At 31.6% G+C, this 144,179-nt stretch overlaps 15 protein-coding genes and 1 long non-coding RNA gene across 26 annotated transcripts; 10 read left to right on the top strand and 6 right to left on the bottom strand.

Moving 5' to 3' along the window:
- Positions 1-357: 357 nt before the first annotated feature.
- On the top strand, positions 358-1,958 carry LOC126768320 (flexible cuticle protein 12-like). 2 transcript variants are annotated; one of them, XM_050486338.1, is made up of 3 exons: positions 358-638; positions 986-1,104; positions 1,751-1,958. In XM_050486338.1, the coding sequence occupies exons 1-3, from the start codon at positions 627-629 to the stop codon at positions 1,941-1,943; spliced, it is 324 nt and encodes a 107-aa protein (XP_050342295.1). In that variant the 5' UTR covers positions 358-626; the 3' UTR covers positions 1,944-1,958. The 2 variants fall into 2 exon arrangements, with proteins under 2 accessions (XP_050342295.1, XP_050342294.1); XM_050486337.1 differs by lacking the exon at positions 358-638 and having other exon boundaries at positions 649-1,104.
- A 2,693-nt stretch (positions 1,959-4,651) lies between these two features.
- LOC126768321 (endocuticle structural glycoprotein ABD-5-like) lies at positions 4,652-5,794 on the bottom strand. The gene is made up of 3 exons (XM_050486339.1): positions 5,704-5,794; positions 5,359-5,480; positions 4,652-5,028 (listed from the first exon to the last, which is right to left on the bottom strand). Exons 1-3 carry the CDS (start codon positions 5,713-5,715, stop codon positions 4,830-4,832), a joined length of 333 nt encoding a protein of 110 aa, XP_050342296.1. The 5' UTR covers positions 5,716-5,794; the 3' UTR covers positions 4,652-4,829.
- Positions 5,795-13,991: 8,197 nt separating this feature from the next.
- On the top strand, positions 13,992-16,904 carry LOC126768324 (endocuticle structural glycoprotein ABD-5-like). The gene is made up of 3 exons (XM_050486342.1): positions 13,992-14,180; positions 14,549-14,661; positions 16,492-16,904. The coding sequence occupies exons 1-3, from the start codon at positions 14,169-14,171 to the stop codon at positions 16,676-16,678; spliced, it is 312 nt and encodes a 103-aa protein (XP_050342299.1). The 5' UTR covers positions 13,992-14,168; the 3' UTR covers positions 16,679-16,904.
- Positions 16,905-28,072: 11,168 nt separating this feature from the next.
- LOC126768292 (protein lethal(3)malignant blood neoplasm 1) lies at positions 28,073-35,302 on the top strand. 3 transcript variants are annotated; one of them, XM_050486301.1, is made up of 5 exons: positions 31,229-31,289; positions 31,364-31,508; positions 33,549-33,680; positions 33,802-34,035; positions 34,123-35,302. In XM_050486301.1, exons 2-5 carry the CDS (start codon positions 31,364-31,366, stop codon positions 35,022-35,024), a joined length of 1,413 nt encoding a protein of 470 aa, XP_050342258.1. In that variant the 5' UTR covers positions 31,229-31,289; the 3' UTR covers positions 35,025-35,302. The 3 variants fall into 3 exon arrangements, with proteins under 3 accessions (XP_050342256.1, XP_050342258.1, XP_050342255.1); XM_050486299.1 differs by lacking the exon at positions 31,229-31,289 and adding an exon at positions 28,073-28,133 and having other exon boundaries at positions 33,802-35,302; XM_050486298.1 differs by having other exon boundaries at positions 33,802-35,302.
- Positions 34,882-46,347, bottom strand: LOC126768325 (uncharacterized). Of its 4 annotated transcripts, none has more exons than XR_007669234.1 (3): positions 46,144-46,340; positions 43,734-43,880; positions 34,882-34,944 (listed from the first exon to the last, which is right to left on the bottom strand). It is a non-coding gene; the product is annotated as an uncharacterized LOC126768325 (long non-coding RNA). The 4 variants fall into 4 exon arrangements; XR_007669233.1 differs by lacking the exon at positions 34,882-34,944 and adding an exon at positions 42,666-43,410; XR_007669232.1 differs by lacking the exon at positions 34,882-34,944 and having other exon boundaries at positions 43,570-43,880; positions 46,144-46,181; positions 46,286-46,347.
- LOC126768299 (uncharacterized) lies at positions 38,089-68,175 on the top strand. 2 transcript variants are annotated; one of them, XM_050486310.1, is made up of 5 exons: positions 38,089-38,398; positions 45,661-45,717; positions 64,997-65,162; positions 66,187-66,308; positions 66,426-68,175. In XM_050486310.1, exons 2-5 carry the CDS (start codon positions 45,691-45,693, stop codon positions 67,158-67,160), a joined length of 1,050 nt encoding a protein of 349 aa, XP_050342267.1. In that variant the 5' UTR covers positions 38,089-38,398; positions 45,661-45,690; the 3' UTR covers positions 67,161-68,175. The 2 variants fall into 2 exon arrangements, with proteins under 2 accessions (XP_050342267.1, XP_050342268.1); XM_050486311.1 differs by having other exon boundaries at positions 38,089-38,402.
- Positions 46,416-48,114, top strand: LOC126768301 (uncharacterized). The gene is made up of 3 exons (XM_050486314.1): positions 46,416-46,561; positions 46,888-46,923; positions 47,309-48,114. Exons 1-3 carry the CDS (start codon positions 46,499-46,501, stop codon positions 48,083-48,085), a joined length of 876 nt encoding a protein of 291 aa, XP_050342271.1. The 5' UTR covers positions 46,416-46,498; the 3' UTR covers positions 48,086-48,114.
- A 5,485-nt stretch (positions 68,176-73,660) lies between the features above and the next one.
- On the bottom strand, positions 73,661-77,090 carry LOC126768373 (cytochrome P450 302a1, mitochondrial). The gene is made up of 8 exons (XM_050486397.1): positions 77,028-77,090; positions 76,557-76,788; positions 76,249-76,433; positions 75,555-75,756; positions 75,322-75,481; positions 74,450-74,698; positions 73,972-74,178; positions 73,661-73,774 (listed from the first exon to the last, which is right to left on the bottom strand). The coding sequence occupies exons 1-8, from the start codon at positions 77,050-77,052 to the stop codon at positions 73,661-73,663; spliced, it is 1,374 nt and encodes a 457-aa protein (XP_050342354.1). The 5' UTR covers positions 77,053-77,090.
- A 2,765-nt stretch (positions 77,091-79,855) lies between these two features.
- LOC126768295 (tRNA N6-adenosine threonylcarbamoyltransferase, mitochondrial-like) lies at positions 79,856-81,236 on the bottom strand. The gene has a single exon (XM_050486305.1). The coding sequence runs from the start codon at positions 81,110-81,112 to the stop codon at positions 79,874-79,876; it is 1,239 nt and encodes a 412-aa protein (XP_050342262.1). The 5' UTR covers positions 81,113-81,236; the 3' UTR covers positions 79,856-79,873.
- A 7,203-nt stretch (positions 81,237-88,439) lies between these two features.
- On the top strand, positions 88,440-89,820 carry LOC126768596 (uncharacterized). Its single transcript, XM_050486779.1, has 2 exons — positions 88,440-88,861; positions 89,164-89,820. Exons 1-2 carry the CDS (start codon positions 88,641-88,643, stop codon positions 89,525-89,527), a joined length of 585 nt encoding a protein of 194 aa, XP_050342736.1. The 5' UTR covers positions 88,440-88,640; the 3' UTR covers positions 89,528-89,820.
- Positions 89,821-92,376: 2,556 nt separating this feature from the next.
- LOC126768336 (eukaryotic translation initiation factor 3 subunit G) lies at positions 92,377-95,119 on the bottom strand. Its single transcript, XM_050486361.1, has 6 exons — positions 94,973-95,119; positions 94,222-94,410; positions 93,875-94,039; positions 93,412-93,535; positions 92,742-92,956; positions 92,377-92,589 (listed from the first exon to the last, which is right to left on the bottom strand). Exons 2-6 carry the CDS (start codon positions 94,408-94,410, stop codon positions 92,446-92,448), a joined length of 837 nt encoding a protein of 278 aa, XP_050342318.1. The 5' UTR covers positions 94,973-95,119; the 3' UTR covers positions 92,377-92,445.
- Positions 95,120-95,585: 466 nt separating this feature from the next.
- LOC126768328 (band 4.1-like protein 5) lies at positions 95,586-101,662 on the top strand. Of its 2 annotated transcripts, none has more exons than XM_050486346.1 (2): positions 95,586-95,811; positions 96,648-101,662. In XM_050486346.1, the coding sequence occupies exon 2, from the start codon at positions 96,666-96,668 to the stop codon at positions 98,649-98,651; it is 1,986 nt and encodes a 661-aa protein (XP_050342303.1). In that variant the 5' UTR covers positions 95,586-95,811; positions 96,648-96,665; the 3' UTR covers positions 98,652-101,662. The 2 variants fall into 2 exon arrangements, with proteins under 2 accessions (XP_050342303.1, XP_050342304.1); XM_050486347.1 differs by lacking the exon at positions 95,586-95,811 and having other exon boundaries at positions 96,719-96,764; positions 96,856-101,662.
- Positions 101,663-102,060: 398 nt separating this feature from the next.
- LOC126768372 (adenylate kinase 7-like) lies at positions 102,061-109,317 on the top strand. The gene is made up of 16 exons (XM_050486395.1): positions 102,061-102,286; positions 102,558-102,713; positions 103,217-103,359; positions 104,296-104,423; positions 104,824-104,976; positions 105,113-105,194; positions 105,268-105,354; positions 105,552-105,710; positions 106,161-106,280; positions 106,363-106,550; positions 107,300-107,391; positions 108,060-108,170; positions 108,279-108,560; positions 108,631-108,758; positions 108,878-109,036; positions 109,114-109,317. Exons 1-16 carry the CDS (start codon positions 102,061-102,063, stop codon positions 109,315-109,317), a joined length of 2,418 nt encoding a protein of 805 aa, XP_050342352.1.
- A 382-nt stretch (positions 109,318-109,699) lies between these two features.
- On the top strand, positions 109,700-113,017 carry LOC126768371 (sodium channel protein Nach-like). The gene is made up of 11 exons (XM_050486394.1): positions 109,700-109,920; positions 110,000-110,097; positions 110,168-110,270; positions 110,365-110,527; positions 110,615-110,760; positions 110,842-110,941; positions 111,288-111,564; positions 111,765-111,903; positions 112,004-112,110; positions 112,331-112,514; positions 112,835-113,017. Exons 1-11 carry the CDS (start codon positions 109,700-109,702, stop codon positions 112,944-112,946), a joined length of 1,650 nt encoding a protein of 549 aa, XP_050342351.1. The 3' UTR covers positions 112,947-113,017.
- A 63-nt stretch (positions 113,018-113,080) lies between these two features.
- LOC126768327 (polyamine-transporting ATPase 13A3-like) lies at positions 113,081-130,755 on the bottom strand. 2 transcript variants are annotated; one of them, XM_050486344.1, is made up of 20 exons: positions 130,548-130,755; positions 127,397-127,624; positions 127,066-127,294; positions 126,534-126,738; positions 125,944-126,157; positions 123,878-124,008; positions 123,610-123,792; positions 123,167-123,355; positions 122,868-123,080; positions 121,953-122,090; positions 121,675-121,788; positions 121,250-121,523; positions 120,645-120,772; positions 120,404-120,527; positions 119,136-119,297; positions 118,805-118,959; positions 118,456-118,679; positions 117,735-117,883; positions 117,441-117,628; positions 113,081-116,691 (listed from the first exon to the last, which is right to left on the bottom strand). In XM_050486344.1, exons 1-20 carry the CDS (start codon positions 130,579-130,581, stop codon positions 116,557-116,559), a joined length of 3,417 nt encoding a protein of 1,138 aa, XP_050342301.1. In that variant the 5' UTR covers positions 130,582-130,755; the 3' UTR covers positions 113,081-116,556. The 2 variants fall into 2 exon arrangements, with proteins under 2 accessions (XP_050342301.1, XP_050342302.1); XM_050486345.1 differs by having other exon boundaries at positions 127,397-127,612.
- Positions 130,756-131,207: 452 nt separating this feature from the next.
- On the top strand, positions 131,208-142,366 carry LOC126768334 (popeye domain-containing protein 3-like). 2 transcript variants are annotated; one of them, XM_050486355.1, is made up of 8 exons: positions 131,208-131,481; positions 131,575-131,633; positions 131,707-131,791; positions 133,402-133,583; positions 135,011-135,142; positions 138,106-138,213; positions 140,255-140,552; positions 141,745-142,366. In XM_050486355.1, exons 1-8 carry the CDS (start codon positions 131,355-131,357, stop codon positions 141,966-141,968), a joined length of 1,215 nt encoding a protein of 404 aa, XP_050342312.1. In that variant the 5' UTR covers positions 131,208-131,354; the 3' UTR covers positions 141,969-142,366. The 2 variants fall into 2 exon arrangements, with proteins under 2 accessions (XP_050342312.1, XP_050342313.1); XM_050486356.1 differs by lacking the exon at positions 131,575-131,633 and having other exon boundaries at positions 131,409-131,481.
- Positions 142,367-144,179: the final 1,813 nt, after the last annotated feature.

Genomic DNA, 144,179 nt, shown 5'->3' with positions numbered 1-144,179 from the left:
ACGCAGGACATATAATAGTGCACAAATGTGTGCGCACACACAGTTGCACTCTCTTTTCCTTAACTCTTATAATCCGATGGGACGGCAATCCGACACGACCGGAAAGAGTTCAGGCGCAGGACCAACGGCTTTACGTGCTTTCCGAGACACGGGAGTGTTCACACTTCCAACTTCAGACTCCGGGCTGCTACTGAGAATTTTCTGACAGAAAAACCCAATAACTTTCATTGGCTCGACCTGGGAATTGAACTGTTGTCTGCGGCCTTATATCAAGCCACTAGACCAACGAGGCATTTACTTTATAGGACAGATAAAATAGTTCTTATTTGAGTTAAATAAATGTATATAGTTCAAACTTACAAAGTATATATATCTATATATAAGTACATATTGCTTCAATTTCAATAATAACTCAAATTTTGCAAGAGTCCTTGTATTTGACCCAGGCATTGTAGTACTTGACGTCATATTTCATCATTTTCATGTTATCACCTCGTCTACTAATTTAACTTTGAACATATTTGGTCGCTTGCTGTAACTTCAGCAAACAAATTCTGTATTTAAGAACATTTTTTTTGTCAATCAATATCATTTACCTAGTATCATCCCAGCAACCTCCACCCAAGATGATCGCTTTGGTAAGTTAATTTTATGTTTATATAATCAAGGCTTAAACTGATCCCGGAATATGATATTGGGTCAAGCTGGAGTAGCATCCCGTTCATAAATTTAAGAGAACGTTAAATTCAGCTTGTAAAAAAAAATCGAGCATCCCAGGTTCCTGTTATTTTTTTATTTATTTACGAATGCTGTAAATTTGAAAAATATTCAATCGACCTTCAATCGAATTGTATTTTGGACTATTGTATCAAAATAAAATCAAATTCTATAGAGTCTACCGCGTGTACCGCGTTGATCAAGGGTTTATCTGGAGACGGCAATTGAAGATTGGGCTGGAAAAATGAATAAATTTTTATATTTTCAGAGACTCTTTATTCTTGCATCAGCTGTAGCAATATTGGCAGCACAAGAAGCCAGCCCAGCTGAGCCAGCTCAAATAATCACTGAAAGGACAATTGTTAGACAAAATGGCTATGACTTTGAGTAAGTATTACTAATTTGTTCCTCACGTTTTATTTATTGTCTTATCAATAAAGAGTAAATTATTATTTTAAACAAATACGTTACAAATATATACTTATGTTTTAAACTGGAACTGTACTGGAATTCAAGCTGCCCGTTGTTTATTTGCCTTTCCCATGACTATTGTATTGGAATATATATTGTCCTTCCTTTGGTGTGTGTTTTGTATTGTATATATGTATGTGTGAGCAGGCAATTATTGTGTTATAAACATTTATGAAAATAATTTTTAATAAAAATGATAACAATTTTTATTATATTTATAAATAATGACAAATATACAAAAGTAAAAAGTACTAAACTATCCTATAAATATTCCACTTCAGGGCTACAGCAAACTCTCCATTTAACGAGTAGAATTGGAGTTCATCCCACCACGCTGCTTTAATGCGGGTTGGTAGATATTGCAGTTGCACGATGTTTTCTTTACCACCGAGCACGAGAGGAATTTAGCTCATAAAAATGTAGTGGTGTTCCCTCGAGCTTAAGCCCATAATCTTCGGTGGGAATTCACGACTCCCAACTATAGGGCCATCTCTTCTGTCTTAAAATATTCCATCAAATATATAAATTTGTGGATTTATTTAATCTTAAATGTTTTTTTTAGGTTTCAGACAAGTGACGGTGTGTCACGTAAAGAGGAAGCAGAGCTAATTACTGTGGGAGAACACCAGGGCATCGGAATAAAGGGCTCCTACTCGTATGTGGCTCCCGACGGGCAACAATACATCGTCTCTTACACTGCTGATGATAAGGGCTTCAAGCCACAAATTCGCATTGTTCCCTCAAGTGGTCAATAAATATATTATATAATACTTATAGTTTTTTACTTGAAAGAATTTTACACGAAGGTTAATTAATAGATATAATACAAATTTATCTTAATTAGTATTAATATTAGTTCGTTTTAAGTCTAGAAACTATCACAATGTAAGCGGATCACCTTTTACGTGATTCTGGACAAATAAACAAATAGCTTATCTTTTGGCATTAATAGTACGATAAATCATTATCTTAAATTATCATTATCATTATCGAATTTTAAACGATAAATCATTATCTTGCTCATAACTTTGCATATTTGAAGCCCAATAATATAATAAAACCATGTTCAATAATATTTTTTATATATTTAAATAGATGAATTTTATATTAGCATGACGACGAACAAAAGTCTATAAGCAAATATAAAATTTTATAGATAAAAAAATAATGCTCAAATTTTATAGTAAAAGAAGGAGTGGTGTTATGTACAAAGTATTAAATACAAATTAATCTATAAAGATCCAATGTTGTTTATTATTTTGAATATATACGTCATATTTTTTTTTAGTTAGATACTTTAAATTTGAAATACATTTCCTTTTTTTTTCTTTTTTATTGTAAATTTTTCTTCTACCAAATTGTACCTAAGCATCTTGGTATGGCCTTCTTCTTATGCCATTTTTCATATATTGTTCAAACGATTCAATAATATTTGTCATTATTTTATGGCACTCGAAATCAAATTAAAATTAAATGTATTCCTTAATGTAAAGAGGTAATGCACAAAAGTGTACAAGAATTCACAGACTTTTAGACAACAACATACAAATAAACGATATATTTCTAAGTGTAACAAGAGGTGTCATAGCCCAGTGAGCCGTGATGGTTAAAACTTGAGAATCTTAACCAACGTATGATGATGAATTTTTATGTGATTAATTTTTGCTTATAATTTATCTTGCGTTGGCGGTGTAAGAAAACCTTGAAGAAACCTTCTCTTCAAAAAAGAGTGGCTTTAGCCCAGCAGTGGAATATTTACAGCTGTAACTTTACTTTACTTAGGAGCATCGTTATGTTAACCTGATGTCAACAAAAATCCGTTCAGTAGAAATGATTAAACGGAACTTACCTCTCTATAATGATATAATGTACCGGTCCAGGTATAATTAAAGTTTGTTTTTCATCATCACAATCATAAACAAGTTCTACAATATAATCACTATCGGTCCAAGTAATCATTTCGCAAGCAATGAATAATATACTTGTTCATAGTTTCAAACCCCTTGAAATATTTTTAAAATTATTTTAAAATTAAATTAAATTTTTTTTTTTACTTTTTTTTAATTATATTTAATGTTTTGAGACAAATTAAATATAAAGTATATCAAATAAGTACATCTTGTAAGTTATTTATTAAAACATCACATAATGATCTATATTTAAAAAAAATACATTCTCTTGATTGCGGCCACTCTCAATAACATACCTGCCTATTTAGATTTTATGTTAATCCAGAAACAACTAACAAACCAACAAAACTTACTTATTTATTATATAAAGTATAAATAATGTCATGTATTTGTATTTAAATTATGCAAATATTTATTAAGTTGACGTAAACAAATATTATTTATAGCGGAGAAAATGATTTGTTTATATATTATATATGCGCAATACAAATGCATTTTTTTATAAAGTCTAAATATATTATGCAGGTGTTTTTTTTTACTCAAATGAAATGTTTTGTTGTCAGTTTCTTATTTACTTATAAGTATTATAGTAATCAATCAGTTTTCAATGATAAAAATTAACTATTTCATTATCTGTGGTCTGTGTTTTTACGTTGTATTAAAATTATACACGTAGGGATGATGTCTTATCAACCTTAACAAATAGAATATGTGAAAGAGGAGGAGAATGAATGAAATGAAATTTAGACCAAAACAATAGAAGAGGTGATTAGGTGCGATTGAGTAATCGTATGACATTTGTATAACTTTTTCAATATAAACTATCATTAAAGTATTGTCCTTAAGATATATTTGAATAATTTTTGACATATCACTAATCGATTACTATAGCCTATTCCAATCAAAGGAGTGGAGATATACAAAGCAATTAACAATTTACATAATTCAATCCATAATGTATAGGTTAATATCATAGACTATTCAAGATCTCGATTCTCGACCAATGATATCATGTCATTTCAAGGCCAAAGTTTAATTGTCCTTACTCCTCCTGTGATTGGCATAGAGTATTCATAGGGTGCATGCTTGTTCAATACTCATGATGACTATTTGTCTATAGATTTCCAGAATATGTGCTGTTTACAATCACTGTTTCGTTCTTTAAGGTCGTAGCGAAAAGTTTTATTGCAAATAAACGTATTATGGCACGGCCAAAATGATAATAATAGCCGTATGCCACGACAAAAATAAATACTCTCCAGCTCTATAATATTAAGTATTGATTTAATTGATTGCACTTGTAGGCATAAAATAATAATTAATTTATTAATATTTACAATTAAATTACCATTTTTATAACTTTAAATTTAAATATTACATACATTATCATAACTAAAAAAACCTGATGTTTGATATTTCGAAATTAAACAAACACCATTCAATAAAAGATTTATCATTACCTAAATGTTGTTATAACAAAAAAAGGGCAAGGTTTTTATTTTTGTTCTCATCATGTGGAAAGCACCCAAGGTAGTACAAGTTAAACGTTGAGATTCGTTTTGAATTTTTTTCTGTTTATTTAGATTCAATATGGGCTACATAATATATTTGTACTTAGTGGCTCGTTATGGAATACATTTTGATACAAGTTAAGAGTAGGTACATTCAGTACTTTATATTTGGTTTCACACATTATTGTAAATGAGTCGTTAGTCGTAGCCTAAACGTTATTTAAGCTTGTGCAGGCTTATCTCCGTCCTTAATTTCGGTGGGTTGATAACCGTTTTTGTCAGCAACGAAAGTCACTGAGATTGTCTGTCCATCAGGAGCAACATACTTGTAACTACCCTTTACAGAAAGCCCTTGTTGTTCAGTGTCATTTTTGTAGTCACCTTGTTCTTGCCTTGAAGTTCCATCACTTGTCTCATATCTAAAACGTTATAATAATTAATCGCAGTCGTTCGTACTTCAGAGAGAATTAACGTTACACATACATAAAAGGTAACCAGGTCGTATACAAATCATTAAAATGTAATGAATTATAATGAAGTCAATTAATTAGTATTAGGTTAAGAGATTAATTGACCGTTGAAAGTCTCTCTTATTCAGCTTTTTTAACCATAATCGTAAATATTTAATAGTTCAATTTAACATATTTTTTTCTTCCTGTTACTTGTTTAATCTTTCTTGAATATCAAAAGAGAAATCATAAAGACTTTTTTTATTTACAAAGTCCTTGTTTTTATTAAAAAAACCTTACTCAAAATTGTATCCGTTTTCATTAACTTCAGAGTCTTGCTTGACTATTTGTACAGCTTGCGCCTGAGGTTGATCTTGTGGCAAAGCGCACGCCAATGCTAGGGCGGCCACGGTAAAAATTGTCTGAAAAAAAAATCGAACACACATTTTTATAAATTGCTTTTACAACTGGTAAAATAATAAATAAATAACTAAGTTACAATACTTAATATTATACTTCCAGTAAAAATCAATTTCACAAACAGTAAATTCCAATTCAGCCTTCACTTTAAATTATAAATTCGATTTGTAAACGATTATAATTTAGTTAACTAATTACCAAAATAATTTAACAAATTAAACTTACAATTTTCATCATTTTAATTTACTGAAACTGAAATAAGTATGTATGCCTGGACGAATCCTGAGCGTCTGTTGTCTGCAGTGATTACCTGAGCTATAAATATCTTCATTGTATTGACAATACGTCATTTCAAAGTTACATTGGCATCAAAGGTGTTAATCACAATCAAGTTAACAGTTTATTTAAGGAGATCCACGAAAATGTTACAGGGTTTTGTGATTGTGTGAATTATGTCCATGCAGTTAGGGTCATATGTGCAACACTTAACATATATTTCATCCTATGCGAGATGAAGTGATTTCTTCTATAACTTTTCTTTCGTAAATCTTTGATCAGTTCTATACTTGTTTTCTCATAATTATACCTTCGATATAACTTATAAACTTGTAAACATGTTATATTGATATAATAACCGACTTATATTTAACGTAGTACGATTTGCAATTTTATTCTTTTCTTAGATTTTTTTAAGTATTTTTTTATAATATGGATTTCTAGCATCGCTTATATTTAAAGGTGTCTGAAACAGAATCACTTATTTATGCACTTATATCGGTAGTGTGATTTAATAATATAATTGTATGTTAATGTTACATAACTGACGATACTCTCAGTTAATCGATATAATACTTGAAAGTATATTGAACGAATAAGTGCCTGTGACGTCAATAAATATTGTTAGGTAATAATTTGGTTTTAGCAAACATAATATACACTAATTGTTAGTTTTCATAATTATATTTTGTTATCCTAAGTAAAACAAGTGCAAGTGCAAGTGCTGGTTAAAAATCTGCCACATGTGGGGGTAGAATCCAAACGTTCTCGTCACAAAAAAGAGGAGGGAATCCCAGCAGTGGGACAGTTACATTACACCTTAGATAACTTACAATCTTTAAAATAATTTTGAACTTAATTTTAGGATGCTAACAATGAAGATACTGTGTGAGTGTGTGTGAACAGTATATTAAAATAATCAATCGCTTATTTTTTTAAATATATCTAATACAAAAACTCATCCGTTAATGATTTTTTTACTTTGAAAGCCCGAAAATATTGAAACCTTGGCGTAAATCGCGTTCAATTATCGTTTTTTGTTTACATTTTTTTGCCAGTCAGTATATTTGTAAGTCTTCTTTAATTATGGTCTTTATGATATCCTACGTTACAAAAAGGTCAAGGCTATTTGGTTATTCGAATACTTCATTACTGTAAGTAAACTTATCTACAAGTGATTGACTATCACAAATAATAATTGACAATAAAAAATAATATTACCTTTGTTATTGTTTAAGCGGAAATACGATGTACACGATCTTTACCATATTATTCATGGTTCGATTTCGCACATGGTTTTACTTGCATTAGACTTAAGTTTATATTTTTTATATGAAAGATTTATTATTTTTATTATAAATGTTACGAGAAGTTTTCTTAATTTTAGGTTTACAACAAAAACCATAATTTTAATTAGTTTTTTATTGCACAGCTCTGCTAAATAAAATTAAAATGTCCAACTAGTTTGTAAAAAAAACATTCAATCATTTTAGACTAGGACATATACAAAGGAAAAAAAAACGTTAAAAAGCAAGCGGCAATGGGTTTTTATGTGCTTAATAAGTGTTTTGATCCACAAAATCTATAGAAAAACTTTTCAGGAAACCTATATTTCCATACTTCTAACATGACTTATCTTTGATTAAAAATGGGACATTAAGTAGTCTGTACTTAATGAAATAATGCTTAAAGCCCTATAGTGTTCATACTTATAAATAGTTAGACTTATTTATTAAAATGCAAAATATTTTTGAAAATATAATAATTTTTTTAAAGACACCATATGCATAAGAATGTACATAGGGCTGGCGAAGAGTAGCGCAGAGCATGCTCGCACAAATTTCCCATCCGTTGCATACTAGGCGCATAGTCGTACATGCATGCGGACGCTCTACCGAACGCGCGTTGGTCGACGGTCGTACGCCGTTTGAAGTAGCACGTAATGTGCGTGCAAGCTTTTTGCGTTTCGGTCTACTTTGATGATCTTGAAAACCAATCGTTTTGTTTATTTATTTCTGTGTATGTTACATTCTTAAATGCGATAAGCAATCTTCTACGCTGCCCACCAAGTCCACACAAAGAGTTCACCAGGCACTAAAATTACCTATATTATACTTAGGTCCGATTTCAGATTATTTTGCAATCAAACCGCAAAGCAGTTTTAAACTTATTCAATTTTGCAATTTCTTCAATCTTTGCAACGGAATAAAAAATGGTACATCGAATGACGTTTTGTAATAATAACAGTGACAGTATTATCTTAGTATTTTTTTTTTAATAAAATTGTTAAGCAGACTTTCAAACGGGCCACCTGAAGAAAAATGGTCACCATCGCTTATAGACTTTGGCGCTGTAAGCAATATTAACCATTCCTTATGTCTTCAATTCTCCACCAACCTTGGGAACTAAGATATTATGACCCTTGTGCCTGTAATTACACTGGCTCACTCACCCTTCAACCCGGAACACAGCAATACTAAGTATTGCTCTTTGGCAATTGAATGTGTGATGAAAAAAAAACCGGTAATTTTACATCCTAAATAATTGTTCATTACTTTTATAAAAAAACTTGTGGTATTTTAAAGTAGGTCTAATGTTTTGAGTAAATACATTTGGATTTCCTATCACACGAAGGAAAACATCACTTTAATGTCATTTGCCTTGACACTAAACGTTGATCGTAGTATGATTATGATTAACTTTAAAAGTTATTGCCCAATAATATGCGTGAATCGTTTACCAAAAAACCTGTTAAATTGTGTTTGTATGTTAAAATGGCGAAATTATCATTAATTAACACTGTTGTTTCCTATAACTACTATGAATGAACATTATCTTATTAGTATATAATAATATTTAATTAAATTACGAAATTAATAAAACCGTTTAAAAAACGGTCTACTACAAATAGTATGAAGTAAGCATACATATTTATGTGATTTTTAAACAAATATCATGGTTTAATAAGCATTCCTTTTCACTATTTTTTAATGTCTAATGAATATTTTAATAGCTAGAGAATCTTTGTTTTTAAAAATATTGTTTTTTTTTCAATAAATATTTCAGAAGCCTGAAATGTAACTTCTAACACAAAGTTGAGACGATCACATTCATTCAAATTATTCATAATTATTAGTCGTTTTTAAGATGGAATAATATGGAAAAGAAATTATACTATGTATAAATAGAGTTGTACGCAAGCTCAAGACATTTTTTTTTACATCATGCTACTTTTAAGGATTTTTAAGACTAATAAGAATGGAGTTTCTCTCTTTTTTTCTATCTGTAAATTTAGGCTTCAGTAAACAGTAACTGGGTGACCGAGCTCACTCGTCTTTAAAAATATTTAAATAGCTATCATTTTTTATTCTTGTAAGCCTTTTTCAGAAATGATACAGATGATACTAAAAAGTAAACAGTTAAAGTCAATATATGCAAATTTTGCATTTAAGTATACAATATTTAACTACGTACAAGTATATACTACATATATATATATATATGTATATATATATATACACAACTTAAGTCTTAACGCACTTTATTGTTTAGTATAAATGGCGATATTCTAAGAGGATTTCGACATTTTTATTTGACATATTATAAATCATACGGTCAATGAAATGATGAGACTATACAATTACTAGTGGGCTGTTGAAGGTGTTACTATTGAGTAACACTATCTCCAATGCACATGTATGTACATAGTAATGCTAATTTGCCTTGTCTGTCTATGACATATATACTTTAAAAAAATATTATATAGTTTATTATATATATAAAAAAATCGTTGACTTATACCCTGCATTACCAACTACTAAAAAGCTACTCGATACCCGCCTTAAAAGTCACATTAACCTCCCGCTCCTAAAGCGCTGATCAAAGACAGGTAAAGTAATTAATTTGAAATCTAAAAGGTCATTGGTTGGTGGTACCTGATGACGCAATAGGCAACCAATGAGTGGCCAATAGTCAGTAAGATTAGTCAATATTTCCGATAGTAGCTGTTAATTTATTACACCCAATCTTTGTCTATGCTCGTAGGTAAGTGTTTACTTATAACACCAAGAAATATATCACAAAATAAACTTTGCATGAATGATTCTAAGGGAGATTTATTTCACCCTTAAATACGTTGAAAAATTGTGCTGAAGTTCGTCCAGTAAAAAACTATTAAAATACCAAAATCGAAATGCGTACAAAACCGCGAACAAAAGCTCGTTTAAAACAGTTTGTTTCGACATCAGTAACTCATGTCTTTTAAGAAACTATTGTGTTTTCACTCACGTATCTAATATTTCGCAACTATTTTTAGAGTTTCGTAGTAAAGACTTTATAAATTGTCATGTTCTTTTTTTTATATAGAATAGGAAGGCGGACGAGCTATGGGCCACCTGATGGTAAGTGGTCACCAAACGCCCTTAGACATTGGCATTGTAAGAAATGTCAACCATCGCTTATATAGCCAATGCACCACCAACCTTGGGAACTAAGATTTTATGTCCCTTGTACCTGTAATTACACTGGCTCACTCATCCTTCAAACCGGAACACAACAATAACAAGTACTGCTGTTTTGCGTAGAATATCTGATGAGTGGGTGGTACCTACCCAGACGAGCTTGCACAAAGCTATATTATATTATATATAATATTCACCTGTTTGTCGATTGATTATACCTGGAAAAATGTTGATATTTGTGATCATTATGTTTCAATTACCAATGCATTGGAGGACGTCTTCAAGACGCTCGATTGGAACGGACGCGGCATTAATATAAATGGCCAACACATTACACATCTGCGATTTGCCGACGACATTGTCATCATGGCGGAGACTCTGCAGGATTTGGAAGAGATGCTAAACAGCCTGAGCGATTCTTCAAGACAAGTAGGTCTCGGGATGAACATTGAAAAGACCAAAATTATGGCAAACCGTCATGTATCCCCGAGACCAGTGGTCGTAAATGGCTCTCCACTTGAAGTTGTGCAGGAATATATCTACCTGGGCCAAACTATACAACTTGGCCGGCACAACTTTGAGAAGGAGGCTAAAAGAAGAATACGTTTGGGCTGGGCGGCATTCGGGAGGTTACGTCATATTTTTGAATCGTCGGTCCCACAGTCGCTTAAGACCAGGGTCTTCAATCAGTGCGTCCTACCTGTAATGACTTACGGTGCCGAAACGTGGACACTTACCGTAGGACTGGTCCACCAATTTAGGGTCGCTCAGCGAGCAATGGAACGCGCGATGCTTGGGGTTTCTCTGGCAGATAGAATCCGAAATGAGGACATTCGCCAGAGAACTAAAGTCACCGACATCGCGCTTAGAATTAGCTCGCTGAAGTGGAAGTGGGCTGGTCATGTCTCCAGGCGCATTGATGGCCGATGGAGCCAACACGTGTTGGAGTGGAGACCACGCTTAGGCAAACGTAGTGTAGGACGCCCTGTGACAAGATGGGCCGACGATTTAAAAAAGGTGGCAGGTTCGGGATGGATGCGGACTGCCCAAGATCGGGATGGTTGGCGTTCTATGGGGGAGGCTTTCGTCCAGCAGTGGACGGCAAAAGGCTGAAAAAAAAAAAAAAAAAGGTTCAATATCACAAAACCGTATTTTTCCTATCTAACAAGGTTAGGAAAAAGAAATTGTTTAAACATCAAAAATAATGCCGTAGAAAAAGTATTATAGTAAACATTTCGTTTTAATTTTTTGGTTTTTAATATTTATCTATTCGAAGTACCGTTTGTTTTTTTTACATAATTTTTTTTTATTCAAATTGAGCCAGTAACTTTTAACTAAAACTATTTTGATGAATTAATAATTAATTTAAATCTATAATTTACAATAATTATAACTACGGGACCTAATGTCGGCAATCTGACTTTAACTTGATAAAGTATGTTTTTTAAATTTAACATTCATTCAAAATAAAAACATTTTATAGTAAAATTGAGAACTTATTTTTACAACTCTATCAATAACAAACAAAATTAATAACCACGATCAATAATTGAACCATGACAAACATTGGTTGTATGTACTGTAGAACCTTCAGTTCCGGGATATATAAAATGATATACTCATACACACTATATTCTTTGTTTATGCATTAATTATGTGTGCAAAGATTTCCATTCTTATTTATTGATTTAATATACAATATATTATATAATGTTACTAAATCGACGATGAGCGATGTACGGCTATTCTCTTTATTTTTAATAATATTTGTTAAGTTTTTTTTTCCTTACAATCAAATTTCGATTTCTCGTAAAAGTTTACAGGAGTTTAATTGTAATTCAACCTCCTACACTACCGTACCTATATCACGGACTGCCTCGTTAGTCCAGTGGCTAGATATAAGGCCGCAGATCTGGAGGTCCTGGGTTCAATTCCTAGGTCGAGCCAATAAAAGGTTATTGGGATTTTCTGTCAGAAGATTCTCAATAGAAGCTCGAAGTCTGGAAGTTGGAAGTGTGTACACTCCCGTGCCACGGAAAGCACGTTAAGCTGTTGGTCCTGCGTCTGAACTCTTTTCGGCCGTGTCGGATTGCCGTCTGCCGATTATGGGAGCTAGGGAATAGAGAGTGCACCTGTGTTTGCGCACACACTTGTGCACTATAATCTCTCTTTCGCAGTTGGCTAATCTCTCTTGAGATTAGCTGCCGTGGCCGAAATCGGTTGGAGGACATTATTATTATTATTATTATTACCTATATCACGATGAAGATACTTATTTTATTACCACAATGAATGTGCACCCTGTCACTGTTACTAGTACATAATAATTTTATCCTAGTAAAAAACACTCCTAGTAATATTGTATTCCGGTTCCGGTCCGGAGGAGTATGACAGTGTAATTACAGTCTAAGAGAGATAACTTCTTAGTTCCCAAAGTTGATGGTACTTGGGCGATGTAATGTTTAAGTCTATAGGTGGTGAAAACTTACCATTGGGTGGCTCATTGGCGAGTCCATTAAGTACTATTTTAAGTTAAAAAAAAACTTAACAGTTTACCGCTAAAAGCACTAATTATTGTTGTCTTCCGATTTGTAGGGTCAGTTGACCCTACAAATCGGAAGACGGCATCGGCAGTGTAATTACAAGCACAAGGGACATAACTTCTTAGTTACCAAGTTTGACGGAATGTTGGCAATATAAGCAATGGTTGTCTATGGGCAGAGTTGACCACTTACCATTGGGTTGCCTATTTGCCAGTCTCCTATTTTAAATATTATAAAAATATATTTTAAAAATATGAAAACAACTCATTAGTTATTCTACCACTAAACAGGAATACTTTTTATTATATATCACTGCGTTCGGGTTTGGAGGGTAAGTGAGATCTGGCATGTTAATTCCGATCGATAGTGATGTATGGAATAATAGAGGTAAGACTCACTTAAAAGGTGGATTAATTTTATTTAAAAAACCAGAAAAGACAAAATGTATATGAGATTTATCTAATAATAAGTGGTAAAGCGATATTTCTTTCAAAGCGCGAATCTCTAAATGACTTTTCATTGCAAACTAACTTTTAATTAAAGTCCAACCACTAAATTAATTATAAAACACAAATCAATCAATGTCGCTTGTCTCGATTTAAAGACAATCTTCTTTTAAGTCGCACTTTTTCTTTTCACTGGGTGACTCGGCATCTGTAAAAACATATTATATATCTAATCGTACAAAGATTTCGTATAGTACAATTATCTACCTATAAATGCTCATGTAAAAATTATCCCCGTGCTCACGTGAAACGTCATAAACTAAGCTGTTATAAGTAACAGCTTGTTACAAGTAGTAAGAAGACGATGCTTAATGTAACAAATATTTATTTAATTACATGCAGCCGCAATAGTAAATTACAGGTAAATACATTTATTTATTTAGAAACCAGCAATGTTTCCACTTTTAAATAACGTGTGACAAAGTGAACATAATAATAAAATTAAGTAATAATAATTTATTTTTTTGTGGAAAATTATTATTATAATAAATAGTCGAACAAAAAGATGTTTTTCAATATAATTATGAGCTTAATACATTTGTTCTTATAATTACACACAACGGTCACATTATTCAAAAGTGACTTAATTAAAAAAAACTAAATAAAGTACCTTATTGAAATATAATAACAAACATATTTAATAATAATTAATGAATAACCTAATATATATGTTCAATTTATAACAATTTCTTTATAGTTATCAGGCAGACCTTTAATAGTATATTTGTAGCGGACGGCGTCCACAAAAAAACTGAGACGTCTTCAAAGGAGAGTGGTGGATCGTGTACCATCCTCGTATGATGTCAGCCTACTGCAAATGCTGCACCTCTGACTGCATATAAAACGAACGACCATACAGTAGTTACTCATTCGTTAGTTTGTGCTCACGAAGAATACCAAACATCATGCTCAAATACGTGAGTATTTTTTTACTTATAATAATCATAAATCTCATAGGTAACGCACGTCACTGACAATTTTTAATTTCAAGCCGCTCTTTACAATTACGAAAGTGTGTCGTGACTTTTCGGTGTACCTTAGTCGTAAGTCTATGAAGAACAATAGGAGATGTCACATAAAGTTAAAAGATTATGTGGTTTAGAATAAAAAATATCGTGTTGTTTCTCGTCAAAAATACCATTTAACCTCGCGAGCTTTAAGTTCCAAATAAAAAAATATTATTTCGTAATTATTTAAGCCTGTTAAGATATTACATAAAACATTTATTGCTAATGCATTCAGATAGTTCAAAGTTTTTATTACAATAAGTCATTTTGTTCCCAAGGTAACAATCGTTTGCGTCGTCGCTGCGCTCTGCGCTGGAGCACCTCAAAACCCCCAGGACGTACAAATTCTGCGTTTTGACAGCGATGTCCAACCCGACGGATATAGCTTTGCGTAAGATCATTTGTATAATATTTTTTAATTCATAATTTACAGCTTCAATCCCTGTGATATTTAAAATCATCGATTATGCTTAATACACTTAGCTCGCTTGCTTATCTTCATTGTATAGATTCCACATGCAAGTTATAATATTGAAAATATTTAAAGTTGTATGGGTAATACGTAATTATTGTATTGATAATATAAAACCAAATTGTGTGACACGTATTAATAAAAAAAACCATAATAAAGTAAATAAACAAGCAATATAATTGTCCATGAGATGTGGATGTCCAAAAATCTTATAATAAAGACATATTATGAGATAGTGGTTCTGATATAAAAATATCAAAAACAATATTAAATGAAAAATGAAACTATTAATGTCACTTAGATATGGTATATCGTATAACGCTAATAGAATACCCCACTTGATTTACCTCTATTTCTAAAACGTAGGTCTAAGTCAGATTAACTGATATATCTACAATCTAAATGCTCATTGGTCACCAATAATATCATCGGCTGCTATCGGCTAATCACCATTCAGATAAAACCATTAGTTAATTTAATTTTGATCAGCGTTTTAAAGACTGGAGTTTATTTTCATATAAATTACAATCATAACAAGTAATAAAATATCTAATACTTAAGTCAAGAAAATTAATTAACATTGCATATATTAATAGTATTTGAATACAACATTTAGTATAAGGTTTTAATAATATATTGCATTAATATTTTATACAAAGCTTGTTTACCTTAAAAACTAAATATTGAACTAACATTTTTTTGTCTTTTTATTTATTTTTTTCATATTGACAAGGTATTTTACAATATAAAATTAGACTTCAGATGAAATTAGTATAATTTATATGGAGAGTGAATGTTTTCGTTAAAGAACGAAGTTGTTAGTTAAATTATAATTATTAGTAGTAGGATACAAATCAATCAGCAAAATAAATAATATTTGTACAGTACAATAAAATAAAAAACTACTTAAATAAAAATGACTATTTGATTTTCATAAAATTGACAATTATTTTGATTGTACTTAAACATCTCATCGCTTTGAGCTTTATTTTGTATTAAATTTAGCTCAAGAAAAAATAATAATATAATACGTCAAAAGTTTTAAAGAAATGTGTCCATCGTAATGTTTCGTTTGTTTCTTGATAATATAATAAATAATTGTAAATTGCAACATTAATAATTGACAAAGATTGTTTGAAAAAATTATAAAAGGATATTACTAATGAAATGCAATTAATACGTTCGACTTCTAAATAATACATAAAAGAAAAGAGATTTATAAAATGTTTAAAGAGGCATCTATATATCTACTATTATTATCTACCTAAATTGGTAGATAATAATAGTAGATATATAGATGCAATTCAAAATTACTATTTTATCTAATGGATATTTCCAAATAGTTTTTTTTTCAAGCTATCTTTTGTTTCGTATTTTATATTGGCAAATAAATTGTCAAATGTCAATAATCTTGATTGGTATTTAAAAGATTCCACAAAGCCAGATGCTCTCTTTGAACTTTGAACATCACGTTTGAACTCTCGTATTTATAGAGATGAGAATAACATTAGGTCGACGAGACTCTTAATATGAAATATACAAACAAATCAAATAACATACATTTAAAGTCTCATAAAATTTTATATTATTTATACTCATAATATTTTGTTAATAAACGATAATGTAAAGGATGACTAATGTTTCTTACAATGTATATATAATCTGATACTACATGACATTAAGTGGCCTGTTAATAAAAATCAATACAATATTAAATACACCACATAATAAAATATATTATATCAACAGATATGAGACAAGCGACGGAACCTCAAGACAAGAGGAAGGTAAACTTGACAACCCAGGGTCCGAAAACGCAGCCCTCACTGTCACCGGTCAGTACTCCTACGTCGCTCCGGATGGCAAACATTACACAGTGACATTCACCGCCGGCCCTAACGGCTTCCAGCCCAAAACTTCCCTTGGACAAAAGTAAATCGCTGACTATACGTTACTGGTATAAACTAATGTTCGTGTAAATAATAATCTTGGTCCTTGCCAGTGTAATACATCTTTTTAATAACAGAATAATCGATCTCATCTATTTGCGTAATGCCCAGCTAAGAATGAGAATCACTGTATCTTACTTGTGCCATAGGATACCTTTGTACATTTACCTTTTTGTAATAAAGCTTTCTTGAAAAATAAATAATTGAAATATATTTTGTATTTTTAATGTTTTGATCCTTGAATTTTTATATCAATGGTTAAAGGTCAAATCAATTGTGATGAACGCTTTATTTACTTTAGCAATTATGTACATGAAATCATGCTAAGGTAATATTGTATACTCATATTTTTTATATCCTATAAAAACTTTAGCGAACGTAAATAACAATGTTATAAATGATACCAGTTATATTTTATAAGAATTCAATCCATACTATATTTTTGGGAGACAAATATACCAATATATCTATAAAATTAAAAGCCATAGTTTGAAAAAGTAATTATGAACTCTTAAGCTATCATCTAAAATATCATATGTTATTTCACTCATTAAAAATGATTTAGGTCTTAAATAAATAATTCGCAAGCATTTTATAATAAGTTACACTCGGTGATGAATTAAATAAAATATGATATTTCGAAACTTATAAACTTATGCAAACCATATGTAGTAGATTTTTGTGGAATATTGGACAATCAATCCTCTACAAACATGACAAGTCCCACTTCTTATTGATTGCTTGACAATGTTGGTCAAGCATAGGCTTGTATTTTAATTACGTAAGACAGAAACGAAGGTGTCAATATAATAACCTCACTAACACATGAGCAAAATGCACGAAGGAAACATTTAACGGTTAATATAAAAAGCAAATATATGACTACTTGTACGAATGGTTCACAAAATGTAAGCGGAAATATTGTTACTGCGTGTTACATAAAACCACGTTTTGTTACGACATTATTATAACATTTGACCCTTCCAGTGTTATTATTTATTTGAAAACTTATGAATACACATTAATAAATGTTACTTAATTATTAGCTATTCAAACTATCTTAGATATACTAGTATAAAAAAATCAGTTTGCTTAAAAATACGTATTTAAATAAGTAGCAAGACATTTAGGATTTAGTATTTTCTATTCAAGGATTTGTATAGTTTTTTAGTATTATTATAATTTGATAATTGTAAATTGTATTGATAAAACATACGTCAAAAGAAAGCGCTTAGAATACTATTATTTCGAAACAATTCAAATAATCTATCTATACGCTTAAGTGAAAATATACTTCTATTGTGTTCTTATTCTTTTGTGCCGGCTTAAAGAGTGAGCGATTCAGTGTAACTACAGGCACAAGGAAAACAACGACTTATATTCCGGGCTAGTTAATATTTCTTGCAAGGTCAATAGGTGATGATGACCACTTACCATCAGGTGGTTTACTTGCTAGTCTGCCTATTAATTTTATATATAATAATAATAACGTCCTCCAGACTGATTTCGGCCACGGCGGCCAATCTCAAGAGATATTAGCCAACTACGCAGGAGATATTATAGTGCACAAGTGTGTACGCAAACACAAGTGCACTCTCTATTCCCCAACTGTCATAATCCGATGGGACGGCAATCCGACGCGACCGGAAAGAGTTCAGGCGCAAGACCAACGGCTTTACGTAATTTCCGAGGCTCAGGAGTCTACACACCTCCAACTTTCAGACTCCGGGCTTCTGAAAATTTTGTGACAAAAAACCCAATAACTTTTTATTGGCCCGACCTAGAAATTAAACCCAGGACCTCCGTGTCTACGACCTAACATCAAGCCACTAGACCAACGAGGCTGTCAATATTTTGTTCGTATTGTATTTTCGTATATATATAAAAACAATACGATCGAAAACATATTAGTATTCCATTAACATATTAGTCATTACAAAAAATATATTTAAAAATGTTATTTATTATTATAAAAAATGTTATTTCAATTTACCTATTCAGTTCTTTAAAGTGATCTCCGATTTAATTCAAGACACGCTTCTTATAATTCAAAAATCTAAGTGATTCATCAAATCCATTTTTAAAATTAAAATTAAAAAATTGTAATGTTGTATAAAATCTTGTTAATAAAATTTGTACAGCAGATGAATAGTTACATACCAATTCCTCTTTATATTCTCAGGAATATAACGATCGAAAGAAGAAGGCAAGGAATTGTGTAACAATACAACCGTATATTAAGGTCGTTAATTTTGATATGTTGCAGTGTACCGATTGAATATGTTATTTGATAAATAAAATGACGTACATATGTATGTCATAAGGACAATATGACAGAGATCGAATCCTTGTTCTTATCTTAGTTTACATCACCAATATTTCAACTGATACAGAACGCATATGTCAAATGTTCATTAGAATGACTTGCTGCATTAAATAGCGCTACAGTATATAAGTCAAAAACCAACTTTGCTTAAGTCAATTAAAAAATATACATTATTATAGAATAGGAACAAATAATTTTATGTTGATTTTATCCCAAAAATAAGATTGATTTCTTACTTGTGTAAACGTTCATCAAAAGAAAATTACCGTCAGTACAACAAGAATAGTAGATAGATCGGCAAACAACGCTCAAATAGGCAATCAAAAGTATTTTCCCACAAACGATATTGACAACAGAAATAGAAAAAAAGTTATGCAAAAGTAAATATGCGTGTATGTATTTTCTTAATGAATAAAAAACGAGTCATCATTTCTATTCTATCCTAATTTATATTTATATTTGAATATATTAAGATGATTATTTAAAATTTTAAACTGTGGTATAAATATGTAAATACTAAAATAAATAGTACATCTTTTAACAGGCTCATCTTTTATTAATATTAGTATATATCTGAATATCAAGGACCTATTTGGATGTACATAGTGTAGAACCTTAATACCTAAAATATAAAAACCAAATTACAATGTATTTCAAATGTAACATAACATGTTCGTTTCAAGTTATTTAAAAGTCAGTATGTCATTGGTTTGTATAAAGTCTAAACAATTTACAATACGTCTGTCGTAAGATAAATTACTAAATAAATAAGTACAATCTACATGAGTAATCTTTAATAATATACTATTACCAATATTAATAATATTATGTTAGAATGTACCACTGAAAAGAAAATTAAACAAACATTAAACTTTATCGAATTATTAAATGCAGGTAATACTATAAGTTACCTATATATCGGGACACGTAGACGTTTCAAATTCCAGAAAAAAGACAATTTTAAATATTATAACAATAATATTTTATTATTATATAGTTCCTTAAAATAATTATAGTGGTTATATAGTCAGACAGCGGGCTAGAACGGAGCAGCGTGAAGAAATTAGCTCCTAACACTCTCCTTTAGAGAAGGCTTTTATCAAGAAGTACATATTCATCCTATGTATGAAATAGTACTGTTTTGTTAGGAGCGCTTTTATATCTCCTATAGGCCCAGCTTTCTCAATAGATTATGTGTAGTATGCAAATAATACGCGTTACAAAATAATAGGCTCGTGGTCTGTCATGACACATTTTATTCATCAAAATCTATCTCCACTCAAGAACCAATGCATTAGTGTTTAGAAATTTCAAAGTGCAACCGTACATTTCGTAAACATTTAAATGCCAACCTATGCATGTCATGAAGACCTGACGAATAAAGCTAAACAATGTTTTTACGATAAACCTTTAACCTTCAGTACAGACACATTCTAAAATAACATTAACTATATATAATTAAATTTTAGAAAAAATACAATTAACGTAAATATTTAAAAATCGGTTTAGGTTAATATTTTATTATATCATTTTATATATTTAATTTGCATTTAGCCCTTTACGCGTTTCCCCCACGGGAACAGTGGGGGGTATGTGGGGCTCGCCGATGTCCAAGGCACCGAGTGCGCCCCGAACATCGGAATACCCACTAAAAACCAGCGGTACCCTTTCCGTCTTAACGAGGAGCGCCACGGGATCACTTGCGCATGCTATTGTGACGATTTATTATAGTGCCTGAGCGAACCCAGGTCCTTTTGATCTTTAGCCTTATAAGCTAACCACTGAAGCACTTACATAATATTATAATATGTCTTAAAATATTGTATGACGGTTTTTTGAAATCCACTGAACTATTTATATAATACAAGATTACAAAACGCTAGGCATATTAATTATATCAGATTAATTGAAGAGAAAATATCCGCTTTGAGTGTTTTTATATTGAAACGCTAAAATAACTCCTCAAACCTCCTCTTACATAGCTATAATTAAAATTATTCTTTACTTATAAAATCTAACAAACTGGTTTTACACCGGCCTTATAACTCTTCATAGAATGTTATTTAAAGATTATTCTTATAATTAAATTAATTAAAATTTGCAGTAAAAAATTGTTACTGACAATAATAGTAATTACTCGTAATTAAGTCATAAACTGTATCTCGTTCAGAAAAATAGCCAACTAAAAAAAATCGTTGATATGAAATCTATCATTATATAATTTTCCAAAGATTTTTGATTCTTCGCTAAGCTTCTCTAACTACTAAGTATGAAGTTTCATTTACTTCATTTATATTTATTATTATAATCGGTTAAATCGGAGCTTCAAACTTTCTCGTCAAGATTTAAGGGCAGTAACTTTTCTTTTTTTGATATTGTTGATTTACATTTTTTTATTGTTATTAGTAATTATTGGAGTACTAACAAGGAGTTCATAAGACCAAAAATGCAAGCGGAACCATCGCAACTTATAGTAGTAATTTTATGTCAATTAATTAAAATTTTAATGCTACTATTTTCTTTTAATTATAACCACCATGAAAAGATGTTCTATGTCGGTCTGATTGATAACGAGGAAGCGGATCGATTGGCAAACTTACTATTGGAGATGATTACCATATTAAACTACACTATACCGAAGTTTTTGCAAAATTCAAAATTAATTGTAATTAATTTTAAAACTTAGAACGAATACTTTAATGAGAGATCGCTTGATAAGGGTATATGGTATAGAACGATGCAATCCGAGCCTCATCGGATACCCTGTTTCGTAAATAGTAACACTAATAGAAGTAAGTTAGTTGGTTATAGCGTTTAGACTTAGATCCGGACACATGCCACTAGGCAAGTTTAAATATCTAATGAGGAAAAGTGACACTCCCAATTGTCAAGTATGTGGTGTAATAATAATAATAATAATCATTTCAGTCTACGCCTTGTACATATGCTGCCAACACAAATGCTACATTCAGTGCAGTAAAAGGTAAAAGGAGATAAAATTACTTAAATAATAAAAGTTAATACAATTTTATAACACGCCCAATAGGCTAAAATAAAAAAATAAAAATATATAGATGATGTTTCACACTTGTTATTGGCATGTGTTCGTAACCACAATTTGAGAGAAACACTAAAATAGGAACTAAATTTAAATTTTATGAATATTGGTGTTTTTAATTCTATTCTTAGTAAACCTTCGAGTATTTCGGCAATTAAATTATATGAAATTGTTAGTGATTCTCTTTATTGTTTTTAAGCCTTTTTTTGTTTTAATTTAGCGTGTAACGATGGGGCCGACGTATAGGCTGCCTATAAAGACCCCTTAAAAAAAAGATAAAAAAAAATATATTCTATAAAAAAATAAGTAGTCGTACTTTGACAGTGGTGTAATCAATGGTTTAATATAAAAATATCATAATTAAAAATCTTTATTGCCATTAATTATGCTCCTACCTCTTAATGCTCTAGCACAATTAGTAGCATGCTTAGGGTCCGTTCACACAGACCGGCTCGGAGAGCATCGGCCTGCTTTTTTCTTTTCACACAGACCGGGTCGTATACGCTTGGAATTGGCCGGAGCGGAGCCGCCAACTATTTCACATCGACCGGCTGGAAGAGATCTGAAAGCGGGTGCGAGCGAGAAAGAGCACGCAAGCGGAGCCGGTCGGCTCCTTTTATTACTTCACACGAAGCGCGTTCAGGCATTTTTAATGACAAAAAAGGTGCAAATGCAAAAATAAACTTTACTACAATCACTCAAAACACTGTTTCCAACGTGATAAAAATCTGCTCTCCTCTCCGAGCCGGTCTGTGTGAACGGACCCTTAATGTAGCTCCATTAAAACAGGCAAATAGATACTTCTATCCCAGTTTATGTAACACATACATTTCGTATTCATGTATACTTAGGGTAATGTTTAGCATTTTTCTAAGATTTATCTAGCATATGGTACATACATAAAATAAAACGTTAGACAGTATGTACTTTATGTGAGACTCGCCGGTGCCGAGCATCCACCGGAATACCCACTAAGAAACCAACCAGCGGTACACACTCCGTACCTTCAGAGAGCGTCACGGAATCGCTTCTACATACACTTACAACGGGGGGAAAAGTTGGCATAGTGCCGACGCCATCACTTTTCCGGCGAAGCTGTAATTCGCAAGTTTGTGATGAAACTATTTATATAAAAAGTGAGCTCAAATATAATAATAAATAGAAATAGTCCTCCAAACCGATTTAGACCACGGCATTGAAATTGGCTCTCAAGAGAGACAAGCCAACTGCACAGAACATATTGTAGTGTACAAGTGTGTGTGCAAACACAGGTACATTCTCTATCCCCTAACTAATACATAATCCGATGGGACAGCAATTCCGGACGGACGACGACGGAAAGAGTTCAGGCGCAGTACCAACTGCTTTACCAGACACAGGAGTGTACACACTTCCAACTTACAAACTTCGGGCTTTTATTGATTATTGAGTATAATGACTGATGAAGCTTAGAAAACTTTAATGTTCACTCTCGAGTAACGCCTACTAAAGCTTTAGTCTGCCAGCGTAGTATGTTATATATTATCAGCACACGAGGTCTACGGGAGAAAATCTCGGCATCTCAGCTTTTTTTTTTATAGAATAGGAAGGTGGACCACGTGGCGTTTGGTGACCACTTACCATCAGGTGGCCACCTGATGGTAAGTGGTCACCAAACGCCCTTAGACATTATCATTGTAAGAAATGTCAACCATCGCTTATAGCCAATGCGCCACCAACCTTGGGAACTAAGATTTTATGTCCCTTGTGCCTGTAATTACACTGGCTCACTCACCCTTCAAACCGGAACACAACAATATCAAGTATTGCTGTTTTGCGGTAGAATATCTGATGAGTGGGTGGTACCTACCCAGACGAGCTTGCACAAAGCCCTACCACCAGTAAAACCAGCTACCAATTGGAGTACTAAAATTTAATATATGTATGGCATTGAATTGACACACTAAACTAAAAACGTTAAAAATAAAATACAACAATCCTTAGTAAAATTTTGTCGCCTGTAACATTTAAGTTAGCAAATACTGTACAAAATAAATTGTTTTAATTTTTTCGTAATTCACATACATGCTTATGGATAGATTGAGTTTATAAATTCTCTATAAACATTAATAAGAGATTAATTTATTTTAATAGAAGATTTAAATTTTTATTATATTTTATGTTATGTTTTACAGCTTCTACATCCATCACTTTGTACATTTTTAATAATAATATTATTATTCATTATCATAACCACTTTTAGCTTAACTAACAGCCTTAATAAAAAATATAGCACTATGAATGAAAATTATCTTTGCTCATAAATTTCAAACAGATCTTTAACACTGTGCTGCAAAGGTATCAACTATATTTTTATTTTTGGTTTGCCCACATTTCATTTAAATTTTGTATTTGTGGTTGAAGTGACTGTGAAGAATAAATTTGGCGGCCTTTTACATCTAGCCTGACACCGACCGTGGAATTTTGCTGGTGTTTGTTGTTTGTTTGTGTGTGTTTCTCCGACTTATGCTGAACCACTTAGGTACGTGCCCAATTGATAGATGAATTTTGATTATCATTGATTTAAGGTTGAAAATTAAACGAGTATAAGCATTTAAATAGTAATCATTTGCAGTTAATTACAAACATTCATACACATCTTTTTAAACTTAAAAATAAAAAGGAAATAATGTGTTATTAAAATTATATGAAGTTAATTTAAAGCTAATATACTTCAATCGTAACCAAAAAATACCGCCTTAAATCATATTTAAAAAAATATATATTTCAAACTACTTATTACTCAAGTATATCTCTTATGAGTTTGGTTATAAACATGTGAAATAATCTTTTTTCTGTTTATTTTTATTAATAATCATTTATTTATTAATAATCATTTATTAAAATTGAGTAATTTTATATCTTAACAGATTATTATAATTCCCCTTTTGATTAATTTTGCTTAAGGAAGACTTGCCAATTGACTTTGACATTCCATCACACTCCTACTCCGATGGGACGGCAGTACAACGCGAACGGAAAAAATTCAGGCGCCGGGTGAAGGGTTTTATGCGCTCACCCAGTAACAAGCCTATAACAAAGCCTTTTAACTACAGGATATTGCTTACAATTCCTTAATAAAAAAAAACATAAATTATCAGTGGTCCGCCGTAGGACTTCAAACAGGAATGTTGTATGATTTGCAGTCGAACAAGCTAGCCAATAGTCAATAGGGCTAAATATGATAAAGTAATTAAAAAATGTAGTTTCCTTGCTTTACTCATGTGATCGTGATGACACTTGCCCCGTTCGTGATCGTCTACAGTTCCTGAATTGCATATTTTTGCACCTTATTATACAATTTAAATCTTGTTGGATCATATAATAAAACTTCAATATTAATATTATATATGCGAAAGTAACTGTTTGTCTGTTACGCTTTCACGCCTAAACCACTAGACCGATTTTGATGAAATTTCGTATAGAGTGAGCTTGAACACCAAGAAAGGACATAGTCTACTATAATATTATACATGTTAAGTAATTTTACGTCATTGTATCTTTGTGTTTAGTTTCACTTAACGTCACATTTCAATTTAAACAATTTACTGACTAAAATTATTTTTTGATATCTGACATTTATAATACAAATGCTTAGTATTAATCTTGCATTCGCACATTTATAATTAGTTTAAGCGATCATACTAGGAAATATTAACGGTTGTTTTTCTTGCCTTCCTCGTAAATCCTGATGCATAAATAACAAATCAATGTTTAGTTTACCATTATTTATATATTTACTGTTATAGTGAAATACAAAACCACTGTAAATCATTAAAATAATATTGAACAGCATTTTAATTTTCAACACAAAAGTTCACTAGACAAAAAGCCAAATAGTTACAACAGATAAAAAAATCATTAAACACCAAAATACATTTATTGAATGCAACTAGCATATACGTTTCACAATTTAATATATAAGTGTGAAATAGTGCAATTATATTTCATGTTTAAATATATTATATTTATTTTGCCTCAATGACATATGATCTCTTACTCATAATCTTCAACTTAGCTTTTGGTAAGAATAAAAAAAGAATACTCAAGCGACAATAAATCATTATAACTTCTTCCATTTATCGTGTATTCGAATAACCTTCCTAATATTCAATAGGTATTGAATGCGTTTATAAAAATAAACAATTTTTGTACATCTAATTCATAAGACACAGCCTTGAGGATTGTGGTAATTGTAAAATAAACACTCAATACTAACCACTGACCTTTATTAATAATTTAGAATACAGCTTGAAAACTAGTGTAGCCATTGCAAAAATTAGGCCTATAATAAATTATCTTAAATAAATCTAAACAAATATTATTTTATATCCAAAAATCACTACAGAACCACAGGTATATTATTTGTTCTCTCTTAACATGTTTATGAGATAACATTGAAGCAATGACCACTTTTTTGAATTATTATTTATGTGTCATTTATATATTATCGGTTATTACTTTGAAAATTATTCTTTATAATATTCAAACTTATATACATATATTTAATGATCCAAGCAATTATTTCTCGATAAAATTATTATATTTTAAATAGCGAATATTAACTTTTTCGGAAAGAATTATAATTATAATACTAGTCATAAGACAGGAAACTATCAATAAATTAACATATTTATATTAAGTTTATGCTTCTATGTAACGAAATAACAGTATATAACTCTATTAGAAATTATTCTCCAGATTTCTTGTAAAAGAATTAAATTAACATTCATTTATATAAATGGAGGTTCTAGTGTATGAAATACGATAATCGTAGTCAAAACATTCGTATATCTAATATCGTAAACATTTTCGCGTACGAAATATGGTTTATTTTATTTCTTTTTTTTATTTATTCTATTTTTAATTTAGAATAAATTAAAAAAAATGAAATAGCATACTCCACATACGCGGACAGTTATCCATGCCTTGTTTTGCAGCACCACAATCTGTTTCAGGATCACTATAATATTGTTTAATATTTTTATTATGTATTTCAATTTAAAGCATTCCTAATAGTATCACAAACATAATGATTGCAATATATATCAATAGCTGTTTTTTATTTGTACCTATTTAATACGCGGTATTCACTACCCTGTCTACATACATACTCCAAGTTAAGGCAAAACTCGTCTTCTTCATCTTTCAAATAATTTAAAGTTATACTATAAAAAGAGGCTACCTTTTTCTTGTTAATATTGCTACGATAATATTCACATAAAAACTCCAAAATGCTTTTTTCATAGTCGATTACAATGAATTAAATATTATTTAAATTACATAATAATAGTTTTTATCTATTTACATCTTCCTTATTGTCCTTAAAATAATATTTATAATAACTGTTTAAAGCTCAAAATATAAATAAACAACTATTAAAGTATTATCAAAAGGTTAATAAAGAATCGTTAAATGTCTTTGTTATGGATGAATATCTAGCTTATAGTAGACAAATCGTGAAAAGATACATTGATGACTTATCATTGATATAAAGAGATACTTTTGATAAGTAAATAAATAGAACTGCCACATTCTTGTTTAATAATAATCGACGTATCTGAGACTCAGAAACCCAAGTTACTTAAGATTTTGAAATATTAATAAAAATATTTTTCTACTTATTTTGGAAACAAATTACAGTATCGTTTAAATGTTGAAATGAATATTAAAAACAATAATAATAAATTGTTTTTTTTTTTAATATCAATTTTTATTTTTCCCGAAACGAAAAATATATTTTTATAAAGGATATGTATTTACATACTGATGTTATGCCATGTTATTATCATAAATATACATAAAGATCAAGTAAAAGAGAATTATCTAACTCTCTATCCATTAGTTATAATAAACTATAATATTTTTAATATGAAAAAAAATAATAGACCTTGTATAACCCGTCTATTCTATGTAAACGTATTAATAAATTACGTTGTCCAAAGAATCGACAGTCTTGTGAGATCTCTTGCGCAACAGACTATACTACCACACTATTCATGCAGCAGTATAAAAAAACGTAAGTACGCTAATATTACATTTTTAAAAATCCTAAAAATCTTTAATTATAATTTTAAATAATATATGTAAACTATATATTAATTAACTTTGAAAAAAAAAGGATAAATTAAAAAAAGAAATTAATTTTAATTTTCAAGTTACTAATTATATTTTATTAATCGAATATTACTTACTATTTTAAGCCATAGAGTTTGCTTGCTTTATATCGTGACCAAAGTGTTTACAAATTAATATATAAACTGTTTACATATATATTACATCACTGCACCAAATAGCTCTTATACGTATGTGGATAGTATTATGTAGATAGTGATTTTTACAAGCCTACTGTAATAGATTTGAATAATAATATTTTAATTGAACAAAAATTTATTTCATTTGTCAAAAATAACTTGAATTTCTTTTATGATAAATGTCTTGTTTTTATTTCATTCGAATTTAATACATTAAAAAATTATATTTTTTTCTCATATTCTCCGTACTGTGACGATACATCATTAAAAAGTATAGTTTATTCAAACATTGCCTAATTATTAATTTTTTTTTTTAAAAAAAAAACACAAATTCACAATCACAAGCACATAATATGTGAAGCGGTATTGCACTAAAGGAAGAAATATAAAAAATAATATATTACTTGAGTACTCCGAAATGACTGTTAAATTATACAAAGAATATCGAATGTAAAATCGATGTTTAAATTAATATCCCGCTGTCAACAAAATCACATTGTAAACGTAAAATGTTTTAATCCGGAAAACGATCTGTTAAAACCTTCAAATTCAACTTATTTTACAAGTGTTCTTTTCCTATTAAAATATAAATTATAGTCAAATATATTTAATACAAGATTTATGTACGAATATCTTAAATATTTATCAAACGATCACCAAAAAACTGTTTTAAAAATATATTTATGGTACCTTTAACAGCACCTTTTTTAGTTGATAATAAATTATTCTAATAAAATACTGTTATAAAAATTCAAATTATAATAATTGAATATTTTTATCAAACTATTTATATTTTCGATCGAGCTAGATGCAATTGAAGTGTAGAAATGAAATATTAAGTTAATTTAAATCAAATCAATATCGTTTATAGGCCACGAGGATCTGAGAGACTTAAATATTTTTCAGTCGAGCATTTAAAATATATTTCTTATTTATACTTTAAAAAAATATATGTGTCTTATATTTACTTACTTTACATAGATTATCTCTTTGTCTCTAGACCCTTTAGCTAAGTATTATTATATTATAGGTATTATTATATAATAAAAAAAAATTAAAACCACATTACGCATGAAATAATATCACGAGTAAATAAAAAAAATTTAATACATTTTCACAATGAGAAATATTACCAAAACTTTCGTACGTAATATTTGTTTATATGAATCAAAAATAAAATTATTTACTTTTAAACCTTAAAAAATAATTTGTTTTTAAATTAATAGCCAAGATAATGTATTATTATGTCAATCACCTTACCTTAATTTTCAATAAACCCAACAAATAATGAAAAAGCTTACGAAGATACATACTTTATGTATATTTTTTAATTCATATATCTTTTTATACGCAATAAATTCGTTTTTAGCTGGACAAACCGGTATTACTACCATCTTTGTATAAAATTTATCTATTGTTAAATTCCTAGCTTTTAATTTACGACGAATACCATCACTAAGATTAACATGAAGATCACGTTACTAACATTTCAAATAGTAAAACATTTCTATACAAAATTTACTTATTTTTCATTATAAATATTTGTAAATTATAATTCAACAAATATGTCAGGTCTACGTAAGCTTGTAATAACATAAGGTCCACTGGATGGAGAATTTACTTACTACTACTATTTATTATATATCTCCTTATTCTTAATATACAAGCAGTATATAAAAAGTATATATAAAAAGTATAATGAATACCTAAAACTTTAAACCCTTATAAAATCTTTATAATTTTGCAAATGTATATATATTTTAATTTGTATTTCTATTTAATTAAAAAAATATGATATTTAAATTACACGTGTATTTTTAAGACGTTATTTTCTAATTTCTTGTTTGAAAAGTAAATTGACAGCTTAAAATGTTCTCTTGTTGGGCAAAGACGTCCTTTTCTCATTGGACAGGATGTCCTCCGATTGTGTGCAGACGTTTTACTTCAACGCCGATCACCGCTTTCATTCATTCATGATGATGTATTCATATGATTTTATTAATTTACAACTTACAAAAAGATAAATTACAGTTTTTATCAATTTTCGATGTAATATGTAGGAAATTAATACTTTTTAAACTGTCCCAACAATGAGATACTGAACTACTCTTCAAAGAAAGTCAAATAATTGTCTATACATCGTCAGTTTATTTATGTCATCTGTGTGTCCCAACCTCAAGGTCAGGATAGAATACAAAATATTATACAATGATTACCTTAATATAATAATTTTACATGGTGGTAGGGCTTTGTGCAGGCACGTCTGGGTGGGTACCACCCACTCATCAGATATTCTGCCGCTAAGCAGCAGTACTTAGTATTGTTGCGTTCCGGTTTGAATAATCACTTTAATTTTAAATATAACTTTAATCTCTAGAACACTAATGTGTTTTCTCACTTCACTTCTCACTCAATTTTGAAATAACGAGTTTTTAAAAATTTAATTTCAGAATCAAACAATGATTTGTATAACTTAATACATATATGTGAAACCCGTAAATAGTCAATTTTACTCAATCCAAATATCCTGCTAATGGTATAATATTAGTTCTACTAAATTATGTAAACGAAATACAACCGGAATTATGTAAGTGTAATTATAAATACATTTTTCCGTATAATTGAAAAAAAGCTATTATACTCATATTTATATTTCACAAAAAAATAAGTAAAACCATAATAATTTGATTTGCATCATTAAAAATTCACCTATGTCGTAATCAGCTTCTTTTAATAATTTAAAAAAAAACGCTATCATATAGCTAACGAACCTTTATTGACTTTAGCGTATAACATTTTAATGAATAAATTATATTTAAAAACCCGAGCACTATACTTAAATATTTAAACGATGACGTCGAATATCTCAAAACGAAATAAAATTTTATAAGGAGAAAAAACAAACTACGAAATCTTATTAAGTAAACAGCGGAACGGTATTTAGCGGAGCGGATTATATTAAATAAATATTTTTTTATTTTTTTTACTTTTTCAGATGGTTCAACTAAAAGCTGTTTGTTTGGCTCTTTACATAATAGCTTGCTGTTTACAAGTAGAGGCTGATAAATACACTGATGAAAATAGACCATACGAATTTGGATTCAGCATTGAAGGAGAACAACATAGACACGAGAAAAAAGGTATAAACAATCTCTTCTATTAAATATATATAAAGTATTGAAAAATATTATTTTTATGCAATAAATAACATTTTTTTTATTGTTAAAAATTACAAACACGTCTACAATTCTTCAAAGCATTTTTCTAAAAATCTTCCCTTTTTTTCGTTTAAAGTTATTTCATAAAAGTACAGAAAGTCAGGATCCAACTGATGTTAAAGTAGAAAAATAAATAATATTTATTTATGTAACAAAATGAAAAGTTTTAATTTTTTTTCAAAGTAAGAACAATCTATCAGTATCACATCTGCGAGCTCACATTTTCGTCAAGAACGAAGAACATACCAATTTAAAATATACCAGTCTTAGAAACCGTTTACGTTACAGTTTTTATTTTTTAGAAAATAAGCTTGAAACAAATATAAATAGAAGCGATTTAATAAAAAAGCATTTAATCATAATTATTGATTACGTGTGATTGAATTGTGATGATTATATCGAGGGGGTAAGGTATAAGGTAAGGGATAAGGTCACAAACAAACAAAATTTAGTTGTTCTAAATTAATACAAAAATATTATTATTATGACCGGGTCATTATTATTTCCAGATGTCAGATTAATGAAAAGGTTTAAATTGTACTCAAATCTTTTGTGGTATGAGTTTTCATATTCTAAATGCACTCACGCAGAAAACTGTAAACAGGCAAAAATTTTATGGCTCAACACAGTAATTCCATATTAAAAAAAACGAAGGTCAAAAGTTCTGTTTAATGTAAAACCACAATTTTACTTCAGAAAATCATTCCATGAAGTAAAATAGGATTCCAAAGTCCCGGTATTTAGTTTTACGCGTCGTGACTTATGCGCTCGTAAACACTTAAGTACTACTATACTTGCAGGCAATCTCTAAATATATAAAAGTAGCAGACGGTGTTTCAACAATTTTGAGTTAAATTTAAATAAAAACATAAAAAAGACAAATTGACAAATGACGACAGGCGACGACCAACAAGTATTTTATAGCGCCGCGTACCATATTTTTACATTAGTGTAATGTTTTACTTAATAAATCATTGTCTGTTTTCTTTAAAATGTTATATCATCAGCTATTCTACCGCAAAACAACAGTACTTGGTATTGTTGTGTTCCGGTTTGAAGGGTGAGTGAGCCATTGTAATTACAGGCACAAGGAACATAACGTAGTTCCCAAGGTTGGTGGCACAATGACGATGTAAGCAATGCTTTACATTTCTTACAATGCCAATGTCCATGGGCGCTGGTGACCACTAACCATCAGGTGGCCAATGCTCCAAAAAGAATCCATTTCAACAAAAACATTCACAACTTATTACCAAAGGGATGAAAGGAGATGTTACAAAACGAAATTAATAAATTAGAATATTTTATCTCCAAAAGCATATTTTTACTGCTTACATAATAGTTAACATATTAGTCACAGACGGATAGACGCCGGTTGACATAATATTTACAAAATTATGTATGTACTAATTTACATGAAATAGCAATAAATACTACAACCCATTTACGATGTATTAGGTATGGTATAGTTGTTTTGAATAGAGTTTCTGAAGAGAATAGAACAGATGAAATATCTAAAGCTTATTATTATCGAAAAAAGAAGAAATAATTAATTTAACACATAAAAGGTATAATCCATAAAGTAAGTGCGATGTAAGTCCTCTTCGTAAGACATTGAGTTCAAAATCCTGTTCTACCGCATAGGAAGAGACATCCAGCTGTATAATATTGAAATAATTCATATGACTAGGTTTTCTTAAATTTAATCAAGGTAGGTAGACTGGCAAATGGGCCATATGGACCATAGTAAATGGTCACCAACACCCATTAAAATTGACGTTGTGACTGTGATTACACTCGCTCACTCACCATTCAAAACGGAACACCACAATACTCCTTATTAAGACTATATTATTTTTATTACTAACCGATGCCAACAAATTAAAAAAAGCTAGTTTAAGACTGTGAATAATATATATGTATATTTTTATAAATAAACAACAATATCCTAATTATTTTCAGATGAGAATGGGATAATTATGGGCGAGTTCGGATTTATCACTGCCGATGGCGTTTATCACGTGACTGTGTATGCGACGGATGAAAACGGAAATTTCAAGATAATTTCTATGAAGAACATTCGCGTGAAGCCCTGTAATTGTCGTTATTTATTAATCAGTTTCTTAAAACATTAAATAATTGTAAACTAAAATACAAATAGAACTGGTCCTTGATTAAAATAAAATAATAATAATTTATATTTTTATCTTTACAGATCCAACTGCTTCAAACCAGAGTCGAAGACAAGGACAAACATTGACGTTGCCTCCTTCACCCCAAGTGAAAACAACAAGTGCAACACAATCTAATAATAAAGAACAGACGCGTAAACAAGAACTAATTCCAGAACCTGCCAAAACATGTTCTCATTGTAGTATACCAACAACTACAATCCCATCACCAAAACTGTTTGCTGGAGGATCTATTAATAAAAATAATGAACAAAGAGGTAATCGATATAATACGCAGATACAATCGAATGGAAACTCTTTTAATAATGAACAAAACTTACATAACAATAATGGTCAATTTACAGGAGTCGGTCAAAATAACGCTAATCAAGTAGCTAATGGACAACAATATTCACAAGATAAAAATATTCAGGAACCCTCCAAGGAATTAAAAACACCCAAAGTGTCCGGTAATCATCAAGGTTCTAGTATAGAACAGACATATCCACCATCATCAAGTACTGGGCAAAATAATTTGCATAATTATCCACAAGGCTTAGAAAACTCTCCACAAATTGGTAATTCAGGGCAGGAATATTCTCAAGGAATATCTCCTTCACAAACTCAAGGACTACAAGGACAACAAGAAGTTCCCGTACGACAATTTCCTATTAAAAGACCCGGTGACATATCTGGAAACAAAGCGTATAATGAAGAATCGAGCTTACCGAAAGACAATGTCAATGTAAACAGACAGCCTAAAAGCTTTAATGATATTTTACAATCGGTTGATCCAGAACAACATTATAATTACGGTAATCAACCACTCAGCTCTCCTCAATCAGGCATTGACCCTTTGCCTAAAAAACCAGTTTTATTTGCTGCTCAAATGCAAATAGTCGATAAAAACACAGATGTTTATTATAAAAAGCCCGGCGAAATAGACGGTCTACCAACGGGCTTAACTGGGGATGACATGAAAACTCTCTTATACACTTTTAATTATACTTTAGGATTTCATGGACATCATGAAAAAGGTTACACGAACGGTGCCAAATATGGATATTATTACGTAACGGGTCGAAATGGGATTAGAACGAGAGTTGATTATATTGCTGATGAAACTGGTTTTCATCCTAAAATTTCTCAAGAAGTTTTAGATGTTCTGTCTGACGACGTACCGAAACCTGAAACAGAAAAAGATGATAAATTTGGTCTGAAAGGCTATGAATTCAAATGGCTTTATTATCCTGTCAATGCGTCCTGAGAAAAAAAGCCTTTAGTCCATCTTGTTACGTTTTAGGACGTCTCAAGAAATGTAGCACAGGATAGTTAATAGTTCAGAGATATTATTGCCTAAGAATAATGAAATTTTAAGAAATCATTAGAAATACCTTAAAACAAACTTTAACCAATGATAAAACGTAATTAATGAAATTATATTTAATATTTACTTAATCGTACAAAGCTACACTGCCACGTAAGCTGCCAATTAACTTATTTAATGTTCATTCAACATTCGTATAAATTAGCTTTATTATACTATCAACGTTTCATTATAGTATTTTATAATTAATTATATTAGAAATTTCTATTATATTGTTTTGATATTTTATTTCATTAAAAAACCTTTTTAAAAATACATATTTGCAAAATGTGGTTGCCTGGTTAACCAAATAATGAAATTTTTAATAAAAAATATTCTGATATCGTATCCCAATTAACGTATCTATAACTAGCATACGGAAGGTACCCATCCAAATGTAATTATAATTTTCTAATACCGTTAGTAATAATGATTTTCTGATATGGTTGAGTGTCAGAAAATTTAATTTAACACATTTTTAGTATTTACGTTGCTGAGAATGATGATTGAATTTGAAATAATGTACTATTCCGGAAAACACACGTTTGTATTTGCACACAAAACGTAAGTAACTCAAGTGTGGAAAATACTTCAGAATGTGTTCTAAGCTTTTTAATTAAAATAACTTGTTTTATCATCGATTTATATCGATCAATAAGGAGATAAAAGTTTTTTTTTGTCTCGGGCTTAGAATTAAGAAGTTCAAATGTTATTTATATTCTGTATTGTAATTATTCATCAATCAGTACATGTTTACCTGTTACTTTCTTCGATTAACTAACGTATAATGATCCTAATCAACACACAACATACAACGCCATCTATATAATTTTGCGAAAACTATCTTCACAAACGAACTATCAAGAGGTTATTCAATTCCGTAAAAGCTTAACTTTAAGTTACGTCGAGAGTTTAAAAATGGCCAATAAGGTATCTAAAACAACGAGTAGATACATAAAGTTGCTTCCAATGGTTAACAATTTTCAGCATCAATGTATTCAGGATATCATTAGAAACCGCGCATCCTAGCCATTATAGACACTGCTCTCTTTCTAATGACGGCATAGAATTCATCCACACGGGCTTTAGCAAACATTAGTGAAGCACTACAAAAGCGCGTCAATCCTAACAGTATCCTAAATGTATCGTAATAATGTACGCGCAGAGCATTGAAAGCCCTCTGCGTATACTTTAGCCAAAAGCTGCACGTGTATGTTTTGATGATAATTATGCTTGTTGTGGATTTCGGCAACAAGCCCATAGTACAAGGTAGAGTAGGAATACATTTTGAAAAAGAAAATTTATTTAACTTTTTTATTTTATTTTTATTAATTACATCATTCGAATATTTAACAAAATAATGCTTTCTTTTATTATTTAGTGGTAATATCCTACCTAATTTTAAGTGGTCACCAGGGCCCAAAGGCATTGACACTATAAAAAATATTATCCACCCCAATAATGACATCAATAAGCCACCTTGGGAAATAAATTATGTGTGGGAAATAAATTATATGTTTGAGCCCTATAATACTCTTTTAAAAAAATGTAGTATATATGAACGCACAATTCGCAATCGCTATTCCGATATGCTGGTTTCTATTGCAATTTAAAACATATATTTCATGCTAATCTCTGAATTAGTTCTTCAACCTAAATGTTTCATATTTTATATGTATATTCCATATAAGGTGACAACTTGATAGGTGGTGAAGAAACTTACACTACAACGGCTGCAGGGATCCCTGTAGATCCCTGAGGGAAGGACCCTCAGGGATCTACCCTTTGTTTATTTCTCCTCCTCGCTTATGTAAATTCTTACCTAATTTAGTAGGTAACAAATACGAGAAAGTACAGTTTGTTGATGAAACTGCTTTCATTTTTGAAATTACTATTACTTATATAAAGTGTATACCTAGGTCCAATGATTTATTAAATTTTTATTTAAGGAATTAAAATATTAATTTTTGCTTCTCATTATGTAGTTTATTTTTTATTATTATAGAATAGGAAGGCGGACGAGCATATGGCCCACCTGATGGTAAGTGGTCACCAACGCCCTTAGACATTGGCATTGTAAGAAATGTCAACCATCGCTTATATAGGCAATGCGTCACCAACCTTGGAAACTAAGATTTTATGTCCCTTGTGCCTGTAATTAAACTGGCTCACTCACTCTTCAAACCGGAACACAACAATATCAAATACTGCTGTTTTGTGGTAGAATATCTGATGAGTGGTGTATCTTCCCTTGAGGAGGTTTTTTAGTTTATTCTACCATACCGCTTCGGATACCTATGATAGAATTTCACTGGAATTCGACACAACATGGAGGGAATTTTTCTTCGAAAAATTTGAGAGTAGGAGAAAGTGTAAGTCCCTTCCTCTTTAGAATTTCATTGTATTATTTAATAACACTGCGATTAAATATAACAATTATTTGAGATCACTAAAAAAATAAAATACCTACGACGGTACGCGCTTCTTATGCTCGCTTTGGGATTGCAATGGACCTACACTTTATATATAACCAGCTTGCGCCCTCGGCTTTGCTTGTTTCGGGAAAGGGATAGTGTTAGGTTATCAAAAATTGTTTAGCCGTGACAACGTAACAGATAGGCAGACAGTAAAAGAAAGTAACCCACTTTCGCGTTTATTTGTATAGATTAAATATTCAAAAAAAGTCGACTATTATTATCAACCTTTCATCTTGATAAACTAAAACTTCGATAAAATAATCTTATTAGGCCCTTTTACTGCTAAAAAAACTTACGACGTGATTAATCAAAGTAAACAAATAATAATATGAGTTCATCTGCAAATTTTAACCCGGTCGCTGTACTGGAATAATAAAAAACTCCACAAGTAGTGCATTGCATAATATTTTAATACTGAATGAAATGATTTGACTTCAAACTACTATCTCCGCATAGTTTTGGCGGTAAACAGCCAGCAGTTGCAAGAGAGTCGGCGCGTGCGCAACACGCGTCTATTAGCCACACTCCAAGTCCGATGCGATCGCGAACGCGACGTTTTGTCTCCTAATCTTTTTGTCCTAACAATTCGTTCAAATGGAAGTATTGAGGACACACCTCATTTTCCTTTGTTGCGATTCTCTATAACATGCTGTGAATATTCTTTGTAAGTTACAATAGCAGTGTTAGTTCTACTTTCCTAAAATTTAAATAAAATAAACCCTGTGAATATAAATTTACACCTCATTACTGGCAATATTTATACGGAAGTACTAGATATTGAGAAGATAATTATTACTGGTGGGTATGTATGTTAAATGTTTAATTAACTAGAATAAATATGATAAAACGAAAGCTTTCTACTAATATAAATAAATAACAATTTTTTATACTTGACATAAATGTCGAGTTTTAAAAATATTTGATACGAAATATTAATAATTTACCTTTTCAGTTGGATCAATGAAAACAATAAATGAAATAAATTACATTATTATATAGAGTATGCTGATAGTAACTAATCGTTACTAACTCTAAACGGAATTAATATCGCTGTTAAGTTTGACAAAGCCAAAAACTCCTTAGGAACAGGTGGACGGCAAATAATGGAATGTATATTATATTTATATTCTCCAAAACAATATACTTAAAACAAATTAAATCATTCGAAGTAATTTTCTATATTATATATATATATATATATATATATATATATATATATATATATATATATAGCTATCTAACTCATCGCAAGATCTCTTAAATTATCCGTCCGATTGACTTGAAATTTTGTCACAGTTACTCTTTTCCCGACGTAGACACTCACTAAGAACGAATTTTACGCAAATCCTATCCAAAATACATTTTTCTTCTTATCTATCCGTGCGGAACCTGGACGATTAGCTAGTATGTCATAAAATCATTTGTATTGATAATAATATGAATATTGATAAACATTCACATCATAAAAATATTAAGCATAAATAGCTCGCTATTCTGAGATATCCTCGATATTCTAAGAAAGGATGTCCCCTTCCCTTTCTTTGGGCTTGATTACTGATTTTATTCGTAACGGAATATAGGCAAATTTTTATTATTATAATTTCCCAACAGATATTATGAAGACTAATTTAATAAAATTGCAACATTTAAGATGCTTGTGAAACTTAACTCTTAATTAACTTTACCGCTTTTTAAATAAATCTAAGCTAGTAGAGCTCAGGCAGTAAGGCCTCTGCCTCGAATTTTGCGGGCAGCGGGGCGGCGGCGGCGGCGGCGCGGCAGCGGAGCGGGCAACGCATACCTGTTCTCCAAACTAGCGGGCAGATCGCGCGGCACTATAGCGGTGTAGTGTTGTGTTCGTGGTTGTGTTGTCGAGATATTTGTTTTTATTCGCGAACGAAATGTCTGAAAAACGGCGACATCTTTTTGATTCAAATTTATTCCTAACGCTCGATTTATTGTGGGCAAAAGAAGAAGTGGATCCCTACTATAGGGCAAGGAAAATAAATGGCGAGTTTTATCGAAATTATGAAGAACAGAGACAAAATCCCGACAAATTCTACGACTAATAATTGGTTAATTATTCTTCTATTTTTATGGTTCACATCTTTGCTGTTCCATATGGGTGTCCTCTCAAAGATTGCCGAAATAATTAGCTCTTGCACGTCCGAAGACATTTTGATACGTCACAAAAAAAATGTACAACACTATACCTACAATGCAGACGCGCAACGCGGGCGGTCACCGCTTGACTGGAGTGCACCGCTCGTTGCCCGCCCCCGCGCCGCTCCTGCACCGCTGTATTCGAGGGTCGGTCCATTTGATTATACGCGTAAGATCCTGCCGCTCCCGCGCCGCCGCCGCCGCCGCCCCGCTGCCCGCGAGATTCGAGGCAGAGGCCTAAGGCGCTTACTAAGACGTTTAATAATAATATTTTACCAACACTCTTTTAAGCTCCGTATTTCCGCACATTACTTTTACTTATATAAAAACTGTGCGAAGTTTTTCTATATAATATTTTATTCCAGAATCTATGTCAAAATTGAAATCTATAATGATAAACCTTGCCCTCTTTAAATATTTTAATAAATTTAATTACGGTTTTATGACTATAGATAAATATTTTTTATTTTAAGAATTCAATTGTCTGTTTTTTTTTTTCTAATTTTAGCCGAAACTTATAACTAAAATAGCTAAAAGTTAAGTAGGGTATTTAAACCTCGGACTGTTTTACTTTGATATAATTTAAAACCCAAGGTTATTGTGAAATATTTTTTAATAATATAAATATTGTAAAATGGGAATAGGTCGATATATAATATACATTTTCGTATCAACGATCAAGATTCAACGATCGCTGGTTCGAATTCGTTAAGCATCTGCTTATCAGACTGCTGATTAAATTTATTGGCTTTTAATTCATATTTGCAATTCTTGAACCACAATGTAACTGTACAAACACATTAAAATTAGACTTATTCTAGTATTTGAAACTTCCTTATTTTCAGCAGATCTGTTTGCCTGTTGACAAAGGTCTCCTCCAATATGTAACTGAATAATAAATACTAAATAGATCAGTTCGGTAAATTAAACTCCAAACGATATCTATTAATTTGACGGGAGGCTTTTATCTACCAAAGGAATTACAGACAGTTGCTACATACATACTCATGCATATCATTCACTTAATTTTAAGTTATGTAGATCTTAGATCATATCCATACCGTAACAGCCTGTGAATATCCCACTGCTGGACTAAAGGCCTCCTCTCCCCTTTTCGAGGAGAAGGTTTGGAGCTTATTCAGTGCGGGTTGGTGGATCCAACCCATCCATAATTATATTATATTTTTGTGTATATAATTCGTAGATTCCACTTATGAAAAAAATACTTTTTAAGTGAAAATTAAACTTTTGGATAAACTGATTTTACATGAACTATTAACAAGTCGTTTATCTGCCAATAGTAATGTAGCATGTGGGTCAGTCTGCGCCATCCTAATACCTATGTAGAGTCAGTATAGCGTGACACACGCTTTACCGTTTTGCTCGACTGCGCGTCTTTACAAAAAGCTAATGAGCTAATTAACAACAATAGAACATACTTACCCAAATCCTAATTACCGAACGTATAATAAATACGAAGCTTTGTATTGTATGCTAATCTCAACTAGATTTCATGATGTCTACTCTTGACTTTGAACCAATAAAATTGTTAGATATTTATGAATAATTTTAATCAATCTCATTATTTCAACTTACTTATATATTTTTTTACAAACGCGTGTTTTATAAAAAAATAGCTGTAACGTAATTTTTGATACTATACCTACTTATTATTTAATTTATTTAATATCAAACGTTATTCAAAATTGGAATGTAATTATTATGCACAGATATCATCACTTAATATATAACAAACTTTATATCCGTTAGGAAGTTAATACTGATAATTTCATCGATCGATTATTTAACCAAGTACGTAATAAGGAAATATTTTAACTATATACCAAAGCAATTTACCAGTCAATTAAACAGTAATTAATTGAAAAACACGAATCTCATTAAAACATGCACAAGGCGAATTTGAATTTGAAGGCTTAATTAATTCGAATTATATGGCGTTTTCATTACATATTTTTATTACGAAAACCGAAATGTCATTTAACCTCAAAATCAAAATTAAATAAATACTCCTCATAGAATACCTTTTCTGAGAGAGGAATTATAGCCATATTCAGATTTTAAAATAGATCAAAAAAAAATTAATATAAAAGTTAAAAAAATATTTATTTATTTTGATCATTTGACTATAACAATATTTTCCCTAACACGATATTATTTGCCTTAAAGATATTTAAAACGAAGGAAGTACATATAGAAATTCAATAAAACTTTATACGGAATACTATTTACTACTATTAGGTCAACGACGAGTCAATGAACACATTATGTCGTAAAAGGCAAAACGAGATCATCATATTCATAAATATTAACAACATATGGTCGAGTTTTCTTCGAAATTTTTAGTAAAGTTCAAATAATAAGAAGTAGAATATTGACATCACCATTTACCTAAAAATATTTTATATTTAGGCATTAAAATAAAACCAGTAGATTGATCCTTAATATGTCCTTAAGATTATGTAAATTCCAGTCTCCTTCGTTTGACCCCATATAGTACTAATAAACATTTTGAATATTGCAGACAGTCCCTTATATTTAATTAAGTCACATAAAGTCACTATTTATAAGTATTTCGAATCATTAAATTTTAGATTTTACTTTATATCTGAAGTATAATTAATTACTTAGATAATCCTAGTATTTGATATCGTCTATTATATGTTTACCTTCCTATAATTTATATCCAAAAAACAATGAAACAAGATATAAATTAAACATTTCCCAATTAACATATATGTAAACTAACCTCATTTTACCCCTGGCCATAAAACACACGCAATCAAAAGTAATCCAATTATTATTTATGCGTGATATAAAACTAACGAACGGGATTGAATATTGTATTCTCTTTGTTTTCAAATATTAAAATAAAACTGAAGTATATCAATAAAAGTATATTATAAATATTTCACGCTACAATTAAAAATTGCTTACAACATTTAAAACATTTTTTTTATTTCAAAGATGAATATTCTATTATAACCTTGAAATAGTAATCGGAAGTAAATCTTTTCAAATAGGTAAGTGATATATACGAGAAAAAGCGGCTAAGCCGAGTTCAACGCGTACAAATTGCGGTAAATGCTGTGTAGAAAACTGCGTACATATTATTTTACGACTTGTAATAATTAACATAAGAAGTTATTTTCCTTGACAAATATTTAAATGCTTATGTCTTATGTATGCTCAGTTGTTTGTCAAGTAACTTAGTTGAAGCTACTCTAAAGATATTATAGATATATTTTCAGAAATAAAATTCGATATAACTAAAACATTGGCTTGAAAACCATAATTATGTTTTAAAGGTCAAAAAAAATATATCAGCTAAAAAAGGAACATATCTTTCTATGAGTTTTACACAGTACTAGTTAAATATCTTTAGATTTTTTAAAAACATAATTTTATATAAAACTTAAAAACAATAACAAATTTATCCGTTTTTTCGCAATGATATTCTAATTATCATTCGGTTTATAACTTTGATCACAAGGACAGAAAAGATCGCTAACGTCACGTTTGATGTTGATCAATTATATTATTATTATTGCATAAAATGTACCTAATTGTTATGCACGGGATGACTGTATTTTCACTATCGTTCAATGTCCCATTGTGTACGGCGCTTTCTATAAATATACATTATCGTAATAAATTTCGGTATATTTAAGCGAGAGTAAAAGTAACTAAGATATTAATAAGGAAGATGCTTAAGCCATTTTTTCTTATTTACTGAGATGTTATATATCCATAGATGGTATGGACTTCTATACAATAATAGAATAATGTATGTATATATTTTATTGATTTTTAGAATATTAATTCGAGCTGATTTGACCATTACAGAAATTATCAGATTGTATCAAACATTCTATAATATATAATACAACAAATTATTATCTTAAAATCGCTAACAGAGGCACGGGCATAACACGGCGACCGTCATACTCACCTACATTTTCAATGTCAAAAATATTTCGTGTCATGACGATACTGCAAAACGATCACTTCGCTAACGCGCATACGCCCACCATAACCTTGTCGGAACTAGAGCAAAAGCACTGAACAAGCTTAAGTAATCTCGAGTTATCAGATGTACCTGCAATGCATCACATAATTTAATACAGTAACATACGGAGCTGTTAAGTTGCGTCAGTGTATTTCAAACAATGTAGTTCATTTAGAAACATTAAAGTGTAACGTACAAGTTGGTTTTCGTGTAGAAAATTACTATGCAGTGTTTTTAGTAATTTTGGTTACTATAATTAAAAGAATTATAATATTTTAACCGGATTTAAGTCCATATGGGCCACCCACTAATCACGTATTTCGCGACCGATCAGTACTTTGTTTTCTTATTTGAAGTGTTAAATGGGATGGCCCATATAACCACAGGCAAAAATTAACCCATACATTTGAGAGAGCTGATGATATGTTCTACTAAGAAATGGGTTATGCTTCCACCTATGTTGGACCATTTGCTAGTCTACTCCTCCAAAAAAAATATATATATATTCATTGTATTTAGTTAAAGAATATCAGTCACAAGACAAGCTAATATTATTGACCTGACTGAAACAAATTACACCGAAGGTAAATACACGGCCATGATTCACAACACTACTCGAAGGTATTTATTGATGCTTAAGTAAGACCTGGTCTACACTAGAGGAAACGGAAACATCACAAAGATGATAGGGTGTATCGTATTTTTTACTAACATAATATACGTAATTTACTTTCAATAACATTTCATGCAGTAATGCATGTTTATGGTAAAATTAACAGAAACATTCAGTAAAGTCAAGTGACTTAAAGTCCGGTAAAGTTACCGGATCACGTAAATTCTCATATATAGAAAACAGTTTTATTAATAAAAAATATATGCAAATTAAAATTATTAATTTCGAATTGTATAACCTGTATTATATCTGTTAATATGAATTGGGACTAAATCTAGCGTCGGCAAATGATTCATCGTTCATTTTGCTACAATCAACTTCTGCACATAATGGACAAAATTAGGAGCACGACTTCATGTTATGTTATCTAAAAACAGAAATTTATAAACATACTACGTAAATAAGCAAAGATAAAACTATTCAGTACTTTTTAAACAGATTTTCTTATATTTTTTATATCGTTAGCTAACGAGATTTAGTGTTATTAGTAAAAAAATGTAAATTTAAGGAAAATATATTATATTTACTCGTCATATAATATATTTTCCTTAAATTTTCAATAATAATGATGGCCGAATTTCGACTACTGGGCGAAAAATTGTTTGTATATAATATATGCAAATTGTTGTTGTATATAATTTTCATTGATCGAATGTTTCTAAAGACCTTATCAAAAATTAAATTCTAAAACCGAATATGATATTTCTGTCTATTATTATTACATTGGTTCCCTAATTCTGGTACGCAACTATATAAAATAAAATAATTGACGTTACTAAGTGACTATGTAGTGAGTAGGTGTATCTTTCGAGAAGGGCTAGAATAATCTGTTACAAAATTATTAATATTCCTATTTACAGTAACATTATGTTAATGTCCTACTGCTAGACTAAGGCCTCCTCTCCATTTTGAGGAGAAGGTTTGGAGCTTATTCCAACACGCTGCTACAATGCGGGTTGGTAGAATACACATGTGGCAGAATTTCAATGAAATTAGGCACATACAGGTTTCCTCACGATGTTTTCCTTCACCGTCCACCCGAGATGAATTATAAACACAAATTAAGCACATTAATATTCAATGGTGCTTTCCCGGGTTTGAACCCACGCTCATCGGTTAAGATTCACGCGTCCTAACCACTAGGCCATCTCGGCTTACACCATCAATAGATTTAATATTTACTTATTATTGTTACAGGATCAACAGCGGCTATTGTTGTGATGAACAATGTTTAAACAAAAGCTTTTTCTGCTGGTAAGTTTCAATTATTTTACATTTTTATATATTTAAGATAAAATTTCCTTGTTTTACTAAAAAAACATCATTTATTTAAAAAAATATCATCTAACGGATAGTTAACATTTCTTAGTTCTGGTCTAGTAGTTAGTTGTTTCTAGTTAATCAGTTGTGACATTTGACGACCTATTTAGAAATAACATAACCATTAAATACGTTTTTAAGTTTTATAATGTGATAAAACTAAATTACATACCTCGAGCATTCGAAAAATGTATACTTTTTAAAAAACGTGGTCGTTTATTACTCACGCAATACTGGATATAACTAACGGGAAATGGTAGGATATGACAAGTGATGAATAGCATGCAGTAGATAAATTGGTTGGTGTGAATCAAAGTAAGCAGATGACATTAACAGAAACCGGATATTTGAATTTCTTACCATTTCTTGTCGGTAGAATCTAAATTGTAAGCCGCTACCTAACATAATAAATAGTTAAATTCAAAAGTACTTTTAAAAGTATACTTTAGTAAAGTATAATATTTTGTTTCATAATTTTTGATAAATAGATTATCGGTTATACCTAATGGTATTTCAAACTTAAAGGCTTCATCGAACACTCGTATCTTTTAACTATGATTCTAAACAAAAATATACACAATCAATAAAATTTATAATCAATTTTTTTTCCAATAAAATGTCAGTGAAGCGAAGCAGAAGTTATTTTTATTATACACGACAACTACCTTATCTATTACTGAAAATTTTTTTACACACATTATGTAATATCGGAGACATGAATTTCGCTTTTTTATATTTGATTACTTTCCAATTTGTTTTTATATCAGATGTCCACGCGGTAAGTTATATAATATTTTCCTTCTTTCGTGTTTAATCTGTACTCATCTGGGTAGCACCAAAACACTTTAAAAATGTATGTATACGAGTACATTTTTCTGTGTAATTAAAGTACATCGAAAAAGTTATTTTTCGTTATATTAGTCCAGAATAATTAAGACAATCTTATTATCCAATTCAATATAATGATCAACGTTAATGATAACAACAGCTTTTAAACAAAAAAACACATGATTTTTGTTAAATTATCCTACCTTATAGAAATCACTGAATATCTGACTGAGTAAGCAATTTTATTTTTTTATAATTTTGAAATGATATTTTCAGCTTTATAACAAGGATGTAGTATGCATTATCAACGAGGTATTTAATTATTTTGTTTTTATAGCTTAAAATATTTATTTGTACACTATTTAATTTCATGGATGAGAATTTATTTGTCATATCGTAGTTTTTAAGTATTTCTTAGTTTATTTTAACGTTCCCCTTATTTATAGATTCATAAATAAAACAAATGGTTGGCATAACAAATTCATATGCTATATAATCATATCATATATAAATTGTTTGCATGATTAAAATATAAATTATCACGCGTAAATTACGATCTTTAGTTTTTAGTTCAATTAAAAAACGCATAGGCCTCAAATTATTTTCCAATACATTTATAGTTTCCGATTACGTCACTTGATTTTTTTATATTTGTTCTAACTATGTAGGTATATAATTTTGTTAACGTATTTTACAGGATAATTTTCAAATATGCAATACATTTAATGCTCCTAAACACAGAAGAAATATTAATATTAACATTCCATCTCACGAACCTTATCTACCAGGCGCAAAAAATGGAGTATTTTATAACTGTTCATCGCAGGAATGCAAAGCTTTAAAAATATATTCCATAACTCAAATAGCATTGCCCCAATTACCAATAAAATATTGCTATCTACAAATGCCTGACGAATATAAATGCGAGAGTTTGAAATATAATTATTATAAAAATATAGATAAGTTGTTATTCCTATCGAATAATATACCAAATAAGTTATTCTATTTGATAGATTGCTTAGCATACTCAGACGGTGGGCGAGTATGCCATAAGAAGGACGAAGTTGATTCATACACCAAATTGGTAGATATTGGTAACGTGGCGAGGCCGAACGAAACCAATGTTTTATCGCAGGAGGAGTTCATATGTGAACAGAGTCAAAACAAAAGGATCACCTGTGTCCTCGATCATTACGTACCTTACACCGATGGACTTAAACCTAAAGATATGATTAAAATAGATAATAAAATACTCCTTAAAACAGGCGGCTATTTAGTTACTTTAAACTATGTATGTTTTGAATCTTGGTGTGGATATAGCGGTTTGATAAAACACACGCGTAGGGCTGGAAGATACGAACCGCCTGGCGGCAAAGTATACAGATGTTATTATGGAAATAAACAGCAAATCTGCAAAGAAATATCCGGTAGTTCAAAAAACGTTTACAATGAACGTGATTGGTTAAGTTCATAAAGATAAACAATAAATTCTTTCTTATTTTATTCATCTTTATTTTACCAAAAATAAGCTCTATGAAAACGAGAATGCTTTTGAAAATAATAATTTCAGAAGACAATGAAATAATTATATTATAAATATTTTATTACAACTTATTGAACGACTTTACTTATTTTATCAACTATAGCACCATGTATGTACGACGCATAGCGAGCGGCGTCAGAAATTTTATTCATAAACATGAATATATTATGTGACTTGGATTGCTTACAAATATGTGACCGAATAACTTATACTTAAGGTGGATGTAGTGATTATGCATATCAAATGTTACATAATCAATACGTAATCCGCTTATGCCTTCTTAATAAATAATTGGACTGTAACATATAATAAAAGTATTGATTTAATTTTTGTAGCCAAAATCACGTCACAACTACTATCCAGATTAATTAAACTACGGTATTTTATAATGAATTTTCGTTTTTGTATACACTTATGGAATCATATTTAAAAAAAAACTTCATTGATTTGTACTCTACTAGGTACTATGATGATGACTGATGTCCTCTTGATCGATTTCGGCCGTAATCACCATTTTCAAGGGGGATTAGTCAACGGAGCACATATGCACATTCCTCCATTCCTCCATTCTTATAGTATGACGGGACAGCAAACTTACACGACTAGAAAGAAATCAGGCTAAAGACAAACGACTTTATTACGCTCATGAAGCAAAACATAGTGATACCAAACTATAAGAGTGAGTTTCTTTCTCAGCGTTAATGCTTTATCTGGCTTACAAATTATTATTTAAGAACCTTTTTATAGAAGCCTATGGCGTCAATCAAAACTTAGTAGCTTTGTGTTTATTTTGTATAATCAATAAAAATAACATTAACGTTTACTTAAGAATTTTAAATAAACACAAGTATTAACGTTGTTATACATAATTATTATCATGATTACTTGGTTCAAAGAAGGTTCCATGTAGTCAGATAAAATTAACTTTCATACAATCGCCCTGGCAGTGAAAGTGGACGAAGTTCTACCGCACGCATACATACGTGCAAGGCAAAACTTCATTCAGTATTTAATTGCGCAAGCATACTATTACTTATATATATTTATGTAAATTACATAATATAATTTGATTTGATAGTAAGTTATTACTTCATTATTAGTAACTAGCATACTATACACAACATTGATATTATTAATATTGAAAAGTGATACCATATAAATACTATAAAGTGAAATATTAATTAAACCAATTTAGGTAATTACAACCCACTCACCTATTATTCTACCGCAACATAGCAATACCCGGTATCGATATGTTGCCGTTTGAAGTTTGGCCGAGCCATATTTATTACAAACATAATCCGTTAACATAGTTTCCATGGTTAATCAGACTATTGACGGTAGGAGAAATATTAATATTTCGTACAGTGTCAAATTTTTATCCAAAATAATAATCCTTTAGTGTAACTTTTCTACTATTTGGACTTACATTATTTTTATGTTATAATATAAAGCGTGATTATTATAATATATATTAAGTATGTCTTATATTGGTCATATAGTGATATACTATCAGAAGTCCCATTTTCCCGTCTCATTCTTATATTAACGATAATAGATCGAAATTAAATCAAAAATAATCTTGAACATATTTTAAGCACTATTACAAGTACTTTTGAATCGTTAAAATAATGTACATTATAAATGTATTAATAAATTAAACTAATAAGTAATTAAGTATTTTAACACACGAGAAACTATTATACGAACCGTGTCCGTTTTAAGTATGAAATCTATTGCAGTGTCTTTTGTAACGGCTATTTCTTAATATATAACAGTGAATGTCAAAGTTGCAGAAATTGCAAATAAAAGACCATTAATAGATTGCCTTTTTCGAAAATCGATTGGATTGCACGATATACGCACATTAATTAATTTATTTAAAAATCATTCGTATTTTACACAACACATTTAGTTTCGCTAGAAATTTTTTTTTTATGAAATACGTATAGTTTATCTCTTATATTTCTGAATATTAATTCCACAAAATAAACAATAAAAATATATTGCTTCCATTTGAAAATATCTTATTATAAGTAACTATGTGTTGTATTGTAGCTACACTTGACGGCAGCCTTGCTTAAGCTCTGAATAGATAATACAAACAATAGTACTGATGAGAAAGAACCAAAGGAATGAACACGTTATACATTGAACGTGAATCATGGAAGCAGGTTAACTAACCGCAATTCATACCATCGATAGATATTAAAGTAGCCTTATTGTCGAATATTAAATGTTCGATGTCGTATCGCTAAACCGATTGTTTCAAACAATAGTGTGACAGGAACCTTGCACCGAATGCTCTCAGCCGCGCTCGGAAGTGGCAACTGTGTTTGGCACACAATGCGCATTCTTGCCGAGATTGTTAACATAACGAGAATGAAATAATGGTATATGATGATATTGTTACGTGATAACAGTACAATGGTAATACAAACGTAGATAAACGAGTACTACACCTATGGTTATTAAATGTATCGATCGCCCTTGGTGCTTTTATAAACGCCCGCCTCTACATTATTGTTTAATATTACGTCATAACAGCAATGATTCAATATAGTTACAATAAAATTTAGGGTAAAAATTAGATGAGGTAAATTTTATCCGGAATTATAAATATTAAATTTCATATCGATATAAATATTTCTGCTTTATACATGTCTATTATAACTTCGTTTAAAGCTTTGTATAGTCTAAAGTCCTTTACTGTTTGAATGCGCTCGATATGAGATAATAAAACGAGTAACCGGGGGCCAGTTGCAAGTAAGACAAAGCGAATGTAGAGCAAGTTATCGAACCACTAACCCGTATATTGCGTAATATTCAACCGTTTTGCACAGGGTTATTAGCATGTGGAATGGTTTTTTAGGTTATCGTCTTTTTTTACAAATATGCCAAATTAAATAGCGCGTAGAGAATTTAAATACATATTTTTTAAATAAGAATATATTAAACATTGAGTTCAATTAGTACTTAATTATTATTAATATTCCTCAAAGTAAGAAATAATTTCTGGTAAAATCTTTTATTGAATAAATAATATAGAAATAACTATATGAATAAATTTAACTGTTTTATAAAGTGAAACACTTCTTTTCAAAATTTTATGTATGAAGTGGTAACCCTAAATCCAGCCTAGAGTTGTATACTAAACTAAGGGCTAGCCGACACTGAGAATAAAAAACTTGTTATTCTATTTTCGCATTTATTGTACTGTATTGTGTGCAGTTACGAATTTCACACAACAAATAATTTTTAGCTTTAAGAAATTTGAAATACGAAATTTAGCTGCGGAAATTAAAATCACGCGGGCTTATTTTACAGTGCAGACTTAGCCTTATTTGCGTCCGCCACTCTCACGCTGCCCATTAGGATACACCCACTAATTTTATAAGAAACTTGAATCTATGGTATTTATTACTATGACCTGATTTCAAAATGATATATTTATATAATGTGCTTACAAATAAATTTCATTGAGCCCATAAAGGAAATTGCTGAACGTAATTACCTTATGAATTGAGCAACTACTTTATTTTTAAATTAATTATGTTGTTGTAATATCAATTTGTATTAAATAAAATTGACGAGCTGGTTGGCGTGGTTGGTAGATACTTGCATTTCACGCCGAAGGTTGTGGTTCGATTCCCACCCAGGACAGACATTTGTGTGCATGAACATGTCTGTTTGTCCTGAGTCTGGTAGTAATTATCTATATAAGTATGTATTTACAAAAGAAAAGTAGTATATATAATATATCAGTTATCTGGTTTCCATAGCACAAGCTTTGTACAAACTTAATTTGGAATCAGATGGCCGTGTGTGAAAAATGTTCCAGGATATTATTATTATTAAATTATTTTTGTTTAAATTAACATTTAAATCATTAAATAGCATTTAATAAATTAAATTAATATTCTGAATTATATTTTTAATTAAGATTATTATTGAATAATATAAATGACTGCCTCGTTGGTCTAGTGGCTTGATGCAGGGCGCAGTAGTAGGCTTGTTGTAGGTCCTGGGTTCAATTCCCAGGTCGGACCAATAAAAAGTTATTGAGTTTTTCTATCAGAAAATTCTCAGTAGTAGCCCGGTGACTGGAATTTGTAAGTGTGGTAACACTCTTGCCTCAGAAAGCACGTAAAGCCGTTGGCCCTGCGCCTGAACTCTTTCCGGTCGTGTCGGATTGCCGTCCCATCGGATTATGAGTTAGGGAATGGAGAGTGCACCTTTTTGCGCAAACACTTGTGTACTATAATATTTCCTGCGTAGTTAGCTAATATTTCTTAAGATTGGCCGCCGTGGCCAAAATCGGTCTGGAGAACATTATTATTAAACTATCATAAAACACAAAAAATAACATAATTATTGTTATTAATAATATTATTTAAAGCAAAACAGGGTTCATTACTTCAATGTTCTTTACCTATTTAGATTTATTTTTTTAAATTAATTCAAAATTACGCACATACAATGTACGATATAATTACAGCACTAATTATTATTATGAATTATTTAGCTTAGTTTAATTTGATGAAAATAATAATACAGAACCGTGTTATTATATAAAATATACGGTGCAAAAATATACATACTTTCGTAAAATCTAAAAATGTTACTCAAGGTCCATGGTCATCCCGAAACATTTCTCGATTAAATATAACGTCATCCTCACCGGTTTTGGCCAAGGCGGCCATTATCCAGAAAGCCAACTGTGCGGGACATCTGGAGATGCACAAGTGGAGTGATGTGAAGGGTCCACGGCCTTATAAGCTAGCCGGTAGACCAACAAATATATTGGTAGAACTCCGTGCAAAAAACTATGATTTTCAACAATACTAGAATTCATAAATAATATAACTTAATTTTTATCACAATTTCCGACGCTCGAAGTCTGCTGCATCATTATTTACAGAGTACGATTGTGTAATTGTCTATACATTACACAATCACACGCAGGCGAAGCCGCAGACAAAAACTAGTATATAATAGATATAGGACAATGAAATACTTCCTCAATTCTATTAACCTCTAATTCGCGACCATTTCGATATCGAATCGCTGCCGGATCGTTTACTCAAAATAATAAAAAGAATGATTGGCGTTACACACGAAAGGATAATCTTATGCCAATATTCTGTGACAGAACATTATCACGTGAAACATTAAACTAGCACTTGTAAAATGTTTTTTATTCAATATATTTAAATTCTTAACAAACGCCTTGATTAATTAAATAAATACATTTAATAGAAATAAATTTTATATATATGCGATATGCGTATTAATCAAAACATTATTCTTTAATTAGTACACGACGTAAGTAATCGATATTGCTTGCTGTGTTAAAGAAAGTAACAGTCAGGAAATCCCAAAGCCTTATCTCCTTTTAAGGAGAAGGTTTAGAGTATATTCCATCACGCTGCTTCACTGCAGGGTATACATGAGAACAAATTTCATCCGACACATACAGGTTTCGTCACAATATGAAAACATCGAACAAGAGATCAATTATAGATACAAATTAAACACATTAAAAGTCCGTGGTGATTATCTGGTTCTGAACCCGACATCTTGTGTAAGCATTCAAGAAACAGCTGCCGTTACTGTTACTTTGTCATAAAACATGGGCTAAATTCTTACAGCCAAAATATTTTTTGGGGGAAGTGATATGTATACGAGTGCTCACAACGTCTGCGTACCTGTTGAAATAAATAAAAATAGAAAAATATTCACTACGTACATTTCTTAGCAACGCTCTCGGATCACCGTTTTACTATTTTTTGCAGTTGTTCGTAATATCTCACTTAAATAGAAGATAGATTGCCAATGCAGACGTGCTTCATTTGCAACGCTCCAATTATAACCATGTTGACATCTGTATTACATCCTCTCTGATTCACATTTTAGTAAATATATACTTGTACCTACTTAAGCAAAACACTCACTCACTCGCATATAATACTAATTGTTCTGACAATGTATTTTATTAAACATTTTATAAAACTTAAACATATCTTCAGAACTTGATGATATATGTAGTTTAACTTGAATTTGATTATATAACTAACGCACCCATATTAACTCGCCAGGTCACATTTCGCAATCGACTGCCTCAGAAATAGCAATATTTATACAAGATAAGTCTAAATTGGCATCAAGGCTATGTAAATATTTATAAGTTAAAAACATTTTTAAGTTACTACTACTTATTCCAAATCTGTACTAGTTTCCTTTTCGCCTAGTAATTTAATATATGTATAGGTGCCGTTGCATTCCGCAAAATATTATTTATAAATAGAACAAATGCTGCATTTTTGCTGATTATATTAGTTGACTTTGCGTCATTTATACGTGCATTTTTTACCGCCGTGATACTCCGATACTAAAAAGATTTTTTTTATGACAGCAGGATATAGCTATTAATTTTAAAACATATTATAACTTTAAATCGAATTAAAAAAGTTTTTTTTATTTCACAATCTTTTTTAACTGACTGCTTTTATGTGATGTTAATAATAATAACCAGTTAATTTCGGACGGACCCATAGTTACATAGTTGACCGAGATGGCTTAGTGGATAGAACGTGTGAATCTTAACCGATGATCGTGGGTTCAAACCCGAGCAAGCACCACTAAATTTTCATGTGGTTAATTTGTGTTTATAATTCATCTCGTGCTTGACGGTGAAGGAAAACATCGTGAGGAAACCTGCAAATGTCTAATTTCATTGAAATTATGCCACATGTGTATTCCACCAAACCTAATAATAATAATAAGGAATAAGCTCCAAATCTTCTTTTCAAAAAAGGAGAGGAGGCCTTAGCCCAGCTGTGGGACGGGACATTAACAGGCTTTTACTGTACTGTACTGTGAATGTTGGCTCTTGTTCTTCACATTGTCGTATATAGGTACTTATACTCTTATATATAGCGCAATATGAAACTAAATTGCTAATAATACCGACCGAACAGAATCAACGCAGAACGTGCGTTTAATTTTGCCGCCACCGATATTACGATTAATTTATCGCATCCCACTAATATAAATATTGCCATAATATAAGCTCATTACAGTACACTTAACGTCCCGACAAATGTGTCGGATATACGATATCGGTCAGACATAATATGAAATAGCTTTTATACTTAAAACCAAACTATTAAAAAATCTTTATTTAACAATTGCTTGTTTATATATTAACCTTGGTTAAATATATAGTATCGTTAAACGCCTAACCGCGGTTCACAATAGATTATTAAGGCGAGGTCTTTGCCAAAATTACCCACGTTCAATACCTACTAGATAGAAGACAACTACAATTTAGATGCGCCCACAAACCAAACAATATCTAATTGATTGTGTCTGTATTCATTGATATTTTATTGCACAATACCTACAGGCATGTGTTTTCGAATTATCACATTTCAATGTTCAGTCCAGATATATTATGTTCGTGTCAGAGAGATAAAAAACACATGCCGTGGTAAAAACTAACTACTAAAACAGATTTTATTTATAAATAAAATATAATGTATATCATATTTCTTGTGCTCATGTATGATATAAAAAATATATAGCATTTAATTTCATATAACACATTCACAAAAGGAGTAAAAAATAGATACATATATATCGTTATATGTCCAAAAAGTCTTTTTACAAATATCAACAACTTGAAATTAATATAAAAAGGAAAAAAGTCAACACCTATCTTGATAATAATTTCAATGGGTGTATATATTATTATATTAGTTAAGTAATCATTTTAAATGTTTATATGACGAGAAATCAAAGATAGACTATATTGTTTCAAATAAAAACTAAAGTAGGTATTAAGGTTATATGATCAGTATCTTGTGCGTCAAACCAAGAACCATAAAAAATGACAAGCTTCGACTTATACATACACAAACAAGAAGAAGATTGTGTAAAGTGAGGTGCAAGAAGACCAAGCAGAGATTAACTAAATATATTATTAGAGACTATATTAATGGAAGAAAAAAACGCTGCGCCAACCTCAAATAAATGAGATAAAGAAAAGTGAATAATGATGATGACTACTTTTTTGTTTATCAAGTCAAATGTAGCGGATTTAGTGATTATCGTTTATATCTTGCCAATTAAAAGAGTACCTAAGTATCAGCTTCCCGAATAGTACTCTGAGAGTTACAACTTGTAGGTATTCTGTAATGTAGTCTGTAATTTATTCACACAATACAGACTTAAAAGTTACGAAATATGTTTTTTTTTCGACAATGTTATCAGTAACGGGACACAAAGGTTACTTCGCTGTCAACAACACAATACTCCTAAACCTTGCTAAAAATCTGTCCGACTGAGTAATTCAAGGTTTTACTTGGAAGTCATAATATCAATCTTTTTAATCAATGTCATTTAACGAACACAAAGAACTTATCAATCATAAAAACCAGTAGCACCTCGAAATGATTACCTAATCCATGTATCGCGCGTAGTGTCCCAAAGATTTGAAGTACCGCGTGACGTTAAGAATAATTGCTCTAACATAATTTAAGGCGTTTCAAATAACAAACCCGGCTGATAGGATGGTAATGTAGAACCAGCAATTTGGATTCTTTATTTGAATACAATTATATACTGTATTTATAATTTCTTGGGAACTTGAGAAGCAATAAAAATATTTCAGTTTTAATTAAGAATAATAATAATATGACATAAGTAAAATAGTAGATAAATCAACAGTTCTTTGTTAAATGAATTATATAAATGCTTGAGGAAACACTTATTTGCACGCCTGTTATTTTGTTCGTTTTAATTATTTACTTACCTTGTAATGTGTCATATTAATTATAAGCGTCTTGAAGTAGAACTTTATAGTGTCAAGTTATCAATTGTTAATTGAAAATATTATTAAATATATTGATCGATGAAATAGATTGATAATAATTTATGGATTTAGGAGACTGTTTTAAGATTAAGCATTTATCGCAAAAATATATTTCCCCATCGACGTTTGATTTATTCACCAACATTGTCTACGCTTTTATCGCAATCTTTAATCGACATTAATAAATACTCGAAACACTATTACGAATAACATTTGTATAATTGTCAATTGGAAACAGTAACAAATATTAAGAAAAAAAAATCTTTTCATATTGAAATATTAACAATTCGATTCAATTTATTACTCAGTTACGTACATTTTGTACGGGAAATTTACAACATTTGAACTATTTACTTATAACACAATAAATAAAGACATTTGTCTTTTGACAATAAAAATGATTACATTATTGAGTAGCGATTTATAGTTATTTTTTTAGACTTCTAATAAATATAATTAGGTACTTATGTTCTTATATAAACGAAATTGTTCTAGCAGTTCCTTATCTAAGCATCGATAACCATTTAAGCGGGTCACGAATGTTTACGTAAAATGACAAAGTTTGACTCACCGCGAGTGATGTGGTATCTTTCTGCGTGGGTGAAAGCGAGTTAGTGGGCAGCAGGCACTAACCATCCTTCGTAAGTCGATCCAACATGGTACATTTCCGTAACTAACATCACGGGATGTAAGATTTCACATTCTTTAAACGTCTTATTGCATATGAAACTACTTAAGAAACCGGAAAGGAACTCGATGGTTTACAGGAAACCCGATTGCCTTTAGAGATTCCAAAAGAGACTGGTAGTTCTCGACAGATTCTCGGTTTGATGTTCAAATAACATATTTCTAATAGCCATCTAATCAAATAACATTTTTTTAATTTAATAGCTCCCGTTAATCAAAACTAATAACTACAATATTTCCATACAATGTTTCGAAATACACCAACCACTTCGTATGATACTTAAGAATATTGCGTCGGTGGTCACATAAATGTTGAGTCTTTGTAAAATAGTTTTATTATAAATTGTTATAGCTAAAAATTATTAGTTAGTCAAATAATTATAATTTTTTTATTTAAATAAATTATATAAAATATAATAAAAACAATATATAATAGTTTCAAGCTTAAAATACTTGTAGCAATATAATACTTTTTTGGAAATATAAATTTTTTTGGAAAGTAAGAAAATAAAAATAAAATACTTTTAGGCATAATTAAATATAAACTGTTAACGTTCTACACGGTAACGTAGGCCTTTATTTTAGCCGTTGGACTTATATAAAATAATAAAAGAAACAGATATGCTAAGTAAGTAAGTAAAAACCTATTTCACAACAACATTATAACAAGTGAACGAAAGTATGATATAATACCTACATTATAAATAAGTTTTATATACTAACTTACGCTTCGTAAATCACTCAATAATATTTGCACTATATACAAATGATCATGATCAATTTGCAAATCAAAGCGTAAAATCTTATACGTGTAAGCCTATATACTATGCATCATACGCCGTGGAATGTAAGTAAAATATTTGGTTCAACTTTAGTGAGAATTTAGCCAGGCGTTCGTGTGCGTAACATATAAAATAAAACTGAAATATAAAATGAAATATCATAATTTATTTTAAAAACGTAATTATAAGTATTAAGACTACGAAGAGTAAGAATAGGTGTACAAATTCTGTGAATAGCCCAGGAATGGCTGGCAACATAATCACTTGTTTCAATCTCAATTTCAATCTCTTTTTCACCAACTGAATAAATACAATTAAATTTATTAATTGTAAATTGGACCAATATTCTGTTTTATTATACAATACTTTAGCCCAAGACTATTGACAAGGTATTGACTTGGCGGAGTCGGATATAATAACAGTGCTGTTAGGAGTATTAGGACTATAGTAGTGTTAGGAGATACTAATTCTATTCTCAAGTTAGAAGAGGGGACGATAATATTAAGCATTAGGTTCACTACAAACTTTACTTGTTAAAAATATTAAAAAATAGACTTCATAAAACACGATAAAGGAGTAATTCATTTCTGTTTATTTCAAATAACCATTACCAAAAAAATAAACCACTATTAAAAAATATTTGTCTTACTCTTAATATAATTATTTTAAAATGATGATAAGAAGTAATAAAATACTTTTAATCGTCATTATATCCTCTTACTTGTCCATTAGAAAGTACATTTCGGCACATACCGAAGCGTATGATGTGCAAAAAATTGTGTAACAATACATCAAGTGTTTTCGTATTTGACTTCCGAACGGACATGTTGAATTTGTCACAAACAATGCGCACACGCATATTTTCTCATGTGACCGTTCACGTGATTTGTATCTCAAACACAAAGTTGTTTCAAACCATGGAATTATATCGATGCAAGCATTCCTTGGTAACCGTTCTAACTCCATATTGAGTAATTTATCTTTCAAATTCATTAAAACAGTTTGTACCTGCACGTGTCGTAAGAAATTAACTATTGGGAACGATTTTATATGTTCTCGGAAAAACAGAATTAAATAAAATGCATTCGATAAATCCGGTGTGGCTGTGTATTGACCTAAATATGCCAACAACTCGATAATAAAATCAATTAAGAGTTAAGAAATTCAGATTTTTTATTTTTTTTTTAACTTGCCCTAATTTTATCAATATATGTGTTATGTAAGTGATTTATGTAATTACTTATAAGTCCCCTCAAAAAGGAGAAAAGGCCTCAACCCAGCAATCGAATCAATCGACATAGACTGTTAATTTAGAAATAAATATTTTAACATAAGGTTTTTATACAAATGACGCTTAGTATATCTTTGAAACAATAGTACAAAATTTAAGTGAAAAGGGCATATAGATATAATAAAATAGCACATAGATTCATCAAAATATACAATAAAAATATTGAGTACACCCATATCCAAGGAATGGTACCGGATATAAAAGGTTCATATAATTTGTAAAAAAAAAATGTATCAATTTTTTAAATTGTAATGATAACCTGTAGATAAAGGCGAAAAATTCCAAAAAAAGGAGCAATTTGAAAACAATAAAATTAAACATTTTGAAGTAACACACATGGTTCAAGAAATTATATAAATTATATATTGTATAAATTAATAAACTAGACTAACACTATTCGAAAGACTTTGACTCCGTTAGTAAAAAAATAACGCCTGCAGTATTTAATATTATACAGCAAGGCAAGGCAAGCAAATTACGCATTAACTACAATAATGCGTAATTCGGCCATTTTAATAATGTCATTAAATATATTTTCTCAGGCGCGTAATTTCATTTAGGTTACGCATATCTGTAAAAGGTTGGCAACCTTGCATGGAGGCGCACACGATTACGTCAGGCAGCTTTCATCGCGTGAGAACCACTGCTTGTTGTATGGCGCATCACTTTCGATGTTTCCGGAAAAATACACTGTACATACTTACTTATGAAACGTAACATAATCCAGATCAAAAATAACAAAACAAACATCTATTACATTCACTATTTGAATCTTACTTTATCGTCTATTATTTATGACAGTCAAGGCAATTACAAAAATAAATTTATAATTATCAATCAATCAATTATAAATCTCTAAATTCCCAAAGTTATGTAATAACTCTTTTAATGTAAATAACAATTGATAAACATGACTTGAAGTTCCAAGGTTATTACAGTGCGTGCAATGCGGATTTGCGCATTTTGCAAGCCCACACAAACCGTGGGTGGCGCCTACAAACACAAAGGACATGGTCCGATAGATCTGGAACTATACAAACGCGCAACAAACTATTGAACTACCTCTAAGAAGTATTACAACTAACAAGATAAGTTATTACACGCCCACCGCTTACTGCTGATCTCATATCTGAACATTCTCACTATAGCCTTAAAATTTATGACATCAACAATATTTTAATTAAACTAATATTATAATTACGTCTCTACATTACATGCAAAAAAGTCACCAAAAAAACTTACATAACACCTACACGGAAGTATAAATAATTGACTTAAAAACTAAGAAGCTATTACTTGCACTGCACTAAGAGGTACTATAATACTGAATATAGAAAAAATATGATATGATAAGTTCATTATGTCGAACAATAACATCGGAGTTAGAGTTGTTGCAATAATTAAATTTTTCTTTAAACCAATGTGTTTAAATATCTAAAATGTACTCCATAAATGGTAGCTTTTATGGAGTAAAGTTATCGGTATATTTGATGTCCATATATGGTCATCGTCGTGCAATGTCTGATTCATGGGTTTCATCGTGATTAGTCGTAACTACTCGTATATTAAAATTCTATTACATTTTATTTGATATCGCTTAAGTCGCATCATGACATTGAAGATATAATAAAAAGAGCGTTGGTTGATTATGAACTAAATATTTATAAAATCGTTTTTTTTTTTTATTTCTTCCTTGTACGACATGTATTATCGGGTCTAGGATTCGACTCTTGTCTAAGGCCAATAAAGTTCTGCAAACTTTATTGGCTGTTTGTTACACTTTTGTGTCTTGGAACTAAAAGTGTTGCCCCTAATCTCTCTTCGTTTGTATCGCGTTGCCTTCTCATCAGATAATGAGATTAGGGACTAGAGAATATACCGAAGTTCGGGAAAGATATATGATATAAATAGATATGATATAGCCTGCGCAGATGTTAAGTATTAGAGATTGAAAACCTAAATTCAGTAAAAGTATATATAATTTCTCTATAGTAGCTTACTATACATACAAAGCATACAAAGCAAGCAATATGTATAAACATACTGGTTTCTCGCTAATAAAAAGATTGTGGAAATGTTCAAATATCTGAAATGGTTAGTTAATAAATATACTTACTTCTTTAATCTCTTATTAAAGAAGTAAGTTTTTAAATTTACGTCTTTAAAAATTTTAAAGATTAAATTTTAAAGAAGTAAGTTTTTAAACTTACTTCTTTAAAATTTAATCTTTAGTTAAAGTTGACGTAGAAGTCACTAAAAGTAACACTCCAATCATTTACTAGAACAGTCTACATTTAACAATTGCTCTGTATTTCTTAGCATAACATTAATTACAATGCGACATGTATTCTGATTTCTGTGTATTGTCCACATCTATGGTGAGTCATAACGTGATATACAATAAATTAAGGCAAGGATTACGCAAGACAACATAGCAAGTACAAGGTCCTTAAATAGAACACTAATTGTTAGATACAAGGCGCGTGTCCATATCGTTAGTTTCGAAACAATAAGTTCGTGATATAATCCGATTTCCGTTCCAATTTTAGTACTCAATATTTTTGAATGACTGTTATGTGTTGGAATATTACATTCACTACATGTCTATAGGTAAAAGTATAAAAGGTTTTACATCAAGTAATCACTGTACAAATCATGTCCGCGTGTAAAAATGTCATGAATGCTAACAACATTTCTCCTTTGACTTGCATCTAAAGGATAAATGAGCAACTATCTTAAGCCAATCATATAACATAAAGTCTTACGTTACCTACGAGAGAGGTTTGTTTGTTTGTTGTTCATCGATTGACTTATTAATTTTCTTTAAAAATTAAACTTAATTAATCTGTCTACGTAAAGCCGCAGGCATCATCCATAACGAAAATTTTATTTAAACCAAACTTATTTTATAAAAGGTTTATTAAAACAAAAATAAATAGATAAATTAAAATATTTGATAAGCAAACAACGATTAAAACGTACATATTTGTTTTTGACTAATCTGAAAAAAAGGCTCTATGAGTATATATGAGTCATTATTTGATTTTATGGTCAACGCGATGCGATCTTTTAGATTTTGAATTCCTATTAGGCATATCTTAATAGCCGTCTTAGAACAAATATAGTCACGAGAATTCGCATGTAATTCCATATTCTAGTCGCTTGACAACGAAAATAGAATTAAAGAAACATTGTAGGTGGAGAGGTTTAATTATAGTTATGTACTATAAGGTGGTTTATGTATTAATAGTTTCAATTTCCAATTGAAAATTGTCACCTAATCTGACATGCGTGTGCGTTTCCGCGTAGGTCCTTAGCTCTCGACCCACGTCTGTTCCCGAGGTTACGACAACGCCAACCTCGTATGTTATGCTGATGAACACCTCTATATTATTATTCTACGAGACTAGTCATGTATAAGGCTACAGTATGCGCATCTATCAGCATTGTGCTTAGCTTCTTCCTAGTATGTGATTAATCGTTTGTTAGAAACTTAATCATACTGACCTAACCTATTTTGAAAATTGCTTTACTTACTGAAGCGCTAAAATGTAACACAATAGTAATTTCCAATCAATTCTCTGGAAATTATCGGCCTTATATATAAATATTGTTTAGCGGGTGATTATTTAAACAAAGTTGCGTCTTCTTCTTTCGAATATCAAATCAATGATATCAAAAAGAGCGAAATCAGTATTTAACTAAACAGCCGCTTAGCAACGTTTATAAGTTAGCGCAGCAATTTTCAATGTACTTTTATCGCTGCATTTACTCACCTTGGATGCAAAGTTTAATAGATTAAGGTAATGCTTTGTAATCATTTTTGATTTTCGGATATATGTATATATTTAAATAAATATATATAGCTATACCAAAATATTGTACTAACTTTAAGTATATTACATTATATATATCTCTGTTATATATGTCTTTATTTCTACAACTTCGTTGAAATAATTATTCATATAAATAATATTTCATATTTTGAGGCATTACAACTGCTATCGTCTTCATCCTAGTAAAGCACATTTTTCTAGGTCTAGACCGATCAGCTTCGGACATGACATAATTGACTTAAAGATCATGAAATTTTGATCATACCATATTTTTGTGGTGGTTCCCACCACGTGTGAAAAATATAGGTTATTGTAACTTAATAGCTCTATTCTAATCGTACATATAAATAAGCGATATGTTCATCTTATAATTTTTTTGTGGAACCATTCAAGCATTACGAATAGATAGATTTAAGTTTTTATATAATAATAGATATACATATAGTTTTACAAACAAAGCATACCATACATAATTATTAGCAATTGTTGTCAATATGTTTTTAATTGCAAATGACACCTTGACACATAGGTAGGTATCATATAAGTCAGACCGATTTTCCTGTACATTTTTTCCTGCCTGTCACATTTTCTAAAAATAAATGATAAATCAAATACAACGTACATAATCTTCTTTTTTATTATAAACTTGTATACTATCATCGTTGTATTATTGTAAATTTTAAAATAAAGGTAATTGACCTGCATAGGTATAAGTATTTTCATATTACTCGAATGGAAGATTTATTTTATTGAGTTCGTGTAATGAGAAAACTACGAGAGGTGTGATAAAATTCCATTGAGCATAATTCATTTTTCAGTAATTAAATTAAAGTCCATTAAATCCCATTGCTTCATGGTGACCTTCGAGACCTACTTAGTATCCATTGTTCAATAAAGTGCTGGTTCCGTGCGTCTCTAAGCCGTGGCTTACCCATTGTTTTTCCACACAAGCCCGATTTTACGGGTAGTGCACATTGTGGGAAGACTGCACCCACAAAAATATAATGATTTATGTATATGCAAAAAAATATTTAAGACTATATAAATGTTTTACTCGTTAGTTAAATAACATATTAGAATTATATTTATATATAAGCTAAGACTAAAACTAACTTAGAATATTTGTATCTATCTAAAAGATTGAAAGTTCAAACTTCGTTGGTGAAGGAAAACATCGTCGGTAAACCTGCATATGTGAGATAAAATTCTGCCACCTGTTTATCCACATGTTTGAAATTACCTCTAAGTCTCCTCAAAAGGAGAACGAGGATTTAGTATATAAGTAAGACCCTTACTAAATTATTATAGCTAAAATTAAAAAAATATTTCCCATAACATTTAATTTATAAACATTCGTATTTTATTCTACAGATGTGCGTATACAGCGCACTAGCTGCTCTAGATAGTTACAGCGCGCAGCAAGATCCCGATCAGTTCCATATACAAACAGATGAAGATGACGATCGTTATTTCCTTTACCAAACGCACAACGGCCAATATCGTAAGGAGCGACGACTCAAAGATGGTTCTGTAGTTGGTAAGTTGATTTTTAATACTCAAACAATACAAATAATTAAACATCAAAAACATTTGATTAAGTAAAATTAAATACGATTATATTTGTTTTAAATTGATAATAAGTATCACGAGAATTACATCATTTATTTTTACTGCTAGAATTTTCCCCCGCCAACGTTTAATTGGATAGCATAATGGTGCTCTTAACACTAAAATTTCCCCCTTTTTAAAATGAGGAATCTTTGGGTTAAAATGCGGTACCCCTAAATCAAAATACACTTTATTCAAGTAATACCTTACAAGGACTGTTGAATCATCATTTTACAAAATATATCGAACTAGCTGAACCGCGCGGTATCCCCTACGTAAAACGTTACTGCTCCGCCCCCGTGACTCTTATAGTGTGATATATACAGTCTATAATTTATATAGTCTATACCTTTCTAAATAAATAAGCTACGTAATAAGATCATTCGGGCTGGTACTTCCGAAAAGTAGCGCATTTAAAGAAATTAATCACCTTAGGTGTCAAATTACCACCGCTTCAAAATTCAGTGGTCGCTCTTTTCCACCTATTAAATAATATAGTACGTTAACAGCATATATTTCAAGGCATTATAGTAATTTTAAAACTTACGATTGATTTTGTATTATTATTACCGACTTAGCTTAGTTAATATCTGTAATAAAATATATCTGAAATATTTAAAGTTGTTATTAAGTTATTAGTCAACTCTTGAAGTTAATTCTTTATATATTTATTATTCGTGTATTTTAATAAGCTATTAGCTTCTAAAATATAATATGAAACTGTCACATTCAAGGACATTTAATTATAGAAACATTTCGTATGTTCAATAAGTTCACATGAATATAAAATATTATCGTGTATGGATCTATATTGCGGTCGTTACATTAAATTCGGGCTTGATTTAATCTTAAATGTCGTAATAATACCCACGTCCACGGAGTCACATATAAGTCATATCAATGAGGCCAAAATCTGTGAATCACCGTACTATGTCTTGTAAATTTGTTTCCAGGAACCACGGGCTGGGTGGGCGCTGATGGTTTTTTAAGACTGCAAGACTACATCGCAGATGATCAAGGATACAGAATTTATAAATCCAAAACAGTTTACGTGGGAGAAAATCGACCAATAGGAGTATGAATTATTATTTAACGTATATTCAATAATATAAGAATTTATTATAAATACAACTATTTGTATACAAGATGCTTTTTTATTTTATAATTTTCATATAATAATTATATTTTTCAGGAATCTCTTAAAATAGCAAAAACAGCACCAACTGATTCTGGTTTCAACATAACTCCAGCACCAGCCCCTCATCCTCCGCGAGGGACTCCACGCTTCAGTACGACAACTCCAGCCCCTCTTCCTCATTCTTCTACACAGAGCATACACAATATATACCCCTCAGAAATATCCATAACACCGCCACCACTATCTTATTCTCGTCCTACCTCAACACCCAAAGTTGACGTGTCATCTAACTCTATCGATTCATCGACGCAATACGATTTTAAGACAACCGTCACTCCAATCACAGCTAGCGATGATTCTACACCGTCGAATCCTTATAATTACGATTTATCTAATACCAATACAATAGACGGATATTACGCCAGTGATAGCTCTCCAAATGGCCGTTTTGATGTTATCAATCCGAATTCTTATAGACATGCAAATGACTGGACCAGGCGACAAAAGCCTGAAGTGCGCCTCGGCGATGGCTACACTCCCCAATTCCCAGGCTATGATGGTGTCGCATTTAGAAGGAACGGATTCCGATACTACCTTCCTAAGCAATATCATGAAGAAGAAACCCAAGATGCTGATGAAAGAACAGGCAGTTTTGGATATATAGATCCCTTCGGAATTCGTCGAGTAATATATTATAATACAGCCCCTGGACAAGGGTTCCAAATTCGAAAAAACAATAGATATGTTGGCCATGATGCAACTCCTTACGACCCAAGACCTGCAAAATAAGTTTAATGCACTAATATTCAATGTGTTGTAGTTACCACATAGTATTCTTATTAAAAAAAAGTGATTGCTAGAGACAAAACGATTGATCTTCGAACGAAACCTCTTAGCCATATTATTGTTTATAAGTTACTACGTAAGTAATAAAGTAGTTACATAGTTATAAAGTAATAAATATAATTTATTTTAGAATGACATGTGGCTAAGCTAAATTAATAAAAATGTAATCGAACTATTAACAAACTAAATGATTCATTGAATTTATAATAACTTGTGCCATGAATTGAAACTGACGAATAAAAATTACATTACCTACTCTACTTAGTTACGAAAACATTTAGAAATATGAATATTGATGTTATTGGTGCTGTTTCCATACGCAAAATTTACCGTAATATGTTGATATTTGTAATAAAATACTAAAAAGGAATTTGACTAGTAGTAGTAAGGCCGCACGAAGCGAGCATTGAACTTGACTTAATTTGTTATTTTCTTACGAATGAGCATGCGTAGGCATATATTGTAATTACGCTTTACCATGTAAGGAAAAATCCTTAAATGTATAAAAAGTATTTAAAATACATTCAAAATTCATTTTTATTCTTAAATTCAAAGTAAGTTGTATATGTTTTTGTAAAATATATTTATAGACGTATATTTAAGTATTTTGTTTTGTGTATTTATTCTAAACGTGGTGACAGTACTTGCAGCGTTATAGCGAATGATTTGTCATTATTTACTATAATATATATATTATGGAATATAGGAGAAATTTAATGACTTCTCGTTGCTATGACTAGTGGGAAATATTTATAACACTTATTTAACTAGATAACCAAATATAAAATGTTATTTATAATCACATTTTATTTTACACACGTAATTAAATACTAGTAATAATGATAATTTGTGATTTACAACACTAAATGTTAGCAACATTTAGTGATAAAATAAAATATTGGTAATTAACTACAGATGTATTTATAATGACTGCAATAAATATTTCTTGTTTAACAAATCTTTGTTTTGATTTATATAAAAAAAAACAGTCGTATTTTATTAATAATAATTTCCTCTCTTACCTAAGTAAAATAAAACACATTAAAATATTTTAAGAAGAATATTGAAAATATATTTTAACAAATTGTATAATGATATTTTAAAAAAACATACATTTATGCATATTCGTGCTTTTTTTAAATATATTTGACTTTAATTAATTTATTAATAATTATTTTTTATACTTTACGTCAACAACAGCTTCTAAATATTTAAACTACAATGGAGAGACTGCAGTGACACAATAGCTGGAGATTCGGATAAAATCTTACTCATGAATTACAATAAGAACGATTACAATCAGGTTTTTAAGCAAAGCTTTAAATAATGAACACACTTTTTAAAGACACTATGAAACAGAAATGAACTCACAATTTTCAATCATCAAGCTACTTTTACCGGAGAGCCAAAAAAAGCAGTTAAATATTTAAGTTAGAAAATGAATAAAATTTAACTTTTTTTTATTTTTGCCATGTACACAACAGTACTATATCTACCGGTCACTTAATCGTGATCCTACCTCATTTTGCTTGATGTTTCGATATCTGACTGCAGTTGCTTTTGGCATCTACTCCACACTTTTTATATAACAATTATCGAGTAATACGTCTTATTCATAAAAGTTTTATTTATTGAAAAAACTAGTATAAATAAGTATTTGAGGATTTTTACTATAGAAGCGATCACCTTGCCCAAAGAAGGATAAATTGACATTGCGGAGACAGAAGCCTTTTTTTTGTCGCTGGAAAAACACATTTACGTGTTTCCCCCACATGAGGGGGGTATGTGGGACTCGCCGGCGTACCCATTAAAAGGGTGATCCTCACCGCTATGATTCTCTGCGACCTTCGCAAGAGAGCCTTGTGCGGAGACGGAAGCCTAGTATCACTGTTTCTATTAAAATAATTTAAGTTTCTATTAAAAATTTAGAATTAGAAACAAATTATATACATACATATTTACACATCTTAATACTTATTTAGCCTAGTAAAAAGTCAAATCGTTAAGTAACATGGAGCTTGTAATCAGGCCCGTCAGAAAATAGCATGCAGAACATACAAATAACGTGAGTATTCCATTTAAGTAGGCGCTAAACGTTAAATCTTCGCTTGTGTTAGAAAAAAATGACTTATGTATTAATCATTTCATTTATTAATTACTTGCCTTATATTATTAAGTACGTGTGTGTATGTGTATATTAAAGAAATACATATATAGAAATTAAAAAAAAACTTAATTCCTGCTAAGCAATGTCATTTAGTTTTACTTAGATAAGATATACTAGTTCAAACTTTGTCAGTTGAATACAAACGTTATTAAAACAAATATTATTTAGATGATAAAATAGGGTGAAGTCAGTTTTCATCATTTTTCAGGATATAGAAATATTATTTTATTTAAACAAACACAGGTACTTTACATTTAATTCATGGAAAAGTGTTACTAATGAGATGTCGATTCTTCATAACCAACATACAAAACTAAAATATACCGTAATTAATGTAGATTCTGGTTAGTGGTAAAGTATATTTTGGTTCTTTGTTTTCTTTTTTATTTATCTTAATATTATCACTTTTGGGAGTTAATTCCAGTAAAGTATATCTATTAATTGCGAACTATCAACCAATTAAACTAGAATAATGTAGATACAGTAAGTGTATGTATATTAAAGAAATTAAAGCAAATTCAAACAAGTACATTTTTATTCCTGCTAAGCTGTATGTCTTTTCGATTTATAAATATGCATGGAAATTAAAATGTTCGGTAAACAATATGGATAGAAGGCACAGGTGACAAAAGTATAATGTGTAAGAAATTAAGGATAAATTAAAAAAAATAGATTTTTATTTCGACCAAGCAATAGGGCATTTCGTTTTACAATTAGTACTTAATAAAACCTGGATATTGTACGTACGGAAATCGGAATGGCCGATAACCATAAGGGTAAGGAGTACGAAGTTCAGGCGACATGTTAGTAATCAATCTATTCAAAAGGAAATACGTTGGTATCTTCCACTTTATGATAACACTTTTCTCAAAGTTTGCGTATTTATCTTTATTTCTGTCCTTTTCGTCATCTACCGCTTCAACTTCTACCTCTTCATCTTCTACCTCTTCATCTTCTACCTCTTCACCTTCTACCTCTTCATCTTCTACCTCTTCATCTACTACCTTTTCATCTTCTACCTTTTCATCCTCTGTCTCTTCAGCCTCTGCCTCTTCAGCCTCTGCCTCTTCAGCCTCTGCCTCTTCAGCCTCTGCCTCTTCAGCCTCGGCCTCTTCAGCCTCAGCCTCTTCAGCCTCTTTGTCTTCATTCCCTACTTCTTCATCCTCAACCTCTTTAGAATCTTGTTTTGGGTCAATAATATTCTCATCTATTTCTTGTTCTTCAATCCAATCCTCTGTATCTGTATTTTCTGTATAAGATTCGCCTGTTAAGAATGAAGCTTTGTGAACTTCTACATTGTTTTTATACAATTCTTTATTTTCATTAATTTCATTAGAACTCAAAGAACTCGGAATAGTTGGAAGCGCAACAGTTGACGCAACCAAACAAAGTACGCCAAGGTAATACATCTGGGAAAGAAAATATATATTAATAATATTATAGAAATATTTTACATATAATTCGTGACTTATGAAATTAATTAAAATTACGTTAACGCATGAATATTAAAAGTTGTTACTTACCTTTCCTCGCATTTAGAGAAATAAATCTACCTCTCAATATTCTGATTTTTATATGCATTAATTATATTACGTTAATTATAAAAGTAATTTGTGATTGATTTTTAATGGATGAAAAGATACTTACTTATGCAATTCAATTAAAAAATAATGAAAATATTCCATTTTTTCAACATGCGATAATGAGTATGTTGTCTATAAATCTCATTCTATTTCATTATTATTTTATAACACGACAATATTCATTTACATAAGCAGAATTATACTAAGGACAATAACTACACGTCATACATATATAAAGACAAATTAAAAACAGTTACTGTACCAGAACTGTATCTGTATAGATCGCTGACAAAATTGCTCAGCAATTTATTTTATTTCTATTATAATTTTAAACGACACAAAGTAATAGTGTTATATTGTACCAAGGGCCATGTAGCAATCCAATGACACTCTCAGGGCGTAGTTGTGACACAAATATAAAATTTGGAATTAGAAACGAATACGCCGGCAGGATTATTTGCAGGAAGGTGCATCTGCATCTTTACATTATACATAACACACATATAATACATATATATAGCAGTACACCCTTGTCATTTTATTCAGGTATGTAAAATTAGATATTTACATCATGTCAATTAAATCGCTGGATAAATCCGCAATCGGAGACGCGAAGTTAAGGGTCCTTTGCATGTTCAATATTCACAGGAGAAGGGTAGAGACTGAATGTATAGACACCCTGTGTTTGAAACACAAGGTGTTGCACGAATTTGGACAATAACCTAGACGTATTAACTGTATATTCAATATTTATAATAAAAATCCTTCTAAATATCATTCTGTGCAAGCCTTTGCAACCTCCATGCTATGCATCATACCACTTTTCTAGTTTATTAGTAAGCCAAATCGTTAACTAACGAAGCTTGTATTCAGGTACGCCAAAAATGTTCCGCTAGCGTAGGTCATCACGCGGGCGGTACACTTAAGAGGGGATATAAGGCAAAATCGCTTATCTTCTATTTGATTTTGTATGTGTAAATCCAGTGAAGTTAAAAAATACTATACTGTATGTAATCGACATTATATTTTTTAAACAAAAACATAATAAAGCATGAAATTTTCTAGATAGAAAAAAATCATGTTATATATGTAAATAATAATCAATTAAGTATTTAATTTGTACTCGTAACGCTATAGTTATATAGATAAAAAATAAATTGACTGAATTTGTTTTAAATGTCATATTATGCTTAAAATAACCTTATTTTGACATTTTGAACAATTTGTAAAATATGTGAGACGCAAAAAGAATATTTAAATACAATACTAACGTTACTCGTGTAAATAGAAAAAATAGAAAAAAACATAGGAATAAGATTACGCGTCGGGAAGGGCGTGTAAGGGATGCACATAGGTCATCGTCATCATCATCATCATCAGCATCAGTGCCTATGATTGAAGTGATATATTCACAAATAGTAGTTTAATAGTAATTAGTAAAAAACATTTTTGCCTATCTTAACTATATAGATATGAACATTGACTTCAAAATGTTAGGTGCTGTGTATTAATTTTTTTTATTTATTAAAACAATTTACAATCGTCGAAGATATAGAGTACTGGAACACACCAGTAACGAATGTCTAGAATCCCGGATGCTTATGCCACCAGTAAGGATACATAAAAAATATATCAAAATTTGTTCACAATTGAATCTTTCTATGAACATAACCTAAGAAAAATTTAGCTGGCTTCAAAAAGAAGTTTGATATCCTAAAAAGGTAATGCTTAATTTAAATTAACGCCTAGCGAGGCGAGCGTGCAACAGCTGGTAAAATATGTATGAGATACAATTTCAAATTCAGGCGCGCTTGCCTTACTTATATTTGGAAAATGATTGACAATGATATATAAAAAACCAGGCATGGTGTATGAAAATATGTGTAAACCGTAAGTCTATTGTTACCTATTGACGTTAAAATATGTCTTAGATAGAATAAAATTAAAAAGTAATTTATCTAATATATTGATAATTAATAATTTAGGTACCCGTAAATCTTAACTAAAAAAAATTATAATACAGTGAAAATTAAGCGGGGTTACATATGTCAAAAAAATGAATTGAAAAAAAACTATCATTTACAAATAATGTAGTTGAAATTGAAGATGTCCAAAAATGTATATGATTAAGAAAATAATAAAATACGCGGCAAACTACAGACATAAACTTATTCCAACCACCACCACCAACATAAAGAGAAACAAACTTTGACATTAATTTGACATAATATGATTGGTCGCGATCTTGAATGCTTATGGTATCCATTATGGATTCTGATGACGTTTTGAATATCGGCTAAGTTATAGTCGGAACTAGAAGTAAAATTATATTCGACAAAAGTTATAAGGTGGAATAGTGTTGTACTATAACTAAAGATATATATTAATCAAGAAATGTTTGTAGTACCTAATATGAGCTATGGCAGAGCTATTAGAAAACCGCATGGAATATGTAAATCTAAGGGATATGTATCTCTATTCTCTACTCCTTTTTCTAAGAAATAGACTATACGTATAAGACGATAACGTCCCATCCCTATTTCGCACGAGTTAAACTAAACTTTATTACGGCGTTAAACAATTTACCCTCCCTCGCCTAAAATAAATAAAAAAACTTCATATGTTTGAACGTTATTTTGTTTATATTTATATTTTTAACACATTATTTAATAACAACATATTTATCTGTATCTTTATAAACTTCTAGTAGTAAATGATAATGATATCGGCTTATCAGGCTTATTAATCAATAGAGTTCGAACACCGAGATCACCTCCCATCCACTTTATTTTAAATTCTCGAATCAACTGCAACAAACATAAATAAACTTAACCAATTGAAGTTTAATATCTCGAGTTATTCTTTTTCTAGGTGCTTTAAGACGATGAAGTGTGAAGGCAATGCATTGCTATTTGCTACCTTATCTTTATCACTACAAAAACTGTTTTCAATCTAAAAATAAAGTTGCAAGTAAATAATATTATAAAAGTCCTTTTTCTATTACCCGTATCAAAGTAATACTGATATTTTGTTCCGCAAGCCTCCGTGCTATGCACGACCGCGGTCCAAACCCAAAAGGGAGGCTTAGGAATGGATGTATATTTTCGTAGTGATCAGAGTCTCGAATCCAGCGCTCCGGCTTGAAAAGCAAGGGATCTCGAAGATATTGAGGTAGACGGGATGCTACCATGTTCTGCATCACTACCACCGTCTGAAAAATAAATATATTTTTAAGTACTTCACTTAGGTATTAAAAGTTTAAACTTTGAAAAGCAATGAGTAGATTAAAACCGTCGAAACTAACTTAAAGTGTGTTTCTTGGTTTGCCAATTTTAAACGTAATTTTTAACATATAAATCCTTTATATCAAACTTTTGATGAAATTCCTAATTGACTAGTATCAAACCAGTATTTTCTCTTTTTATAAGATAAAAATATGAAAATTATAAAAAACAGATAACAGTTTTATGAATAAGACTCACATCCTTGGGAATCAAATATCCTTTTAATATAATATCATTTTGTAACACTCGTCCAACTCCAATTGCAACGGGATTCAACCGTAGACTTTCTTTAACACAACTCCTAAGATACACAGCTTTCAATAATATATCGGATGTAATGTCTGCATCTTTTTCAGGCATTAGTGATATCAATTCCTCGAATAGTTTATTCTGACTGTCTTGATTTCGTGCTAAATGATATAAAGCAAAACTTGTTGTATACGAAGTCTATAACAAAAAAAAAACAAATGTATTAAAACTAAACAATAAACACAAGCAAATAAGGGGATTGTAAAGTTAAAACTTTTGTATTTTCGCATTTTATATATTTTCGAGTTTTATTTGAGACGCAATTTTGTTAAAAAATCGATGAAAATAAACAACTAGCTGCACACCCCGACTTCGTCCGGGTTAACTTTTATATGGTAAGATTATACGTTTTATTTACTAATATACCTGTCGTTATGGCATAAATATATAAATAATTGCAAGAACTGTAGTTAGTGTTGACAACTCCTAAAAAATCTATAAGCGATGCTCAACGTGGTAATTATAATATTGCTAGCAATTTTACTGCCTCGGAACCGTCTTTATGGTCTAGAATTATTAATTATACCTATTAGACGTGTCTTATAAATTCCCAATTGCCTGTAACATCATATTGAGTTTCTAAAATTAACAAATTAACTGTATTCAATCGGCAATTTATAAGTCTCTTACATCAATACTAATTACACGAATTAAACTGTCTCTTATATATAAATAATTCTTTTTAGTCAATGTTTGCACTTATTAAGTCAGATACAAATTGATTGAATATTCACTTTTTTTTATTTGAGGAAAAAACTTACCGTATCTATGGCTGCCATTAAAATATCCACCATAACTCCTGTAATGTCCTTAATATCGACATTAGGTTGTTGAAGAAAAGAAGCCAACAACGATTTGTCAGCATCATCCTTTTCTTTTTGGTAAAAATGTATTCTGTTTAGCAATATATCCATAGAGATTCTGTTTGGATTAAAGATTTACGTAAAATAATAAGTTTCTTATTTTTATATTGAAATTTAAATAAAAATCTTACTTTTCTAAATATTCTTGAGATTCTGCGAGTTTTCTATACAATGGTGTTTTAAAATATCTCCACAATATTCCCTTATCGAGTTTCATGATACCGCTGTTAGAACTAAAAGCTGATTTAATAATTTTACTGCTTCGTGACTCTGGATGTTGTTCATTCGGGGAAAAACTTTCAAAATGCTCATTAAAAGCAACAACACCAATCACTGAAAACATAATATTGAGTTTTTAAGCATATTTTAGTTTTAACTAGTACCTACATGGCTCCAAAAAACCAAACCAACGTAAGAAGCTAGCTTGATTTACTATTAAAAGGTGACATCTGTTTACCATGTATTAGGTGAAAAGGGAACCAGACTATTTGTGTTCTTTATATTTGGAAACTGACTAGAATTAACAAAATGCTGATAATGCGAATAAGCTAACAATGCTAAAACCTAAGGGTAGAGGTGCTACCCTTAGGTTTTAGCATTGTAAGAACTATTACCTATATTTCCAATGCGCTGGTGCAATAGCAATAGCATAAGATGCAAATTATTCTCATTCCTTACTACATACGATAAAAGAATCTTTCAGAAGATATACATATTTAACCTACGTGACCAATATATGCGAATTTAAGTTTACGACGAATATCACTTCCTCCTAAGAACTTTTAAAATAAGATTTACTTTACATTTAAAAAAAATGTTTTATACCTTCCAAGTTTAAGCGATTTAAGTAAGGCAAGAAATCTTTATTAGAAAAAGTTCTGCCTTCCTTAACCCATTTCACAAATTTCCTCGCAATATTATCAACATCATGTACATACTGTTTAGCGTTTTGAGGACTTGAAAAATTTTTCTGAAATGAACTTCGAATTCGCCACCATTCTGGACCATTACTGAAATATTATACATAATTAAATAGCAATAGGTTTCTTCGTCGTGCAGAAATATAAAATTATTTAAATTATATAAAGACAGTTGTTTATAAAACATTTAAATAATGAGTCATTGAATAATACGTGGAAAGAAGCCCGCCCGTATTGTATATTTCTGGTTTGCTGAGACGATAATGTAGCATTGCAATGTGGCTCCTTCGGGCTGGATATCGTTCTTTTTGACGAAAAACCGCTTCTATTAGTTCAGGTTCGTAAACATTTAACAATTTTACACCAGGAACTTCCTTTACCAGCCCTCCGTATCTACGCCAATTGAGCCATGCAATATTGTCTAGTGCCTCCGCATCGTAGTCGCCTATAAACATAACTAGAGTCTGGTAAAACCGAATGAGCGTTTTAGGGCAAGTATTAGGTATAAAAAAGTGTGTTCTTTATTAGGGTTCAAGCTCTTTTCATACCAAATTTCATCAAATTCGGTTCTAATCAAAATCAAAAAAGCCTAATAGACAGACCGACAGACAGAAATACTTTATAACGTACTATACTTTATACTTTTTACTTTAGAACTTATACAAATTGCCATAGAACGCCAACCATCCCGATCTTGGGCAGTCCTCATCCATCCCGAACCTGCCACCTTTTTTAAATCGTCGGCCCATCTTGTCACAGGGCGTCCTACACTACGTTTGCCTAAGCGTGGTCTCCACTCCAACACGTGTCGGCTCCATCGGCCATCAATGCGCCTGGAGACATGACCAGCCCACTTCCACTTCAGCGAGCTAATTCTAAGCGCGATGTCGGTGACTTTAGTTCTCTGGCGAATGTCCTCATTTCGGATTCTATCTGCCAGAGAAACCCCAAGCATCGCGCGTTCCATTGCTCGCTGAGCGACCCTAAATTGGTGGACCAGTCCTACGATAAGTGTCCACGTTTCGGCACCGTCAGGTAGGACGCACTGATTGAAGACCCTGGTCTTAAGCGACTGTGTGATCGACGATTCAAAAATATTAGTTAAATAAAGGATAGCATATTACTTATGAAACAAAGGACTATTAAAATTGAAGTTAAATGCGCCAAATGAGCTATAAAATTTAAACAGCCAACATTTATATATACTTTATGAATAAGATACTATAAAAACACGGTTTATTTATACATCACTTATAGTCAGAGGCGTCTCTAGCCCATATAGCGCCCGTGTGCAATCATTACTCTAGCGCCCTCTAGTAAGATACAAATGTTAACATGTCTTTATAAATGTTATGTCAATGTTAAAAAATGGAAATTGAAAAAAAAACCGCCTTTCATACTAACTCGGTCAGCTGATGGGTGATTTGGTATGAAAAGTGAATTTTATTTTTTTACAATTTCTTGATAGGGTTTTTTTTATATTATATTCGCCGGGAGGGCAAATGACTCTACTCCACCTGATGGTAAGTGGTAGTAGAGTCCAAACGCGACGACGGCCAGTACAGACGGGAAAAACGTTCTGCACTAGCCGCCTAAAACCTTATATTTACAACATCGAACGGAGATCCGGGTGCAAACGGTGCAATTTTAAATGATGTCGGATAACAATACAATAAAGTTTCCCACATCTGTCAAATTTCTTCATTCAAATTTCGACCTCACACACAACTAACAGAGTTCAATATTAATTGGGATACATTTGACAGATTCGTGAAGATTGATGCTAGGTTATTGTACACGGGTAACAACATAATTAAACATTTTTGAGCTCTTTTTACGCGGGGTTAAGTTATAACGCCCAGCGTCACAACACAGGCGCAGGTTCATTGAAAGTGCCGATGCACGCCGCCGGCACCTCTAACACCACTGCGTCCGTGTGCACCGCACACCCTGCACTATAGGTAAAGACGCCTCTGCTTATAGTTTGAAAAACATTTTTACCGGATTCAAACGATTTAAACAAATATAATTAATATAATTTGGTTTTAGAATAAAAATTAGAAATCTATACACACAATCTATAACACAAGTCGAAGTGCAAAGGCAAAACAATAATATTACTAAAAATAAATATAGAATTAAGAGTTCTGATTAATAGTAATAAGCACCAAGTTTTATATTTAAACTAATTATTGTAAAATTAACTTAATTAAAAAAAAAACCTATAACAAGATTTATTTTATTTCATCTCATATTTACTTTGACATTTGCAACCCGTAAAATCTGTTGCGCCAGGAGTATTTTCCATGCACTGGTAACTTTACGCATTGATATTTGATATTGATATACTTATATCAAAAAGACCATCTCAATTAATGTTTTTCATTATTGTATTATGATATATTAACAGCTTCATTTGGCTTATTGCAGATAATTGTTCAATACATATCTTATTCTTTATATATATTTAATGTGTTAATATTACTTACCTAAGTAAGGCAAATACTTGTATAATGTGCCAATAATAGGGTAACTTTTAGGACCTGAAATATCCTCAAAGTTCAATAAGTGACTGTTTTTCTTGTAAGTACTATCGTCTCTGGCAATCTTAGTTTCAGTAAATTTAATAAAATTCACTGTTTTTATAATTTTTGGTTTTAGTAACGTTTTTAACATTTTAATTTTTGAATATATTGACAACAAAAATAACAAATAACACAATCTTATCTTTCGAATCGTTTCACATCACTGACGAGCTTCAGGTTACAAAATACCTTCGTAAACAAATCAGAAATATGTGCATATTAAAAAGTATTCATAAAAACTTGCATGGAACATTTGGGAGGTTCCAAGTATAAATTACGTATGTGTATAAGCGATTTTCTGTAACGGATTATTAATATTATACCGTTATTTTGTATTCATAAAAATAATACTTGTATGTACGTCGTTTATTTTTATAGGAATACTTTTTAATTTGTTAATTAGCATCCTTATGTATTTAACTAGATTTTGAGTTATTTCCAAAGTTTTTTAAGGCTAATATATACATAATAATATACAGCTGACGAGCATATAAGCCACCTGATGGTAAGTTGTCACCTATGTCCATAGACATTGTCATTGTAAGAAATGTTAAACCTCGCCTACATCGCCAATGCGCCACCAACCTTGGAAACTAAGATGTTATGTCCCTTGTGCCTGTAATTACACTGGCAACAATACCAAGTACTGCTGTTTTGGGGAAGAATATCTGATGAGTGGATGATACCTACCCAGATGAGCTTGCACAAAGCCCTACCACCTTAAAAACCTTGCATGCAACTATAATTTTTTTTATATTAATAAATTTTAAAAACAACCACAACAAATAATTTATACTCAAATATTCGATTCCAATAAATAAAATTCATAGGACTCTGATTCTCCCTACAGTAAGTTTTATACTATTTTGAAGATGACTATTAAATATTATTATGGGTATGAGGAATACACATTTGTTGTTACCAATTTATTTATTTAACAATATATTATAACTTAACTTTAATTTTTAACAATTTCATTGGTATCCTTGCTTCAATAACTTTGTTGACGAGACTTACACCCAATGGACTTTGGGCTTTTATATCTAAAGTCTCAAGATCAGTGACTATATCAATATTTCTCCGCCACTTTTCCAAGCCATTCCATGCTATCATAACTCCATTATCAGTGCATAACTTTGGTGCAGGTCTAAAAATGGCATAATCTAATTCATTACACAATATTGTAAGAGAGTTAAAGATATATTTATTGCATGCTACACCTCCAGATACTACAAGCTGTTTCTTATTATTTGGTATTAAATTATTTTTACTGCAAAATTCTATAGCCCTCTGAGTCCTATGTATTAAATGTCTAGAAACAGCCATTAATGTTGCCGCACATAAGTCATTTACTTCTGGAATCAATTTGTCAGCATTGATATTGTGAACTTTTTCCTTTTTAAAAAGTTGATACATCACGGATGTTTTTAGTCCATTAAAGCTAAAATTACAATCTTTATATTCTGCTAACGGAAGTGGTAATTTAAACATGTTTGGATTTGTTGCTTTTGAAGCAGCCATTTCCACTGCTTGTCCACCACACATTTGTGAATATTCAGGTACATTTCTTAATTTCATTCTTCTTGCAATTTTATCAAAAACCTCACCAGGAGCACAATCCATACTCTCTCCTAGTAACAAGAACTTGTTCACATCTTGTGCAACTGCAAGTAAACAATGCCCACCTGATATGAGCAATGTTAAAAATGGAAATGAAACTTCATGCTCCATTCGCACAACTAATGCGTGGGCCTCCATGTGGTGAATTGGTATGATGGGCTTATTAAATTTTCTAGCCAAATACTTTGCATATTTCATACCTATAGCAAGACTTAATGGCAGACCAGGTTGTAATGTCACAGCGATAGCACTAATATCTGACATACTTATATTAGCTGCCTGTAAAGTTTTATCCACAGTTGGTTCTATGTGTTTTCTGTGTAGATCTTGGGCAACATCGGGAATAATTCCACCATTACGAAGATGCATTAGATTTTGAGATTGAAGCGTTTCCCCTACTACTTCGCCACTATCATTGATTATAGCACAACCGGTATCATCGCAGGACGTTTCTATTCCAAGGAGACATGAATAGTGTCGAGTCCTTTTTAAATTATTGTTGATGTTAAGTTTCGTTTTTCTAAGAACTGCAGAAGTAAAACATTTAAATCTTAAAGTAATCATTTTTATCAAATACAGCTAAAAATAGCAAAAAATACAATTTCATATAAATCTATATTTATTTATATAACATTTTAATTATCATTATATAAAAACAAAAATTATGTTAAACAAAACAATATCGAAATAAAAAGCTAAATGCTATTGAAAATTTGAAATATTGACAGCGGCTGACAGCTAAATATTGTTGTTTTTTTTTTAATTTATTTTACTGCTTCCAATACAAGTCTTAGACAGCCATACTAAAAAGTGAGAAACAATCCCCAATAATTTTCTAACCTACCCAAGTGTGAGCATTTGTCTTAAATATTTTGAAAAAAATACAATATTAGTTGTACACTATTTAAATGAAATTTATTTCCACTATGAAGTGGCTATATAAAACTAAAAACTAATATTTTTGTGTTTCTATCTGTTGGAAATACTTATTTATATACTTCACTTAATATATTTAATGTGTATTTGATTTAATAAAATATTATCGGTTTCAAAACGTCATTGGTGTTGTTTGGTAATAGTTAAAAAAAATAGTTTTTCCGCTCTTATATAAACTGAACTACAGTCATGAAATTTACAATATATGATATTTTGTTTAAATTACATTTAAAATATCTCATAAGTTTATCATATTAAAGATATTAAAATTATCATACGCTATGCCGTCATACATTGTTCACTAGGGTTCACTAACACCCTCGAGTGGGGTCCTCGGCATTACACATAATAAGAGCCTTAAGCCCACGTCGCAGGATTTTTTTTATATTCGCCGAGAGGGCAAATTACTCTACTCCACCTGATGGTAAGTAGTAGTAGAGTCCAAACGCAACGACGGCCAGTACAGACGGGAAGAATGTTCTGCACTAGCCGCCTTCGCCTTGCCGGCCCGCAATATGCCTTCACGCCTCGTTTGAAGGAACCCGGGTTGTAAGAGGAGGGGAACACGTGAGCTGGTAAGGAATTCCATTTTTTGAAAGTGCGACAAAGAAAGGAGTTGCCAAATTTCTTTGTGCGCGATGGAATTGATGTCACAGTTAGGCGGTGACATCGAGAGCCAGCTCGCGGAGATTTATGAAGGAAGGGGGAAGCAGGAATTAGAGAGAATAATTCCTCAGAGCACTCGCCGTGATACAGTCGATAGAAAGCGTTCAGCGCTGCTATCTCTCGACGCAATTGTAAAGGTTCAAGGGTGTTTGTGACCTTTACGTCGCCAATAATGCGGACTGCACGTCGCTGCAACCGATCCAAGGCCTCCAGTAGGTACTTAGTGGAGCCATCCCAAAGGTGTGAGCATTATTCCACGCAAGACCGTACCTGTGTTTTGTATAACAGGCGCAGTTGTTGTGGCGTGAAAAAACGTTATAACAGCCTCGATGTAATCCCTTGGACTAAGGTCGCAGTGAACGTCAATCTCCAGCATGGCAATTTTGCTTTGCATCACCAGCGGAGTACCACAGAGGGAGGGAAGAGGGGAAAATGTTGACTTTTTCGCTGTGAGAGCGCTTACCTGTGTTTTCTTGGCATTAAACTCAACAAGATTTTCAGAGCCCCATTTGGCGATGAGTTCTAATGTCCTATCGAGTTCAATGACAAGATCCTTCCGCCTCTCCTCAATTTCCGCTCGAACAGCCACTGCGCGTCCGTGGTGGATACCATGCACTGTACTATCGTGTACATAGCAATGTATGTTCCCAAGAGAGAGCATATCATTGATATGCAAAAGAAAGACTGTGGGAGATAGCACAGATCCCTGGGGGACCCCAGCATTCACTACATATAATTGTGAAGCGCAACCGTCAACTAAAACACGAAGGCTACGCTTGTGTAGGAAGCTGGCAATCCAGGTGCATAGCTGAGCAGACAGACCATATGCCGGCAGCTTCGAGAGAAGACTTCAGTGCCAGACCCTGTCGAAAGCCTTGGAGATATTGAGGCTGACAGCCAACGATTCTCCATGCTTGTCGATAGCTTCACCCCAGAGGTGTGTACGTACGCTAGAAGGTCACCTGTGGACCGTTTTGGTCGAAACCCGTACTGACGATCATTAATTAGACAGTGATCTTCTAGGTAATGGATCAATTGGTTGTTTAGAATCCGTTCCATCACCTTACAAAGTACTGAGGTGATAGCTATTGGCCGATAATTTGCCGGGTCAGATCGATCCCCTTTTTTGGGAACCGCTTGCACATTAGCTCTTCTCCAAGCCTCCGGCGCACATCCCGAAGAGGGAGAAAGTTGGAACAGGCGCGTTAACACGTTGGCGCGTTAGTGGTATACTGTAACAACTCGTGATAAAAAACGCTCGAATATAATTAAATTGGATATTTTTCGGATCGTTTTGCAATAAGCAGTATTTTTAGAGGCCTTCCCGTGATTAGTGATAATGAAAACGTGCATTCAATGAAAAATGAGTAAGTTAATAAAAAGTTATTTCACTCGCTCCGATCCTGTGACAGCGGTCTTCAACCTTTTTGAGGTTTTCATGTTGTTTGCTACTAATAATAAATAATTCATTGAACATTGTCTTATAATGAATTTTAGAATATTTTACGATTATATTTTTATTTTGCACCTCCTAATAAAACTCGCCTTGTCAAGCAATAAATAATTTATTATTATAAGTCCATTCTTATTTATGATATTATTAGCCAATTCTGCTGTTTATATTTTTTCTTATTTAATTCGCAATGGTCTCTTTTCTATTTAAAGTTCCTGTGATATAGTATCTGTAAATTTAACAATTCATCTGCTAACCCTACGCTAGTATAAAAACTATCGTGTGTCTAGTGGCTATGAACAATAAAGTTATTGAGTTTTTCTGAGTCTGAGAGTTGGAAGTGTGTGTGCCTCGAAAAGCACGTAAAGCCGTTGGTCCTATTCCTGAACTCTTTTCGGTCGTGTCGGATTGTCGTCCCATCGTATTATGAGAGTTGGGGAATAGTACCTGTGTTGGCGCATACACTTGTGCACTAAAATATGTTCTGCGCAGTTGGAAATAGGTCTGGAGGACTATTATTATTGGTATAAAAGTTAACTCTTAAATTTGGTTTTAATCTAACGGTATATGTTACCATCATAAATCAAAGTGGACTTGAATCGGGAACGTATCGTAATTGTTATAGATTAGTAGAATTGGCCTCCAGCTGTCTATCTAACACAGCCTCTTAACTTTAAGAATCAAGAAGTTGATTTTATATAAATGTCGAATTGATCTTTTAAAAATATAACACAAAATCATATAAATTGATGTAAATAACTCACTCAATTAATCTTAAAAATCTAAACAACACATTTGAACACATTGAACAAATCACAAGTATACATTAATTACTGTACCTTTTTATCCATTAACAAAATGGCGGTTTTAAATTAGCGCGCGTTTTTTTTAATAACTATTAAATATTCCTAAAGCCAAACGAATCAAATATTCAAGAAATAACTAAATATTTTGCACCAAAGCAAACAAAACAAGAGTATAGATTTTTTTATATTTCATTTCTACCTTTATAAAGTTTTTCTTTTTAATTTATTTCTTTCAACGTTTTCTACACCTGCAAAACAACCCACAACGTGGGTCTTTGGTATCTAAGAAAAATAAAATGTATTGAAAAAATAAATATGTCTTAAAATAAATGGCCATACAATTTTATTGTCGAATTTTATTATGGCATTTTTACGAAGAAAAACTTACTTTTAAAATGATGGGTTAAACAGAGAAAATCAATACAAAATAAATATGTTTTTGTTTTTACAATGTTTTATTATTGTGTATAATATCTTCCCCTATACTTGATAGCCTTATTCTATCGTTTTATGAAAATTATATATTTTGACCTCATTGAAAAGCAATAAATTGAATAGTTATATACACCAGACAGGACCTAAAGAAACACAATATTTTATATGAAATGTAGCTTTAGCTGTTTCTTTTTTTTTCTCTTTTCTGGCGTGTATCTACGCTATTTGAGTACAAAATATTCTACCAATGCTATGCATGAAATAGATGACACATATGATATGAAATTATTCGGTTTCAAATTTTGAATCGTTTTATGATGATGAGTGAAAAGCTGTTTGTTTTAACTTATTTAATATCATTGATTTCGGTAGATACTTTTTCGGCTTTTTGCTGATGCATCAGAAGTAATTTTTAAAAGTTCTTCAATCAATCAATCAACAGCCAATCGTTGTCCACTGCTGAACATAGGCCTCTCCCAAGGTGCGCCAAAGCTTCCTGTCCTCCGCCTTCCGCATCCAGTTGGTGCCCGCCACCTTCTTAAGGTCGTCGGTCCACCTGGCTGGAGGGCGCACTACGCTGCGCTTGCCAATTCGCGGTCTCCACTCTAGGACTCGTCTGCTCCAACGGCCATCAGTCCTACGACGTACGTGACCAGCCCACTGCCACTTCAGCCTGCTAATTTTGCAAGCTCTGTCGGTGACTTCGGCTCTTTTCCGGATAATCTCATTTCTAATCTTATCCTTCAAAGATACTCCAAGCATAGCTCGCTCCATAGCACGCTGAGCGACTTTGAATTTGTGAACTAGTCCCGCAGTTAGTGTCCACGTTTCGGCACCGTATGTCATGGCAGGTAAGACGCATTGGTTGAAGACTTTCGTCTTCAAACATTGCGGTATAGACGACTTGAGAACTTGACGAAGGTTGCCAAATGCTGCCCATCCCAAGCGAATTCTTCGATCGGCTTCCTTCTCGAAGTTGTTCCTACCGACTTGTATTATCTGTCCTAGGTAGGTATATTCACTAACAACTTCGAGAGGTTTCCGCTCGACGTATATCGTTCCCGGCACGACATGCCTATTGAACATGACCTTGGTCTTGTCCAAGTATATACCGAGACCGACACACCGGGAAGACTCGCCTAGGCTACGCAGAATTTCAGTGAGTTGTTCCAGCGACTCTGCTATGATGACGATATCGTCGGCAAATCGAAGGTGTGAGATGTACTCGCCGTTTACATTGACTCCATACCCAGTCCAATCCAGCGTCTTGAAAACGTCTTCCAACGCGTTGGTGAACAGTTTCGGGGATATTACATCCCCCTGTCTCACCCCTCTGCGCAGTTGGATCGCCTTAGTCTTACAGTCCTGGATGTGGACAGTCATTGTAGCGGCGTTGTACAGACATCTCAGTACCTCGATATATCTCCAATCGATATGACATCTCTGCAATGAGTCGAACACTGCCCAGGTTTCGATGGAGTCGAAGGCTTTCTCGTAGTCCACAAATGCCATACACAGCGGCTTGTACTCTTCGGTCTTCTGCACAATCTGCCGAACAGTATGGATGTGGTCCACGGTGCTGTAGGCTGATCGAAAGCCGGCTTGCTCTGGGGGCTGGAACTCGTCAAGTCGTCTGGCGAGACGGTTCGTGACGACTCTTGAGAACAGCTTATACACGTGACTCAGGAGGGAGATTGGTCTATAGTGTTTTCAAGAGGGTTTTATCAACTTTCTTGAAAAACAGTACCACCTCACTCCCGCTCCACGTTTCCGGGGTCTTGCCATGTTGGATGACGGAATTAAAGAGGCTTGCTAGCTCTTTCAGGACCGGAGTCCCGCCTGCCTTAAGCAACTCTTTTGTGATTCCGTCATCTCCCGGAGCTTTGTTGTTTTTAAGCTGTTCTAGAGCCGCCCTAATCTCGCCTTGGTCAACGACCGGGAGCTCCTCGGAGTAATGGCGCGTAAGAGGGGCGCGCTGGTCATCAATACTGATTCCCACGGAACAATCTCAGGCCTAGAGGTAACGACACCACCATTTTCAGTTTTAAGTTTTGTCAGACGCGGCCTCCCAAACTTGCGAGCGAATACTTTCGATCCCCGATTTTGCTCAAACGCAGCCTTGATGGCATGGGTATTGGAGCGTCGGAGATCGCGTCGCGTCAGCCTTTTTATTGTTCGATTTAAGGCCTTATCTGACAAAAACGATGATAGTTCTCGTCGTTTTCTCATAAGCTCGAGTGTCTCAGCAGAGAGTTTTGGTGCGTTGTCTCTTCTCTGTGGCGGAAAACACTTGCGGGATGTGTTTTGCAGTATTTTGACCAGCGTGTCGGACCTGTTGATCACAGAAACATCTCTAAATATGTGCCTTTTTTTGGAAATGATAAAGTCTATCTCGTTCCTTGTCACGTTATCGGGGCTTCACCAGGTCCACCTCCTCTGAGGCTTCTTTTGAAATAAAGAATTCATCAAAAAGAGTAAACTTTCTTGAAGCGCAGGGGGCTTCGAGAAAGTTTACCAGCATTTGCCCCCTGTGATTTCTGCAGCCCAAGCCGTAAGGTCCGACTTTCGATTCACCGCTTTCTTGTACTCCCATTTTAGCATTAAAGTCTCCCATAACAACATTGTAGTGGGCCTTCGAGGTGTCGTTGAGGGCCTTTGCCATGTCCTCGTACATCGCTTCGACCACATCATCAGAGTATGTCGAAGTTGGCGCATATACCTGTACGACCTTCAGGGAGTACCTGTCGGAAAGTTTTAGGACAAGGTACGCTACCCGGTTCGACACACTACTGATTTCCACAATGCTGCTAATGAGATCCTTTTTGACTAGAAAACCGACACCACCCTGGGAGAGGTTATCACCTTCGCGGAAGTAGAGTAAGTTACCGGACTCTAGAGTTATCGTGTCCTCCCCCTGTCTTCGGACTTCAGATAACCCCAGTATATGCCAGTTTATATGACTTAACTCTACTTCTAATTCGGCGAGGTGATGGTCCAGCCTCATCGAGCGTCCATTGTACGTTGCCATGTGCAGTCGTTTTATACGGTAGCCTGCCGTGAACCGGTGATTCTTAGCACCCTTGGTCGGGCCTAGCGGGCTTGCCGGTAACTGGGGGCCTTTTTTTTGGGCGCATCTGCCATTAAGGAGGGTTTGCCCATAATCGCCGCGCTGGGCAGGCGTGTATGGGCAAGTTTTTTATATAAATGAAATTGAATTTTAATATTTATTACAAATTAACTTTACATTATATTATAAATAATTTGTTTTATTTACTATGCATAACTAAGCAAGTTACTTATGCAAATCTAATTGCCAAAGCAAGCCCAAATAAATCTCATTAAATAATTAATTTATGTATACAATATACGTTATCAATTTACTCAACATGATTTTAATAGTGACTAATTATAAAAACAAGTAAAATTAAAAAAAACATGCTTAAACCACTTCCAGCTATATACAATGTCTTTTTTTTGATACGCGTTATACTAACTTATTGAAATGTAAGTTAAGTACTAAAAGTTAAAAAGTATTGGTTGATTTCCGAATCTGATACTAAAGTCAAAAGTCCTGACATGATCGATTATATCGACCACTTAATTGTCAATGTCAGACATCAAAACTGATCTTGCGAAATTAAATTATTCTTGAATGAATCAATGTATAATGGTGATAGTTAATTCGTACTTTTAATAACGTCACAAACATACACTTGCCAAATAATGCTTAGCAACATAACGTTGCTACACTCGACTCAAGTTTAATTATATTGAGCTACATAACCATTAGAGGAAGATGGAAATTATAGAAAGAATTTATCACAACCTAAAACGACAAGTTACTACCTTACCGGTAACATTTTCGAAGACTGTGGAAACAGTAAATAAATCAATAAATCAAGCGAGGGTACCACCACTAACAAAAGAAAATGTATTATTTTATTATTTACCTATACAAGGTCTTGTTAGTTACACAACTTTATCAATAGGTGTAATGAATCCTCATCTCATGGTAAGGTATGTATAGTTTAGCTCGTAAGTCTCTAATATTATTACATAAATAATTTAATATTTTCTTCTATCATTATAATTATTTTTGAAAGACGGAATAAAAAAAAAATTACAGTTACTTTCACAGGCTTATTTCTGTCCAAATCAGTGGTAGATTTTTGACCAATGAGAAGCAATAATTATCTTATAGAATAAAGATTTTGATTTCGTTGTTTTAGAATGTTTTAAAAAAATCTAATATAATATAAATTAAAAATAAATTGTTAAATTGTTTAGGCCATATTTTAAATTTGTATAATATATTTCAGGTTATTTCCTCGGCGAGATATCACTGATGTTTTATTTCTCTCTGCTGGAGGTGGTGCAGGACTTTGGCTGTGGGCACGTCCACACATTGCTGCAGCTGCACCTGCAAGAAGATTTTCATGGGCTTTCTTGGGGGGCTGTCTATGGCCACTTGGTTCCATTTTCTTATGGGCCATATTAAGAAGCTCAATTGGTCAAAAACCAGTTCTTGGTACAATTCTTGGTGTAACAACTGGGGCAATGCTTACAAATATTGCTATAGATTATTTTAATTATGTTGAGCTTATGTTTTGTGGGGAAGTTCGTCTGCCTGACGACACTTATAGTCCTAACAGCGATGATGAAAAATATGACATTGATATCTAAATATGAATACAATATCGGGCTCATTTAAAATATATCATTTGTTTAGTTAACAGCTCAATTGGAGTTTCCACTAAATTATTCTTGATATAAGACGTATTACTTTAGATCTAAATTAAGTAAATTTACAGCAATTGTGAATGATGTTAAAATAAATGTATATGCTATTTTAGCTAATAGAAACCTAATTGTTAAATTAATCTAAATCAAATGTAATGAAGGATGTTTGTGGGATATATTGTTTTAGAATATTGTGATTTTGTTTATTTAACTGCTTTATTAAATTATTCCCTTTAGTTGTTTGTTTTACTCATACTTCTCTACATGCATAATTAAAACTCATAATAACAGAATAACCTTTTGACTTGTATTCAAATGAATGAATGAGTCAAATGAATGTGTCCATCAAGATAATATTATTTATCAAAGCAGGTAAAGAAGTGATTTTTTTTTTACTTTTTGAGACTTGCATCCCAATCCATCCCAAACTTAAAATAACAAATCATTTAATCATTAAACAAAAGATTACAAGTTAAATCACTGATTTTTCATTTAATTGTGTTTAGAATTCATCTCAAAGAAAAACTGAGAGATCCCTCCCTGCATGTTTCAGATGAAAAATCTTTCACATATGTATATCTTCTATCTACACCCACTTGTATTGGAGCAGCCAGGAATTGGTTCCTAACCTTTTCCTCAAACAGAGAGGAGCAGTAGTGGGACATTTACTATATAGGCTGTTACTGGTCATACAGACTAGAACATCTATAGCTTTGTACACATCATACCAATTAGAATCAGGTGACCTATGGGTGGCCTGAATAGAATGACTATGATGATGCTAGTATCTTAGTACCTATTTACTTAATGGGTGCACATCAAAGTCACAAGCTCAAGAGTTGCCATTATTAGTATAACTGCCCTACTGGTGGTAGGGCTTTGTACTGGTGGTAGGGCTTTGTACTGGTGGTAGGGCCTTGTACTGGTGGTAGGGCCTTGTACTGGTGGTAGGGCTTCGTACTGGTGGTAGGGCTTCGTACTGGTGGTAGGGCTTCGTACGGGTGGTAGGGCTTCGTTCTGGTGGTAGGGCTCCGTACTGGTGGTAGGGCTTCGTACTGGTGGTAAGGCTTCGTACTGGTGGTAGGGCTTCGTACTGGTGGTAGGGCTTCGTACTGGTGGTAGGGCTTCGTACTGGTGGTAGGGCTTTGTACTGGTGGTAGGGCTTTGTGCAAGCTCTTCTGGGTAGGTACCACCCACTCATCAGATATTCTACCGCAAAACAGCAGTACTTGGAATTGTTGTGTTCCGGTTTGAAGGGTGAGTGAGCCGGTGTAATTACAGGCACAAGGGACATAAAATCTTAGTTCCCAAGGTTGGTGGCCCATTGGATATTTAAGCTATGGTTGACATTTCTTACAATGCCAATGTCTAAGGGCGTTGGTGACCACTTACCATCAGGTGGTCCAAACGCTCGTCCGCCTTCCTATTCTATAAAAAAAAAAGACACCGTTCATCTTACTCGTCACAATGGTCCTAGAAATTGCTCCACACTGTGAAACACTGATACTGTCCAACAGACCGATTTCGGCCAATCTCAAGAGAGATATTATAGTGCACAAGTGTGTGCGGTGTGTGCACTCTCTATTCTCTAACTCTCATAATCCGATTGGACGGAAATCCGACACGACCAAAAAGAGTTCAGGCGCAGGACCAACGGCTTTACGTGAGCACTGGAGTGTACACACTTTCAACTTCCAGACTTCGAGCTGCTACTGAGAATTTTCGACAGAAAAACTCAATAACTTTTATTGGCCCAACCTGGGATTTGAACGCAGGACTTTCGGGTCTTCGGCCTTACATGTAGCTATTAGACCAACGAGGCAGTCAAAAACACTACCTCACTACTAAATAAACGTTTGTTTTCATATTCGGACCCTTTTGCGCGAGGTGGCAAGACGAAATGAGAGCTACATGTATACACTCGCTCATGCGCAGCCGGCAACATTTGCCTTGGATTGCGTTTCGTCGTCGAATATTACTGCACCGTATACCGCTATCTCTATTCCGAAAACGTTCCTAACACGAATTCGGGTTCGCTTGGGTTCCACCCTACAATCCAGATTTAGCCCAGATTTCAGATTTTATTTGTGTCCAAATTTAATAAAAAGTTGAGTTTTTAAAAGTATACATTTTCAATTATTATTACAAATGTGAATATAGTTAAATAATATTTAATGCAACTCAATTCCGAACTGCAAATCATTTAAATTGTACTCGTTCTAAGTATCTTAAAAACTCGCCCCCCGCTTGTGACGCTGTCGAGGCCATTTGGGCCAACATGAACAGGTCAATTCGAAAAAAAACTACTTGTTTTTAATTTAAAGACAGTGTCGCTAAATAATTACATTCAAGAACAATGTAATAAAAACAATATCAGGACAGAATATCTGTCTAACACATACCCCATTCCAATCGGAGTAGGAGTAAAGGTAAACAAACCGTAGAATTACAAATTGCATGCGATTTTCTAATTGTTCTGCTGTTTGTTGATTGTATGCACTACAAATAGTTCTTGATTAATTTACATTTATTTATAATACAACATTATTACACTTAACAAGTTATAACCACATTAATTTAACTTTCCGATTCGATAATCCGACAACTTCGCGAACATTGAAAACGCCATTTTCGCGAATTCATAGTGAATATCATAGATTATTCAAGATCTCGACGAATGATATTTGAAGGTTGAAGGTTGTTTATTTGGGTTTACCTCTCTTGTGGTTGGAATAGCCTATAGATATCTTCGATTCATCATTATCATTTCTTTTAAATAAAAGAAAAAAGTGTACATTGATAAACTCAATTTATTTAAAAATCTGTAATGTGTGACAAAGTTGATTTATGTGTACAAATCATCAGTTATTTTGAGGTGGCTTGGACCACTCAACATTCAAAATTAAGTGATCATAACCATATCCATTCAAAGTTTTAATAGCTTTAGCAGCATCCGCTCGAAACTTGAAATGCACATAAGCAAATCCTTTACACTGGCCAGTGCTCTGAAACAACAAACAATATTAAGAATTAACATCTATTATAATATGGTGTTATTGAGAAATTGAAATTGTGTTTACTTATTGCAAATAATTATTAGTCATGGTAAAATTTAAATTAATTCTATATTTTTATTATCATTAATAATAAAAAATACCTTTTCCTTAGCAAGGTACAACTTGTGAACTGGTCCAAATCCTTTAACCAGATCATCCAGATCGGCTTCAATTGCGAAGTTACTAAGGTTCGAGATACGGATAGCTGTCAAGTCATCACGTCTAGCACTCGGAGGCTCCCGACCGGTAGTACGGACAGTGCCATCTCGTGAGTTTGGTGCAACATATTTGTTAGAGGACGAGGCTGCTTTCGCTTCTGTAAATTAATCAAAATATCTTTTAGAATCCGAAATAAAATTTAGACATAAATTTGGTACATATATAATTTATATAACTACAGTGCCAGGAAATAGAGCCATTTCACTTTGTAGATATAAAATGAGAATCTATAATAAACTAAGATCCCTCAAGGATTAGTTATATTTCTGCTTTATTGTTGTGTTCTGGTATTAAGGGTGTGAGTTAGTGCATACACACTAAGGACAACATCTTAAGTTCTTAAGTTTTGCAGTGCATTGATGGTGTAAAAAATTCAATTATGCCGATATGGGCTGTGCATGTGGTATAACTACTTAACACCAAGTTACCAATTTACTATTCCAAATATAAAAAAAAAAAAATTAAAAATATATTGTATATAAAATGTCATGATATATAATTGGACTGCATATGGGATTTAAAAATACAAATTAAAAAATGATCAGATCTTACCTGCAGCTTTAGCAGCTTCATTAGCTTTAGCTTGAGCAAGCTCTGTATGTTGGAATGGACAGCTTGTTGTCCAATGTTCACCATGACATGTACGACATTTAACAAGAACTTTACTTGGTCTTGCCTAAAATGAAGAACATGTGAATTAATTTTCTTTTATTAAATAACTTAACATTTACAGAAAACAGCTATACTGAGGCTTAATATGTTGCAGCACCCAAAGTCCTGGGTTAAAACCACTTTATTGGGTTTCCCTGTCAATAAATTCTTAGTGGCTTGGATTTTGGAAGTAGGCAGAATTTAAATTTTACACTTCTGTGGCTGAAAAAGCACATAAGCTAAACATTTTCTTTAAAATAGAGAATAAACCTTTGTACACACACTTGTACAATAATATCTCCTCAAATATAATTGGTTATAAAGATATCAACATCAAATAGACAGTTCTGTTAATATATTATACCTTAAGAGCTTCAAGACCTCCTTCATCTGGACGCTGTGCTTCTTCTTTGCTTGTAATAAATTGCATAAAAACATCTTCAGAAACATTTGTAGTAGCTGGATTTGGGCCAGGCTTATCATTTGCCGAATCACCAAATTTATTCCAGGTTTTACGTTTTGCAATACTCTATTTAAAAATAAAAAACAAAAGACATTAAATAATTAATTGATGGAAGTAACAGTTTGATTACATTAAAAAAAATACTCTATGTTACTAATATATTCTTAAGCTTCTTAAGTTAAAAATTCTTAGCTCTTATCTACGATTCCTATTTAATAATTTTATTGTTTGACTTAATGTTATATTACCTTAGACACTACACGCTTTTCAATCTTGTATGTGCGGACAATTTTTACTTTTTTATTATCATTGTCATACTTATATTCGGTAACAATTTTTAAACCATTCTCGACTACTTCTGATGGTGGTGGAAGTGCTCCCTGATCAATCTCTACCTCATCAGCCCATGAGGACTGGATTTCATCAGCAACTGGCATCTAAAAAAATATGTTAATATAATATATTTACATTTTCTAGATTTCTACAATTTTAAGTATTATTTAGATTATTATGATACAATTCAAAGTATTTTACATTTTACAAAATTTTGGGTTACTATGATATTTAGAATCTATTTATTCAACCTCCAAGCCAGGCCATAAAAATTTATGAATAAAAACTTTTGAATCTTTCATATTAAATTGACAATCTCGGTCTGAGCTGAAACAATAACTGGCAAATTTTTGAAACCTTCATATGTTAATGAAATTATTTTATTCAAATACGTGATTTAAATTTGTTTAAAAATATTGTATTTAAAATACTGCTACAAAATGCTATATCATTAAAAACGACGAATCCATATTTTTGAATAAATATTTATATAAAATAAAACGAGACAGGTAATTTAAAGTAGTTAGTTTGTTTAAATTTACATTGTTTTCTGGTCATGGGATAATTACTAATGTCGACTTGTCAAAAAATAACCCTACTTTTATGTTTCATGAATATAATACGGTAATTTTTAGTATATAATATGATTTAGTTAGCAGTACTTACAGTTACAAAATTTAAAAAAAAATTGTAGGTTTATTACTTCTTACTATTTAAGTATAACAGAGTTTTAGCTTTTATAGTACAGCTGTCCCTGAACACCTTACATTACAAATTACAAAGAATTTTTAATGAAAAACGTACGATAATAAAATGTCAAACATATACAGATAAAATATGAATGCAGTATAAACGATAATAAATATCTAGAAGCATTATTACACGTGGGGCTGCATAAATTATTTAAAGGCCTTACAAGTAGCTTACTTTTGATTATAATTTATTGTTTTTTTTTTTATCAAAAATCAAGCGGCAATTATCTAGGTCTAGAATTAGTATTATTGAATCAAACATATTTTCTCAAAAAAAAATGTATTTTCATATATTACTTCTTTTAATAGCTTAAATATGTATATATACATTATTATATATTGTATATTAATACAAAAGAATTTCTCCCAAAATATTTTTTTAATAAAATATATTTTTTTTGTAGTAGATTTTAATATTGTCCGGGAGTAGTTATTTTCGCATTTGGCAGCACTCATTGATCACTTTTTTTTGTATACTAATGACACTGTCAATTTACTCTTAAAATTTAACTTATCTGTGATTACAAGTTAAGTTACTAAATTGTATCAAGAATAACACGTTATAAATTTTTATCAATACCGATATTATTTCCTCAGAATTGCTACAATTACAATTTAATAAAGTTTTGGACCGTATATTTAGAATTCCATATAGTGAAATAGTGTGACAATGATTGAGGCTTAACACTATTGCTGATTGATTGTTGTTTAAAGCGAAGACTTGCAGTAATTTTTTTTGTCATTGCCGTTTTGGTACGTATTCTACTGAATTAAGTGTATTCAATTTTTTTTTTTAATTATATTAGAAATGAGTGCATATAGTGATTTGTCTGTATAACTATAGCCACAAGCCATCCCTCATAACGTAATATTAAGTCAAGGTAAAGTGCATAAGTTTGCGCAAACAAGTTTAACCCATTTTAAGTTAAACTGAATTGAATATAATAATAAGTGTCATCCTTAATGAATGTATTCTTTTATAAAACTGGTGTAATAATAATCGGTCGGTACTATTTGTGATTATAAATTAAATTGAAATTGATATGTGCAGCAGTGTTCATCGTTTTTGATAAAATAATCATGCAATGAGTTTTGATATGTTGAAACATGATATATACTATTAAGATTTTATAATTTATGGGACTGGGTTTTCTATTTCATTTATATATTATGTATTATTCACTTGTATTTTAATTTTTATTTTATTATTATTTATGTGGTAAAATAATGACTATGAATAAGAATTTCTATCCTTGATATTTTCATAAAAAATTAAGTATGTAATATATGCGGAACATTTTATAAAGAAATGTAATAAAATTCATAATTTTTCTTGATTGGACATTTCATTCTTATACATATATAATATCAACAGATAAGAATGAATTAAAAATATGTGCATTAAAATCTGTAATACCCTGTAAACAATTTAAGTGAACAATCCAAGACTTTACTTTTGTCCCTTAACAATGAATTGCATTGTGAGCCTAATAATCTTTAAAATTAATATTAATATAATGTTAATAATTAGTAAGGTATATATATACTACCACTAAACATTAATTTTTAAAATTGTTTTTCTTCCATAGGCTTAACAAAAGTCAACAATGCTACGATTTTTAAGCAGAAGAGGCAGATCTTCCAGCCAGACACGCAACAAACAAAATCAGAAAACCTCAAACAACAAAAACTTGATACAATGCAAGGTAATGTTACTTGATGAGACAGACTTATCTATTAATTTATCAAAAAAAGCTAGTGCTGGGGATCTTTATGAACAAGTGTTTTATTCCCTAGATTTAATTGAAAAGGATTATTTTGGTTTGCAATTTACTGATACAAACAATGTAAAGCATTGGTTGGATCCAACAAAAACTATAAAGAAGCAAGTAAAGATAGGTCCACCATACACCTTGAGACTGAAAGTGAAATTTTATTCATCTGAACCTAATAATTTAAGAGAAGAGTTAACTAGATATCAATTCTTTTTGCAATTAAAAAGGGATATATTAGAAAGCAAACTAGAATGTCCACATTCAACAGCAGTAGAATTAGCAGCACTAGCTCTTCAATCAGAGTTAGGTGACTTTGATGAGTTAGTCCATACACCAGCTACTGTGTCCGAATTTCGTTTTGTACCTAATCAAACTGAAGAAATGGAAATTGAAATACTGGAGGAGTACAAAAAATACAAGGGTCTTACACCTGCTCAAGCAGAAGTAAACTATCTTAATAAGGCTAAGTGGCTTGAAATGTATGGTGTTGATATGCACATTGTGTTAGGCAAAGATGGGTGTGAGTATCACTTAGGATTAACACCTACAGGCATTCTGGTTTTCGAGGGACCACAGAAGATTGGGTTATTTTTCTGGCCCAAAATAAGTAAATTAGATTTTAAGAAAAAAAAGTTGACTTTAGTCGTTGTTGAAGACGACGATCAAGGACGCGAACAAGAACATACATTTGTATTTCGACTTCATAATGAAAAAGCTTGTAAACATCTTTGGAAATGTGCTGTAGAACATCACACGTTCTTTCGCTTACGTGCTCCAGTCAAAGGACCCTCTGCACGACAGAACTTCTTTAGAATGGGATCGAGATTCCAATATTCCGGCAAAACAGAGTACCAGACAACACAACAGAACCGCGCTCGTCGTACAGTTCAGTTTGAACGGCGGCCCAGCCAACGATTTGCTCGAAGACAAAGCCACGTGTTAAGAGAACGCGAAAAACAAAATACAACCGTCAAACCTGAAACTTCTACTCAACCTGAACCTAGTACTTCAGCAGAATCTGCTGCAATTGAAAATGGACAAGATACACTATCGAGGAAAAGTAGTGCAAAGTCGCACAAATCCGTTTTGGTGGAAACTGATCTTAAAGCAAGTGAAATAGGAGAACCATCGACCAAAAATCTTCTCAATGATGAACCACATGAAGAAATGACCATTTCCAAAGAGGATGCAATCAGCAACAAAGTTCTTTTCAAGATGGATAGTATTGAGGAAAAGAAGAATAACTTAACCCAACTTGTTATTAATAAACCATCTTGCAATTGCTCACCTGTGGCGGAGTTTAATCCACTTAATGATCTTTTGATGAGTTTAGTGAAAGAAAAATTAAACAACGACGATTCGAAGAATGAAGTCAAAAAGGACCAATTAGATTCAGCTGACAACGAAGTGCCAAACAATCAAAGTAAATGTTATTTACCTTCGACAAAGAATCTTCCACCAGGACAACTTAAATGCAATAATATTCTAAAAGCCCGCGAAAATGAAGTTAAGATCATAAACGAATCATCTAATATTAACTTATCGATACCCTCTACGCCATCACCGAAGATACTGAATGAAACGAATCCAAATAATTCGCAATATGTTTCAATTGTTGTTGTTGAACCACCGCGCTCCCAAACTAAGATGGCATCACCAAAACCCATCGAACGAATGGAAGATGTAATTCCTAAATCTCAACCAATATCATCACTTTCCCCGTGGCTCGTCACATCGGAGCCAAGTTCTCCTTCTGGTATCGGGGAAAAAGAAATAACAATAATTCACCGTAAATCAGTAATAACGACTCAACTTTAAACATTAATTCAACATTAACTTCATTACGGAGGTATTGTTTTAAATTTATGCTATTTACTTCTCGTAATGTTACTCATTCGTATCAAACGAACCATGACTATACAAAGCTTAACATTATATTATTACTATTTTTTCTTAAAATTATATGACAGAATTGTTGATCGGCCTTAGTACATGCTTAGTCGTAAGTTTCAATATACCGCTAGACAAGCGTGAGGTGCTCCGAAATTACTAAGTAATTTCAGGTGTCAGTGATCGAAATGTGACAATATGTGCCTTATAAAATGTAATGTTTAAAAATTTATTATTGATTTCACTTTTAAGTTTCGAAAGAAACCAAAAGCGAGATTCTTCATTTTCCGTTAACAAGTATATATTACACACTTAGAAGTATTTGTAACACAATAGTTTAATATATGTACTTAACTTATTCCGTTTGACAAATGAATTGCCAATACATTCCATATTTACCTGATGAGTAATTCACGTGTATGAATGAAAACAAATTAGACGTATATTTTAATAACAATAATTATTGGTTAGGTATTCTTTTAAAAACTTCTAAATATTGTAAGACTGCTAATTCCAGTTTTAACTTATTGAAAAATTTTAACACATAAATTTGTTTTTTTTTAAAAAAATATAAATAAATATTTTAACGTTATGTTATATTTTGTGTATTTTTGAAATTTGCCATGTGCTTAAAGGCGGTACTTGACTTAGCATATTCGTGTTATTGTCCTTGACTTTGTATTGTATATTTCTCAAGATGTCTGCCCCGACTTCTTTTATTAATCGGTTGAAAAATATCCCGTGTAATCCAATTACAATTTGAAGACTAGACTGGAAACTAAATTGTTCAGTGTTCTACTAAAAAACACAATTAAAAAATTATTAAAAATAAATAAATATTACTACCACAATATATAATAGCTATGGTATGTCCATAGCTATTGCAATTTGCAAATAATTTAAATGTGCCAAAATATCCAAACGGCAATATAACCCTAGTAAGTGCGGGTTACTCAAATATTTGCTTTATTTGAATTAACTTTTTTTGTCCACTTACAGCAGTTAAGTAGACGAAAACAAGTTTTTCTATCCTGTTTCTGCACGAATAATAATAAGCGAATATCTGTTGATAAAATCGTTTATACTGACTAACGCACTATGCACTGTGCATTGTAAGTGTAAAACTACTGAGTGTAAAATGTTGAAATTTGAAACAGAGGTTTATTTTATATAGTTAAGCATCTTGGGTTTTCGGAAATATAAATTTTAAGAGGTGTAAAAAAAATTCATCATTGGTTATTGTGTATGAAAATCTTTCTTTCATGTTTAGAAGGGCAGCTAGTAATCCAATCTTTTCTACAGATTGCCGTGTTTGGACAATTAATGCATAATATATGAAACACGATACCGCAAGTGAAGTGTCGCCATTACAAAGTTATGGCAACTCTCCGCAAGCACTTAAAGCGTTAAATATAATCTAATTAATATAAAATTTAGAAAATTATTGCAGTTTTGTATCGTTAAGGTCCGCTTAGAATAGTGACAAGAATATATCCTCTGCTCTTGTTTGAATAGCGGTTGATCGTTCAGCCATGTAACTAGGTGCTTTTATTATTTTATTTTTTATCTAGATTTTATTTAAGCGGACCACTACATATATATTTCATTCATATTGTGACTGAAAACCGTATCCCGATGTTGATATACGCCATTTTTATAAAGAAATTGTAAGAAATTTAGTTTAAAAAAAAAAAAGTTTTATTTAAATTTCTTAAAGTCGCTGATAAACAGCAACCGTTTAAAAATATAATAATAATAAAAGATACATTTGAATGTCCTTAATTACGATAGATTTTACTAAACATCTCCAGAATGCTAATATGTTAACAGTAGAAATATTTTTGTCCAATTGTTTTTTTAGGTTATTCTATTTTCCACAATTATTCGCTTTAGTTGTTGTACTTATTAAGTATTATAATTATATTATAAGATACACTTTGTAACGTCGAATATTTTCCATATACTATTTTACACAAACAAAAAAAAATTACTCATAGTACAATATATTATTATAATTAACAGTATTAAACAGATTCAAAATATGCAGGTGCCATAGATAAATTTATTAACAATTCGATTTATCATATAATACGTAATAATAAAGGTCTATTGTGACGATAAATTTTATTAATGTATTCTGAAGTCATGTTAATTCGTTAGCTATTTTTAGGATTTATGTCGAAGGTATATCACCTTAATATCGTTGACGATAAAGATGGAATTGAGACTGAAAAAAAAAATAAGCAAAAACAAAACGTAGTTATTTGCCAACACTGCTTCTTTGTTAAGCAATTTATTAAAATTGTATGGGATTTAAAGAAACGTTTAAGCTTATTAACGAATATTTGTGTGTGGTGCTCAGAAAATAAAAACACATATCGTATTCCAACCGTCCAATATTTCATATTAGATTGTATAAGATTATTTTAAAGTATTTATCGTGATATTGTATTTAGTCTTAGGATTTCAATTGAAACTGATTTACAATAATGCCATTATTATTTGTTGAAATACGTTTTGAATGATAATTTACGAAATTAGTTGTGCTCACTTAACAATGGAAAATGCAAAGAATTTAATTGTTTAAAAAGTCGGAATTGAACATATAATAAAAAAAAAATCTAATTAAATTTAATCTCGAAACTTTAAAAATTCGGTTTATTGTAAGTTCTATTTTAATGTGACAAAAGCAAATACATTTTGAAATATTTTAAGGAATAATATATATTATAATAGTTTTAATTAAGGCAATGATGTGTTTGTCAGTGCTTGGCATCAATGTACTTTATTTCTGTTTACGTTCTAATGGATTTAACATGTTAAGATGTATTTATCTTCTTTTATCGATATTTTTACGATCACACTATTCACCTTTATAATTTAAGATACGCCTTTTCTCTCTTACAATATACTTAGAGAAATATATATTAGACAAAATGCTAAAATTTGTTTTATTCAATATACAATGTCTTTAGTATAAGTATGACACTTAAGTATGATTTTCAGTGAGGAACAATTGTTGGCTTATGGGAAAGATCAGAGGATCCCTATGTTCTGTTATAGGCACTGATATTCGAGTTGTAGGTGTGGAAGTGGAAAGGGAAATATTGAATGTTTTTATTGATATTTATATTTAATTTTAATAATAAGCTTAGTACTAAAACTGGCAGTCTTTTTTTAAATATAATAGCGAATGTTAAACATATACTCCTTTATATTTGACGTCTACTATATCCATTGTATTAAAAAAATAATACATCGCCTTTATTGTCAATTCATAATATCTTCGAATTTGTTAGTGTTAAAAATAAAAAGTTACAAAAAGTCCACGGGTGAAATGTCTTCAGAGAAGTCGTTATCTAATATACTACAACTATTCTCGTATAAACGATATTTTATTAATAACTTGGATTCATATCATGGAGAATATATTTTAAAAGAAGTTTCTAAAGTATTAGAGAAAAATGCGACCGCTTCCAATAAACAATCTTCTCAGGTTGTGCTCGGTGAGGACATAGAGTCGATAAGCCAGGCTCCTCCAGAAGAACCATACGAAATCATAGGTTAATAGGAATTGGTTAAATACATTTTCATTAAAATTATATATATCTTCCTGTAAACTATATAGATATTTGCTCGTCACAGAAGTATGTTTATGCCTTTTTATTCCTTCATCTTATAGAATCTAACATATTTATATATGAAAAAGTTGAAAAAAAAATATTTTAAGAGTATTCTAAAAATAACAATAACTAGAATTCAAATACTGTTGAAAACTTATCAAAATGTGTTCCCAATTTATGGTAATATTGCACATAACCGGCTTATTCTTAGGTACCGTTACGGACCCCAAGGTCAAGTCTTTGGATAATGTCGCCCGTATAGTTTCTAAAGCAGAATGTCTGCCACAAATGCTCGCTTGTGGAACGGTTATCTTTGATATAAGCTGTGATAGAGATGAACTGAAGTTAGCTATGGATTATGTTAAATGTTAGTATATTAATGATTGTGTTATATTCGATTCCGTCAGCTATGCGGTTAAATTTATAGTTCCTAAGTGAATCCCGAAGAAAGTTAACAGCCATTATATTTGTTCTGCGTTTATTTATTTTTTGGCAAGTAATTTATTAACGGTACCATGGCTGGCACTTGAAATTTCATAATAAATTATCAAACTTCACATCTATAAAACTCGAGTCATCAAAGCATTCTTGCTTAGAAATAATGTTAAGTCAGGAAGCCCACTCCACATCTCTAAGATACTTATCCTATCGCAATAAGTGTGGTAATGAATGGCATGGTGTGATTTGTTCTGGCTCCATTGTTAATCTCTGACTTTAATTAAAACTACTTTTTTGAAATTGTTTTTTAAAAATTGCAGAATTAGTATATTATTATTATTCTGTAAAACGTGGCAATGAAAATGGCAATTGATTTATTAGCGTTATACTTTTTAATAAAAAATAAATAATGTACGATATATTATGTTACAGTATTAAAAAATCTGTTAGATAAGCAAGCCCCAGTTCGTGCGTTTGATTTAGACGATGACGAAGCTCGGAGAGCATTTAAAAAGCGTTACCTGATACTGATATCAACGGTAATGACGTGGGCCGTTACTAAACCATTAGACCCGGTAAGTATTTTTACTGGCGATTACAAAATTTACAGTACATATTTCGTTTTGTGTAAAATGTTTTGTTAGAAAAATAGACAATGGTATAAATCGTCATCATTATCAGCTCGTGTCAGTCCACTGCTGGATATCGGACTCTCCCTTGGCACGCCACTGTTCAAAGAGTTATTTTAAAAATGGAAGGACTTTAATTACTTATTATTTTAATATATTTTTAATTTAAATAAAATGTTTAAAAAGCAAAAATTAATTATATGTTAAACAATGTGCGCGATAAAACGTGGTAATATACTCATATTGTCAGAGTACCTACAAGAAAAACAATTCAATTTATCATTAATGCTAAATTAATTGTCATCATGTCATCAATTCAAAAAAATGGCTTGGAAGTAATTGGGGGTCTTTAGAACCAGTTAGCCATAGCCAGTACATACTACAATACCTATTAACTACAACTTGTCTAGAACTAATGATATTATACTAGAGGTTTGGGAGTAATAATTTTTTTGATAAGTACTATTATAAAAGGATAATTTAGTTTTAAATGAATTAAAAGTAAGTAATGTTGGTTTTACACGCTTTAAGTTATAACTACACAGAATTCAGATGAGACGAACAATCGATAGTTAAATTACATGTAAAAATTTATTTCTGATAAAAGTAATGATAAAATAGTGTTAGGTTTCATCAACTTGTTCTGGTATAAGGAAAGAGGAATGAAATCCGTCAATCGTTTTGTACATTTTGTGTATAGTAGGTACGTACTATCGCATGTATGTACCTTTCAATATATATAAGTCCCTTCCCCTCTTTTTGTTATAAATAAAAAAGTACGTCAATTTCTAGTCTAGTCTTTAAGTAAGATCTATATGAAATGATGTATTATTAATTAACAAAATTATACGTTAACTCATCGATATTCGATATTTTTTAAAGGACACACCAGACATGCCATTTATAGAGTCTGATTTTCGGAAAAGAAAACCACATCCAAATTATAAAATGCATTATGATTTGGAAAATGAGGTTATTGGCATTGCAAGAAAATATAAATCACTTATTGGGTTAGTGATATTCATTTAATCGTTTATTTGTTTATAAATTACTTTCATCATATACCAATATAACACTTTAATAAGTATATAACTAATTACCACAAAGCTATTTTTTTTGTTTAAAATAATATAACGTCTTTAACGTCAATGTGTTTCTTTGTTTGATGGTTGACGGTGAAACATCTAAACGGACGGACCGACGACGTCTTATGAAATTTGCCATAAAATTCAAATATTTTGTAAAATAGGACCTTGCAAACTATATTTTTTAATATTTTTTCTCTTCAAGGCGTCCTCTCTTTGACATTTATATATAAAATTATTATTACGTAACGTTATACTATATGTATATTAACTTGTATAACATTATACAATACGAGAATATTAAAAATCAATTAACTTATACTAGAGCTATAGTCATCGGAACAGGAGTTTCATACGGTGGGCGGGAGGATGTATTGTTTTACTGGTTCCAAAAAGCTTGGGAATGCGAGCGTCTCTTGCCGATACTTGGCCGCGGTGGAAACGTTATTCCTCTTATAAATGTGAAGGATTTAGCACAGTTAGTATCAAATACAAAAGTAATAATTTTCATATAAAATATTTGTAAAAACAATGCTATGACTAACTATTAATTTTCATTGTATGATATATATAATATATATATCTACGTGATATGTATTATACATGTTTTTCAGGATTATTTACAACTTAATTTCGGATTTTCCAAAGAAACTTTATATTCTTGCTGTTGAACAAAACGTTACTAAACAGAGAGAGGTTAAAACTCGAAATCTTTTTTTTATATTAGTAAAGCTAAATGAAATAAATTAAAGAATTTTAATGTTTACAGATAATTAAACCTTTGGGTAAAATTGTAGGCTCGGGAATGTTTAAGTGTATTCCTCCAGAAGATGGTTTCCTAATACCCGAAATTGACGTAAGTAATCGTTCTTTAAAATATACATACATACGTACATTTTATTTTTAAATTAAGGTGTTTTACTTTCGTTATTAAATTTCATTGTTTGTTTTGTGTATTAATTTTTCATGGATCTATATTTTCATTTGTATTTCAAATGAATATTAAAATAACTAAATTATACTTTTACTACTAAACTAACGAGTTTTTTACAGCAAAGAATTTTTGATTGTATGACATTAAATCTTAACATGGAGCCTACATTTATAGTTGAAACAATGGGATTGCAATGGACGTCAGAATTGTCTTTCGACGAAAACGTACCTGTTCTAATGAAACAGTTTAAAAGAGAAAGGGGGTTAAAAGTTTTTAAGGTGATATTTAATTTAAATATGTGACAAAAATATAATTGGTACTAAAACATTAACCCTCGGGTAATAGTTATATTAGAAGTGAGACTTTTGCAGGCTGTTATTTTATGTGGTTAGTTAGTTTGGGTACATTCTAGAATTTTTAGTTAGTTTAGTTAACAACCCTGGCGTTTATCGCGAAAATTCAATTATTCGATACGTTTCGCGCCCTACTTGTGTGTATTTATTTTATAATTGTTGATAAAAATAAAACAACGATTTTGGCTGCTGAAGTGCTGATAAAACTATAGAACTTAAAATCCTAACAGAAAAGTCCGGGATACATTAAAGCTTTAAGTCTTAAACCAGATAAGATGAAGATTATATTTACTGTTATGTATTACAACTGTTTTTACATTCTCAAAAGACGAAACTGGTCCAATCTTGAGATGTGTTTTTTTAATTATCTTGCAGGTGATTGTTCATGGACCACCGATTGTAGGTAAAACAACCTTATGTAAACTGATTTGTGAGGCATACGGACTCCTTTATGTGTCCCCTGAAACGGTTGCTGAGGATATATTAGATGAGTTGGTTAGTCGTGTAATTTAACTATGTGAGATTATTTTAAATTAGTTTGAAATAAGAAGTGATTTAAGTCATAAAAAAACATTAGACGTGGCGCATTAAACACTGGGAAGTTGGTGAGATGGCTGCTCTTACTCAACTTAATGCCGAAGAAGTTGAGGTTGGAGTTGGTGATGACGCTGACGAAGAGGGTAATGAAACAGTGCAAGAAGTAGCTAAACAGACAGTTTCTATATTGAGTTCAGGACGAACTTTGAGCGAAGATGAGATATTGATGTTAGTCGGGTTCTTATGTCTTGCATTAAAATAATTTAAGTCATTTGGTAAATTATTGTTTGTAAACAATTACAATATTTAGTACTCGTATATATATTATTATGTATTTACTTATAGCTTATTTATTGACCAGTTTTCATGATACAAAAAGACCATTCGCTATATAAATTATAAGCAGTGTTTATCAGCCGAATTTCCTTGTAAATAAGCACGAGTCTCCACCTAGATTCGTGTCATTTTTTTCATGTCTCAACGGCTAAATACTTACTCCGATAATTAGTACGTGCTCTAACATGTAGTCGGAGCCATCTTGCCTTTCGTCGTGTCGTAAGAAAACTTCGTGAACAAACGTATTTGTATTGGATTTCATCCAATCAGGTTTGTTTGCTACATGTATGTACAATAACCGTGAAGCAACAGTGCAAATGCAATAGATTTCAAACCTATCCTTTGATTGGAGAGAATGTGTTTTCTTTGTCGCACTTCCAAAAAATGGAATTATTTACCAGCTTACGTGTCCTCTTACAACCCGGATTCCTTCAAAGGAGGCGTGAAGAGGCATCTTGCGGGTTTGCAAGGCGGGGGCGACTAGTGCAGAACATTCGTCCCGACTGTACTGGCCGTCGTCGCGTTTGGACACTACTACCACTTACCATCAGGTGGAGTAGAGTCATTTGCCTTCCCGGCAAATATAAAAAAAATATGGGTTTTTATTACTGGTGTATTACTGTTATATTATTTATATATAGATATATACGTCAACGGCTTTTAAGTCACGAAGGCTTGAACAGAGGATGGGTGCTGGATGGTTTTCCAACTAATCTAACACAATGTACCACACGTAAGAACTTCGTGACATTTGTTTAAGTAGCCAAAATGTTGGATCGCTAATATATCTAGGTATTATTTCATAAATCATTATTATATACCAAAAAATAAACTATTTAGAATAACTAGGTACTAACATTGCTATAAAATGCGTACTGTTTACTGTTACTGCGTATTATAAAATGTTCTAAAGAATGCAGTTTACTTTAGTTGTTATTGTAATAATAATAATAATGTCCTCCAGACAGATTTCGGCCACGGCGGCCAATCTCAAGAGAGATTTTCCAACTACGTAGAAGATATTATAGTGTACAAGTGTGTGCGCAAACACAGGTGCACTCTCTATTCCCTCTCATAATACGATGGTACGTCAATCCGACACGGCCGGAAAGAGTTTAGGTGCAGGACTAACAGCTTTACGTATTTCCCGAGGCATGGGAGTGTACACACTTCCAACTTCCAGACTCCGGGCTGTTACTGAGAATTTTCTGACAGAAAACTCCAATAACTTTTTATTGGCCCGACCTGGGAATTGACCCAGGACCTCCGGGTCTGCGGCCTTACATCAAGCCACTAGACAAACGAGCCAGTCGCATTGTAATAACAACTTACGTAATTTACTTATCGTAAAATAGAATGAGAAAAAATGCCACCTAATTAAATTATAATATATTTCTTTAGTTTTTGAAAAAGGGGATGAGCAAGATTCTGATGGAGATGATGAAAATGTAGAGGATCCATTTGACGAAGACGTTGATTTGTATAGCAATGTACTAAAAAAAATATTACCAGGTCTGTTTTTTTATAACATAAAGAATTGCACAAAAGTAAAATTTATATTCTAAAATTAAATATGTATGTATTGGCAAATTCTTAGCCTATAGTTGTACATAATTTCAGATGTTGTTGTATCCTTAGAAGCTACTGATGATTTCATATGTGAAAAAGCAATGCGTCAACCAGAAGATGATTCTCGCTTAGATGAAGAAGCTGTTCTAAAACGTCTTAGTGAATTTAGAGCTGGTGACGCTCGCGATATAACTGTACTTAACTTTTTTGATGAGCTTGATATTCACCCTTTAGTAATACAGGTTAAAGAGCATTGGGATTATGGAATGAAGCCTTCTTACACTGCAGTCGCGTTGCGTATGGGCCGTCCGTGTCGTTACGAAAAACTTATTGGTAATGTTAAAAGATACATTGCATAAGCTATGGTCAATGGTAGAATTATAATATTACAAACGTTTTAAAGCACAAATCGAAGCAGCCGAGAAAAAAGAAAAACACGAAATGGAAACACTTCGTGCTAAAGAAGAAAAAGCAATGCAAGAGTTAGAAAAAAAAATGAAAGAAGAACGCGAGGAAAAAATGGAATACTGGGTAAGACATTTATTTTTGGATTTGTTAAAAATATATAAACTTAAAATAAAACTGTGTTCAATAGGTTGAGTTTCTGACAATCAATAAATTAGGATTTTGATATTTTATTTTGCCACTAGTCTGAATTGTACGCATTAATGCGTGAAGAAGAGGAGGCTGCTTTAGCGGCATCGGGCGAACCGATGAGAAACTATCTCGTGAATAATATATTTCCAACACTTACAACTGCGCTACTAGAAGTTGCCAAGTTACGTCCGGATGATCCCATAGATTTTCTTGTGAGTTTATTTTACTGATTACTCATTATTTACAACAAATTAACAGCAATTTTCAAGGAAAAAAAATTCTTTCATAGGCAGAATATTTATTCAAGATGAATCCAACTGGTAAAATGTTAGAACCAGGTTTCAATCTTCAAGCCGAAAAAATTATGGGGAAAATAAAAATAATTGATGATGCATTGAAAGATTTGGACATAAAAATAGAACCTTTATTACCACCCGAAGTAGACTTTGAATGTAGCTCAAAGAAAAATATTAATATTATGAGTGCCTTGTAGTTAACTAAAGTAAAATAATAATTTTGATGTTATTTAAATTAATTAAAACATTGCCCTTTCTTCTTCTTTTCATTTATTTACATTTACTTAATATTATATGTTATTGTTATTAAGCCATAAAAGTTGTACTTGTACCCTACTTTTTAAATATGATTATATAACATATTACACTACATATTCATAGAATACTTTCGGTATCTCGTGTTCGCCTATGATACAATTATGTAATATATAGGTATAAACCGAAGCCGTTAACAGTTATTAAGGGATCAATAACTCCGATGCTATCTCAGCTTGCGTGATTCCGTATAGAAGGTCGTCCATCGATCATTTATATTCAAACGTTACACAAAACATATTCGCTTAAGCTTAAAACAACGTCATGAAGGTTCATCCTCAAGGTTTAACTAAAAATGATCCTCAGAACGTTAAAAATCACAGGAATTGGTTTCCAAAACCAATTCCTAAATCTAAATCATCAGACGATGGACCGTTATCTTTACTTGCTGCCAGTCTGCGTCATCAAACTACTGAATTCTTCAACAAGTCAACTTTACACGGTGTACGATACATAGCGGAAAAAGAACGTCCCTTTTGTGAAAAGTGGGTGAACTTTAATAAATTTAAATTCAATTTCATGTTATTTGTTAATCTGTGAAATATAACGTGTTCTTAATGACAGGTTCATGTGGTTTAGCTTTACTTCTATAGGAGCTGTCGCCACTTGTATCATTATCGTGAGTTTGTGGGAGAAGTTCCAAACGAATCCAACAATCACAGGTATGCATTTATTTCTTACCGTTATCTTTTCCGAACACAATGCTACAACTAAAGCAAGACGATTCTTTAGGATTAGATACAGATTTTCACAACTGGGATGTACCATTCCCAGCAGTCACCATTTGTGATCAAAATCCAGTGGATGAACAACTAATGCAAGATTATATAGAAAAGTAAGTAACTATTAAGTAAAAACAAATAAAATATGTTATTAATGTTAAATAATGTAAGTGTCATTGCTATTTCATTCAATATTATATGATGAAGAATTTGGGGTTCTGATCCTCCGGCTGGTGCTGAAAACATGCTGCGGTGGTTAGCGACTTTAAATTATGGATCCATAGCTAAGAAGACATCTCAATTTGTGGATTATCATGGACAGAACGACGGACTCGAGCCTGCTTTAAAACCCAAAGATGCTGTTTTCAATGTAGGTATTCCTTTAAAAAGCATTACGCGATTCTTGCTGTATTTCAAGTAATTGCTTAATATCTACTTATAATTTTATTATTTTAAGATTGTCAGACGTTGCGAAACCTTATTCTATGATTGTGAATGGAAAGGAGATTCTGAAGAATGTTGCGACTTGTTAGTGCCCGTATTTACAGAGATGGGCTTTTGTTACGCGTATAACTCAAGACATGCAGAGAAGTCTTGGCCATGGTAATTTATAAAAACCTACCCATAGGCTACATAAAATATATTATTTAATATTTTTAACAATTTTATAAATGTTTTTTTCAGGCAAACTCAAACCGAGCAATTTTCAGAGGCTTTCATTCATGAAACTGACGCTAAATGGTCATTCATGTTCAATTCTTTTCGCAACGACACTACTATCGATGTACGTTTCATATATTTAACACACAATAAATGAGTTTCTCTTGCATTAAATTTATAGAAACCAATTCATTAATAAACGCAATAATTGCTCATGGTATTTTCTTTGTATTTATTTATTTGATAATATGTTATAAATTATAAGATTTCGTTATATTACAAAACTAAATGTAACTTTCGTATCGATTTAAAGTTTTACGAGTGTAACCTATATGTAATTCGGATGATAACACTGTAATTATATGACTATAAGAAATCCTCTAGTTTTGGCTAGTTTTGTGTTTTGATAAGAAAGGCCTAACTAGAAGTTATTTTTTATAAATTTCAAAACATTTTTTTCCTTTTTATAGATTTACATACACTCAACAGAAGAAATGGCTGGTTTGGAACAAATCGCTCAACATTCTTGGGACCGTCGTGTTGAGAAAGTCTCTTTTTCTGTCAAACATACGTACACTACAGAGGATGCGCGGCAGCTTTCGATTCGTCAAAGACGCTGTATATTCGTTGATGAACAGATTTTAGAAACATCTAATATTTATACATACTCAGCATGCATGCGGCAATGCCGTATGCAGCAATGCCAGTCCTTATGCAAATGCGTTCCACACTTTTATCCACGCATTAGTAAGTACTAGCTTCTCAACTGAGTTCCCACAAAATGAACGCTTATCTAAATTATTTAATCACTATAGAAATTTTCATATCAGAGAAAACAATATAATTAGTATTTTTCGGTATGTTATATTTAATTTTGCACTACACCCTAATATATGTAGTAGTTATCTTCTGTTAAGAAACTAATACGAATTTGATAAAATTGACAGAGGGCTACAGACATTGCACAGTAAAAGAGCTGGATTGTATTGCTAAATACGCTGCCGTTATAACTGACGTGACTCGTTGCTCTTGTGAACTAGGATGTACTCATACAGTGTACGAAGTTGAAAAACTTACAGAAATTGAGTAAGATTCTTCTCAGAAAAAGCTTATTCCGAGCACGTGGCTTTGATTTGGAATTTCATGTGATATATTTAAAATTATATGTAAATTATATTTTTTTTAGCACGAGCAAAGGTCCAGTTGCTACTAATTCATTAGAAATTGAATTTGTGTCTTGGCCAATGGTGAGGTACAAGCGTGAAGTACTTTTTGGATGGGTGGACCTTTTAGGTATCTATACATATAAAAACTAGATGTCGTTTTAGATAATCCATTTACCTGTACATAGACGAATATCTTATTCATCTTAGAATATCTGATTCGAGGGTTCCCTAAAAAGCGACGGAACGATGATTTGTCTCCGACTATGTTTATATAGAAGATATTTTATAAAAAATATATATACAATGTATTAACATATTAGTTCCTTCAATGTCTTTGTCAATTACAGTGTCTTTCGGCGGTATAGCCGGCTTGTTCCTCGGCTTCTCTCTCCTGTCAGGGGTAGAGCTGATCTACTATTTCACTTTGCGCGCGTGCTGCGCGCTCGTGAGAGACAAGGATACGTTGCGACGCGAGCGCGCTGAACGTCTGGCTAGACCCAAACCACCGCATGACTTGAGTTTGGTGCCGTGGTAATTATTTGTTTCTATGCCATTCATATTGGATATTATATATTTCTTTAGAGATGAATTAGCAGAGATTAGCTGTTTCTGTATATTGCCTTATATCATACAATAAACCCTGAGGATGACACAAAAATAATGAAATGAAGATTATTTTTCGTTTTATAAATAGATACTCATATTCCCTGGCGCTGAACATTATTCTAACCCACTAATAATACTCAAAATTTAGCAGTTATGTACATAAATGACTTTTTTTTTGTTCTGTTTAATACGAAAATAATCAAACCTAACAAATTCTACAATATGAAATGCGATTTTACTTCCAGGTGGAAGAAAGCGCCAATACCTGTTGGGGAGAGACCTATTAAACTGAGCGTGAAAGAAATCCAGCCTCCGCAATATTCGCCACCACCCATCTATACTGAATATTTACCATAAAAGGAAATGAATAACGAATATAAAGAATTGGTTAATTAAATTATTTCTGTACACTTTCCTTTTTCCATCGTACGTATAAACAATTACGATTTACGTTATTAGGCACGGCTTATTGATATAATAAAAGATTTTTTTTCTGATTTTTTATTTTTATTTCATATGTTGGTCACATCCATCTAAGTTGTCTTATGTAAACATCAAATCGAACTACATTACCATGACATAGTCAACTAGTTCAAATATTCGAGAATTTAAAACGTACACAATAAAAGTCGAATATAATCACAATAATGCAGTTCAATAAATTATAATTAACATTTTGTAAAAGAACTATTCTTTATATCTTCAGCGAATTTTGTTAGGTATCGTTTATGCCTTACAGGGAAATAAATGCTTTTAAAATAACTAAGTACTATTATTAGGAATAATGCATAGCCTTTTAATATACTATAACTATTTTATTTCAAAATTAATTTAGTTTTTAAATATATTAAATACATAAAATAATAAATACGTAATTAAATGATTTAATTCTGCCTAACAAATAATTAAATTAATTAACGTACAACAAACACAACTGCATGATTTTGGATGTTTTACGAATGTCATGGTTACATTACATTGTTAATTTGGTACAACTGAATTCATTACGAAAATGATTTTATAAATTAAGTACGCATTCTATTGAAATTTAATAAGATAAAATATTCCTAAAACTTTGTTACGTAAAACAGCTACAAAATAATCAATAACCACAACATTACGAAAGGTTAAATGATTTACAAAAATATTAAGTACAATAAAATTTTTTTGAATAGCTAAAGAAGGTAGCAAAATATCATAATTTTATATATATTTTTATATAACACAATGAAACAAAATAACATTTTTCTTAAATCACGAGGTATGTGCTAACAGCTATAGGATAAGTATAATGTTGACTTAAGTATCATTAATCATTTACGGCTAAGTTAAAAGTTTGTTTTCTCTCACTGTTACCATGGATTTGACATTTGGTAGAAGACACAACATTTTTTAACTAATCACACAATATTTATTGGTAAAGCAGTTAGATTGTTGGATTACAAATAAATTTAAAAAAATCGAAATGTTCAAAAATCTGCATTTAAAACTTTTCTAATAAAGATGTAACTAATATTTGTTAACATAACCTTTATATTTATATAAAATTTATTTCCTGAAATTAAGTAACTTTTAAGACTTATTTTGAATAAGCAGATTAAATGACAAGTATGTCTAATTCATTAAAAATAAGTATAGCCATGTATAGAATAGTTCGGAAACACGCAAAAAAAACTGGAATAATAACTTACTACAATATATATACATATTAATGTCTTTAATTATAGTTATATTACAATAAAAACTGAAAAGCATAAGTAGAGGTCAATATTCGAATATAATAAGCAATAATGTAAAATACCGTAAAATAACAAATAAATATTCAACAAAATTTTAAAAAAAGCACTTCATACATAAAAGTAACAAATTAAATTTGTTAATGAAATATTAAGCATAGGTAGTTATATAAAAAAAACAATACTAGAAAGGGTAACGTGGTTTTCAAAAAAATATATTAATTTAAAATAAACTATTTGAATTGTTTAAATATCTTTTGTAGGCATTAGTGCGGACCCTTTGCACGACCTCTAAATTAAACTTGCTCTGCCGTTATAACCCTCTATAAAAATGATGTTCTGGCGGGTTTCGGCTACGGCAGTTTTTCTCAACGGAGTTTTGCTGTAAAAAAACAAGTGTATTTCCTATTTTATCACTCCTATAGTCCGATGGGCTATCCGACACAACACGAGAGGCGTCTAGGTACGCGATTGTAAACACCGACACCGTCCAAACTCTGGACTTACTGAAGATTACTTGACAGATGAACCCAATAGCCATTTAATGACCCAACGGGGGTATCATCCAGCTCTTCGGTATCTGCAGCCTTATAAGCTAGTCACTAGACCAACGAGGCAGTTAAATCGAACACATAAGAAAGAGATGGCAATCTTTTTTTAATTTGTCAAATTAGTTTGTTTCTTTTGTGTAGTTTTAGCCTTTATTGGCATAAATGTATGCTTAACTAGCAACATTAAAATTGTTTTTCAACAAATTTTTGGATTTCATTAGTTTTGTACTTAAATAGTTATAAATAAGATGATGAGTGAGAAGAGAAACAACACAGCCTTAGATCATCTCACTCCCATTAAATTTAATTTCTATAAGATCACATAAATAAAATTATACTGATTACTTGTATTCAAAGGACAGAATTGTTCATCAGACAAATTTTGTCTTTTAATATTTTTGGTATAATTTGAAGAATTTATTTGAATAAAGTACACCTAAGTTGTTATGCTACACAACTACCGCAATAATCACTATTTTATCTAATTTTACATTTTATTACTAAAGATTAACCTTAAAAACATTATATTATCCAATGTAAATACCTCAAAAACTTTTATGCTATTGACATTTAAAGTAAACTTTAAGTGTTTTTTACTAGAAATAATTTATAAGTTAAAAAAAATCTTTGAAGTTTTTAGCAGATTTTGATAGCAGGAGCAAAGATAACCTTGAATTGACAAGATATCATTGATCGAGATTTGCAATAATCTACGGTGTTGCAGTAATATATGGTTGTGACTGTAATATAATAATAAAAAAAAATTAAATATTGGAGAAATTTATAAGTAAAATTAATAAAGATATATTATTCAAAACCTGTTTATATTAGCAATGAATATGTAAAAATACGATTTGTTTATCTTTACTCCTGCCATTGGAATATAATATAAATAAACACACAGTGGACATGTTATGTTCACGCAAGACATTTCCATTAACTATAAGATAAGTTGTTTTTTTTTAATTTTGATATAAAATAAATAGAAATATTAGTTAAATAATAAAATTAGGTAAGAACTTGCAAGTCATATGTAATATTAAAACTTATGCAAAGGTTTTTTCAACAAAAGTTCAAAACAATGATAGACAAATTATAAATCTCAATCTTAAGTAGGAGTATATTTTACTTCCAATTTCATGTTTCATGGCATATGGAAGGTTATTTTCAATACGACTTAAGTAGAAAAGTAGATGAAACTACATTACACAAATAGTTTTACATTATCATATAATTCATTATATCTATAGTTTCATTAGTAGTATATTCATTTGGGTAAGACATAATCAGCAGTAAATATGAAAACGACACACTAAGTAAAAACACCTCAAAATACTTTTCACAGATACGTAGCATAACCTATCCGTTATATCATTAATTAAATATGGAATTTTGAATCTATACTATTATCATGAAGCTGTACAGTTTATATGTTGGAACATGATAATCTCTAACAATTCGATTTAAAAAAAACTTTGCACTCCTTTTAATAAGGTCATAGACAGTAATATAATTCGCTCCGACCGTAAGGTGCGGAGCAGTAATCATAAACATCAACCAATCCAACAAACTGTGCTAGTAATTAGTTAATGAGATGCATTTAGAGATGAATAATCGAAATAGAAAGCGGTTCGACTGCACCCCAGCTAGGGGTATATCATCTGTGCGGGGCCGGGACCGTCAGCACACGTGCGCGGGCGAGGCCGGCGCCCACAGCGGACACGCCGCCTCGCCCGCCGCCTCCTCCTTGTCGGAGCACTGACGGCGCAGCACGCGCAGCAAGGCGGAGAATCGATCTTGATCTGACAGCGTCGCCTGTGAATGTCAAATTCGATATAGATATAGGAAATTGGGGATTTTTTTATCGACTATTTAGTAGTTTTACTGGTGGTAGGGCTTTGTGCAAGCTCGTCTGGGTAGGTACCACCCACTCATCAAATATTCTACCGCAAAACAGCAGTACTTGATATTGTTGTGTTCCGGTTTGAAGGGTGAGTGAGCCAGTGTAATTACAGGCACAAGGGACATAAAATCTTAGTTCCCAAGGTTGGTGGCGCATTGGCTATAAGCGATGGTTGACATTTCTTACAATGCCAATGTCTAAGGGCGTTTGGTGACCACTTACCATCAGGTGGCCCATATGCTCGTCCACCTTCCTAACTATAAAAAAAAAAAAAAAATTCTTTTTATTAATAACTTACTCTAACGCAGCTAACGAGCATGACATATTATAGAAAAAAGTGTAGGAATATGACTAATTGCAAAATGGTGGTTCGCTCAGCAGATAGTTTAAGCATTAAAACAAATTTTTAGCAGAAATTGCATACAATGAAATAAATTTCCCAGTAATTCAATAGACCGAAAAAAGGAAAAAGTAATACAATTCTTCCACCACTTATTAAGCAGGTACATGTGGTATCATCATAAAATATTCTACCATCAAACAGCTATACTTAATATTGTTGTTTCAGTTTGAATGTGGAGCCAGTGGAACTACAGGAACAAGTGACATTAAATGTAAAGTATACTATGTAAGATGTTTGTAAAATCTGTAGAATACAAACCTCAGTGGCTATAGCTAGCAGGAGATGCAGAACGGGTACGATCAGTAAATAGACTCTAAACCTATAAGTTTCAGGATCTGACATGTTCACAGCCTCAACTTCCATGTAATCCGTCAACGCCTTCCATGGACACAACAATAACACTGTCACGAATACAGCCTGAGTCACTAATGTTATTACCAAATAATCTGAAAAAAATGTTAATCAATTATAGATGTATTAATCAATGCTAGTTTCATTTTAATATTTTTCGGATTAAATTAATATGGAAGAGCTAATAAAAATCATACTTACAATTGGTACAAAATGGTTGACGGAAGGGCCAACCTTTGGCATAAACACAAGCCATAATTAAGTACTGGAATGATGTAATAATGAATATAACTGTATTTTCCCAACACACCACTTGTTCTACATTTGCTCCACCTTCTACTGGTTTAAACCTTAAAACAAAATATAACAATATTGTATTTTCATTATATTATAAATGCGTAAGTAGGTGTGCTTGTGGCCAAACATACTCAAACGGCGAGATGGATTCATGTGACGTAAATTACGATAATGTATTAAGGAGAGAATTACTTTCTTTATCGAGCTATAAAACATTGCTGATACAATCACAAGATGACATTGAAAAGATAATTATTCATAGATCATCATCATCAGCCAATCGTAATTTACTGCTAGGCAAAAGCCGCTCCCAACCATGTCGCATCTTTTTCAGGTCATTAGTTCACCTGGGATTAGCCACTCCGAGCATAGCTCTATATCACGCTGACCATGGATGATTGGATTAGTCACGCAGTTACTGTTTATGTTCGGCGCTGTTTGTTATGGCAGGTAAGACGCGGCTACACACGTTGCGGTATATGCGACTTATAGACTTGACGAAGATTGACCTAGATATTCGTCTTTAATTCTCTAATTTTGCTAATTCGAATTGGTGCAAGAAATAGACCCTTGAGTCTTCCGGAAAAAAATAAAACAAAAGAATATCTAATAATCAAAAACTTACCATTCCTGAGACTCCAAAAGGTAAATAGCAGATAGTTGCATGATCAGAACTAATAAAACTTGCATTATCAAGGGCAATATGCTTGTCATGGCTACGAGGGAAACTGGTGGTGACTGCTTAGTAAGTACAGGGCCAGGCGCCGCTCGTCCCAACGAGAGTGCCAGTAGAGTAGTAAGAACAAGATCAATATACAGGAACTGATTGTTCCCAAGAATGGAGTAGAACTAAAAATAAAATATTTTTTCATTAACTGCTTGTTTAAAAAAAAACATACATATGTATATAAAATCACACAACACCAATAAAATACTTTCAATACTATAGTTTTGGTGTTGAATATTATACTCACATTGTAGAGGATAAGTATGGAGAAGAACTGAATAAGCGAATAGAGAGCCATATACTTGAAGATGGCAAAAGACGTACTGAGCGCGCATCGTCCCTCCAAAGCCAGCAATTTTACACATCGTATATTTTGTTCTTGAGATGTAAATGGCGCAGCCACTGTAAAAAAAAGTTTATGGAATATAATAATATAGTATCATCATCATCATTCACTTGCCCTCATAGCATTTAATTTAATTTGTAGTAATGCATGAAGTAGGATTTGGACCCAGAGCTTTAACCCAAGAACTCAAAATTAGAAGCCAGGCAGCCTTATAGCTCATTGCCAGTATTACCTGAGGCGTCGGCCTCCGACAGCGAGATGCCAACGTGCGCGGCTTTGAGCGCGCCGCAGTCGTTGGCGCCGTCGCCGCACATGCCCACCACCAGCCCCGCGCCCTGCAGCGCCGTCACCAGCTGCGTCTTCTGGTCCGGCCCGAAGCGACCGAATATCATGCCTGAAACAAGTACGGTTAAATCATGTCTATCAACACGTAACGTGACACAGCACCTATGATCACTCAATCAAATAGATGAACTTATATCGAACTGATTAGATTTTTTTTCCGTATTCGTGTCTGCTCATGTACTTTATACGAGCCGCGTTCCGCTCCAAGCGGGCTCAGAGAAAACATTTACGACGAGAACTTTAGGCGGCGTCTGTGTACGTGATATAGACAAAACGTTTATATTCAATATAGTATATTCCAATGGGAATAGAAAAGAAAGTAAATAAACACATTGAATTTACATAACATTTAAGTTAAACTAAAATGATAAAGTATTTCATTGTTTTATACATAACTTTATATTAAATAGATTTCTGTTATATGAATTGCAGGTAAAATAAAAAAAAAACAATCATTAAACAAAAAATTAATATGATTCCGTTTCTGAGCTCTCAACGTAAAACTCTTATTGTACCTTATAGCCAAAATGACTATCAACATGAAAAAAACAATAATAAAAATTAATTACATATTTAGGATACAATTTTTTTTTTTACATATTTGCTAAACTAAAAATAACAACTTACCTTATAAACAAATATCTATTAAAAAAAATCTAAAATTTGAGTCAAAATAAAATAATATATTTTTGATTCATTTCATATAAATTCATTCGTTCTCCATTCTAATAATTATAATCATTGTCAGTTCATCGCAAAATGGCGTCTTCATTGTCGGGAAAATTAAAGTGGAAATATGTAGTTAGAAAAATATTGCTGTATTACAAATGAAGACATATTAATCAAGAATTGTTTGTAGTGCATAATATAGCAGTTATTATTATTTATTTAATTGACGGTTTGTTTTTAGTTACTCCTATTATGATTGGAACAGACTATAGATAGTAATAAGTTCACAGATAACTACCATATAATATTTTTATGTCTATGCTAATGTAAGTTTTCTTTGGATGAATACAAATCGAGTTTTAAACGTAACCTAAAATAATTATTTATAAAATAAAATCGAATAAATTGTAATTTTTTTTCCTGCGTGTCTTTTGATTAGAAAAGTTTGTACAAGAAAAATTAATAAATAAATGAAACACGGTTTACCTTTATTAACAACGGTGGGAATCATCTCTGGATAATATGTACGCATGACGGACCAAGTTTTGCCCTCCATTGCTATGACATATGCGTCCATTGCTAATTTAGGTGGACCACCTTCGCCTACCACCTACAATCACAAAAACTCTTATATCTATTATTTTAGACTATACTATTTATACTTACTATTATAATATATTAAAAATAACAATTACTTATATATATAATTTAATATATAAATACTAACTTCCATATTCAGTGCTGGTCTTTGATCATTATTTAGTTGTTGGGATGCAGTAATAAGCACTACTTTTTGATGAGGCTGAACCATTGAACAGCCTCGAGCTACCGACATAGCGGTCATTATATTATCCCCTGAAACAAGGTTTATATCAATTACTCTGCATACACATATATTTGTCATCATTCATCAATTTCATAGGTGTTTGCGCATTTAAATGAAATAATAATAATATTCTGGGACATTATTCACACATGGCCATCTGACCCCAAACTAAGCAGAGCAACTTGTACGATGGAAACCAGACAACTGATATACTACATATACTACTTTTCTTTTGTAAATACATACTTATATAGGTAATAATTACACCCAGACTTAGGACAAACAGATATGTTTATGCACACAAATGTCTGTCCTGGGTGGGAATCGAACCCACAACCATCAGCGTGAAAGGCAAGTATCGACCAACCACGCCAACGGCCCGTCCGCCGCCCGTCCGAAATGAAAAAGTTAAAATTTGTATTCTTTGACAAATCTCTTAGTTAACAGCAGTTAGTACTTTTATTTAATATATTTTAAATTAAATCTGTATATTATTGTTTACTTACCAGTAACCATAACCTGCCTCATATTAGCATCGTGTAATTCTTTTATCACTTGCGTTGTTTCTGGTTTTAGGCTATTTTGCATGACTAGAAAGCCTAAAAACATCATATCGCATTCTATCGTCTCTCGCTTAAGCCTTTGAGCGTCAACCCACTTCATCTTACGATCTAATTTCTTATAAGCGAGGCCAATCACTCGGAAACCATTTGATGTATACTCGTTGAGAACGCTACTAAAGTTATCTGGTAGTGAATCAGGATCACACATGCCTGCAACCTTGGAGTTTTATTTAAAGTTTTTTAGTACCTAACATTTATTTTCAAATAAATTGAAATATGAGTTTTAATTAAATATAAATGGTATGTTACATTAAATGAAATATAGTTAAAAAATGTTGCTTATCTTATTAGTGAAAGATTTTAATTACCTTTTCAGGAGCTCCTTTCACATAGTAAACCATTTGGGGTTGACCAAGAACTCGAGCAATAACTCCCATAGATTGCTGAGATGATGAAAAATGGAATCTGCGTAGCAATCCTATCTAAAATGTTGAAAAACCTATGGATTAGTTTGTTACAAGAAAAATATTTTTTAAAATTTTATCATATAATAATAAATTCTTAGCCCGACATATTACGTCTATATAAAGAAGCATTATTTAACATACATTTTAAATTATAACTGCAAAACCTTAAAGTAACATACCTCATAAGGCATCTCCATTGTAAATGGATCATAATTGTCCAAGTTCTGAAGATCCTCATTGTTCACAGTGGCTGGCTTTACAATAGCTGGAGTTAAGTTGTCATATCTGGTATTTTCAGGTCCTGGCTCTTCAAGAACCTAAATTTATAAAAAAAATTATCATAAAAAGCCGAGATGGGCTAGTGGTTAGAACACATGAATCTGAATGTATGTTTGGGTTCAAACCCAGGCATACACCACTGAATTTTTATGTGCTTAATTTGTGTTCATAATTCATTTTGTGATTGACGGTGAAGGAAAACATTGTGAGGAAACCTGCATTGGAGCAGTGTGGTGGAATAAGCTCCAAGCCTTCTCCTCAAAAAAGGAGAGAAGACCTCATCTCAGCAGTGGGACATTCAGAGGCTTTACTGGTGGTAGGGCTTTGTGCAAGCTCGTCTGGGTAGGTACCACCCACTCATCAGATATTCTACCGCAAAACAGCAATACTTGATATTGTTGTGTTCCGGTTTGAAGGGTGAGTGAGCCAGTGTAATTACAGGCACAAGGGACATAAAATCTTAGTTCCCAAGGTTGGTGGCGCATTGGATATGTAAGCGATGGTTGACATTTCTTACAATGCTAATGTCTAAGAGCGTTGGTGACCACTTACCATCAGGTGGCCCATATGCTCGTCCGCCTTCCTATTCTATAAAAAAAAAAAAAAAAAGGCTGTTACTTCCTTATATCATTTAGACAAAAGATGCTATATAACCCATATTGAATCATATATATAATATGCATTTTGTCAAGGGTATAGAAAAGTGCTTAGAGTACCTAACAACAGCCTATTCCCCTATTTGAACACATGTTTAAAGCCGCTGGCGGTATTACCCTATATTCGTAAGTAACTAAAAAAACTAGAAATATAAATACCCATTGAGTGAATTCAAACATCTTCAAGTCCAATGGATCTCCTTTTAATTGTCCTTGAATGCTTGTAAGTGAATGGCAAGATGCTAAGGCTTGAACAAGAGGGCTTTTATTGGGTAGATCAACAATTTCATTGCAACGTCGACCAAATTTCTCAGTAGGGTTGAATGGTATCACTGAATAAAAGTCCAGTCCATCCTCTGTTAGAGTTCCCGTCTGAAAATATTTAAATAAGATTATTAATAAAATATTAGATTGATTATACATGGCAAGCAAGCAAAATAAAAAGAAACATAATGTACCTTGTCAAAGCACATAACCTGCAGTTTACCGCACATGATTATGCGCGGCGGGGACACGCAAAAGATCTTGTTGCGCTTGAGGCGCTGCTGACTGTAGACGATGCCGGCCGTCATGGCAGCGGGCAGCGCTGGAGGCACCACTATGGTGATTATATCCAGCGTGCGTAGCACAATCGTACCCAAAAGGCTCTGGAAAGTTGTACATGTTAACTGATTTTGAAGTAGCAAGTTATGTTAGATTTTTCTTTCTAAATTTTACATGAAAAAAATGCAATAACAATTCGATTTTTTTTTCCATCATATGTTAAAATTAATATTTAAAAATATATTTAAGAAAACATTATGTGTATTTTATTCGAGTTTTAATGTGATTACTTCATACTTCAAAAATTATGTAAATTAATAAACATATATGGTTAGAAATGGTAATAGTTTAAACTTACACCTCGGCGTACGTATAGCCAAATCGAGTATGCCATTCCGATAGCGGCGATGCAGAACATAAATATGACAAATTTAACGGCGTCTTTATAAAATTGAAAATCAAATTTTTTCGGAAATAAAATACTTTTAATCAACTCTCCTTTGGCAGTGTAAAAGCCGGTGCGAACGACTTTCGCCAACACCTGAAACGAAGGTCATTTATAACTAACCAAATAAACTAACAAGATTCTTGTAAAACTTTAAAGGTGTAAATGTTTTACACAATACCTGATTGTTTCCATAGAATCTTGTTTGGATTACGTGTGTGCCAGCAAAAAGCGTATGCCTCTTGTGCGTATCCGTTGAATAAACTTCTTGTGAAACGCAGGGGGGTCCTTTCATGACAGGTACACTTTCACCTAAAAATATATATATTATATATGTTTAATTTACTAGCTACTAGTAATTATAAATTACAATAAATCTATACCGACAATTATTATATTTTAAGTAGTCTCGAGAAGATTAATTAATACACAAAAAAATGTATATGATTGTTTGTTTGAAGTTATACATTTATTTCAAAAGTTACTTAACCGATTATCATGGAATTTCAAAGTGATAATAGAGTAATAAAAGCACTTAAGTATTTTCTTGTAAGACCTTTCGAGCGAATACTAAGTAATATTTGAATATTGTATGAAAAATTTAAAAAACCCACTGTGTTTAAAAGAACGTTCGTAATTTACTTTTACTTAAATAATGCTTCTAACAACGGTTAAATGAAAATGCAATTATATTTTAAAGCGGGCCTTTTCTTTCAAACAATTTTTTTTTTTTTTATAGAATAGGAAGGCGGACGAGCATATGGGCCACCTGATGGTAAGTGGTCACCAACGCTCTTAGACATTAGCATTGTAAGAAATGTCAACCATCGCTTACATATCCAATGCGCCACCAACCTTGGGAACTAAGATTTTATGTCCCTTGTGCCTGTAATTACACTGGCTTTTTTGAGTGAAATGTTATTTTTATATAACCATCGCTTTACTGGTCAGATATTTAATTTAATATTTACGACTTTGAAAACAAGTACCGATAGTACATTTAAGGTTTTGCGAAAAAAAATAATGGTGTATAATTATTTCGTAATATGAACATCTACTGGTGGTAGAGCTTTGTGCAAGCTCGTCTGGGTAGGTACCACCCACTCATCAGATATTCTACCGCAAAACAGCAGTACTTGTTATTGTTGTGTTCCGGTTTAAAAGGATGAGTGAGCCAGTGTAATTACAGGCACAAGGGACATAAAATCTTAGTTCTCAAGGTTGGTGGAGCATTGACTATGTAAGCGATGGTTGACATTTCTTACAATGCCAATGTCTAAGGGCGTTTGGTGAGCACTTACCATCAGGTGGCCCATATGCTCGTCTGCCTTCCTATACTATAAAAATAATAATAATAAATAAACCTTAAATATAAAACTTAATAGTACCCGTGTGAAGACAGACCCGAAAGATAGTGTGTCGTGCCATAACTCAACAATTAATAATCATTGATGTAGTTAAGAAAGACTCACGCAACACAAGCCCTTAATTAAACTTAAATTTGGACAATATGCGATCAATTGTCAGACGCGATTGTCCTATATAAGACATGAAAGCTTTATTTTATGAAACTCGAATATCCAATAAATTGCATGTATATTGATTTGAATCATCCAAATAGTAATATATATGCGAAAGTTAGTTTGTTAATTTGTTACGCTTTCACGAATTAACTAAACAACGATCACCGTTAAATTTCGCTTGTTATCAGTGGTACAGAAAAAGACATAAACCGAGCTAAAACTTAGGTTTTCTCTTTGCGAAACTTAAAATGTTATTCAAAAACATTGTTCTGTCTTAAATTCATCAAGTTGAGTAAGACCGCCGAGATGGCCTATTGGTTAAAACGCGTGAATCTTAACCGATGATTCAAAACCAAAAGTGGTGGGTTCAAAACCGGGCAAGCACCACTGAAATTTTCATGTGCTTAATTTGGGATTATAATTCATCTCTTGCTTGACGATGAAGGAAAACATCGTGAGGAAACCTGCATGTGTCTAATTTCATTGAGATTATGCCACATGTGTATTCTACCAACTCGCTTTGGAGCAGCGTGGTGGAATAAGCTCTAAACCTTCTCCTCAAAAGGGAGAGGAGGCCTTAGCCCAGCAGTGGGACATAAACAGGCTGTTACTGTAATGTACTGAGTAATGAGTACTACTCTTACAACATCTACTGTATTTGTTCATCGTAAGTTTCTGCTGCAGCTGGAGTCACTCGTGCCGTGTGCTCGTGTCAGTGACTCACCGGTGAGCATGGACTCGTTGACGATGCAGGTGCCGGTGAGCAGCATGGCGTCGCACGGCATGACGCAGCCGTCGGGCGGCAGCACCAGCACGTCCCCGGGGACCAGCCGGCCCGCGTTCACCACGCACTCCTCGCGCCCCGTGCGCGTCGGCCGCAGCACGGTCACCGTGAACGTGCTGGTCGAGCCCGCCATTTTGTGCAGGTTTATACTCATCTAAACATTTTTTTAAATTATTATTTACCTCCACATATATATACCTACATATAATCTAATACAATTTAAAACATTGTTGATTAGTAAAATTTAGTATAGACAGATACAGCAGTCATCTCAATTTATATGTAAATCCAACATTAATGGGATTATGGTTCATATTAAATAACAGAATATAATTCATTTAAGGCCCGATTTGTTAATAACTTTGAACAGAAGGATACTGACAAATTTTCTATGCAATAACTGTTAAAATGACATATTAAATAAGACAATTCTTAAGACAATTTCCTTTTATTAAGATATATTAGGAACAAATTTTCCTTTTATTGTTGTCTTGTTGGTAAAACCAATGTGCATTTTCCATCTTATTTACCTGTTTAGTTTGATACAGCGCCATCATACACGAAGCCGCAGAAAGCAGGAAAACGCAAGTTGCATACTGATAATATTCATCCAGTGACCATAGGATTATAGAAAAAACTTGAAATAAATAAAACGGATTGAATACTTCATTCACAAATATTGTCCAGTAGCATTTAACTTCGACTTCTACTGAGTTGCCTCCATACAATTTAATCCTATAAGCAAAAATATATATGCAAAAAATACATTCGCCATAAAACGTTATTTCGAAAATATGGCAGCAAATATGTAATATCATACATGAAAAATAAGGCCAAAAAACTAATAATTATATAATTTGAGGCAAAATTTATATAACATACATACGCTTTAAGTAAATATTTAATAAATACATATTTATTTAAAATGAAATTTTTATCGATCCAAGTTGGAGAGTTATACTGAACCAGATGCAAAAATATTCATAAATATGTGTTTAAAAATCGCAATGCACTTTTAAGCCAATGGTTATACATAACATGTTAGGTTATAATATTACTTACAATTCATTTTGTTGCCTTTTATTGATGCCACACATATTTTCCATCAACATGCTTATTGTTAATTTTTCGTTGAGTGCCAATACATTGATGAAGATGCCGTTATCATTAAGCCATATATAGCGGCTGTGTTGGTAAACGAAATAGCGCAGTCTATTTCCTCTATGGCTGGAGAGGCTCAAATCTATTTCATTTACTTTTTCGATCTGGAAAGAGTCTTCGCCATCTGTTACTAAAATATTTAAAAAAAATATTAACTTATTCATGTTCTGCCTATAAATACAAACACTATTGATTATTTTAAATATTAAACATCCCCATATAAAATTCTTACCACATAATTCATCAGCCGTTTTTAAACTGCATTTTATATATTTGAATCGGTTTAATGTTGGATAATATGAAAACGCAAAATATGGTAGTCCACATAGTGACATGCAAACTGTATGAAATATAGCTGCACGTATTTTTGAATACTTGTAGCCATAGATTTTGATAACTTGCTCATCAGCGTTTGTTTCCAAGATTTGCCATTGGGCCTCCCCGATAACTTCATATTCATCTGTAATATAAAAGAACATATCTGCATACCTCACTGGGGATATCTGTTAGGTGTGGCAACAGCATAGTAATGTTTGCTTATTATATTTACTTCTCATATTCTGGCTTTTGAAATATTAAACATATTTGTTGAAGACAAATATTTACTTTTACCAATGTTTCTAACATTACAAAGAGAAAAATTATAAAGACTTATATTATCTGCATCTTGCTCACTTTTAATCAATTTCTAGATTACTTTATTAAATAAATGTAAATACAGAGCACTTTGCTCACTAATATTTTATATCTAATTATAACCTGATGTCATAATTGCATAAGATTTACTGGTGGTAGGGCTTTGTGCTTCCTCGCCTGGGTAGGTACCACCCACTCATCAGATATTCTACTGCAAAACAGCAGTACTTAGTATTGTTGTGTTCCGGTTTGAAGGGTGAGTGAGCCAGTGTAATAACAGGCACAAGCTACGTAAAATCTTAGTTCCCAAGGTTGGTGGCGCATTGGATATGTAAGCGATGGTTGACATTTCTTACAATGCCAATGTCTAAGGGCGTTGGTGACCACTTACCATCAGGTGATCCAGATGCTCGTCTGCCTTCCTATTCTATAAAAAAAAAGATTTTTAAAGATAGACACTATCTTGTCACTAAACCTAATTTCAGTTCAGAAGACCTGGTAAAAACGGATTTTCTTTTACACCAATTCTAAGAATTTACTTAGACTTTTAGGTAATAAATTTAGCGATAGACTTATTATGGGGTGAAAATATTCATGAAAGTATGTCTGTATATTTTTATGCAAATTCAAAGTATATAGAAACTCTATATACCTAGATAATAATATTTTGAATGGATTGGTCTTGCTTCTGGGAAAGGTAATTAAGACTCTATATCCCTCTTCCTTTTGATTTGCATATATTTTTTTTGGAATACTGTTTAGACATCAATTATCATTTGGGTAACTTTTTGCAATCTTATTTTGAGTTGATATACCATGGTATATATTTTATTTGAAATAAATGAAAGTGGGCTTGGTGTGGTAATTTAGGTCAATCAGCCAAGGCTTTTTTTCCATATGTTTTTTAATTTGAACAAAACAATAAATTGACAAAATTTACGTGCTCTCGAAGTGCGTCTTTGTGTATTTATATTATGCTTTTAAAATAATAGTTATGTTTAAAAAAGTGCCCTAACATTTATGTAGAATTGATATAATGAGTAATGATCATTAGGAAAGTAAAAGTATGCCTATTATAACATTAAATTTTATGCAAACCAATAGTAAATTTTATACAGAGAACATAGGCATTTGATAATAAATGTAAATTAAATATATATATAATAAGTATAATTTAAAGACTACTTGTTTTTTTAAAACAATATGCCAAAACAATTATTTATATATATAAATATTTTAAAAAAGTGTAGAAAATATTTCATCTGACCACTCAAGAATATTGTAAGTTACACATCTGAAGCTATAATTCAAATCTGATAACAATTTAATCTTATCAGTAGATCATATTTCCTGAATGAATCAATATTACTGTGTATTCTATGATAATCATTAGTAACTTTTCATATGCATATAAAATGCAATAGTATTTTGTTGAATTCAAATTAAATGCCACTGTAAACTAATTTGTATGGGGTTTCAAAGTTATATAGAATACATCGCTAGGAGTGATCTAAGCTAAATTATAACTTGATAATACTTATGAAAAATTAAAATAATGCAAACATCTATTATATACTATGGAGTAGATAATTGCTAGGTGTGTCAATAAATAGCAACAGATGAATGTAACAATCACTTACATTTTGATATGTTAATAACCTACTATGAGATTGTATTGACATTAATACAAATAGCAAAAAATTATGATGAATGATATGTATTAAGCAATAAACGTTATTTGCAGCTGATGCGCAACTTTGTATGAAATCATATGCATAATTTTTATGTGAATCAATACTATAAACAAAAAAAAAGACAAAACAAAAGCAATACAAATTAGAAGACATTGGTAATCAATTGTTAATGGCTTAAAGGTGCAAACACAATATGCTATCGTCACACATAATAAAGACTAATACATGTTCCAATGTTATTAATAATTATTGTAATGTGTTAGTCTTTATCCCAACAGTATCCCCAGCAACGTAAATGGTGAATTTATTTCTATTTATTTATTGTAATACTCATTTCATCAAAATAAATAATATTGCAAATTTTAAAATTTAAAATAGAGATAAATAATAAAGTGGATTAATAACATAAATAATAGTGAGAATAGAATGACTTGATTTCATATAAATATATAATAAGAAAGTAAGAAACATATAACTACAGCATTTATCATAAATGATTTTGATATATATATATGCAATTGGCTTCCATATTATTTTACATAGGAATAATAGAAGGTGGTAAAAGCTAAGCTAAGTAAATGAAGTAAAAAAAAGTTTTCATCTGTTTCTGAAAACGAAGACATTTAATGTTATAATGTGCATATTACAGAAAATAAGTAATATTTTATCAATATATTTAATGTTCTTAGCTTTTAATTAATTATGATATATTCTTTGTTTAGTTTTTAAATGAATGTATTTTTAATGAAAAATTGCAATATACGATCTGCATAGAATATATATTTACATGTTTATAAGCCTAAAAATCGAAGTCAAAGTAATTTGGCCTAAGATTCTATAGACTAAATCATTTTAACCCTTATGAACCGTAAAATTAAAAATAATAGACTTGAATTTAAGGCACTTACGTGGAAAGGTTGGTGGATGTGCAAATTCTATATTGATTTAAAAACGATAACTTATTAGTTTTTGATAGAAATTGGAACAAAAGATTGAGAAATAAAGAAATAAATTCAGTTAATTGTATTTCAAGAGAAATTGATCCATACTTACCATTTGCAACTAAAGTATTATTCATGTTCAGCATTCCCAATTACTCTGCTTCAACACGAAAAATTAAGGCATAATATCGAGATGTTATTAACCTTACTATTTTCGGGTGCTACCTCATTTCAAATAACATTTTATTTTATGGGATTCCATAAAATAAAATCGCGCTCTCACATCACACCATTTATGATTGAGAAGAAGCAAGTGCTACCTTGCGGCTTGCTTGCTAGTAAGCAGTATTGCTAGCCAAAAAAATAGAACGATTATATATTACAAATAAAAGTAAATTTTATTAATAAATTGGTAGCGCTACCATTATCTATTTTTACTCGTATCTCGTGTAATTCATCGTAAATGTATTAGACTTCAAATTATATTTTAATTTTATTTATATAAAATTACGTTATACTACATTATCTCCACTGTAGTTTTTATTTACAGTAAAGGACTCCGCCAACAAGTAATGAAGCTTAGGAAGGAACGCTTTTTTATCAAGATATCCAAACCGTAACACATTACCAGCAATTGATTAGTAAATATAATGAAATATTTCAGAACGTATCAAGAACAAAGCTTACCAACCAAACAGGTGAAATATCGGAAAAGCGGAAATTGCGCAAAGCATTGGCTAAACTGCAACATTTGTACATTGACATCCTATGACGGCATTAAGTTCCGTGTAAAATATCGATTTTGGCGCCAATCAAGTGAACCAAATAAGTATTAATTAAAAATTAGTTAAATTGAAGTGTGCATTTCGGTAGAAAATGTATAAATTATTCAGATAAAAATAATATATACTTCTTTAAAATGCCTCATGGCAGCTTATCGGCGGCAAAAAGTGAATATTTGGAAATTGGCGAATACAATTTTTCGTGGCCAGGAGAAAATGGAACATTTCACGACTTTGGTTCTATAAATTATACAATGCCGTCAGGTATATACAAAGATTACTGATATATTAAGTACATATGTATGAATGTAATATCTTGTTTAGTTTGTTTTACGATAAAATTGTAACTTTCTTTAGGACCGTGGTATTGGCCTTGGTGTCCCTTATGGAGAGTGCCTCAGCATCCACTGTTTCAGGTGATTTAAGTCAAATTCAATTAGAAGTTAATTTAAATTTTTGCTTAATAAACTACGTTACATTTTAATACAGTTATCGAACATGCTGTTTGTGGCTGCTTATTGCGCCCCGAGCACCAAAAAAGGCCAACTTTGGATGCATACTATCTTGATTTTTGGTAAGCTTCAGGATTTAATAACTATGATAACGATTCAACGATAACGTTTCTAACTTTTTAAATTAGTTCTGACATCTTGTTTTTTTTTTATTTATTCCTTTTTTTATTTGATTATTTATAATTAGCATATTAGACTATAGGGTAATTTCTCAAAATCTAATAATTCTAACAGTTATATAGTCTACAGTTTTATTTTAAACAATTATTTCTTATATTTGAATAATTGTGTCTAGGTTTGTTTATTTTTCGTCAATCACAACGCCCTTCCATTCCACGTAATGTCTCCATCCATGTCTCTAGCATATTTTAGCCTCAAACTATCTATCAATAGTAATTGGCAAGTATTGTGATGAGTCCTCGATTTATTACACCCGTCTCAATTACTTTTGTAATTTAAACTATTTTACTTGAGAGATTGACTAGTAAAAATAACTACTTTACTTTGATCAATGAGTCGTTGAACTTTGACGTTTAAGCCATTCGATTTACTCACGATTCAAATTTAAAGATCCTATTTCAATAAAGTTTTAGTTTTTGGTTTTTATTTCAATTATTTAATATAATTAAATGTCTGTGTCCCCTTCATTTTTAATTTAATATATCAAAGACGTATAAAATTAAATAAATAAATTAAATAAATACATATATATACATTGAAAACCATTGACGTTTTAACCTTTAACTAATAACTGATATAAAATTGATCAATACGATTTAAGATATGAAACAAAAAAACTAATATAATAATCATCTGGTACCAAACAAAGTTTATTTTCGTATAGTATAAATTACTTTTTATTGTCTATTTATACATCACAATCGGATAAATGATTTAGGAAAGCATAGAGGGCAATCATACAATCATTCATTTTTATTTATTACTAGATATCCGTGTCGCGTACTAGTTTTGCACTGGTAAAATACGGCTACAAGACGTATGTATAGTGTTTATATTGAAGGACTAAGATACAAAGAATAATTCTTGTTTTTATATGCTGAAAATATAAAAAAAAATGCATTTTTTATTATTGTAATAGTGTGAAGTTATTTTTCGGCAGTACAGACGTTTAAAATATATTATAATAACTTTTATTAAAAGGAGTTGGGTGATGTGTGTCTGTGTGATCATTCACTCGAAGCATAAATTCGTTTTAGATCCTAAGGTTTGGCGGCCTATTTGACAAACGTCAGTCTATGGGAAATGGTGGTGGGAAATGGTATCGCTGATGGCCCAACAGGCCTACTTGACTGTCTTCCTTCTCTTGTGTTAGGAATGTGTATAATTACTTAATATACTCGTAGATAGTAATTGTCCATGAAATACCATAGCTTATAGCCCATAGCCTAGTCTACGTCGTGGTCTACAGCGGATATCCTTACAGTTACATTAAAGACTATTCAGAGATATACGACACAAGAGAATTGTTATAATAATACAATGTAAATTAAAAAAAAAATCTTATCCATTGAAGCGATCATTATTTATTAGCTTTTCAAAGGTGTGGTTCCAATCAAACATGATCTAGATCGCCCGTAACAACAACAGCTGGTATACCAGGTATACCAGCATATATAGCAAACATTCAAATGATGTATTGTATTGGTGGCAGGCTTCATGCTATACTCTGTATGGGCCTGGCATGTTATATGCTCCCCGGACGCCTTCTCCTGGAACTTCGGCTTCGTTTTCTTAAACCTAGCTCAAGTCGTTTACTTAGTATACGAAATGAGACCTGTCAAATTTGATCCAGAACTAGAAGAAGTTTACCACACTCTTTTCGAACCTTTTAAGGTAAGAGTTTTTTATGTTTTATTTTAATGAAATTAAATTTTAAAAAAAGTTATTTAAATATATTAGTGTTAAGTGCTTTATATTTTTTTCTAATCTTATGAATTGATATAAAAATTCTTATAAATCCTCCTTGCATAAAATATATTTGATTGATTAAATGCTATTTGAATTTTAAGATTTTTTTCTCTAATTAATTGAAGTGTTTATTTAAGAAATAAGAAGAATTGTCCGTATAATTAGAATTGCAAAGTTTAGCTAAGCCATTATTCTCAATGTTGTTACGTAGATAGCTCTAATCTTCTCTTCGCAAATCGGCTTTAGTCAAAACTCTATATATGTAGCTCAGTTATATTGGAAGCGCACTTGCACGGCTTTAATGAACATAAAACAACGAGTCACTTAAGTGTTTACGGCTTAAATGTTTTGTAAAAAAGCGGCTCTGTGTTTTACAAGTGTACGTAATTTTTAGATAATTTTAACAAAAACTCATGTAGAAATATTATTTAACTTATACTATTATATTTTGCTTCTATTATTTAGTAGTAGGTTTTAAGAAAGAAAGGCGAAAGCGATATTGCTACGAAGCTGGAATAAAAAGTTTGCGACTGGATCTAGATAACAATTTAAAGTACGTAAAAAGTATTTATCAGCTGCTTACCCGCTCTCCAATGCAGTTAAAAAAACAGGCTTCTTTAAGCTTTACACTGATTTATCACAGCTCTTTCCTATTTATTTGAGAAAAACTTGTTGATACTGTATTTTTTAGATTTGATCAATAGTAAGAAGTGGCCAAACTTAGGGAAATTGGGTGGCCAGAGTACAGATAATTCTGAACCATTATTACTATTTTGAATCACGTCGTGTGAACACAATTTATTTACTTAGGCGAAACCACATTTTCTTTTCAAAAATAGGCAATTGAACGTTATGAGCAATATTTTCGCTTCTTCCAAGGTTGAGGCCGAAGATCTCAAAAACTGACGCTACCTCTCATCTATCTTAGTGTTGGTATACATTATAATTTGCCGTTTTCTTCGGATTTAAGTCGCTGGCTGGCCGAAGCGGGAGTCGTAATCGATGCTGATGTTGTCCGTTTGTTAATGTTAAAATTGCAACCTATTTTATATAACGATATTTGAAGGAATAGAGTCCCTTCAATGTATTCATGTTATGGTTCTCCTTCAGGGTGTGATAAATCTTTTTTCAACGAGTACTTAAAAACGGTATTCAAGAGCTTCGTAGCACTCCTCATTCATTTCGCACAAAACATAAAAAAACGGAATTTAACAAAAAAGGTACGAATAAATATTTTTAATAGAAACTGCGAACTTTTTAAGCCTCCGTCGTAATAATATTTACCTTCAGGAGCTTTATACGGTCAGTATTTTCGAATAGATATCGTCACCATATATAGTTTTATTATGTAGGTATCGAGACTGCAGTTCAAACGCATGGTATCCCCCGACTTCGCTCACGTGATGTCTTTGCATGCGGGCGAGGCATACGCTATGCAAAATTTAACCAAAACAGATCGACTTGGACTCCTGCTGTCTGGCAAGGTTAACGTTTTAATTTATTATTTGATAAGTTAAAAAAATATATTAGAATATAACCTGAATGGTATTTTATGTGTAATTTTCTCTGGAGAAACGTACTGGCAATATTAATGTACTCTTGAATTTTATTGAATATCTTACTACTTACTTAACCATACCAATAATAAATACGTAAGTTTGTGTGTTTGGATGTTTATTTAACATTCAGGATCGAAGGCAAGGCGATTTCTATGGAAGTCGTTTATGCCGAGGAGTCTAGACATGTAATTTATTCAATTATTAAATTAAAAACGTTATTCATTGCAAAAAAAGCAGAGAACCGAGGTGAGCAGAATATCGGGCGAAGCAGACGTCTAACAGGGTAGACAACACATAAATTTTAAAAAATAACCATTTTAAAACCTTATAAAATTGTACGCTGTTTATATTACTTTAGTCACAGAAATTTATGTGAAACTTGGAGTTGGTTTTTGTGTATCGTTAGTTTTACAAACCTCTCATATTTTTAAATAAATTCTTCCTCACTATAATTCTTCATGATTCAGTCCTAAGGAATTTATTCTATTTCCTTATATAAACACATTATATTTATTGGATTTATTGGATTATATATATATCCATTAATTTCATTCAGAAAAAATATATTCAAGAAATAAAAATCATAAGTCTCCAACCGCACATCATCGCTGTCTGGCTCTCTGAACGCCATAAACTCAAAAACTACTGGTGGTAGGGCCTTGTGCAAGCTCATCTGGGTAGGTACCACCCATTCATCACATATTCTACCGCAAAACAGCAGTACTCGGTATTGTTGTGTTTCAGTTTGAAGGGTGAGTGAGCCAGTGTAATTACAGGCACAAGGGACATAACATCTTCGTTCCCAAGATGTAAGTGATAGTTAACATTTCTTGCATTGCCAATGTTTATGGGCGTTGGTGACCACTGATGGTAAGTGGCCCATATGCTCGTCCGCCTACCTATAATATAAAAAAAAACTTTTTTCATATGGTTTTCACCGATGAACGGAGTGATTCATGAGGAAGTTTAGATGTATAATTCATTATATGGCAGAAAATGAAGATGCCGAAAAAATCTAATATATAAACATTGTATGTTAGACCATTATTCTACCCGTGTGAAACTGGGCAACTAGTTATTTATAATAACGGTACAAAGTTCTTATTAATGCAGCTCTATAGATGGTATATTAATGTGTCTATTCTATAGAGGGGACGCTTGGTGTTGGCCACATTAACATGTGTATAGCTTATGAATATTTAACTGAGCTTACACAATTATTTATAAAGAGTAAACGTGGCAACTTTTCACTTTTACAATTTCCTTAAAAGGATACAAGTAGATCGTATTTATTTCATGATACTACGAAAAATTTGATGTAATATTAACGAGTCGGTCTGGCGTACTTGTTGATTAAGTATTTACGAGTTGAGTTACCTCCATTACCGTATTTCATAGCTTATCTTGGAAGAATCACTTAAGTGGAACCACTATCCTCGTTTACAAATTATGCAAATTGCAAGCCTGTTTCATAGATCGTTACACAGTGGGGGAATTTAAAACAATTTTTGTGGATGCACGTGCCAATGTTTGCTTTGAATACCTATTGCTGTACGAGTGAACCTAACGGCAGGAACGTGCTTCTGACTACACAGTAAAAAATATATATATACGGAGTGTATCTTATGTTCTTCTAGCAGTTTATTATGAACATGATATATATCCTTACAGACTTTCTAATATAAATATATTATAAAGTAGTTTTCGGTGTTTTGTTTTTTATGAAATAAGTTGGCGGACATGTAAATGGGTCATCTGGTGGTAAATGCTCAAGTAGGCACTCCCATAAACATCGTCACTGTAAGAAATATTCTACATATATAGATGTAGCCATTCCACCAAGTAAGTTAATGTCTGTTGTTAGTGTAGTTAGTAATTAATGTAGTGCAGCATTCTTAACTTAAAAGTTTAATGTTTTGATACATAAAAATATCAGGCATTTTACTTCACGTAACCCAATTAAGTGTTAACTATTAAAAAAAAGTTCGAAAGTTCAAAAAGGGAAATCTAATGAAATATTAATAATAATTGCTTTTATTTTCTTATAATAACAACAATTCTTATAAAATCATTATACAATTACAATTCAATAGAATTACATTAACAAATTCTTACAAATAATAAGCTGACTAGATATTTTTTTTTAAAACAAGATTTTATTTAATCCTTGTAAAATAAAACGAAAACTCTTTGGTGTACTAGAAATAAAACAAAAACAAAAGTTTGTGTAAAATTTCAATTTAATCAGTTGGCTGGAACTGCTTAAATATGATTATTTCTAAGACCAGACATTCGTAACAGCCCGTGAATGTCCCACTGCTGGGCTAAAGGCCTCCGCACCTCTTTTTGAGGAGAAGGTTTGGAGCTTATTCCACCACGCTGCTCCAATGCGGGTTGGTGGAATACACATGTGGCAGAATTTCAGTGAAATTAGACACATGCAGGTTTCCTCACGATGTTTTCCTTCACCGTCAAGCACGAGATGAATTATAATCACAAATTAAGCACATGAAAATTCAGTGGTGCTTGCCCGGGTTTGAACCCACGATCATCGGTTAAGATTCACGCGTTCTTACCACTAGGCCCTCTCGGCTTATACATACTATTAGGTAAAATTAAATAAAATATTGGAAATAATTTATAAATAATGGAGTAAAATAAGATATTGTGATTATTTTAAGTAAAATTTGATTTACCAGTTGATATCAAATTGATTAGTTGAACAATGCTGTGTTCTTTCGAATATTAAATCAATAATGACAGAACATATATTATATGTATAGTATTTGATTTTATTGGATACAAATATTTGCACTGCATGCTCGCTTCGGTACTTTTAGAAAGGGAACACGAAATCATATTTAATATTTATTAATTATTATATATAGGTTAATGTTATGAGTGGACATCAATTTCTTCATCCGATATTGCCGTGTGAGTTTCTCGATTCACCAGAATTCGAATCGAGTAGAGCTACGATTGACGAAAAATTTAAGGTGAGTTTTTTATTTCATTTTTTTATATGTATATCCGTGTAGTAGACGTCTAATAACACGACTTATTGAATTAAATATAATTTAATTTAAAGAATAAGACAATTTATGTATCAAAAGAAATATATGATTAAAATAAAAAATTTACAATTTTTAAACTTAAGAATAAAATTTTTTATTAGTGGAAACAAAGATTTGTATGGTAATGTCCAAATTATTTTAATTTAAATATTTACATTTAGAGTTTAACTTTGAAATGATTTATTTTTCAATTACTAGCATAAATCTATCAAAAATTGAAAGGGAACATGTATCCAGTTCGCTGAATGTCGATGACATCATTATAATTGCCACGCCTCAATATACTAATACCAGCAAAGTTTACAAACCTAGTGTATTGTACACTTTCTGAGTAGGTTGGTAACCTCCGGGATAAAATCATAAATAAAATAGATTTTCTGGCGTACTGATTAAATGTCATATTGATCTACATTTGCGGAAATAGGAATGACGTCATCAACAAGTCGTTAAATAATTGAGCAATGAACATAGAACTTTATGAATTAGGTATTCGTAAAAGCGCCTTTTATGTCTTTCAAGCTCTTTTAGTGAAATGTTACGCGCGCCGCTATCTATGTAAAGGTCGTGGTATCTATAAAGATCAGTTCTTCGTTAATTATCGGTCGACCTTATTGGAAAAACGCTTTGTGAAAAATTATAAAATTACTTGAATGCTTGTTATTTTCATGCTGTTAATAATTAATAAGAAAATTACAAATTTTTAAGATCGTCACTTAAACGGTATTTCATTAAATAAACTTAAATGTCGTAGTGTACTGTTATACAATTGAATTAGGAACTATTTTGTAAGTACGTATGTATTTACAATTAAAGTTTAATCAATTGTATTATTATTAAAAAAGAAGTTAATTAATAGTAATAAAATTTCATTCAAATTATTTTTAAATTTAAAATGAAAAATATAAATTAGTTATTACATAGAATAGGATATAGTAGAATATTATAGTAGGATAATATGTAGTAGATAAAAGTAGATATATAACTACAAGTTTGCCAAAGGCAACTTTTATCTCGAGAGACCTAAAATTTATTATTTTACTCCACGTAGACGAAGTTTGTCCTCAATGTACAAAGTGATGGTTTGACACATAAAGTCTTGTATTTATAACTCACTTAGGATGATGTGAACATAAAACGAAACGAGATTGTATTTTACTATCCATATAAGGTACTAATAAAATACATATAAATTATTTTGATATTGAAATAGCATTCGATTTTCTAATAACAAAAACGTATTTTTAATGGAACGTTACTTGTAGGTATAAATAATTTATTTCATAAAAATTGTCAATATTGTGCTTCATTTCTTTTTTCGTCGATAAAACATGTCTTTAAAACATTTAATTATTATTGTTTACTATTGTTAATTACTCCTCGGTGTAATTAATTATGCAATGTAATTCATTTTATGAACATGCTAACAATTACTCGATAGTAAAATTTCGCGTTCTGTAGGTACTTCACTCCGGTGACCTAATTGTCGTTTGATACGACTATATAAAGGATAAAGTGGCTATAAATGCAAGAAACTAGGTTAAATATCGATGAACTCTAAACACTTTCGACTGTAGCCAACACCCGTAACATTGTTTGTTTATCGCGAAATGCAAGTCCGAGTAATTTACCGAAAGCATTTATATAGCGATTATCGAATGCACAAAACATAACGTGAAATAAACATAACCTTTCGTGTTACAGGTAATTTTACATCCACGCCAAAACCAAAAAACGGTTCCATTTTTTTATAAATTAATAATAATAGTTTAAGAAGTTCTCGATGAGAGTAAAATTTCAGTGTCAACTTTAAAAGTCATGTTTTTATTTGTAAAGAAAAGTTCATTTGGAATGAAAAGTTTTTGACACTGAAAATTTGTTTCGTTTCGATCACGTGTGAGTTGCACGCTTTCTAGTTTATTACTTTTATATTTGAATTCGTATCAGTGAACGCGTCGTTTCACAGGTTTCAATAGTGGCGGCATCATCGTGCCGCTACGTATATTGGCAACGTAGCTCCTTGGAATACTTATTCGTAAAGGAGCCGTATCTCGCTTGCGTAGTCACGACATTGATCGCACGAGATATCACAACTAAACTGTATGCTATGAACAATAAGATCGTAACGGAAAGGGGATCGCACTTAGACATACGACTGCCCAGTATATCGCATGCATTGGCACGAAGTCCGAGAAAACTGCGGTCAGCGAACAAACCGCCGCCGCCTACTACAGTGCAGCCGGTACCGCCGGAGAAGAGACCGAGTGAGTCTATAACAAACATATTTTTTTAAATAAAAACACTTTTGCTAGTTCAATTACAATGCGACGTTTACATCAATAGGCTCGTATACCTTTGAGCTAAGGAGTGTTTTTTTGGGTAACTAACACTGCTCTACTAAAAATATATATAAAACCTCGTTTTATTTTTTGGTAGTTTAAATTCAACGTTGCTGCAATATTAATATTTTTGTATAGAGTATAATGTAATCCAATGAAACCAATTTTTTCAACGTTATATATATAAAATATATATTTCTATATTTTTTTATATAAAAAGTATTTTTAAATAGATGACATTTTCTATAATTGTTGTCGTAATTTCAAAAGGAAAGAAATTCTTAGTTTAGATGCCAAAAAAGAATGATTAAGCGTTAGTGTGATAGCAATAAGCGTAATTTTGGCTGATAGCCACGACAAGAATTTGCGTAAGTGCGATCTAAATTACATTCTGTTAGGACAAAGTTTTGTTCACTTAGCACAGCTTCTCTAACAATTAGAATATTTTTATAACAACTTCCATTTAAAAATTACGTTGGAGAAATAATTTTTGATTTGAAACGTCTATTGGCGCTTGGAGTTAAGACGGACTCGTATGGCATGTTTTTTTATGCCATCGTGCCTCCTCCCCGTCACCGCTCTCCCCTCTGTTTTACTTTATGTATTGGTTTTATTCAATTATTATTATAAATTCATTCAATAACCACCAATTTCGATGTTTCACATTTGTCGAGAGTCTAAAAAGATATAATAATAATGATATAATTTTTATCATTGCAATACCTTTTTCCTTTCACAATAAAAAAATTGTTCAGTCCATATACTTGTATTTCTAGACTATGTTGATTGTTTTTACACTGACGCTTCTGAAGAATTCTATATTAAACTTGAGAAGATACAACCATTGCATTTACATATTCGTTTTGTTTTCAAGCTATTCAAGTATCCAAATTTCGAGGTCAACTTAAGTGGTTCCTTATACGACTAATTATACTAGGATACTCACATCCTGATTTGTCAGGCATGAGAAAGCAAATAAAGAGCTTTGACATAATATTTCGACTACAACTTTTTATAAACTATAGCAATAAATAAAAAATAATTTATGGAATAAAAAGAGGGTCTTGATAGAAAAAGGGAAGATACATATAGTTTTAAGATCAGAATTTTTTTACAGGTTATTGGTCTAGAGATACGGAGAACACGGTGGCGAATCTCGCGAAACGTAACGGCGTGACTGCAACTTATCCCGAAGCGGACGAGGAACTGATCCCGCTTGCGGCTCACGAGGCTCCCGCGGGCTCGTCAGACGACCTCTCAATCGCCGACAGCTGTCCGGACACCTCCTCCAAGTACCACAGCTGCGAGGCTGTTGAGACTGATGACGATCTCAGACACTGAAATTACGACATACTAACGTCTAGTCTTTTCACAGTAAAAGATCGTTAGACGTCAGCAAAACTATTCTTTGAGAAACTGACACTCGATCCGCGAGGAGTAGGGCTACTCTGTAAGAACAAACTCGAGACCCACCATAGAAATCGGTCATGAACACAATTTCAAGAGTACACGCATCAAAATATTTTATCACTCGGTTGTCAACATTTCATTGGTAAGTAATGAAGTGAGTTCTTACAGAAGAAGCTCATCTTAAAATGTTGAAAATCGACTATCGCATATACCTATTACATTACTATTTACATATGATTATCGAGTTTTCGAATTTGTGCTGTTAGAAGAACTATATTAGTGGCTTGTAATACAAAAGACTGAAGTTAATAATACAAATTTATTTAAATAAATAAACGGTTTATGTTATTAAATTATTTAAATAGTTCATGATGTATTTAATTTAGATTTAAGTTTAATAAAGACGATTGTTGGTACTGCAAATAAAGTATCTAGGCGATTTTGTTGTAGTTTCATTAATATAATATTCCTAAAACGAAGTTTTCTAGTTCTTTTCTAAATCCATAATTAATAATTAAATGAGTAATTATAAATAATTGTTTAGCTTATTGAATATTAAGGCACTTTGTAACCGTTTAAAGAAATAGGTTAGGCCTTATCTGGGTTAATTATAAATTTAAACTGATTTAGGATTATCGATATTTTTGTAGCATAGCTGCAAAGTACCTATCATAACAATTAAAGAAATAAAAGAAAATAAAATAATAAAATTATGGGAATTAAAGTTAAATTTAATTTTCTTACTTGTATATATACTGTATCGGATCTTACTGACATTTCATAGTAAAGTTTTCGTAGCAGTGAAGGTTTATCGTAGACGTTTATTCTTTGTGAAAAAGAATATGTTCATGTGAATAATTGGCTAGATTGGTCCTTAGGAGTAAAACTTAAATTTGTATATATTCTTTGATTAAAAGTAGCAATGGTTTTATTAATTAGAATTAATTACCCCATAGAACTTTCCTACAGGTAAAAATGTTTCCGTAACAGCCTGTGAATGTCCCACTGCTGGGCTAAAGGTCTCCTCTCCTATTTTTGAGGAGAAGGTTTGGAGCTTATTCCACCACGCTGCTCCAATGCGGGTTGGTAGAATTCACATGTGGCAGAATTTCAAATAAAATAAAAATGTTTACTTAGCTAAAAGTTGGTCCTAATACGCGTTAGCTAATTTCAACAAGAATTAAATACATGTTCATATATATACGCAGCTAACAAAGTTATATAAATGGTTTATGTGCCTCTATTGTAAAGAAAAATTACATAATGACCGGGCAGAGAGCCTATTCACTCAATTTCTATGCAAATTCCATGGCTATTCGTAGAGCCATTGTGAACGTGATTGAGAAACAAATAAACTTATAAAGTAGCAACATCTATATAGTATATGAGTTTTAGTTGAGTTGTGTGGCCTCAGGCACTACGGCTAAGTTATTACAAGCACACTTGTTTAATATTTACCTTATGTATATAACAAACACTTATTTTATATTAGTCACGTATCTTCGTATAAGTATTATAAGTTTTCGTTTCCTTCTTCGCTACATATGAAATAAAAATTTGCATAAATAGTGCGTCTTACCCTAAAAGAAGAGTGCATTTAGCCAGCTAAGAACTAGCCCAAGTTGATCTAAAGTGAAAACATTTTTTTTCTTTATTTGATATTTCTTATGATACCAAATGGACTGCCTAAAGTTTTATTGAAGCCTTCAATGACAACAGTAACTTACTGTTTTTTTTTAATTTAAAGAATTATAAAAAAATCTTCAAATGTATTATTTATATTAATTGCTTTCAATAAAATAGTAATAACCAATATGTTCTCAGCGGGATGTTTACCAGTACATAGACGCGTATACAAGTACGAACTCACTAGTGGCAAGTACATATAATGTACTAATTAAATTGAATATCATATATAGATATATTTCTCGCTTTATCTGATAAAGACCATGTAGTGCGAAAATAAATTATTTTGCAAGAGCGAAGTTATTAAGCTACACATAGTCAGTAGAGTACGCTGCGTCAGCTCTCAGTCGGAGTATGAAACTAATCAATCAACTGGAACCGATTCAGTTATCGGCTCTCTATTCTATTAAGTACTTAATACATATATACATACAATGGTTGCATAGCATGAATTTA

The sequence above is a fragment of the Nymphalis io genome, chromosome 5 (genome assembly GCF_905147045.1).
Source record: "Nymphalis io chromosome 5, ilAglIoxx1.1, whole genome shotgun sequence".
Taxonomy (NCBI): domain Eukaryota; kingdom Metazoa; phylum Arthropoda; class Insecta; order Lepidoptera; family Nymphalidae; genus Nymphalis; species Nymphalis io.
The sequence above is the reverse complement of the archived record's forward strand: the minus strand, read 5'-3'. Positions and strand labels throughout refer to the sequence as shown.

Excerpts from the sequence above, each read along its gene's own strand:
- LOC126768292 (XM_050486299.1), top strand. The coding sequence starts at position 31,364 with ATGGTTCAACTAAAAGCTGTTTGTTTGGCTCTTTACATAATAGCTTGC. Across the intron at positions 31,509-33,548 it reads ACATAGACACGAGAAAAAAG|ATGAGAATGGGATAATTATG; the intron begins GTATAAACAATC and ends AATTATTTTCAG. Across the intron at positions 33,681-33,801 it reads GAACATTCGCGTGAAGCCCT|ATCCAACTGCTTCAAACCAG; the intron begins GTAATTGTCGTT and ends TTATCTTTACAG.
- LOC126768324 (XM_050486342.1), top strand. Across the intron at positions 14,662-16,491 it reads CCCGACGGATATAGCTTTGC|ATATGAGACAAGCGACGGAA; the intron begins GTAAGATCATTT and ends TTATATCAACAG.
- LOC126768328 (XM_050486346.1), top strand. The coding sequence starts at position 96,666 with ATGCTACGATTTTTAAGCAGAAGAGGCAGATCTTCCAGCCAGACACGC.
- LOC126768301 (XM_050486314.1), top strand. The coding sequence starts at position 46,499 with ATGAATTTCGCTTTTTTATATTTGATTACTTTCCAATTTGTTTTTATA. Across the intron at positions 46,562-46,887 it reads TTATATCAGATGTCCACGCG|CTTTATAACAAGGATGTAGT; the intron begins GTAAGTTATATA and ends TGATATTTTCAG. Across the intron at positions 46,924-47,308 it reads TAGTATGCATTATCAACGAG|GATAATTTTCAAATATGCAA; the intron begins GTATTTAATTAT and ends CGTATTTTACAG.
- LOC126768334 (XM_050486355.1), top strand. The coding sequence starts at position 131,355 with ATGCCTCATGGCAGCTTATCGGCGGCAAAAAGTGAATATTTGGAAATT. Across the intron at positions 131,482-131,574 it reads AAATTATACAATGCCGTCAG|GACCGTGGTATTGGCCTTGG; the intron begins GTATATACAAAG and ends AACTTTCTTTAG. Across the intron at positions 131,634-131,706 it reads CTCAGCATCCACTGTTTCAG|TTATCGAACATGCTGTTTGT; the intron begins GTGATTTAAGTC and ends ATTTTAATACAG.
- LOC126768321 (XM_050486339.1), bottom strand. Across the intron at positions 5,029-5,358 it reads GAAAACGGATACAATTTTGA|ATATGAGACAAGTGATGGAA; the intron begins GTAAGGTTTTTT and ends ATAACGTTTTAG.
- LOC126768327 (XM_050486344.1), bottom strand. The coding sequence starts at position 130,581 with ATGCTGAACATGAATAATACTTTAGTTGCAAATG. Across the intron at positions 127,625-130,547 it reads TAATACTTTAGTTGCAAATG|ATGAATATGAAGTTATCGGG; the intron begins GTAAGTATGGAT and ends TTTATATTACAG. Across the intron at positions 123,356-123,609 it reads GGCTATACGTACGCCGAGGT|AGCCTTTTGGGTACGATTGT; the intron begins GTAAGTTTAAAC and ends ACAACTTTCCAG.
- LOC126768336 (XM_050486361.1), bottom strand. The coding sequence starts at position 94,410 with ATGCCAGTTGCTGATGAAATCCAGTCCTCATGGGCTGATGAGGTAGAG. Across the intron at positions 94,040-94,221 it reads AAAAGCGTGTAGTGTCTAAG|AGTATTGCAAAACGTAAAAC; the intron begins GTAATATAACAT and ends ATTTTTAAATAG. Across the intron at positions 93,536-93,874 it reads GAGGTCTTGAAGCTCTTAAG|GCAAGACCAAGTAAAGTTCT; the intron begins GTATAATATATT and ends TCTTCATTTTAG.
- LOC126768372 (XM_050486395.1), top strand. The coding sequence starts at position 102,061 with ATGTCTTCAGAGAAGTCGTTATCTAATATACTACAACTATTCTCGTAT. Across the intron at positions 104,977-105,112 it reads AATGTGAAGGATTTAGCACA|GATTATTTACAACTTAATTT; the intron begins GTTAGTATCAAA and ends CATGTTTTTCAG. Across the intron at positions 106,551-107,299 it reads AGCGAAGATGAGATATTGAT|ATATATACGTCAACGGCTTT; the intron begins GTTAGTCGGGTT and ends ATTTATATATAG.
- LOC126768371 (XM_050486394.1), top strand. The coding sequence starts at position 109,700 with ATGAAGGTTCATCCTCAAGGTTTAACTAAAAATGATCCTCAGAACGTT. Across the intron at positions 110,271-110,364 it reads ATGCAAGATTATATAGAAAA|AATTTGGGGTTCTGATCCTC; the intron begins GTAAGTAACTAT and ends TATATGATGAAG. Across the intron at positions 110,761-110,841 it reads GCAGAGAAGTCTTGGCCATG|GCAAACTCAAACCGAGCAAT; the intron begins GTAATTTATAAA and ends TGTTTTTTTCAG.
- LOC126768299 (XM_050486310.1), top strand. The coding sequence starts at position 45,691 with ATGTTTAAACAAAAGCTTTTTCTGCTG. Across the intron at positions 45,718-64,996 it reads AACAAAAGCTTTTTCTGCTG|ATGTGCGTATACAGCGCACT; the intron begins GTAAGTTTCAAT and ends TTTATTCTACAG. Across the intron at positions 66,309-66,425 it reads GAGAAAATCGACCAATAGGA|GAATCTCTTAAAATAGCAAA; the intron begins GTATGAATTATT and ends TATATTTTTCAG.
- LOC126768596 (XM_050486779.1), top strand. The coding sequence starts at position 88,641 with ATGGAAATTATAGAAAGAATTTATCACAACCTAAAACGACAAGTTACT. Across the intron at positions 88,862-89,163 it reads AATCCTCATCTCATGGTAAG|GTTATTTCCTCGGCGAGATA; the intron begins GTATGTATAGTT and ends AATATATTTCAG.
- LOC126768295 (XM_050486305.1), bottom strand. The coding sequence starts at position 81,112 with ATGATTACTTTAAGATTTAAATGTTTTACTTCTGCAGTTCTTAGAAAA.
- LOC126768373 (XM_050486397.1), bottom strand. The coding sequence starts at position 77,052 with ATGAGGACTGCCCAAGATCGGGATG. Across the intron at positions 76,434-76,556 it reads ACGGGCGGGCTTCTTTCCAC|TAATGGTCCAGAATGGTGGC; the intron begins GTATTATTCAAT and ends ATAATATTTCAG. Across the intron at positions 75,757-76,248 it reads AAATCGCTTAAACTTGGAAG|TGATTGGTGTTGTTGCTTTT; the intron begins GTATAAAACATT and ends TTATGTTTTCAG.
- LOC126768320 (XM_050486337.1), top strand. The coding sequence starts at position 962 with ATGAATAAATTTTTATATTTTCAGAGACTCTTTATTCTTGCATCAGCT. Across the intron at positions 1,105-1,750 it reads CAAAATGGCTATGACTTTGA|GTTTCAGACAAGTGACGGTG; the intron begins GTAAGTATTACT and ends TGTTTTTTTTAG.